This window comes from Protopterus annectens, chromosome 7.part0, assembly GCF_019279795.1.
Source record: "Protopterus annectens isolate FY-2018-M chromosome 7.part0, PAN1.0, whole genome shotgun sequence".
NCBI lineage: Eukaryota > Metazoa > Chordata > Ceratodontiformes > Protopteridae > Protopterus > Protopterus annectens.
In genome coordinates, this window is record NC_056739.1 from 1,195,084,952 (window position 1) to 1,195,206,847 (window position 121,896).

At 44.1% G+C, this 121,896-nt stretch overlaps 1 protein-coding gene and 4 non-coding genes across 5 annotated transcripts; all 5 read right to left on the reverse strand.

The window, feature by feature from the left end:
- Positions 1-25,475: 25,475 nt before the first annotated feature.
- Positions 25,476-120,976, reverse strand: RPS17 (ribosomal protein S17). The gene is made up of 5 exons (XM_044077807.1): positions 120,886-120,976; positions 118,354-118,505; positions 59,585-59,690; positions 51,668-51,733; positions 25,476-25,595 (listed from the first exon to the last, which is right to left on the reverse strand). Exons 1-5 carry the CDS (start codon positions 120,886-120,888, stop codon positions 25,515-25,517), a joined length of 408 nt encoding a protein of 135 aa, XP_043933742.1. The 5' UTR covers positions 120,889-120,976; the 3' UTR covers positions 25,476-25,514.
- Positions 90,280-90,410, reverse strand: LOC122807344. Its single transcript, XR_006365651.1, has one exon. It is a non-coding gene; the product is annotated as a small nucleolar RNA SNORA71 (small nucleolar RNA).
- LOC122807341 lies at positions 96,791-96,921 on the reverse strand. Its single transcript, XR_006365648.1, has one exon. It is a non-coding gene; the product is annotated as a small nucleolar RNA SNORA71 (small nucleolar RNA).
- LOC122807343 lies at positions 97,659-97,789 on the reverse strand. The gene has a single exon (XR_006365650.1). It is a non-coding gene; the product is annotated as a small nucleolar RNA SNORA71 (small nucleolar RNA).
- Positions 101,902-102,032, reverse strand: LOC122807342. The gene has a single exon (XR_006365649.1). It is a non-coding gene; the product is annotated as a small nucleolar RNA SNORA71 (small nucleolar RNA).
- Positions 120,977-121,896: the final 920 nt, after the last annotated feature.

The window sequence follows — 121,896 nt, forward strand, 5'->3', positions numbered from 1 at the left end:
GGATTCCCTGCAGTCTGCAGTGAGCGATTACTGATGCCAGGCATTTTGTGAATACTCTGGGCGCAGTAGATAAGCCAAAGGGCAATGCTGAGAATTGATAATGCTCTGATCCTGCAAGAAATCCGAGGTATCTTCTGCAATTTGGTCGAATGGGGACGTGCAGGTATGCCTCCTTGAGATCTAGAGTTACCAGCCAACACTCCTTGCCCAGCATGGGAAGAAGTTGCTGTAGGGTCAGCATTTTGAATTTTGGGACAATGATGTATGTGTTTAAGACGGACAGGTCGAGAATAGGTCTCCAACTTTTCTCTTGGTACTAGGAAGAGTCTGGAGTAGAATCCTTTGCCCTGTTCTGTTATTGGTACTCTTTCCACAGCTCTCATCCTTGTTAATTTCGCTATCTGCTGTAGAGCTTCTATTTTTTGATTTGGAGGTAGGTTTGGCATTCCTCTTTTTACTGGTAAGGTGTGGAAGTGGAACCAGTAGCCTTGGTCTATGGTTTGCAAAATCCACTTGTCTTTTGTGATATAGTGCCAATTTTTCGAAAATAAGGCTAACTTTCCGCCTAAAGGTGCTGCTGTTTGCTCCCTGGTAGGCGGTGTCAGAGCCAAGTCACTGTGATTGTCCTGTTGCAGTGGCAGTAGTTGTGTCTGTGCCTCGGTTATTGCCTTGCCACTGTCGTCCTCTGTAGGCACCTCCTCTGGATTGATTTCTGCCTCTAGAGCATCTATTCCTGCCCCTTTGGGATTTTGTGGAGTCTGGAAAGGACCAATTTTTGGCAGGCCAGTTCCTGCTAAACCTTGGGGGCTGAACCTGTAAGAAATCTTTAACTGTTTGTACAGATTTTGCCTTTTCTTCCATTTTCTTCATTACTTGCTGGGCAGGTGTACCAAATAGACTGGCCTTATCCATAGGAGCATCTAACAGCTTTGCTTTAACATGATCCGTAAGACCTGTTCTTTCAACCATGCATGCCTTCTTATCACTGTGCCAGTCATGGCTGATCTAAATGAAGCCTCCAGTGCATCATAGCCACATTTTAAGGAATGGTTACTAACCTGTTGGATGTTATTCACCATTTCTAATACATATTTCTTTTCTAAGGATTCATCAGAGGACAGTTTTTTAGTTAACTGATCAAGCATAAACTCTTGGTATTGGATCATATGAAACTGACAGTTTAAAGCTCTAGCTGAGAGAGTAGCAGAGGTGTAAACTTTTTTCCCCCATCTCTTTAAGGACCTGGATTCCCTTTCAGAAGGAATAGGGTTTTTTTGCTGTGGTCGAGGCTATTGCCTTAGGCCCCTGGGATATAGTTTCGGGATCTGCAAGTGGGGCCTTGTATAGGTGGTGATGAGTGTCTGGCACCCTGTAAAATCTATCTGGTTTGGCAGGGGCTGGAGGTAAGGAATCAGGAGCAGTGCAAACATCATTAAATGCATCATCCACAACAGGCAGTACAGGAGGTATAGCTAAGGGCCTATGTTGTGGTAAGTGCAGAAAAGTCCTAAGCCTTTTTCTTGAATCTGAGAAATCTTGTCCCTGCCATTGGAATTGCTCTCTCATGGCATGTAAGGTTTCCCCAAAGGAAAATTCCTCTGGTGGAGAGGCAGCTGGAATGGATTCTTCAGCATCGGAATCTTCATAAGTAGAAAAAGGAGCCTCTGGCTGGTCTGTAATGTCTGAGTCATCCGCAGAATCATCAGAGGACACTGGCTCGGGGCTCTGCTCTAGGTCTCTTTTCTGGGGCTGAGAGGCCCTGTCTGGGTGAGATTGGGATCCCCTAATTAAGGATATTAAATCTTCTGCCAGAGTAAGCATTTGTGAACTTGAAGTGGGCCTGTGTGAGGGGGGCTTAACAGGCACTGATTTAACAGATTTGGCTGCTTTAGCCCTGGCAAAGGCCTTAATAGACATGGCTGCAGGAGGCCTAGCAGCACCACGTGCTGGGGTAGAGACATCCAAAGGGATGGTGTCTGATAAATCACTAGGAACCACAGTTGTAGGCAAAATTTCTGAGGCCGATTCAACTAAGGTAGCAGGAGCCTTAGTAGTAGTCATGGATTCGGCTGAAGATTGACCGGTTTTCTCGGTTTCGGCCGAAACAGACACTCGCGGCTTGCTTAACCGTGGTTTCGGCCGAAACCGCGGACCGCGAGTGTCGGTCTTTTTCTTTGCGTTTTTTAACAATTCGGGTAGTCAGAGGATCCGACGGCATAATGTATGCAAAATCTGAGCCGAAATACTGTTCAGCAAACTCCGACAGACGCCTAAGCGTTCGTCGGTTGAAGGAAGCACAGGCCGAACAGGCTGCTACGTCGTGGTCTGGGCCTAAGCAAGGCAGACAGTAAGAGTGGAAATCTTTATGAGGTATTTGTTTCCCACAAGTTAAACAGTTATTGACTTTTTCTGACATCGGCTGAGGCAAGAAAGAGTACCCAACGGGGTACTTAGCTTTTTAGAAGTCTTCGAAGTAGTATTCGGTAGTAGTAATCTCTGGATCTGACCGACCGGCACTTGCGAACAGCTTCTGCTTCGGGCGCCACGAGGCAAGAAAGACTGAGGAAAATGGCGTCGGCTGATGCCTTTATACCCGAAAACCAGCAGAGATGACGTCGGGTGAAGTGCGACATCAGCCGAAGCCAGACCCAGACTTTGGAATCCGGCCGACCGAAGGGCTGCCCGACGACAGGACAACCCATTTGTTATGACTGCAGATGCATCCATGAAGGACATCTGCCTTTGCACCACTGATCTAATTGCTCGGTTTTGCTATGAAAGGCATGGCTACACTAAAAGCTGCTGTTAATCTGTGCAAGTTCTCTTCCTCTGTGCAATAAAGACAATGGACCAGTTTCATGTGCTGTTGAAATCAGCAGGACTAACTACTTGTATATGACTGCCAGCAATACCATACTACGAATTTCTGTGCATTTGTGGTATGTCATGCAGGCATAGACAAATTCCTCTACAAATTATGCAAGATGAGCTTTAAAAAAGTGGGTGATCCTTAGATTCCACCACAAAAAATGAATGCTTTACAAAGTATAAGCAGGATTCTAGGGTCTACAAAATACTGGAACCATACTGTACAGAGAAAAGCAACCCAAGAATTGAATTAAACTGTAGGTGGTGAGTTTTCCATTAATTTGTTGTCCACTATACCACCAGGCTAGATCTTTAGTAATAGTTGCTGTTTGACTATGGTCTAGTCAATTTATGCCCTTTTAGCCAGGTCTTATGATACACTGACATTTAAAGTAAAAGGTCATTGCTGCTGCACCATGTGCATTTGTAAAACAGTCTGGGTGACTTCATCTTTTGAACTAGATCTCAATTATCCAGTTTATAAACAAACATCAGCATTATCTGGTTAACACCCTACTCCCACTTTCATACACAGAATAGTCTAGTATAGGATCCCTGTGCAACACCATAAAGGCTTCATATACCAAACTACAAATGGACTTAATTCATTTGTAAACTGCTCCAAATACTACACGACTAAGAATTTCACCCTTAAGCCCATACTGTTTCATATTTAAGAGTCTCTCTCTTACATCAAGATCAGTTCCATTACATCATGTTCTGATTTAAGAAACACTGGTCATGAGCAGGTTGATGGCCCAAGACTGCTTGGGTTTGTTAGTACTAAAAGTCCCACTATAAAATAGAAACCCAAACAAAAACCTGCAGATTGTTTATACACAGATTCTTCCTCAAAAGGAAGAAGATTTAAAAAAAAAAAATAGTACAACATACCTTTTTGTACTAGAAAGTTTAACAAGGATACCTTTCTCAACAAAATCAAGTGGGAGGATAGTACATGAACATCTGAAAGATTTTGCTTTTAATTTTGACGACTGCTGACCATGTCATTGGTGACGCATTTTGTACTTTTGTCATACATGGGCAAAATATTCCTGTCTAGCACTCAGTTAAGCTTCCAAAGAGTTACTTGACAGAATATTGGATAATGTCTGTGCAAGATCAGACAGTTAATTGTCACGTTAGTCATTTTTTTTTTTTTTTTCAATTTTACAGTCCCTAATATAGCTAAAGTATTTGCCCTCAAATATTTTGCAATAAATTATTCAACAGCTTCTCGATTTACAAGTTACAACCTGGTGAGGCAGCATCTTGCTGAGCAAACAGGTAATGAATTCAGTAGGCAACCAACATTACTACCAGCCCTTGGCTGTCATTTGGTTCCCAGAGACTTCTATGCAAAACTTGCAGGTCTTGTGTTGCTCTGAGATTTTGCCAGTCTCTCCATTTTTCTCTGACATATCTTGCAATGGACCAGTGTGTCATTTAGGGTTGGCCTCATGCCTACTGTCTCCAGAGAGTATCCAGCTCCCCCATGTCCATGAACCGGATAAAAACTGCCAACAGTGATTCAAATTACCCATCATAACAGGGTTAAGCCACACTTTAAAACTACAAATTTAAACATTCATGAAAGATTGCTGATGGCATCCAATCAAATTATACAGAGGGTCAATAGCTTAGTAAGAACCCACCAGGATCTTTGTAAGCCTAACCATGCAGTCTCATAAGTTTTTTTTTTTTTTTGCCCTTACAATTTAAATAATCCTGAATGGCAGAACATTTTCAAGTTGCCCCTTCCCATAAGAGACCAAGATGAATTAGCAGTCTCTCATTAATATGTACAGACTTTTATATGGAAAGGAAGAGGATTTCCAAGTGGTACTCAATTACACATTTGTCCCCCCACGTTTAATTTATTCTACAGACGAGATTACAATATCCTGAGTGGGTATCTATGCCACCACTGGACTTGCAGAAGTTTTAATTTGTCTGCAAGGAAATGTTGAGGGTCTGTATGCAAGGCAAAGCAGGAGTAGGGCCAAGGTTTTGAAGTGATCACTGTAGTTTTTATATTTAGGCCCTTGATTTTCTTGGTGAGAAAATTCTGTGGCTGTTCAAGTTAAGTGCAAGTATTTGGACAGGTACACACTAAAGAAAGGTGTCATTACACATGCTTGGTCTAAACTGCTGAATGATCATAGCCATAGACCTGCACTCTAATGCAAATATGAACAAACAATTTCATTCATTATGAGCAGGTGGTTAGTAAGGTTAATCATTCCAAAACCACAATACATACTATATACTGGAAGATTTCATCTTAAAGCATACAAACTGCATTGATATCAGACCTCTGTCTAACAGCTAAAGAGCCAGATTATTTGCACACTACTTGTATTGCAATAATCTTCATTTTTGTAAATCTCAACATTCAGACAGAACTTTAGTCTCATATGAAAGCTCACAGCTGTACAAAGAAAATCCTGCTGGCAGTGTGCTTCTTGCTTGAATAGCTAATAAGATATCATTAGCGGTTTCTATAACATTACAAAATTAATATTCACTGCCTTTATTTTGGTTTACAAAAACCAGTTTAAAGCATCAAACTGAATGAATGTCACCAATTTATCCTAAAGTTTGCCATTTACAGTTTTTCTAGTAACATTCTGTTCCAGAGACATGAATATTTGTTTACACTGTAAGGCAATAACTTAGTTTTTAAAGGCTCAAGCCACACCTACCAGAAGTTAAAGGTAGTCTCAAAAGCTGTAGAGGTAATGAGTTAATAATGGCATCCAGTTTGCAGTTATCAGCACACTTGGCCATAAGCCCTTAACATTAACTCTGACCACTGAGAAGTGAATGCTAAAGAGTGGTCCCAAGGATATAGCCTGGGGTACACCACTGCAGATAGGTCTTTTGAAGCAGAAGCTTGCCCACTCCAATTTCCTACATTTTTTTTGGGTGGGCCAATTTATCCACAGTTGTATTGCAACCAACACTTAATTGGGTATTAGTAAACTCTCTCAGCTAAGAAAGTGTATTAAATGCCTTGGCGAGATCTAGATATGCACTGTTTTTTCCCCTCGGCTGTTGCCTCAGTAACCTTAGAGGAAGTCTACCAGACTGAGTACGCAGGATCTCTCCTTGCCAAAATGGAACTGGCTAAGATTAAGGGTGTGTAGGTTACTTGTACACCTGTTCATCAATTCCATAAAGATCCTTTCCTTAGTCTTACAGATGAGGTTCAGACCTGTGGGCTATATTTCCTTGGTCAGCTAATGTCCCCACCATTGTGCAGGGGGCTGATTGCTTATGTTCTCCACTCATATGGTACAGAGCCTGTTTGGAGGCCGATCTGTAGGTGGGTTTAACAAGTCATGTTTCAGGCTAGCAAACAGTCATCCTGGCACTTTATGCAGCCCCACAGAAGCAGCACTCCTGACCTTCAATAGTGCTTTAAAGAGTAGCTCTTAGGAGACTTAAAGAGTGGGCATAATGCATGTATGTGACCTGGAGTAATTGAAGGAAATGAACTGAAGTTTGAACTAAATTTGTCTATAGGTCAAATGATCATGTCCTCTAGGAATTTTGTTCAGGTTGTAACATCCATTCTTGGTAACAGTAGAATACTAATGAAGGTAAAGTTGATAGCTGCCTCATTCTGAGACCTCCAATCGCTCTCCCCCCATGCAGTCCAGGCAGACAAGTCTTTAGTCACTTACAACCACGTATAAAATGAAATTCTCCTTGTAAGGACTGATGACTGGGGCTCATATGAGTGTGCATATGGCAAATCCTGGCACCAGCTCTGCAACTGGCCCAGACTCTCCTTACCCATCCTACTGACTGGTGCATCAGTAGCTCTCATTATGGAGTCATCTCAGACTACAAAATTGGACAGTCTATAAGTCTGCCTTATGGACTTATAAACTAAATCAATACCACTCTTACAAGTGTGTTGTTCCATAATGGCTGTACTCAGATGTATATTTAAGAGTATGCAGATGATACTTCTAGGTTACATTAAGGACACCTCTGAAGTTTAGGTTTGTTACGTTTAACAACCTCAGCATATGCATGGCTAAGTGTTTGATCTGGGCTGTGTGGATTATCAAAACCACACTCAGCCAGTCTGCTCATCTACAGTGGTGGTGTGCAACATCACTGCCTCAAACATAAAACTACATCCCAAAGTCAATTTGCTTAAGTAGTAGGTGGCTGTCAGTAAACATGATACAATTACTACACTGTCGCAGAATGCCCATTTCAACCAAGATGGTTGCAGACACAGATTTGAAGTGAAAATCCATGGTTCAGTTGCTTATCAATGTGGGCTGGGGTGGTAGTGGTAGCACCTGTAAAAGACTGAGTGGATTTAATGGAGTGCTGTCTGAAACAACAAATCAAGTATTTGCACAAAAAGTCTTTGTCCAACCAGAGAGAATTTTAGCAGCTTCATTGTGCACCATCACCTTTGCTCCCCTCTGCCACAATGTGATCTTGCAGGCTTCAGAAGGACAGCAGCAGAAGACAAGTCTGTCTCAGTCCTTGGCAGCTTCTTAAGAAACAATACCAGAGGAATGGAGAAACTGAGGCAGAGGTACCTGAAATGGTCACAGCAGAAATCACTCAGCAGCACAGATGAAGTTGGCTTGAAGAGCAAAAACTATTCCCTTTTCAACCCCCCCCCCGCCCAAAAAAAAAAAAAAAAAAAAAAAAAAAAAGGATGACTAACCAAAGATCCTGAAGACGGCTTCATACCTCTACTGAAAAAAGTGTCTGATCAACTAAGCAGCAAAGCCTTGGACAATCTGTGGTAAAACCAGGCAAAGGTTTTGGGGTAAAATTTGTAATGACAACCCTCAAAACCACTAGTCCTAGCCCCTAACAATGTTTTAAAGTAGTAAAACCATCCCACAAAAATTAAAAAATACTAAAGGTATTCCCACACAAGGAATGCTAACAAAAGATAAAAGTTTAGTGACAACTATTAATGTCAGTCCAAGCTTTTAGCAATTAAATTCCCTGGCAGAAAAGTTAAAAACTTTTCAAAGAAAAATGAGGGGGAGGATATTCCCTAATCAACGTTGTCTGCCTAGCCTTGGAGAAGCACTAGCAAACAGGGAATAGTACACTTCAATAGCAAGAAAGTTATAAAGTGTTTGGAGCCCTAACCACTGACTTTATATACAAGCCCCCGAGTGGTTCAGCCAGTAGGGCATATGCAAGGTGCCAGCAAGCTTTAGAAGCTGGTCAGTTTTTCACATTCAGAGCAAGATGTGACCTAAACAGCCCAAAGCTACTTTAACAGTTATGAAAATGTTTGTACTTAGAAAAAAACAGACAACTCTACCAGCAAAGAATTACAGAAATAAAAAAAATTGCCTTCAGTGGGGGTACTTCTCTGCTCTATTTGAGAGGGATGAAAGCTTAGACCACAGCCACACTGGTGAATACTCATGCTGCAAACATTTCAGCAAACAGGGAAAGAGACTGTACAGGCACATCACCATTACACAAAGGACATGCAGACATCCAAGGGACAACTGGCATAAGCTCAACCTGAAAGGCAGGACAAACAGCTTGCATAAGTGATTCCATTGATGAAGCAGTGGTGCAGCGGTAGCACTGTCACCTCACAGCAAGTTCTCCAGTTCAATTCTTGGCTGGGTTGCCTTGTGTGTGGAGTCTGCATGTCCTCTCTACGGTTCTCCCATGTTACAAAGATACAAGGCTGGAACATTTCAACCTGGGCCTCTGCTAAAAATTGGCTTTGCTCCAAATCGGACTTTCCCAGTAAAAAGAAGTTATGTACTCATAACATTCCATGTTTGTTGTCCTTGAACTCGCTTTCCTTCTTGCTGTTTGGGGTCAGATCACACAAATAGAAAAAGAGATGTACTCTATTCTACATAACAGACGACACCTGTACATAAAGGTGCAACCCATCCACAAGAGTAAGGGGAGAGTAGGACTAACAACAAGGTATGGTAAAAAGAAACCCAGCCAGTATAATCAAAAACATAGGGATTCCTCTCTATCCTCCAGGAAGGCTGAAGGAGGGTGGGACACAAAAGGTAGCGAGATAAAGGACAACAAACCTGGAAAGTTATGGTGAGTGCATAAAACTTTTGTCCATACCTCGCCTTCATTCTTGCAGTTTGGGACAGTGTCCCCAGCACCAGATTCTTAGGTGGCTCCCTGGAAAAACTCTTTAGGACCATAGAACCAAAGGATGCCCTGTTCCAGGAGGACACATCTACTTTGTAATAAGTGATAAAGGTATCTGCTGCACAGATCAAATCCAAAGGCAGTCTGGCTCGAAAAGCAATAGACGTAGCCAAGGCCCTTGCTGAGTGTCCTTTAATTTTCCCGGGAAGTTTGTTTATACAAATCGTAATGTTTTATAGGGTCTGAAAGCCACTTGAGTCACCTTTGAGACTGCATAACCGAGACTGCATAACCTCTCATTGTCCACAAAGGATATGAACAATTGGTCAGACTTTCTAAAGTCCTTGGTCCTGTGTAAATAAAAACGTAACGGTCTATGAACGCCCAATTGATGAAGCTTATACCCTTGCCTTGTTGCCATGATTGGGGAAGAAAACAGGAAGCTCTATGGATTGACTCAAATTGTAGTCAGAACATACCTTGGGTAAGACAGAGGGGTTGGTTCCGAGAGAAACCCAATCTTTATGGAAAAAGTATGGGGGACAAATAGACAAGGCCTGTAATTCTGGCTGAGGTAATTGTAACCAGGAAAAGTGTCTTCCAAGTCAGAAATTTGGAGCAGACAAAAAGATAGTGTGTGTGTGTGTGTGTGGGGGGGGGGGGGGGGAATTGATCAGAGCATCTAAAATAAGTTATGTACTCACCATAACATTCCATCTGAGTAGGTGGCTTCATTTGTCTGCAACCTGTGGGTCTTGGATCCGATATCAGATCCAAGCCGGCAACTTGTTTCATAGCTAATGGATCCAAGCTCCTAGCTCCTCCCCTCACCCATAATCCCCTGCCAACCGTCCATGACCTCAGATAAAGTTTACCCCTCTATAGATACCCAAAAAGGGTAATCCCATAAAACTCACATAGATCCACTGAAGGCCAGGGGGAAGGTGGGGGGGGGGGGGGTGGTTGCAGACAAATGAAGCCACCTACTCGGATGGAACGTTATGGTGAGTACATAACTTCTTAATCTGAAGTAGGGACTTCATTTGTCAGCAACCTGTGGGACAGAGTCCCCAGCTACCTGAATCTTGGGTGGCCATCATGGAAGGATATTGCAGAGCACCGCAGAGCCAAAGAATGCTCTCCCTCTAGAAATTACGTCCAGTTTGTAGTGGTTAATAAAGGTATGAGATGAGGCCCAAGTGGTTGCCGAACAAATATCATCCAATGGAACTCTAGATTTGAAGGCCGTAGAAGTAGAGATGGAACGAGTGGAATGTGCGCAAACTCCTTCAGGTGCGGGTCTCCCAGAAGCTTGGTACACTAAAAGAATACATTGGGAAATCCAGCGTGACAGGGAGATTTTTGATACTGCTTTCGAAGGAAATGAACAGCTGGTCGGATTGCCTGTGACCAGCGGTTCTAGGAGTATAAAAACGCAGCTGCCTATGAAAGATAAGTTAAGGAGGTTTCACAGAAATAGCTTGAAGCTCCAAAACTCTTTTCGCTGAAGTAATGGCTACAAGGAATGCAGTTTTCCAGGACAAGTATTTGAGATCCACTGAAGCGGCAGGTTCAAATGGTGGAGCAGTCAGGGCTTGAAGAACTAGTGAAAGATCCCAAGGGGGTAGGGCTTCTTTTATAGGGGATCTAAGCAAAAAGGTGCCCTGTGTCATGTCCCACATGGTAATGGGAGATGGCAGCCAATTGTACTTTGACAGTTGAGCAACTAGCGCCTCCCTGAAAAAGTTCGGTTAGGAAGTCTAGTATGGATGGAAGAGGAGCCGTAAAGGGATCTAGATTATGATGCTCCGCCCAGACGGAGAAACGTTTCCATTTACTGCGGTACACTGACTGGTGAAGAGATACCGGGAGTCCTAACTAGGAGTGGAACTGGAGCAACCAAGCTGTCAGCTTCTGACAGCCCAGATTTGGGGTCGGCAAGCCCGACGGATGGGAGATTAGATCCGGACTGGGATCCAGAATCCAGGGGGGGATTCACTAGGCGAGACCACAGGTAAGGGAACCAAATTTACCGAGGCCAGAATGGGGCAATGAGGATCATCCTGCTCCCCAACCGCGAGGCTTTCTGTAAGAGCTGCAGCATCAGGGGTAGAGGAGGATAGGCATAAATTAGACCGGGCGGCCAAGCATGCACCAGAGCGTCTCTTGGAGTTTCCCCTGGAGGGAGAATCAGAGTGAAGAAATTGTCGTATTTGGTGTTTGAGGGAGAGGCAAAAAGATCGCAGCAGGGTTGCTCCCATATTGCGAATATCTGCTTCGCTACTAGTGGGTTGAGAGACCACTCGTAAGGGGTAAGAAGGGTGCGGCTGAGTTTGTCCGCTAGGATGTTGGCCCGCCCCGGAATGTGCATTGCAATCAGAAAGCGGTTGATGGAAATCGCCCATTCCCACACTCTCATGGCTACGTGGCATAGAGGGTAAGACCTGGTTCCCCCCTGTTTGTTGATGTACTAGACAACAGACATGTTGTCCGACTGAATTGCAATAGTTCCTAGGGGGAGGAGATTCTGAAGTGCTTGCAATGCGTACAGCACCACTCTCATCTCTAGAACGTTGATATGCAGGGAGGTCTCTGTATCGTTCCACGTGCCTTGGACGGTCCTGCCTGAATAATGCCCTCCCCACCCGAGGCGTGAGGCGTCCGTGGTCACCGTGGCGAGAGGTGCAGAAGGGTCTGCCCGTATGGAGATCCAGAACATGAAGCCACCATAATAGGGCCCTCCTGCAAGCCTTGCTGATAGCGATGGGGTGATGGAGAGGAAAGGACAGAAAGGACCATTGTACTAGAAGGGTCCACTGCAGTACCCTCATGTTCAGACGGGCGAATGGAAGGAGCGTCATCGCTGCCGCCATGGAGTCCAGCACCCTCAGGACCAATTCCGCCGGTGGTGCTTCTGACTGGAGGATGGCCCGCACATGAAGTTGCAAATTCCGTAGTAGTTCCGACGTCAGGAAGGCTCGTAGATCTCTGGTGTCTATTCTGGCTCCTATAAATTCTATGACTTGCGTCGGGGCCAGAAAAGATTCGTCGGCATTGATGGTGATAGAACACAAAATGGACCAGCACATCAAGGATTGTGCGATAATTTATTAATAAATCAAATTATAATGGTTGTAAGCCATTATAAAGACCAAAAGCAAACCGGTTTCGGCTACAAAAAGCCTCTATCAATGCTACCACAATTAATTAGTAAAAGTTTCCACCATATCCACTTAGGTGTATATATACTAGAGTCCTTAAAGGGACATACACATCTGTGACAAACAAAGATAGATTAACTCTTTAGTATTCATAATTTTTCTATCACCTTAACATAAAAAAGCAAGTGATGCTGAACACCTACATATAAATATATATGGTATATAATGTCATTTTTTGATAAAATTGACAGAAATTGTGTTACGTAAAAATATTTTTTACTATCAAGGGAAAGCATATTGGCAAATTAAGGGTACAGCAATGGGGGCATCATTTGCTCCCATATACGCAGATCTTTTTATGGGATATTATGAAGCAACATTTATAAATGATGTTCAGCGTAATACACATATTCAGCATCTGGATATCTGGCGTAGATATCTAGATGACTGTTGGATGGTGTGGCGTGGAGAAGTGGACCAGTTGTCTGATTTTGTAGCATATTTGAACAACTCTTTTGGCATTAAATTTACTGCCAATATTGGCTTACAACCATTATAATTTGATTTATTAATAAATTATCGCACAATCCATGATGTGCTGGCCCATTTTGTGTTCTAATACGTTTTCTGGGGCTGTGCACGTTGTCCCGCGTGCGTGAACTTTTTGGATGGCATTGATGGTGATGCCTAATTGGGGGGCTAGGCGGAGAAAGAAATCTCTGGCTGAGCAAAGTAGATGCCTTGTTGGGGCAGTCAGGAGTCAGTCGTCCAGATACGGGAAGACCTGCATTCCCTGGAGTCTCAGGTGGGCCACTATCACTGCTAACACCTTGGTGAACACCCTGGGGGCAGTGGTGAGGCCAAAGGGAAGGACCCTGAACTGGTAGTGACTGGCTCCCAGCCAGAAGCGGAGGAAACGCCTGGATGGTCTGTCCATTAGAATGTGGTAGTACGCATCCTTGAGGTCTATAGAGCACATCCAATCATTCTCCCTTAGAAGGGGAAGAATAGATTGAAGAGTGGCCATTCAGAATTTTTCCTTGGTTACCGACAGATTCAAACGGGAAAGGACTAGAATTGGTCTCGAGTCCCCCGTCTTTTTTGGCACCAAAAAGAACCTGGAGTAGAACCCTAATCCGAGCTGGTCTTGGGGGATGGGCTGGATGGCTCTTTTTTTCTAGCAGATGCTGAATCTCTGGGGCTGAAGCCTCCCTCTGATCGGGTGGTACATCGGGGAGGTTCTTGAATTTGGGGACATGAAGTAATGGAATTTTGTATCCTCTGGATATAATTAGAAGCACCCAGCGGTCTGTCATGATGGATTCCCATGCCGCTAAAGCGCCCAACTGCCTCCAGAGTGGAGCAGCCGGGCAACCCTTCAAGGCTGCTGCGTGGGCCGGTCAGAGAAAGGTTCTCTGGACCTAAAGTTCCTCGGAGCCCCTCTGCCCCTGGGGCGGAGTCTTCCCTGTCCTCCTCTGCCACGGAAGGACTGGTTGGGAGTGTTGCGATTTCTGGAACCACATCTTCTGCTGACCCTTTCGGTTCTTCGAAAAGGGCCGCTGGAGAGCAGAGAAGCGGACTCAGACGGCAGACGTCTTCCCGTCCTTCTCGCTCGGGGACTAGTGTCTCGCGAACTGTTTTGCCCAACAGGGCAGAACCATCGAAAGGGGCGTTCGCAAAGGACGCTTTAAAAGGCTCAGCAAAGTCACAATGACGGAGCCAGGCCTGATGTCTCGTGACTATGCCCGCTCCGCTAGCTCTAGCGGCTCCCTCGGTGGCATGGGACAATAGCCGCATAGAGGTATTTGAACTAGATCTCAGAGTGGCCATTCGGGTGGAGTACAACTGTTTTTGTCCTCCGCCGACATGGACTCGGGGGGGGGGGGGGGGGGGGCAGCGCATTCTTTGATAAGATCCCACTGCATCCTGATGACGTTGCCATATAGTTCAGACACCTTACCGAAAAGGTCGCTGAACTAAAAACTCGCTTCCCTAAGCGATCCATCGGGTGGGACTCCTGAGCTAGTTCCCTCTTCGTGGCTGCCGCTGTCAACATGGCATCTATGAGGGGACCCTTGCTCCAGTGTGACCGGTCTGCGGGGGGGGGGGGGCTCAGTATCCTGTACAGACGTTTGGGGACTGGCCCCACAGTGTCCAGGTCATTCCACACCCTGGTGGTAATAAGGTCCACCAGGGGGTCGGCCGGAGGGGACACCCAAGAGGTAGATGGGCCTGCTTCAAATGCCTCCAGAAACACGGACTCTGAGGAAGCCTTGGGGGCAGACCACCCACCTCTGATCCTAAGCATTTCCATGATGTCTCCAAAGGAGACATCCTCAGGGGGTGATCTTGGGCAGCCTTCCCCTTCATCCAAGTCTGTGTCCTCAGTTAAGGACTCAGGGGAGTCCATGTGCCTCCTCTTGCACTTGTGCTTGCGAGGCACTGCCTCGGGGGGGCGTCTGAGGAGGTCTCGCCAGCAACGTCCTGTTCCAATGGAACAACCTGGGACACTGAAGCAGGCTGTCCCTCAGGCCGGGTGATGGAAGCCTGGCCCAGCAGAGAGGGAGTGCAGGGTGGAGCAGAGACAAGGGCCGGAGGGCCGGATACTCTCGACAGAGCCTTCTCCACTACATCGACGACAGAGGGGGAACTGCTCTCCCTGGGCTCCAAGAGCAGACTCCCACTCGGATCCGATGAAGGGATCGGAGCCGGCGCCGAGACCATCGGATCCGAAGGACTAGTGTGCTCCGATCTGGACGGAGCTGAAGGCACACTGAATCCCTCGGATCCGAAGCTCGGCCCACGGCTCAGAGAGGTCGGATCAGACATACTCGAGGGCAGGGTCGGATCCGAAGCAGACCCACCCCCGGCTCAGACACAGAAGCAAGGAGATCGGAGCCGAGGAGGAGGAGACCTAGAAGCTGTGGAGGGAGAAGCCAGCTTAGCTGGTGGGGCCGAAGCAGAGGCCTCGGCCCGCCGCTTGTGGTGCTCCCTCAGTTTCTCCCTCCTAGCCTCCCTGTCCTCCGGCGCTTTAGCGGGAGTTTGAGTCCCGGTCGGAGAAAGGGGGGCAGGAGTGGCAATGACCACAGCCTGTGGTAGTGCCACGGGAGCAGCGGAGGCCAGAGCAGAGTCCGGGGGCTAAAATCCCGCCAGGACCAGCTTCGACCTCCGCTCTTTCAGTGCCCTGGGGTTGAACGCTGCACAAATGGTACAACCTGAGGAGAGGTGTTCAACCCCAAGGCACCGAACGCACAGAGTGTGGCCATCAGCCGGGGAGAGCTTATGGCCACACTGGGTACATTTTGAAAAAATGGCTTTTGGGGCCTCAGCCATACTTGAAGAAAAAAGTGCTGCACAAACACACACGACCAGCGAAGGGAGGGAAAAAACTATATAAAAAAATATAAAATACAGGGAACCTGACTCTTACACACTTTTTAAAGTTAACGATAGAGGAAAGTTGAATAAAATCACACTTATAACTGACAAATTCGCCAAGAGCTCAAAAGAATCCAGCCATCCACAAGCGCGGCAAACTAGATCTGAGGTCATGGAGGGTTGGCAGGGGATTATGAGAGGGGGAGGAGCTAGGAGCTCAGATCCATTAGCTATGAAACAAGTTGCCGGCTCGGATCCGATATTGGATCCAAGACCCACAGGTTGCTGACAAATGAAGTCCCTACTTCAGATCTAAACTTAGATCTGGGGGGGCTCTCTTGGACGCCTTGCATAGCTTATGAGACATGACATTGGACCCCATTTCTCCCATATGGAAATTAGAAATGGCAGCTAACAGAACTCTGATAGTAGCTGCAGCTGCTCCTCGCTCAAAGGTTTCAGCAAGAAATTCAAGAATCTTAGAAATGGGAGCAGTAAAGGGATCAACCTGATTTTTGCTTGCCCAACAAGAGAACCTCTTCCATTTACTAGCATAAAGTTTCCTAGTAGTGGGCTTATGGGGGGAAATCAAAACGCACTGAACTGCTGGGAGAAACATCAGGAAGCCTGGCTAAGACTGGAAGTGCAAAAACCAAGCTGTGAGTTTGGCTGGAAGAAAGGAGAGTCCCCGACTGATGCATCAAAAGATCTGGGTGCTGGGTCCAGGATCCAAGGCTCACTCCACAGGTGAGGTCCAACGAATGGGAACCATATCTGACGAGGCCAGTAAGGGGCAATGAGGATTAGCATGCAACCCAACGACAGTCTTCTGAAGAACCTTGGGGGCCAGGGGAAAGCAGTACTGGGGCCAATCGTGAACAAGTGCATCACTGGGTGATTGTCCCAGTGGTGGGACTAAGGCAAAGCAGTTGCTGCATTTGTTGTTTGGGGGCACAGCATGGCTGGCCCCACTTGCGAAAAATCAATTCCACAACTCCCTGTTTCAGGGACCACTTGTGAGGCATCAGGATAGCCCAAATGAGCTAGTCCGCTATCACGTTTTATTTCCCCAGGACATGCGTTGCAACTAGAAAGCGTTTAGAAAACATTGCCCATTAAACTCAGAGCCTCTCGACACAATGGGTAAGATCTGGTTCCCATCCTGTTCGTAGATGTACCATACTACAGACATTGTCAGTCTCAATTGCTATAGTCCTTGTAGGTAGAGTCCTGAAGTGCTTGCAACACCAGAAGCACCACTCATCTCCAGGACATTGATGTGCAAGTGGTACTAGTGTTTCTGCAACGTCCCTTGAACAGTCTGTCCCAGATAATGCCTCCTCCACCCAAAGAAGCTCCCTTGGTCACTGTGGCTACAGGTTACCATAGGGGAGTGAAGCCACCACTCCAGATCCTTTTTGAAGGATTCCAAGATCAGAATCTGATGTGACATGGGTATATCCTGGAATGACCATTGTGCAAATAGGAGCCACTGTACAATTGTCATGGCGAGTGATTGCCGCTGCCTTACAACCTAGGACCTTGAAGACTAATCTTGCCTGGATTTGCTTATATGAACAGCATTGCAACTTGCAGACGGATCTTTAATACTCTTTCTTGAGGCAGCTTTGCTATCATGGCCCTTGTCTAAATCTGCCCCTATATAAAGGTAATGTCAAGGCAGACTTTTCGTAGTTCTTTGTGATCCCTAGTTAAGAAAAAGAGCAAATTGTGGATTCCCTTGTCTTGATTAGTTGATGCTTGGTGGTGGCAGCAAGAAACCAGTCATCCAGATATGGAAACACCCAGAATCCTAGACTACTGCCATGCATTTGGTGAACACCCTGGGGACTGTGGTGAGACCAAAGGGCAGGAGCTCTGAATGGATAGTGACCGGCTCCCAGCTGAAAGTGTAGATATCTCCGAGTCTGTCCATTTGTGTGTGGTAGCACTCATCCTGGAGATTGAGAGCACATCCAATTGTCCTGTCCCAGAAAGGGAAGGCTGGACTGCAGTGTTACCATCCTGAAGTTTGGTTTTCACTGATTTGTTCAGTCTAATGAGATCCAACATGGGTCTCCAGTCCCGTTTCCTTTGGAACGAAAAAGGACCTGGTGTAAGTTCTGGATCAGATTTGGTCTGCGGGGGACTTCATGGATGACTCTCTTAGCAACCTTTGAACCTCTAGGTTTGCTGGATACCAAAGACTGGGTGGAACACCTGGGATAGAGAGTTTTCTTTGACAGTGGAAGTTGAGAGAAAGTGATATTGTTGATAGCACCCATGTATCTTCTGTGATTGTTTGCCAAGCTTTTGGGTACAAGGCTAATCACCCCCCCCCCCAAACTGTCTCCTGAGTCTGACAGTTGGGCCTTCCTTCATGAGTGCTGGAAGAGCCTACCACAGAAGGCATCTGTCACCTTGATTCTGCGGACCCCCACCCCCCCCCGCAAGATCTTCTGTTATTTCCCACTCTGCCCCTGGGGGAAAACTCCACGTTAGGCGAAGCTCCCCAAGATTTCCAGAACTGCATTTTTCCGCTCTTCTGGCCTTTAGGATAAGGTCTAGATGGAGCAGTACTCCCAAGGCAGAGTTTTGCCATCCTGTTTACACCTGGTAAGAGTCTAACCTGAGGCTTGAACAAGGACGAGCCGAAGGGGGTGTTAGTAAAGGAAGACTTGAAGGGATCCAGAAAATGACGAAGTCACATCCAGGAGTGTCTGTGTAAGGCTACTCCTGTGCCTGCTGTCCTGCTTGCCCCATCAGCTGTGAAAGAAATTAGCCGCATGAAGGAGTTGACCACTGAAGTCAAGGTCGCAAGCGGAGAAGCCACCCTGTCTGAGGCTCCGGCAGCTGTAGGATCCTGTAAGGTCTCAACTCTGAGATCCTTTTGAAGCCTTGTAAAGTGGGAGAAATAGTTCCGCGACCAGAGTATAAAGGACACCTAAGAAAACATACGCTTCATACCTGTCCATCATACAAGACTTTATTTGGCAGACTGTCAGATGAAGTTTGTTAATTCCTTCTTGGTGGCTGTTACCAACACCATAGCATCAAGTGGAACATCTTTGGATAAGAAGAGTCCGTCTTCAAGGGCAGTTATGAATTTATTGCGACTCCGCAGAACTGGTTCCATAGTGTCTGGAGAACTCCACGCCTTTCGACTCACTACGTGCAATATAGTGGGTCGCAAGGAGGAGATACCCAAGAGGTGGAGGGTCGGAAACCGAAAGCATCCAGGTACACGGAGTAGTCTTCAGATGGGGGAAAAGGGACTTCCAGTCACCCCCTAAGGATCTCTAAGATGTCAGAGGGGACACTTCTGAGTCATTCTAGAGTCCTTGACATCAGACAGACTTTGAAATCCACATGCTTCCACTTGCGAGTCCTCTTCCGAAGGGCCTCTTCCAAAGGCTACTCAGGGGAGGTTTCGGAGGTGGGATCACCTAATGGGATGTCCTGGAGCATGGGTTCCCTACTCTTGGGGTGGAGGGGAGGTTCGGAAGCAGACACCTGCATCGAAGGCAAAGGAGCCAATGGAGCAGAGGGTGGAGCTGTCTCAAGCAGACAGCATGCTCACCACCTAGAAGGCATCGCGGTCCCAAACAAAAAGAATCTCCAGTCCTGAAGAAGCTGGGAGACTTCCTCCGAACCAAGGGAGACCGCTCGGAGGCAGATGGAGCCAAGCTTTAGTCCTGTCCAGGTAAAATCTATGTTGCCTATGCACATCCAGTGAATGCAGCAACCTTTCTCCTCTGTTCTGAGGATTAGGAAAGAAGGTAGGCAGGTGGACAACTGGTTGAGAGTCAGGCTAGAAACCACCTTAGGCATTAAAAGGGTTGGTCCCAAGGGACTCTCTCGATCCACATGGAAAGTAATAAAAGGCTCTACTGCCATCAAGGCCTGCAGCTCAGATACTCTTCTAGCTGAAATAATGGCCAAAAGAAAAGTTAGTTATTTTCCAGGAGAGAAACTTCAAATCTGCTGAGGCAGCAGGCTCAAAGGGAGGCAAAGTAAGTTTCTCAAGCACAAAATTAAGATCCCAAGCAGGAGTAGGTGCCCTTCTGGGAGGCTTTAAATTGCCAACTCCCCTGAGGAACTGTTTCATCAGGGGATGAGAGAAAATGTTTTTTTCAAAAGGAACAGTGAGCAGAAATAGCTGAAACATGAATCTTGATAGAAGAGAAGGTAAGTCCACCATTAAGTAAACCTGCCAGATAAAGAATCAGAGGAAGAAAAGGTGGAGATGGATCTTCTCCTCTAGTCTGCATCCAAATAGAGAATCTTTTCCACTTAATCTGCATAAGATTTCCTAGTACTAGGCCTCCTGGCCTCATGAAGGACCTCAACCACCTGTTGAGAATGGTTAATGAGTCAGGCAGTCAAATGCAGAGTCTGAAGGTGAGGATGCAGAATCTATTCTCAGTCCTGCACCAAGACAGACTGGCAGAGACTGCGAAGAAGTGAATACCAATGCTGCCCGGGCCAGTCTGGAGCTATGATGGCCCTTGGTTTTTCGTCCCTTATCTTTAACAGCACTCTGGGAAGAAGAGGCAGAGGAGGGAAGGCATAGACCGACAGCTGTACCCAAAGGAAGGACAGAGCATCCACTTTCCAAGCCTCGTCGTGATGATCCCTGGTGCAAAAAGTTGGAAGTAGGTGGTTGGTTGGAGAAGAGAGATCCACCTAGGGAGTGCCCCAACACTGAATAATGCGCTGAAAGATTGTCTTTAGTTGCCACTTGTGAGGATCCAGGAACTGCCTGCTCAACCAGTCTGCCAAGGTGTTGAGCCTTCCTGGAAGAAACTGGGCTATCAGATGAATGCTCACAGAAGCTGCCATGGACCATAGTCTCATGCTTTGTCTGCACAGGGGGGTGGGGGGTAAGTGATTCCCACCCTGCTTGTTGATGTACCACATTTGTAGTGGTGTCTGTCCCGACTAGAAGAGTACCAGGACAGAGAAGATGCTCGAAAGCCATCATGGCCTGCTGAACTGCCATCATTTCCTTCAGATTTACGTGCAATTGACCTTGCTGATAGCTCCAACCTCCCTGAATGCATGTGCTCTCTAGATATGCTCCCCAAGCGTAATCCGAGGCATCCATGGTGAGAGCCTGGTTGGCAGGAGGTGGACAGAAAGGTAAGCCTTTGTTCTGTGCACATGCCACTGCCCACCAAAGGAACTCTGTCTACAGAGCAGGGAATCAGAGGAAGAATCAAGTCCAAATCCTGTGTGTGTTGACACCAAAGGTTTGAGGTACCATTGCATTTTCCTCATATGCAGTCTGGCATATGGAATCAGAACACACGAAGCCATGAACACCAGGGCTTGCAGGAATTGCCTTGCAGAAAGCTGGGTCATGCTTGCCAGTTTCTTGAAGTAATTTGAAAGATCCATCTGTTTCTCTTAAGGGAGAGATACCATCTGGGCGGCTGTGTTCAGACTCGCTGCCAGGAGTACACGCTCTCTGATGGGTATCAATTTTGACTTCTTTTAGTTGACTGTATAGCCCAAAGAGGTGAGGAGGTTCTTCACAAAGTCCAAATCCTTTAGAAGTTGCTCTGGAGAGTTTGCTTGAATAAGGCAATCCAAGTAAGGGTAAATTTGAATGTCTGTCTGCAAAAGGCAATGACTGGAGCCAGACATTTTGTAAAAACTCTGGGAGCAGTAGATGAGCCAAAAGGCAGTGCAAAGAATTGGAAGTGCCTGTTCCCTGCCCTGAAACGAAGGAATTGCCTGCAGCTTTCCCTTGTAGGGATGTGCATGTAAGCTTCTTTTAGGTCCAAAGTCACCAGCCAGGAATCCTTGGCCAGCATTGGCAGCAACAGCTGAAGAGTGAGCATTTTGAATTTGGTATTCACCAAAATAGTGTTTAGAATGGACAAATCCAGAATAGGGTGCCAAGTGCCCCCTTTTTTGGGGACCAGGAAAAGTCTTGAGTAAAAACCCTGGCCTATATGAAGTGCAGGAACTCACTCTATTGCTCTCAGGCTTAGCAAAGAAACGTGTTTTTCTGCTTCTGCCCTCTGAAGTGGGGGAATATCTGGGAATCCTAGGACCACCGGGAAGGTGTGAAAGGAGAATCTGTAGCCTTGGGAGACCATTTTTAGTACCCATTTGTCATCCATGATAGTGTGCCAGGCGTCTGCAAAAATGGCTATCCTTCCCCCCAAAGGAAACCTTGGGCCCGCAGAGGCAAGCAAGGTAAGGCCTGAATCACTGAGAATGCTTGCCTTGGGAAGTTTGCTTAGAACTCCTTGATTTTGAAGATTAAGTCTGCCAGTGTTTTGCCTTTTGAGGGGTGACCTGTAGCCCACAGATCTAGTGTGACCTTGTTTACTAGGGTCAGTAAAAGTCCAACTCTTAGAAGGGTAATGCCTGCTAAAATGAGGCGGCTGAACTTGCAGGAAGTCCTTAACAGTTTGCATAGACTTAGCCTTATCATCCAACTTAAACACTTCTGCTTTGCTTCCAAAAAGATTGTCCTTATGCAAGGGCACATCCAGTAATTTAGATTTTACAGGTTCAGAAAGGGACTGTTCCTTGAGCAAAGCATGCCTTCTGATAAAAGAACCAGTGGCCGCTGCTCTGCAAGAAGCCTCCAAAGTGTCAAATCCACAATGTAGAGAATGTTTATTAACCAGAGAGTGGCAGAATTCAATAAGTCTTGCATGTCCTTATTCTTCATCAGGGAAGGAACACCAGCAATTTTCGCCTTAATGGCCTCCAAAGTATGTTGCTGATACTTAAGCATATGAGAGACAATTAACAGACCCAATAGCAAGGGTGGAAGAAGTATAAACCTTTTTAACCCATCTGTCTAAGGCTCTAGATTCCCTGTCAGAAGGAACAAGATTTTTTGCAACAGTGGCCTTAACACCCTTAGGGCCATGAGAAATCTCTGGATCAGCAGTAGTATTTCTGAAAAGGAACGGATGAGAATCAGGAACCCTACAATACCCATCAGGCTTTCTGGGAGCAGGAGGAACAGAATTAGGAGTCAAAGAATTTTCCATGAAAACATCAACAACTTCTAAAACTGGAGGAATAGCTAAAAGCTTAATCCAAGAATTCCCTAATCCACTTCTTAGACTGAGGATAGTCCTGACTTTCCCATCTGAAAAGCTCTCTGAGGGTATTCAGAGCATTCACAAACAAGAAATCTTCAGGGGGAGAGGCTGAAGGGATAGAGTCTTCAGCATCAGAATCCTCAAAACCAGAAAAGAGCAGAGTGTCCCTCCATCAGCAGAGGCACTGGAACCCTCTGAGTTTGAGGCAGACAAAACATCCAGGGACAATTCCCTAGCCCTCTTTAGAAGGTGGTGGCTGAGAGCCCCTGATAAGAGAGTCAAGAGATCACTAGCCATCTTAACCATCTGAGCCTGAGGCAACGGAGGGGAGGCCCGCGCCTGTTTAGGGGTAGATTTTCGGCTGGGAGGCCTGCTAGAAAGCCGGAGGGACTTGGGAGTCCTAGCCACCGCCAAAGTGTTTGTCTAGATCTGGTCTCCGAGTGGAGAAGAGGCTCCTCCAAAGCCGGCACCTGCTTAGCAGTCCCAGAGCCAGACACGGAGAGTCTGAGGGCAAATCAGAAGCCTGCAAACGGAAGGCTCAGCCAAGGCCTCCGAAGACACCTGCTGCTGAACATCCGCGGACTGCAGGGGCAAAGGAAGTGCCTCACTGGCTACCGCTGAACTGACAACCAATGTAAAAGTAGTGTAGTCGGTTAATTTAACCCTAGGCCTGTTGCAGTCCTTATCCTTACGCTTCTTGGGAACATCTGAAGTCAGGAAACCAGAGGACACCATACCGACAAACTCAGGCCAAACTCCAAAGTGCTTATACAAAAAACTAGCCCTACAGCGTATGGTATGCGGGTTGACAGAGGCACAGAGATCACAATTTGGGATGTTGTGCTCAAGGCCCAAACAAGTAATACTGCAAGAATGAAAATCACAATGTGGAATCTGTTTTTTCCACAGGCAAGACAGTTGTTAATTTTCTCTGACATTCGTTAAAGCAAGAGTCAGTCCCCAACAGGGTACTTACTTGAGGATGTCTTCAACTTTATAAGTCTGAATTACAAAAAAGGTACATCGGCCGACAGGCACTCGTGCAAATTGCTTCTGGTTCGAGCTTTGCGGTAAGAAAGACTGAGGAAATGACGTTGGCTGCCTGCTTTTGTATCGGACATCAGGCTTAATCCGGAGGCAGCCGACATCATATACCAAGGACTTTGGTATTCTGGCCGACTGCGGGCTACTGGGAGCCAGATAACCCATTTGTAAGGGCTGCAACAGTGAAACACGAACATCCGACAGTTCCACCACTACGACTTCCACACACTTTGGCTCTGAACTCAGAGGAGTCGGAGGAGGAATTGTGTCAGGTGTTGGTTGGGCTGTTGGCACCACTTCCGTTTGGGATGGGCCCGAAAGTATTTTAGCTAATGATGGTGTCCTAAAAAGCTTCTTCACCACCCTCTCCACATAATCATCCAAGAGGCTCCTGGATGATAAAGAGGAATGGATTGAAGACCAGTGACTGCCTGCCGCAGATTGTAATAAAGGAGACTGTGGAGCAGATCCCACAGATTCCAAAGGCAGGAGTCCTGGATCGCTTGTGAGACCTCACTGGCTCCAAAACAAATGGAGCCGTAGGTGTGTGTCTTGTCAGAACAGGCAGTCGGGTCAGACTTTGCTTTTAGCTTGCCCTACTCTTTAGACGGATCCGAACCTGGAGCCAAAGAGGATGCAGGCTTGGATTGCTCCAGTTTTTTTTTGTTGGCAGAGTCCCCTCCATAGCAGCATCAGAGGCCCTTCAGTAAACCTCTTGAGATTAATTTCTCTTTTTTTCTTTCCTGCAGGACTCTAAATGCATGGCAAATAGAACACGAACCCTGCAGGTGAACAGGTCCTAAACACCACATGCCAACTCATGTACCCGTCCGTAAGGGACATCTTTTGACAGGACGAATCGCACCTTTTGAAACCTGAAGGTTTCAATTCTTTGGGAGAGTCTTTCGACATAATAAACAGCAGTATTTAAGCTAGGCAAAGAAACAAAACCACTACAAACAAGAAAATCTAGCCAATAAGACAACCCCCCCCCTTTTTTTTTTTAAAGGGAGAGAGAAAGGGGGGAAAGCCTCCAAGTTAAAACGGCGAACTCCCCACCCAAGGAGAGCCTCTAACTTAAACAGCAACTCCCTAAACTGGAAAGAAGGCAAGAAAGAACGAAGAACCCTCTTAAGTTAAACGGGTTTAGAAGAGGAGAAAGGGCCAGAGAGAAAGAAAGTTAGTCCACAACAAATGCAAGTCACTCGGACGGGATAGGGAAGGTACAAAAAACAAGGGACAACTACTATTACAAGTTAGATAAGAAATGTTTCTTCAAAAACACAAATAGAAAAACTTAGCCTGAGCCAGTATTCGCAATCTCGACACTGCAAGCAGCAAACGAGATCTGGGTAACTACTGCTGGGCATGCTGGGATAGGGGCTAGCCTCAAGCCAGTAAAAGCTCTCTAGCTATACTATACGGCAGAGTCGGAGCCGAAGATTGGCTTCGAACCCAAACAGCAAGTACCAAGCTGACATATGGACAACACAACATCAAATGTTAAATAAAAATATGACAAACGTTGACTATTTCAACACAGTTTTCTGCCATCTACAGAATGTTACCAATTACCATCATAAATGGCAGCCCTGCATCCATTTTAAAATGGACAAAAGTGCAAAGCAAAAATGTCTTATGACACACGAAAAACATTACTATGGTAAAAAGATTAAACTGCAAGCTGCTGCATATTCAAAACAGTATAAAGGGGTTATACAACAGTTGAGACAACCAATATTAGAATGTCACCGCAAAGGGCTATTACCTGCTGCTTAATACACATTTAAGATAAATAAACTAAAACTTAAAATACTTTTTTAATTTTTATTAAACACTATGGTACAAGATTTTAAAGGACTCCTCTGGGTGGTTTGAAGCTCATTCCCACAGTGGGCTGAGTGACTTGAAGATTGGAGAGACTGCCAAAGTCCTGCAACAGAGAGAAAAGTAAACGTCAACATTCAAAAAAAGTTAATGAAAAACCACACAAACATCATCTCAGCCTGGACTCGCAGTACAGAAATCTCAACAACATAATTCCCTACTCTGCTGGCAAGTATTGCTCTAACAACCAAAATAAAACCAGAAGTTAAACTAAAAAAAGTTATATACTCACCATAATGTTCCATCTGAGTAGGTAAACCATTTGTCAGCAACCTGTGGGTTACGGATCCAACACTGATCTGAGCCGGCAGCATACCAAGCAAAAAAGATCCAGGCTCCAAGCTCCTCCCCCTTACCCATACTACACTGCAACCTCCTTCCAATCTTCAGATCGCGTTTGACACCTGCACACAATAACAAAACAAACTAACAACCTGAGACACCCGACTCAAGGACAAAGTAAAACTCATAAGTCCGAACCTCGAGCTCAGCTAAATAACCATCAAGGTCAGGGGGAAGGAGTGAGGGACAGTTGCTGACAAATGAAGTTTACCTATTCAGATGGAATGGTATGGTGAGTACATAACTTCTTTATCTGAAGTAGTTAACTTCATTTGATCAGCAATCTGTGGGACAGAGTCCCCAGCTACCCGAAATCTTGGGAGGCCCTTAAGGAAGGATATTCTGGAGCACTGCAGAGCCAAAGGCAGCTCTTCCTCTAGACACCAAATCCAGTTTATAATGCGAAATAAAGGTGTGAGAGGACGCCCAGGTAGCCGCTGAAAAAATGTCACCCAGGGAAACTCTAGACCAGAATGCAACAGATGTTGCCATGGAACACTTAGAATGAGCATGAACTCCCATTGGTTCTGGTAAGCCAGACTCTCTGTATGCTTGTAGGATACAACTCTAAATCCGCCTGGCCAGTCACCTTTGAAACTGGTTTCCCTAGAAAAGGCTTAGCAAAGGAGACAAAGTTGATCAGATTTACGAAAGACAGTCCTGTGCAAATAAAAACTTAACTGTCTGAACATCCAGCAAATGAAGTTTATATTCTCCTTTGTTCTGGAAATTAGGGAAAAAGACAGGCAAATTAATGGACGGATTAATGTTGGTCTCGGAAGCAACTTTAGGGAAAAAGACAGGCAAATTAATGGACGGATTAATGTTGGTCTCGGAAGCAACTTTAAGGAGAAAAGAGGGTTTAGTTCTGAGAGACACCCTATCCTTATGAAGCACAAGGTATGGAGGTTTGATACAGAGAGCCTGAAGCTCCGACACTCTCCTGGCTGAAGTAATGGCTACCAAAAAAGCAGTCTTCCATGACAAGAACTTCAGATCAACGGAAGCTGCGGGTTCAAACGGAGGCACAACCAACGCCTGAAGAACCAAGGTCAGATCCCACGGCGGGGATGAATTTCTAACAGGGGGTCTCAAAAGAAAAGTGCCTTCTAGAAAGGTCTTACAAATTCTGGTAACAGTGAGAGAATCAAAGTTGTCCCCAATATGGAAATGGCAGCCAGCTGAACCTTCACAGTAGAGGAGCTGACCCCTTGCTGAAAAATAAAGAATTCCAGGACCGCTGGAATAGGAGCGGTAAAAGGATCAAAGTTCTTTCGTGAAGCCCAAATGGAAAAACATTTCCTTTTGCTACTGTAAAATCTTCCTGGTAGAGGGTTTGTGTGCCGCCACCAGGATAGACTTGACTCGGGAAGACAGACCGGGAGTCCTGGCATCTAGGGAAACTGGATCAGCCAAAGCTGAGAGTTTTGAGACCATCCAGGTTCGGAGGAGCCATTCCCAAGGGATGAGAAATCAGATCCGGAATGGGATCCGAGATCGAGTGGAGCTATGAGATGAGACCACAGACAGGGGAACCAGACCTGACGAGGCCAGAATGGGGCTATGAGGATAATAGTGATCCCCAACCAGCGAGCTTTCTGCAAAAATTTTGTCATAAGCGGAAGTGGAGGATACACAAAGACCGGGCGGCCAAGCATGGACTAGAGAGTCTCTGGGGGCTACCCCCAAAGGAGGAATTAGAGTGAAAAACTCGCTGCACTTCATGTTGGAAGGCAATGCGAAGAGATCGCAGCAAGGCTGACCCCACTTGAAGATCTGTTCCACTACACAAGGATTCAGACACCACTCGTAAGGAGAGAGGATAGTTCTGCTCAATTTGTCCGCCAGTATGTTGGCCCCACGAAGAATGTGCATTGCTAACAGGAATTGGTTGGAGACTGCCCATTCGCAAACTCTCATGGCTTCTCGGCAAAAGGGGTAAGACCTGGTCCCCCCCCTCCCAGTTTGTTGATACACCAGACCACTGACATTGTCCGACTAGATGGCAATAGTCCCCGGAGGAAGAGAGACATGAAGGGCCTGAAATGCTAAAAGGACCACCCTCATCTCTAGGATAATTTATATGCAGTACGGTCTCTGTCCAAGTCCACATTCCTTGGACAGTCCTGCCTGCACAATGCCCCCCCACCCTAGGGGTGAGGCGTCCAGTCACTGTGGCCTGGGGTGGGGACAAAGGGTAGTCATTCCCGAAGGGCTCGGGATTGAAGCCATCACATAAGGGAGTTCCTGCAAACCCTGCTGTGGGGAATCGGGAAGTCTAGAGGGTGGTGTAGAATAGACCACTGGGCTTGCAATGTCCACTGTAGAATCCTCATATGCAGACGAGCACAAGGAATCAGACTGATCGCTGCCGCCATGGACCCCAAAACTCTCAGGACTAATTCTGCTGGGTGAGCAGGGGCCTGAAAGAGGGCTAGCACATACAGAGTCATACTGTGAAGTCTGCCTGACGTTAGGAAGACACTGGCCTGGAGGGCATCTATCCTGGCCCTTATGAAGTCTAACACTTGAACAGGCTGGAGGAAAAATTTAGACATTTATGGTTATCCCAAACCAGGGTGATATCCAGAGGAAGTAATCCCTTGCTAGAGAAAGTAGATGCTTGGTGGGGGCGGTGAGGAGCCAGTAGTCTAGGTACGGGAAGACAAGTACGCCCTGGAGCCTCAGGTGAGACAAAAGGGTAGGACCCTGAACTGGTAATGACTGACCCCTAGCCAAAAGCGGACAAACCTCCTGGACAGCTTGTCCATGAGAATATGGTAGTACGCATCCTTTAGGTGTATGGAGCACAACCAGTCCTCCTCCTACAAGAGGGGCAAGATGGATTGGAGCGTGACCATCCGGAATTTCTCCTCTGCAACGAAAAGGTTCATTGTTGACAGGTCGAGAATCGGCCTCAAGTCCCCAGTCTTTTTTGGTACCAGAAAGTACAGTTTTGTACCTACCATAAATGTAGATGTTAGAGTGCAAATACAGCTGCAGTAATCACATATGGGTTCTCTGCCGTCAGGCGGCCCCTCGGTCGGCCGAATTCCAAAGTCTTGGTCCGGCGTCGGTTGTTGTCCCTTCTTCCCTGACGTCAATGCGACAGGGGTATACAAGTTACAGCTGACGCCGTATTCTTCAGTCATTTCTTGCCCCAGATGTCAGGTGCCCCCAGAAGGAAGGCAATACATAAATCATACATAAAAATATATTCAAGCAATGCAATGTAATCAAAAAAACAGTAGTTGCAAGCAAATACACCAAAGGAGGATAACCCAATTAGGTTGTAAGAGGAGGTGTTAGCCACTAGTCCTATACCTAGAGGGGAAGGAGGGAGGGAAACCTGTACTGCAGCTGTATTAGCACTCTAACATCTACATTTATGGTAGGTACAAAACTGTACTATGTACATCGTGCATACAGCTGCAGTAATCACATATGGGTAGAATCCCAAAGCTACGCACAGGGTGGTAGGCACTAGATAGAACTGGGATGAGAAAGAATGCCCTGCAATACAGCAGTAGCAAAGCCTGCTCTAGTTTTGGAATATAAAGGCAGGTGGTAGTGTCTAGTGAAGGTATGCACAGAACTCCAAGTGGCTGCCTCCAAAATATCTTTAGTAGGCACTCCTCGGAGGAAGGCTGTGGAGGTAGCTGTGGCCCTGGTGGAGTGTGGTCTGATGCCTACAGAGACAGATTTCCCATGATAGGAGTAACAAAAACGTATACAGTGGCCTATCCATTTAGAGATTGTCCGTTTGGTAACAGGCCTTTATTGAGCTCCTACAGCATAAGACACAAAAAGTTGTTCAGATCTCCTGAAAGGCTTTCTGTCCAAATAGTAACGTAGCTGTCTATGGATGTCTAAGGAATGTAGCAGCCTTTCCCCTTTGTTTTGAGGATTGGGGTAAAAGGTAGGTAAGTGTATGGCTTGATTTAAAGCTACCTTGGATACCACTTTAGGCACAAATGACGGGTTGGTTCGAAGGAAAACCCTGTCCTGATGGAAGATAAGGAAGAGCTGCACAGCCATGAGGGCTTGTAGTTCCGAAACCCTACGAGCTGAGGTAATGGCCAGAAGGAAAGCTGTTTTCCAGGACAAATATTGCAAATCTGTTGAGGCAGCTGGTTCAAAGGGAGGCAATGTTAATTTTTCTAGGATGTAATTAAGATCCCAGGCTGGCACTGGTTGTTTCCTTGGTGGTCTTATATTCTTAGCCCCTCTGAGGAATTGCCTTAAAAGTGGGTGAGAGAATAACGGTGGATCCGTGTTGAATTCTGCAGAAATGGCTGAGGCATGGATTTTTATGGAGGAAAATGAAAGTCCACTGTTCAGCAGCTCAGCTAGATACTGTAATACCTGAGGAAGATTCAGTTTTCTAGGGTCCTGGCCTCTTTTCTCATTCCAAGAGCAAAACAGTTTCCATTTTGCGGAGTAAGTCTTCCTAGTAGATGGCCTTCTGGCCTCAAGAATGACATTCTGTACCTCTTTGGAGAGAAGGGTCTGCTGTGGTGTTAAGGAATTTTCCATGCAGCAAGTTTTGAGTGTTTTTAGCTGACTGTGAAGAGTTTTGTAGTTGTGCTGAGTCAGGAGAGGCATTAGAGGTAGAGGCCAGGGAGGAGCATGTGTTAGATTCCTTAGGAGTGGGTACCAGTGCTGTCTTGGCCAGTCTGGAGCAATCAGTATCATCTTCGGTCTGTCTGCTCTTGCTTTCAAGAGTACCTTGGATATAAGGGGCAGAGGTGGGTAAGCGTACACTGTCCATGCTGTCCAACTGAATGAAAAGGCGTCCACCTTCCATGCCTTTGGATGGAAAGTCCTTGAACAAAGCTTTTCCAATTGATGGTTCCTGTGGGAGGCGAAGAGATCTATGTCTGGCCTTCCCCATGCCTGGATTATCTTTGCAAACACCTGTGGATGCAGTTTCCATTCGTGTGGATCTGTCATATTTCTGCTTAGATTGTCTGCCAGCGTGTTTTCCAAACCTGGCAAGTATTGTGCTTGAAGTTCGATCTGCCATTCCAGAGCCAAGTTCCAAAGTGTCATGGCTAGTCTGCACAGGGGATATGAATGTGTTCCTCCTTGTTTATGTACCACATTACTGTGGTGTTGTCCATTCTTAATAATTGTCCTGGATGCAGGAGGTCCTTGAATGCTGTAATTGCATTTATTACTGCTAGCATTTCTTTTTGATTGATGTGAAGGTGCTTTTCCTTTTGGGACCACTTGCCCTGAATGCACCTGTCTGCCATGTGTGCCCCCCAGGCGTAATCCGAGGCGTCTGTTGTGATGACTTGACTTGCTTGAGGCTTGCAGAATGGAAGACCTGTGTTTGCTTGACATGCTTCAGCCCACCATAGAAATTTCTTTTGCAAGCATGGAATTATTGGTATTATTGTTTCCAAATTGTGGCTGTGTTGAGACCATAGGTTTTTTAGGTACCACTGAAGTTCTCATATGCAACTTTGCACATGGGATTAAAAGAATGCAAGATGCCATGAAGCCCAGAGCCCGCAGGATTTTCCTTGCAGTAAGCCTGGTACAATTTGCTAGTGTTTTCAAAGTACTGAGTTAGTTGCCCTTGTTTTTCTGGTGTAAGATAGGCTATCTGGGTGTTTGTGTCCAAGTTGGCACCCAGGAAGGTTATTTTCCGAGATGGTGTCAGCCTGGATTTCTCTTTGTTGATTGTGTATCCCAGAGAATTCAGTAACTGTGCTGAATAAGCCAGATGTTCTAGAAGAGTGTGCTTGCTGTCCGCTTGGATCAGGCAGTCGTCCAAATAAGGGTAAATTTGTACCCCTTGAAGTCTGCAGTAGGCAATCACTGATGCCAGGCATTTCGTGAATACTCTGGGCGCAGTAGATAAGCCAAAGGGCAATGCAGAGAATTGATAGTGGATTGAACCTGCAAGAAATCTGAGGTATCTTCTGCAGCTTTGTCTGATTGGGACATGCAGGTATGCCTCCTTGAGGTCCAATGTTACCAGCCAAAACTCCTTGCCCAGCATGGGAAGTAGTTGCTGTAATGTGAGCATCTTGAATTTTGGTACGAGTAGAAATGTATTTAGGATGGATAAGTCCAAAATGGGTCTCCAGTCGGTTCCTTTTCTTGTTATCAGGAAAAGTCTGGAATAAAAACCTTGACCTTGTTCGTGAGTAGGAACCTCTTGAATGGCTTTCATGTCCATGAGATTTGTAATTTGTATTTGCGCCTCTGCCCTTAGATTGTGTGGCAGGTTTGGCATGCCTCTCATTTTTGCAAGAGTGTGAAAATGAAATCTGTAGCCTCTGTTTATTATGTCCAGGATCCATTTGTCTGTAGTGATAATCTGCCAATTTCTTGAAAATAGTACCAGCTTTCCTCCCAAGGGGGCTGCCAGCTGAGATTTGCCTGGCATGAAAAGGAGGAAGTCATTGGGTTTGCTTTCTGTATTGTTGTGCACTGTCTTCACCACCTCTTGGTGCTTGAGATTGCCATTGTCTGCCTCTGTATGATCCTTGAGCTTGTCCTTTGCCCCTTGAGCACCTGTATCTACCTCTTTGGGGCTTGTCCGTGGCTGGAAAGGACCAGTTTTTTGAAGGCCAATTTCTGCTAAAACAAGGTGGCTGCACCTGTAGAAAACCCTTGACAGTTTGCATAGATTTAGCTTTTTCTTCCCTCTTCCGTAATATCTCCTCAGCATTAGTACCAAATAGCACATCCTTTTGTAAAGGAGCATCTAGCAGCTTAGCTTTAACATGATCAGGCAAGCTTTGTTCCCTAAGCCAGGCAGGTCTACGAATGACTGCTCCTGTAGCCGCAGCTCTACTTGAGGCCTCTAAGGCATCATAACCACATTGTAAGGTATGTTTACCCATTTGTTCTGCACTATGCATCATATCCTGCAATTCCTTCAAATCTGGTTGCTCAGGTTGAGACATTTTTTTTCTTAATTGTGATAACAGAAACTGCTGATATTTAAGCATATGGAACTGACAATTTAAGGCCCTCATGGCTAGGGTGGCCGAGGTGCATACCTTTTTCCCCCCACCTTTCTAAGGATCTAGATTCTCTTTCAGAAGGTAGTGGGTTCTTGGCAGTAGAGTCCTTCATCCCCTTGGGGCCTTGAGAAATAGTTTCAGGGTCAGCATTATGGCTTTTGAAAAGAAATTGGTGAGAGTTAGGGGCTCTGTAGTACCTATCAGGCTTGGCTGGTGCAGGAGGCAGGGAATCCGGATTAAGACAAGCCTCCGAGTAAACATCATCAAGTATGTCCAGGACAGGAGGTATAGCCAGAGGTCTGTGTTGGGGTAACAAGAGAAATTCCCTAAGCCTTTTCTTGGAATCAGAAAAGTCTTGGCCTTCCCAATGGAAGTGCTCCCTCAAGGTGTGTAAGGTTTCCCCAAAAGAAAAATCCTCTGGGGGAGACGCAGAAGGAATGGACTGTTCTGCATCAGAATCTTCATAAGGGGAGTAAGTGTTCCTCCACATCAGAATGTTCTGAGAAAATGGAGCCCTGTTCAGAAGAGGGAGAGAGTCTTCCTCCACTCTGGGTCTCTTGTCTGGAGGGGGTTGGGAACCCCTGATATAGGAAATTAAATCCTCAGCCATTTTAAGCATCTGCTTTTTAGGCATGGGGCCTGGGGATGGGCCCTGTGCAACAGGCCTCTTGGGATGCATGGCTGATTTGGACTTAGTGAAGGCCTTAATAGAAATGGAAGAAGACGGTCTAAATACACCCTGGATGGAAGTGGACCTGTCCACACTAGGAGGCTCAACACCCACTGTGGTTTCGGTGGTTGAAGTCTGAATAAGGGCCGAGGTACCAGCAGTCTCGGATACAGAAGACACCGCCAAGGTAGTGTCGTCAGTAGTCAGGGTCTGCAAAGGCATCTCGCTGAGAACCGGACCACGTGTAGCCGGCTTTGGCGTGGTGTCGGTGGAGACTGCGGGCCTCACATGGTCTTTATCCTTGCGTTTTTTGGATAAACCGTGTAGAGGCAGCGGTCCTGCTAAATGATACTGCACCAAAAACTCAGAAACAAGATGCAAGAAAAAAGTGTAGTATCAAAACACGTAGGAACATCCAGTATACCACAGTAGAAGATAAATACCATACGAAACACGCTGACAGCACTTGTAGAAGGCAAACCATTTAATTGGAGATAAAAAATGAGCGCTTTCGCGTGGACATCCACGCTTCATCAGATAATTTACTGAATCTGTCTTCTGAGTTTAAATACAGTTGTTGAAGGCGGGAAAGCCTGCTCATTAAACAATTAACTATTTTGACAATCAAATTAAAACAAGCATTTTGTTTCTTTAAAGGTCCTGTCACTTAAGTACAAATTCATATGGTGACATCAAACATTTTTCTTATGCCCTTTAAAAATAACGCTAAAAATGCTTATATACAAACTGATTAAAATTTGATAAAACTAAACAACTGAAGGCATCTTGTTGTCATGTCTTTCATATAAAATAAACACATTAAACAACCTAATAGCAGTAAATGCAAGTATAAATAAATTTAACCATTTTGAATGAAAGCTAATAAAACATTCAAATATCAATCATGTGTATATATATAAATATATGTATTTATGATGAACTTGAATATGTCAATATATCACTACATATCATGATGGTGTGACATTTGAATATAGCTCATAAAAGTGCAAGATAAATTTATAGAACTGTACATATAAAGACAAGACAAGTCAAACTATCATTTTGTGCATATAAAATGCTATATAAAGCACATATAATGTCTTGATCATGTTTATTTATTCTCCTTACGTTTCCCTAACCTACAATATTCAACTGTTTGATATAATCAATATACATATTAATTATTACATATATATTGATGTGAGCAAACAATTAAATAAATAAATGAATAAATAAATTAATTTCAGTTATTGATCAAATCGATTCTGAAATGTCAACATAGCTCTAAATAAATAGTCTATAATGTGTATATGCATGTAAAACACTTATATAGATGCTCTATTTATTAAATATATGTGTTTAGCTGGTAAGGGTGTATTAATTGGATAATCTCAGTTGGATAATATTAAACAAAATGTTATATGGGGGACACATGAAGAACCTTATGTCTATTTCTTAGATGCGAGTGCTGGTTTAATCGAGACATGGTTAACCAGGAATCAACAACCATGTCTCGATTAAACCAGCACTAGCATCTAAGAAATAGACATAAGGTTCTTCATGTGTCCCCCATATAACATCCAATTAATACACCCTTACCAGCTAAACACATATATTTAATAAATAGAGCATCTATATAAGTGTTTTACATGCATATACACATTATAGACTATTTATTTAGAGCTATGTTGACATTTCAGAATCAATTTGATCAATAACTGAAATTAATTTATTTATTCATTTATTTATTTAATTGTTTGCTCACATCAATATATATGTAATAATTAATATGTATATTGATTATATCAAACAGTTGAATATTGTAGGTTAGGGAAACGTAAGGAGAATAAATAAACATGATCAAGACATTATATGTGCTTTATATAGCATTTTATATGCACAAAATGATAGTTTGACTTGTCTTGTCTTTATATGTACAGTTCTATAAATTTATCTTGCACTTTTATGAGCTATATTCAAATGTCACACCATCATGATATGTAGTGATATATTGACATATTCAAGTTCATCATAAATACATATATTTATATATATACACATGATTGATATTTAAATGTTTTATTAGCTTTCATTCAAAATGGTTAAATTTATTTATACTTGCATTTACTGCTATTAGGTTGTTTAATGTGTTTATTTTATATGAAAGACATGACAACAAGATGCCTTCAGTTGTTTAGTTTTATCAAATTTTAATCAGTTTGTATATAAACATTTTTAGCGTTATTTTTAAAGGGCATAAGAAAAATGTTTGATGTCACCATATGAATTTGTACTTAAGTGACAGGCCCTTTAAAGAAACAAAATGCTTGTTTTAATTTGATTGTCAAAATAGTTAATTGTTTAATGAGCAGGCTTTCCCGCCTTCAACAACTGTATTTAAACTCAGAAGACAGATTCAGTAAATTATCTGATGAAGCGTGGATGTCCACGCGAAAGCGCTCATTTTTTATCTCCAATTAAATGGTTTGCCTTCTACAAGTGCTGTCAGCGTGTTTCGTATGGTATTTATCTTCTACTGTGGTATACTGGATGTTCCTACGTGTTTTGATACTACACTTTTTTCTTGCATCTTTTTGGATAAAACGGTAGTCTGAGTATCAGACGACATTTTATAATCAAAGGCTTTACCAAAATAATGTTGGGCGAACTCCGCCAGACGCTTAATAGTGTGTTTATTGAAAGTCGCACAGAAGCGACAGCGCGAGACATCGTGGTCTGGGCCTAAACAAAGTATGCAAAGGGAATGAAAATCCTTATGCGGTATTTGCTTCCCACAAGAAATACAATTGTTAACTTTGTCTGACATCGGTCTGAGGCAAGAAAAATTTTCCCCAACGGGGTTCTTAGCTTTAAAGAAGACTTCGGTTTCCAATTTTTCGTAAATTCAGGAGCTGGCCGACCGGCACTTGCGAACTGCTTCTGCTTCGGGCACCGCGCGGCAAAAAAGACTGAAGAATATGGCGTCGGCTGTAACTTATATACACCTGTCGCATTGACGTCGGGGAGAAGGGACAACCACCAACACCGGACCAAGACTTTGGAATTCGGCCGACAGAGGGACCGCCTGACGGTAGAGAACCCATATGCGATTACTGCAGCTGTATGCACGATGAACATCCTGGAATAGATGCCTGATCTGGACTGGGGGCACATGCTGCATGGCTCTTTTTTCTAACCTCTTTTTTATTTCCAAAGCCGGGGCCTCCCTTTGAGTGGGTGAGACATCTGGGAGGTGCCTTGAGTAAGGGGGCTTGTTTATGAAGGGGATTGAATAGCCTCTGGATATTATCTGAAGCACCCAGCGATCTGTCTTGAACTCCCATTGAGCCAGGTGCCTCGAAACCCCCCCCCCCCCCGACTGCCGCCAGACAGGAGCAGTCAGGCAACCCCTCACGGCTGCTGCGCGGGTAGGTCAGAAAAAGGTTCCCGAAGTTCTTTGGTCCCCCTCTGCCTCTGGGCCGGCGTCTACCTTGTCCCCCTCTACCTATGAGGGAGGAGTAGTCATGAGCGTTCCGGGCCTGCTGAGATTTCTGGAACCACATCTGCCCTCACTGGTTCCTGGAGAACGACCTTTGAGGGGCAGAGAAGTCTACTCCCGACGGCTGACAGCGTTTTCCAGTCTCTCTGTCTGGACCAGCATCTCTGACGGTCTTCCTGAACAGGGTCGACCTGTCAAAGGGTGCATTCGCGAAGGACTCCGAGAAATCACAAAGTCGAAGCCAGGCATGACGCCTTAAGGAGACACCGGACCAGCTAGCTCTAGCGGCTTCCTCCGTGGCATGGGAAAACAGCCACATACAAGTATTGGACGTTGACTTGAGTGGCCATACAAGCAGAGAAAGTCAGTTTATCCTCTGCCGACATGGACTCTGGGGGAGACTCCGCGTACGCTTTGACCAGGTCCCGCTGCAGTCTGATTACATGGGCCAAGTAATTCAGCGCCCTTATAGGAGAAAGGTAGCTGAAGCAAAAGTCCGCTTTCCAATATGGTCCATTGCCAGAGATGCCTTGTCAGGGGGATGGACTGAAGAACGTTCCTGGGCAATTTCCTTTTTGGTGGCCGCCGCCACCACCATAGCATCAATCGAGGAACCCTTGCTCCACGAAGCTCTGTCTGCAGGGGGACTAAGAACCTTATCAGGCCTTCTGGGTATCTGCTCTACAGTGTCCGGCTCCTTCCACGCCCTGGTGGTAGTCAGGTCGACCAGGGGTACACACAAGAGGTAGATGGACCTGTGTCGAACACCTCCAGGAATACAGACCCATCCAAGGAAGATTTTTGGATGGACCCCCCCCCCCCCCTTTGGCGAGTATTTCCAGAAGGTCTCCAAAGGAGACATAGTCAAGGGGTGATTTGGGGGAACCTTCCCCTTCCTCCAAATTGGTATCCTCGATGAGGGACTCAGGGGAGTCTAAGTGCATCCTTTCGCACAGGCGTTTGCGAGGGACCTCCTTGGGGGGGGCTGTCCGAGGGGGCTTACCAACAGATTCATGTTCCTCCAGGGGAACTGGCTGGGGCGTCAATGACGGGCTGTCCCTGGGGGGACTGGAAGATTGATAAACTGAGCAGCAAGGGAGCAGGGTTGGACCCTGAGGAAAGAGGGGTCTCGATCCTCCAGAGAGAACCCTCTCTACCACGAATGCTAAAGGAGAACTGGCCTCCAAGACAGATCCCCGGGAACATTTGATCCGACGAGAGGATCGGAGCCGAAGCAGTCGGACCAGAGAGGATAGTGTGCTCAGACCACAAAGGAGCCAAAGACACTCACCCCCCCCCCCCATCAGATGCCCAACTCTCTGCTCTCCGAAAGCTGATCCGATAAGCTCGAGGGCATGGCAGGTGTCGAGGTAGTAATAACCATCTGTGCAGACCCCCTGACTCCAGGACTCCTCGGATCCAAAATCCGGTGGTGGATCGGAGAAGGAGCTATCAGGGTGAACAGTGGAGCTGAACAACTCCCCAGAGGGGGGTGGGGCAGCAATACTTCATCTGCAGCTGAGTTTGCAAGAATTGACACATCATCCGGTCCATATCTGCCTCCGAAATGCTGTGGGTAGACCTGGAGGAACCCGCCAAAGCCAGCCGGGAGGGCAGACGACGACCTCGAGGCTGGCTGGGTCTCCTTCTCCGGCTCCAGAGAGAAACGTGGCGAACGGAGCTGTGGGGAGGAAGGCTTGGAAACTCTCAAGGAAGAGGAGACAACTTTAGCAGGAGGGGCAGAGGGGTCCAGTTCGGCCTGCCGCTTGCGGCTTCTCTCTCTTTTTCACTCTCCCTTCTCTCTTTTTTGTCCTTCTTGGCCTCTCGTTCTCCCAGAGACCAGGTGAGAGGGTGAGTCCCAGACAGGGGAAGAGGGCTGGCTGGGCAGCCGCAGCTGTCACTACAGGGAGGGAAGAAGCTGATTCCGTGGATAGAAGACCCGCCAGAATCAGCTTGATCCTCCTATCCCGTAAGGCTCGGGGGTTGAAGGCCGCACAGATCTGACAGCCCAAAGAAAGGTGCAAACCCCCCAAGCAGATCACGTACTGAGTGTGACCACCCGCTGGCGACAGCTTATGGCCACACTCTGAGCACTTGAAAGTCACTTTATGACTTTCAGCCATACTCTAGACACACACGCACATCTGGAGGGAAAAGGGGCCTAAGGGATGGACCACTACCAAAGGTGAAGGGGGAGATGAAGGCTAGGGAGAATGGACACCCGAACACCACACACACAAAAAAAGAAAGTTGGTAGTAAAAGATTGCTACACTTGCCTGGAACTCTTCTGTGCTTGGCAAAGCCGCGGCAAATGAGATCTGTGGATTGGAAGGAGGTTGCAGTGTAGTATGGATAAGGGGGAGGAGCTTGGAGCTCGGATCTTTTTGCTTGGTATGCTGCCGGCTCGGATCAGTGTCGGATCCGTAACCCACAGGTTGCTGATCAAATGAAGTTAGCTACTTTAGATCTCATCTTCACATACATTTCAAATTCATTCTTATAAAAGCAACAATACCCACATTTTGTCTGCAGTAGGAGAGCCTCAAGTGGGTGTATGCTTTATATAAGGGGCTGGAGCAAATACAGACCACTTCCCTTCTCCAACACTTAGTGCTGGAATGTACAGTTTACTTGTGGCTAGTCATATCAAGGTAAAGATGTCCTGAAGGACACGACCAAGAAAGATGGTTTAAAAAGATGAAAACTACACAGTCACAAAACCCCAAGGAGAAACATCTTCAAAGTCAAGAAAAGATCCAGAACCACTTTTAGTGGCCATTTAACAAGTTACTGCTGGCACACAACTCTGCTCTCCACAAAGTCATGTGGAGTTGTGTATGCATGCCAAAAAACATGTACACTGCAATGAAAAACTACTTGCCCTCTTCCTGATTTTTTTTTTTGCATGTCTGTCGCACTTAAATGTTTCAGATCAATTAGACAACCCAAGCAAACACAAAATGCAGTTTTTAAGTGATTTATTAAGGGAAAAAAACTATTCAAACCTACATGGACCTATGTGAAAAAGTAATTGCTCCCCTTGTGAAATCATGATCCAACTGTGGTTATATCACATTTTTTGGGGAAAGCAGAGTTCAATTTCATTAGCCACACCCAGGCCTGATTACTGCCAAACCTGTTGAATCAAGAGATCACAAACAGAACCGGTCAGTGAAGTAGGTCAAAAGATAAAAAGGAAGACATCATACCACGATCTAAAATTCTGGAAGAGATGAGCAACAAAGTAAATGACATTTATCAGTCTGGAAAATGTTAGAGCCACTTCTAAAGCTTTGGGACTCCAATGGACCAAGGTGACAGCCATTATCCACAAATGGAGAAAACATGGAACAGTGGTGAACCTTCCCAGAAGTGGCCAGCCTACAAAATTACCGCAAAAGCGCAGCGGTGACTCATCCAAGAGGACACAAAGGAACCCAGAACATCTGAAGAACTGCAAGCCTCACTTGCCTCAGTTAAGGTCAGTGTTAATGACTCAACCATGAGACCGGGCAAAAAAGGGATGCATGGCAGAGTTCCAAGGAGAATATCACTGCTGACCAAAAACAACAAAGGCTGCTCTCACTTTTGCCAAAAAAAAACACATTTATGATCATCAGGACTAGAGAAAAAATTCTGTAGACGGACGAAACAAAGTTGATCTTTTTGGGAGGTGTGTGTCCAGTTACATCTGGCATAAAATTAACAGCATTTCAGGAAAAGATCATGCCAACAATCAAACATGGTGCTGTAGTGTGATGGTCTGGGTCTGCTTTGCTGCTTCCCGGACATAGACACCTTGCGGTGATTGATGGAACCATGAATTCTGCTCTCTACCAAAAAGACCTGAAGGAGAATGTCGGGTCAGCTTGTGACCTCAAGCTAGAGCACTTTGGTTCTGCAGGACAGTGATCCAAAACACACCAGCAAGTCCACCTCTGAAAGGCACAAAAAAAAAAAAAAAAAAAGGTTTTGGAGTGGCCTAGTCAAAGTCCGACTTGAACCCAATTTAGATGCTGTGGCAAGACCTTAAAAAGGCCATTCGTGCTCGGAAACACTCCAATATGGCTGGATTAAAACAATTCTGCAAAGAATGGGACAAAATTCTTCAATAGCGATGTGAAAGACTCATTGCTAGTTATCGCATTAACGCTTGATTGCAATTGCTGCTGCTAAGGGTGGCACAACCAATTAGGTTTAGGGGGAAATTACTTTTTCACATAGGTCCATGTAGGTTTGGATAGTTTTTCTCCCCCTCAATAAAATTACTCAAAAACTGCATTTTGTGTTTACTTGGGTTATCTTTGATGACCTGAAACATTTTAAGTGGGACAAACATGCAAGAAATCACAAAGGAGGCAAATACATTGCACTGGACATGGTCAGTGGAACAATGGAGACCCTATCACAGGTGCCTTTGAAAAACAGGACATTCTGCCAGTTGAAAAACCTAAGAATGCAAAGGTTTCTGCCAAGACATATAGATCTTTGCAAAACGTAAGTGTAGGTCTTTTTGGTAGCTTCAATCACATGTGATGCTCCTGAAAGGATGCCCAACAGGAGATCTGTGTAAGCAACAGCCAAGCCCTGAAATGAAGTATGCTGACATTTCAACTGAAGGGGACTTTCCTGGCAGGTCTACGATTCAGCAATTCTAAGCTTAGAAGAAAAGTCATCGCAGCTGTGAATGAACAAAAAAAAACAAAAAAAAAAAACAAACAAACTTGGCCTTTTCTCAACTGGAATTTTTAATAAGTTGCAAAACAGAACACCGTGGAAAGGTGTACAGCAATAGTCCTTGTCATGGGCGACAAGTCATCCTCCTTCCACTGCCTGGCTGGAAGAAAAAGCTTTTTTTTGGAGATGAGGGTGGAAATTAGAGCACAGTGCACTGAATAGTGGAAAAAGTACAGTTGTGTACACTTACCATAAACATAGATGAGAGTGTATTCACGGTTGCAGTCATTACATTTGGGTTATCTGCTTGCAGTAGCCCTCAGTCGGCCTGATTAACAAAGTCTTGGGTCCTGTGTCGGTTGCTGTCCCTTATTCCATGATGTCATAAAATGTGAGCCACCATTACATCAGTTTTTCTTGCCCCAGATGTCAGGTGCCCCCCTAATGGGAAGCAATTAAAATCTATAAATACAATGATATACCTCCAACTAAAAAGCAAATACAACAAAAAGCTTTTTGAGCATAGTGAGGGAGAGTAGAGGTACAGCCAAAAAAAGAAGAAAGGGGGCTGGAGAGAGGGTAACCTGGACTGCAACAGTGAATACACTCGAACATCTACATTTATGCAAGTGTACAACTGCACTATGTTAGTGTTTCACTGTTGCAGACATTACATTTGGGTAGATTCCCAAAGCTAAGGTTGGGAGGAGAAATTTAAATAGAATTAGGACCAGCTAAAAGGCCCTGCAAAACTGCAGTGGCAAAACCAGCTCATGATTTAGAGAAAAATGGCAAATGATAATGCTTGGAGAAAGTATGTACAGAACTCCAGGTAGCAGCTTCTAGATGTCCCTTGTTGGGACACCCCTGAGAAAGGCGGTTAGAGGTAGATGCAGCCCTGGTTGAATGGGGTCTGATGCCCTGTGGGATAGGTTTTCCATGGTGCTTATAGCAGAAATGAATGCAGTGGCCTATCCATTTTGAAATGATTTGCTTTGAAATAGCTTTTCCCTGTGTCCCTGCAGAAAATGCCACCCAGCAGTTTAGATTTCCTTCGAGGTTTAGTCCTGTCCAAGTAGAATCTAAGGAGTGCGCACAGTATCCATTCCACTTTGTTCTGTGGGTTAGGAAAGAAGGTAGGCAAATGAATGGGCCGATTAAGAGCCACACTGGAAACTACCTTGGGCATGGAGGAGGGACTGGTTCCGAGAGACACCCTGTCCGCATGAAAGATGATGAAAGGCTCCACTGTCATAAGGGCCTGTAATTCAGGTAATTCAGATAACCTTCTTGCAGAAGTGATTGCTAAAAGGAAAGCAGTTTTCCAGGAAAGAAATTTTAAATCTGCAGTAGCAGCTGGCTAGAAAGGAGGAAGAGCGAGTTTCTCCAAGACAAAGTTAAGGTCCCAGGCTGGAGTTGGAGCTCTCCTTGGTGGCCTTTTGGCCCCTCTGAGGAACTGCTTGAGCAGTGGGTGAGAGTAGAGGGGAGGCTCTGTGCTATAGGTGAGCTGAAATGGCTGAGGCATGAATTTTGGAGGAGGAAAAAGACAAGTCCTTATGAAGCATCAGTCAAGTATTGTAGAATCCGAGGTAAATTGGTTCCAGGCACAAAATCTTTTCCATTTTGCAGCATAAGATTTTCTAGTACTAGGCCTCCTTGCCTCTAAAATGATAGCCATCACTGATTAATCTCTCCTTTACCATCCGTCAGAGCCAGGCTGCTAGGTTCAGGGTTTGCAGCTGAGGGTGCAGAATCTGGCTCTCCTGCTGAGACAACAGGAAAGGAGTCTGAGGCAGGTGCCATGGGGCCAAGCGTGACAGCGCAAGAGGGGGGTACCAGTGTTGGCAAGGCCAGTCTGGTGCAATTAAAATAGTCTTTGGCTTGTCCTGTTTGATCTTTAGTAGTACCTTTGAGAGCAGTGGAGGAAAGGCATAAACGGATAGGTTTTGCCAACTGAAGGATAGAGCATCCACTTTCCAAGCTAGATTGTGGGGAATCCTTGTGCAAAATTTGTCCAATTGATGGTTCAGAGTCAGGAATAAATATAATTTTCTGTTTAAGCAATCCAATAACATGTTGCTGATACTTTAGCATATAACACTGGCAGTTAAGTCCTAATGGCCAAGGTTGCAGAAGTGTAAACCTTCTTACACCATGTATCCAGCACCATGGAGTCTATCAGACGGGGTAGGATTTTTAGAAGCAGAAGCCTTAATGCCCTTCGGTCCCTGTGAAATAGTCTCTGGATCCACAATAGGATTTTTAAACAAGGAACTTGTGTGAATCAGGAACCCTGTAAAATATCTGTCAGGTTTTCTGGGAGCAGGAGGCAAAGAATCAGGGGCCAAACTGGATTCTGAAAAGGCATCGACAATGTCTAGTACAGGAGGTATAGCTAAAGACCTATGCTGAAGCAGGAGTAAGAAATCCCCAAGTCTCATTTTTTTGAATCAGAAAAATCCTGGCTTTCCCAGTGGAAATGCTCCCTTACAGTATTGTAAGGTTTCACCAAAAGAAAAATTCTCTGGAGGGGAAGCACCAAAAGAAAAATCCTCTGGAGGGGAAGCAGAAGGAATAGAGTCCTTTGCATCAGAATCCTCTTAACTACAGGAGGACAAATCCAGATCATCAGAAGAATCAGAAAAATCAGAATCCTGGTCAGAAGACTCAAAACAACTCCAGTCCTAGATCTCTTAGAAGGGGGAGGTTGGCTTCCCTTGATTAGAGAGTTATAAGATCTTCAGCAATTTTTATTTGTTTTTTAGGCATAGAGGCCTGAGCATGCCACCTGGGCGTCTGTTTCTTAGGCATGGTTCACCATTTAGGCCTAAATGAAGGAAGCGTCTTTTATATCCTCAGAAGCCGGTGCCTGCACAGCAGCTCCGGACCCATCCAAGGTAGAGACACCCACAGGTTCCACAGTTGAAGCATCTTGCGGCATACCGGACTCTGAATGGGTCTCAGTAGAGGCCTGCGAATCAGAAGCAGCAGGTATCAGGGGCTGTGAAAGCACCTCACTGAGTACCGGCAACTGGCTTAGGAGAAGCATCATCGGCAGCTTTGGACCTTGGCGGCCTGTTTTTTTTCGGAAACCCGGTAGTCGGATGGCTAACAGACGACATTTCTGGATAATTAAATAATTTGGTTCTCTGTTTGGAGGCGAAAATATACAGACGGATAGTGCGCTGATTAAAGCACAAAACAGACAGCAAGGTACGTCGCAGTCAGGGCCTAGGCAAGGAATACAGTACGAATGAAAATCTTTGTGAGGTACTTGCTTTCCACAAGTAATGCAATTATTTACTTTTACTGACATTGGTAAGGAGCAAGAAAGTTTCCCCAACGGGGTACTTGGGTTTAGTTGAAGACTTCGGTTCTGAAACTCGAAAATAAAAATTTCAGGAGTCGGCCAATCAGCACTTGAACTACTTCTGCTTCAGGCACCGCACAGCACTTGCTAACTATTTCTGCTTCGGGCATTGCACGGCAAGAAAGATTGATGTAATGGCGTCAGCTGCATGTTTTATACCCCTGATGACCTGACGTCATGGAAGGGACAGCAACCGAAGCAGGACCCAAGACTTAGTAATCAGGCAGACTAAGGGCTACTGCACGCAGGTAACCCAAATGTAATGACTGCAACAGTGAAACACAAAGAACATCAGGCTATTTCCAGGTTTCCACTTCAAGTACCCATAATTCTTAATCTCCAGGAGTGAGAATCTGCAAAAATATCAACTTCCTTGGAATGGACACACTGTTAATGACAGACTTAGACCCCCTTCACCTCTCTGAACAGGGTGAAATAATTCATACTTCCTATACATGCAACACAGCACACCCTGGTTGTCTGAAACTGGAGGGGTTATAATTCCACCTCCGTAAGGTAAAGAAACTGCTAGAGCCAATGACAGTCAAGTATAGCATCCCTTTATTTTGGGCAGGGAGGAGGGTCACCACTCTGAGCAATGGAGAACTCCAAGTGAGCTCCAAAACCCAGCAGCAAAGGGTTCATTAACAGGACCTACAATAGGAACTGCTAGAAAAAGGGAGGGATTCAGCTACTGTAAAGCTTGGCAAGAACAGCTCAACACTCGAAAGGCAAGTAAAAACTTAAAAAACACACACAACTGGACCCCATCCAGTTCAGATTTGTGAAAGGCAGATCGTGCCTCCTGAACCTGATTAAGACTTCTTTTGAGACAGTCAAAGCCGTAGACAAGGGTAAGGTGGTTCACACAGCCTATCTTGACCTCGCCAAGGCTTGACACCATCCCCCCATTCTCTAATTATAGCTAAACTCACACTAGGTATAAATCCCTACATCACAAGATGGGTTGCCAACTGGCTCAATGATAGAACCCACACGGTAAAAACTGCAGACTCCAAATCTGCCTTCAAACCAGTGACGAGGGAGTACCACAGGGTTCAGTCCTGGGACCTCTCCTGTTTTGGTATCTACTTCACAGGCTAACGAAGTTCGCAGAGGACTAAACTAGAAGCCATAGTAGAGTCCCCAAATGACCACAGAAGAGCCTCATGAGACAAGATGCCTTGTGTCAGAGCCATAGCCTCAAGCTCAATGCCAAAAAGGGCACCATCATCCCCCTTTGGTAAAAACTCTGTACCCATGAACTACCACAGAAAACTGTAGTCTACTTGACGCTGAATGTGTGATTAGACACCTTGGGACCCAGGTGGACAGTAGTCTCGCCTACGTGGCACACCTAATCACAAAATGGTCCTCATCGGGGGGGGGGGGTCATTGGTCCCCTCTACTAGACACTCAGACCCATTATAAAGTAAAATGCCCTTTGGGAATGTACCTAAAGACATCTGCAGCAGCTGGAAAGGCCACAGAAGTACCCCACAAATAGATTACTGGCCTCAAACAGATGCCCTACACTGTCTCAAAAAACTCCAACTTTACTCTGTAGCATATCACCTTCTCAGGAGGTGATCTCTGCTTAACATATAAAGCTATGTCAAACCCAGAGCTGTTGGACATGCTACACCTAAAGAAATCCCAATCCCTCAGAGCTACACGCTCTGGGGACCTAAACCTTGTCACCACAATAAACAGGACATGCTGGAGGGAGATTCCTGTCCCAGAGACTTCCCATACTCTGGAACAAGCTACACATCTACGTCAAGCAAAGTTCCTCAGTAGCACTTAAGAAAAACCTTGAGTGGACAGGAAATATGAAATACACCCCGGGGATCACTTCTGTAGCTCTGCTCGACAGTGGCACAGGAAAATAACTTTCTTGGGTGGCGTAAGCCAGGGAACCTTGTTGGCTAGGCTTCCTTAGGCCCTTGGGCAGATAGGTTCATGGGTAGGACCCAAGTATTTGCCTAGATTTGTCACACCACCACCACACAGGCTAAAGGTCCTCTCAGCAGGTAGCTACAACTAAAACACTCTTCAATTCTGCTTAGATGAAACTGCTTAGGGATTGCCTGGGATCTGAACGGGGCTCAAGATTTCAAACAGCAAGCTTCTATCCACCACAGGAGCTCCCTTCTGTTACAAGGGAGGAGAGAAATTTAAAGACTGCTTGATGCTGGCACCACTGGATCTCATGTCCAGTCTGGCCAAGGGTCATCATGAAGGCCACGTAAAACCTAGAGTGCTGAGGAACTCCCCCAAGCAACCTAACAGATTGGAATCAATGTATAGAGGGGGAAGGCTTTCCAAGCCCAACTGTGCCCCCAAGAATGCAACTCTTGTGGAAGGTTGGAGGTTAGATTTTTTTGTACATTGTAAATAAAGCCTCAGATTTGACAGGCAATCCAGAGTCAAGAAAGATGCTCTTAACTCCTCCAAAGTGCTGCCTGAACAAGACAGTTGCCCGGATAAGGATAAAAGTGGACATTCTTTGACCTACAGAAAGCCATTACTGGAGCCGGACATTTGACAAGATTCTAGAGAGCAGTATGCAAGCCAAAGGGCAAGACAGAATTAGTAACACCTGCCATGAAGCAAATGTTTGTGCCCAGTTACTATAGGGACACTGAGGGAAAGCACATCCGTTATAACCATAAATGCCAAGGAAAGACTCAGAGAGCAAATAGTTTCTGTAGGGTTAGCATTTTGAATCCAGGGACCAGGAATAACTTGCTTAGCTTTGAAAGGTTTAAGATGGGCCACCAGGACCCCTCTTTTAGAGATAAGAAATAAATAGTTATAGAGCCTTGTTGTCCTTCTGTGGCAAAAAGATCTTGCATTTCAGCTTTTGCTTCCTTGAGCTGTCCTTTTGGAACTAGCAGAATACTTGAACCTTGGAACGGAAGAGAACTGCTCTCATTAACCGGAACTTATCAGATTCAGGACCTGCTCGTCAGTATTACTTTTGTCAGTTTTAGTACAGACAGCATCTGTGTTGGGGTGACTTTTGGGGGGGGGGGGGGGGGGCAGCAGGGAGATGCTTTTTCGAGTCACAGCTGACTGCAGACTGCTTCCAGAGGCAAAGCCTTCTAGGTCTGGGTTGGGATCGGATTAGGGTAGTGGTTGAGAGACAGATGCTCTTGGCTGGGTCCTTGAGGCTGGAACCCTCCATGCTTTAGTATCAGCTTGCCACAATACTATGGCATTTGCTATTTTTGGTCTTTCCTCATCTTACATCCAAGAGCAGAAAGGACCAGGTCTTAGTGGGGTAGTCCTCGCTGAATCTACACAGGAGGGATCCATTGGTGGTTTAGGACGGCCTACATATAGTCTGTCTTCTCCTTCAGTCTAACACTTTGAGCTTGAAGTGCAAAGAGTTGGTCCTTGTTCAGAGGGGCATAAAGGATTTCTGCCTTAACATGGTCTGGAAGGGAAAGCTCCAGAAACCAGACATGCCTTAGGACAGGCCCAGAGGAGATGCCCTGCTTCATGCTTCCAAAGCAAAGCCACACTGAATAATGTGCCTGTCAACCTGACTAGTGTTACTATAGTAACACTGGAGTAGTGTTAGAAAGTTTTATCCACCCGCTCCATTCTACCCTTTGTTTCATCTGATCCAGAAGGGACTCCAGGAATTTAAATCAATGGAATTTAAACCAAATGGAATGCATTTAATCAATTCATGGCTAGGGTAGTACATTTTTTTGACAAATCAAAAGGTCCTGCCTTCTTTATCATTCAAAGGACCCTTTAAGTATGGCCCTCGCCTCCCTTGGATCTGGAGGAATGTTTGCTGATTTTTCGGCTTTTCCTGGTCCGCTAATAATTGGCATTAGAGTTTTTATGGTGCTGAGTTGCCAGCCCAACCTTCAGTGAAGGCACGCCCATTCACATCTTTCGAACGCCACTCGACCGCGGGGAAGATATGCAGACTCCACACAGAAGGCACTCCAGCAGAGAATCGAACATCCGGAGGAATGCACCTCCCAAATCTGCCACAGAACTTCTACACAAGTTGTTGTAGGAGTTGAGCACAGAGTAAAAAAACTGGTCAGGTTGTCATGGGGCAGGGGGCTGGGAGCCAGGTTGTAGAGGTTGTTTCAAGAACATATGATCTACTACTTTCAAGAGTGGAGGAATCTAAAGGGATAGGTTAGCAAACAAAAATTTGTTTTGCACCGAGAATAATCCTAAGCACCCCCCACTGAAAGATTCGCATTTTAGGCAGTCTGTACACAAAGGAAAGCCCCTCAACTGATCAAGCAGAGTAAAATTTCTTTTCTGACTTGAGCTGACACATGACCCTATAGAATGCTGAACAACATATGCCAAATGATACTCAACCGATTTACAGGAATTTGATGCTCCTGAAAGGAAAGATGCTTTCTCCTTTTAGCATTACAGATTCCTGGAGCATGAGAATTTAAGGCTCAGCTGTCTAGAGCTCAGAAGACCACAAGATCCTCAACCAACTTAAACAATTCCTACGGGTAAGGCCCAAGATGTAGTAGTAAAGACCAAAGCAGCAGAGACTGGGGAAAGGTAACAGCATGTTAGCTTGGACATAACTAAGTGCATCACTTGTCAAGGTAGACACATGCTGCAACCTGAATTCAGTCTCACAGGATCTCTAAAGAATACCAGTTACCAATATCTGGAACTCAGCAGCAGTTGCTTGCCTTACTCTGTGCAAAAAGTGGATCCAGGTTACTGATGAATCCAAACATTTTCTAGCTTAAAAGCAAAAAAATCTGCAACTCAACAGCTTATCACATCACCCAAACAAATGTCCTTAAACCTGGGCATCTTCCAACAAAGATTCTACCACCAACCTATTAATCATGCTTAAACTCCTTACAGCCCAACTGCCCTCACCATATCACTTCCAAGTAACGTCTTTTGGCTTTTCTGGTTGGGGGTCGCCACAGCAGAACTCCAGTCCGCCAATGACTGCCAGTGAAGTTTTACTGTGCAGAGTTGCCAGCCCGATGCCCAACCTTCAAAGAAGGCACACCCATTCACGCACGCACCTACATGTCTTTATACGTCACTCGACCATAGGAGGACAAGCAGACTCCACACAGAAGGCGCTAATCGAATGAAAGAACCTCTTGCTGTGAAGCGACAAAGCTAACTGCGGCCTGGCCTACACCACATCACGTCAAAGTATAAAACCCCAATTCACCATATTTTGCAGCTGTACACCCTCCCCAGCTAAGAGAGGGTATAATACCCTTGATCAGCCACCCAATAAAAAAGTGGGGTTTGCACAATGAGACCAACTTAAATTATACCCAAGACAAAGACCGATTAGAAATATCCAAATGTCAACCATTATGCTAATGTACAATGACAGTTTCTGATACAGAAGTGAAACATCTGAGCACCTGACAAACATTCTTAAGAGAACCATACTTCCCATTTATTGCAGTGAAGCAATTAATGCCCTTCACATGCATCTTTACGTATTGTGGAAATGTGTGAAGAACGTGTGCGAACTGCAACACTTAAATTCTAGTTATAAATATGCCGTACTGTATAGACAATTTACTGCAGAGCTTTTCTCTTCAGACCTCCACTAAAAATGGGCATCAAAAGATATTACAGGTCTCAGTAAGCAAGAGAGATGTTCACTCACCAAAACCTGCATTATTCTATTCAGAGTCTGGTGGGGGAACACAGCTATTTCCAGCAAAAAATTTGTGAAACAAATTCTAATCAGTATGCAGGTCTACAGTGGTGCATGCACTGCTGTACACACCTACAAAATTTTAGAGAGATTGAACATTTAATTCATACAACAGCAAGGATTTGTTTATGAAGAGTAGAAAACCAGAGCCAAGGGTGAAAATCCAGACAGACAAGGTTACTGATACAGGGGTACAATGTTTACAAGTAATACTATCAAGCACAGACTGATAAGCTAGCCCATCAGCTTTCCTGGTTGATGGAGGCTGGTTCTCAGCATTGCTTTGCTCTCCAGCAAAGTCCAACAAACACATGTCAGAGGTCAGGCAAGCAAGCATTGATATGTCACATGCTCAGAGATTCCTGCAGCAGTTGAGCATTCCAAAAATGAGGCCGGGGCCAGTGCCAAAATATTAATACACCAAAACACAAAGAACATGCATACTCCAAGTTTCTCAAACGGTCAGGTTAACCTTACTGGAAAAGTCCTATTAATTTTGAGCAAATAATGAGCATAATAATTTAAAAATCCAGGAACTGTGTCAAATGAATTTGTGTTATGACTGCAAAACAGTAAAAAAAAAAAAAAAAAAAAAAGCCAAAATTTACAGTGTCTTCATGTCTAGGGATGGGGAGGAATCAAGCCTCTTTTATACGGTGTAGCTCAAGCTTTTTGCTGTGGGGATGCCATGCCTGACAATGACTCTGGAGACCTTCAAGGAAGGGGGGGGGGGGGGGGAGACATGAGCCTATGATGTGGAGGGCAGCCTCCCTGGGAAGGCCTACACGTTTCTGTTCACACTCATCAGGAATGCTGTATAATTAAAAATTTTATAAAGTAATAAGTACAGTGGAAAAATTACTCACCAGCAACTTCAACATCTCTTTGGTGTCCGGATCGACTTCTATGATTTCCTGATCCAGGGCAGAGACCTAAGGAAAAAAAAAAAAAAAAAAAAAAAAATCACAAGATAAATTGCATCTACACGTGTCTATTTTAGTGGACTTTAATGCTCACCAAGTTGGGGGGGGGTTTGGGGAGAGCAAGATCACAGCATACATTTCTATTGTCACATTTAACAAAAAAGCCAATTTTCAAAAGCATTACAAGCAAGAAATGGCAAATTTACAAGAACACTCAAAGACCAAACTTGAGGCATTCTAGAAGCATGAAAAACAAAGACTTGGCCATCTAGTACCTAGAATTTACTAGGTTTTTTTTTTAACCACAGCAACCTATCTGTGAAGTAATACGGTCCCACTCCAGTTTGGTACTTTTTCCTTTGAAGCAACGGTGTTCTGGGTGCACGCCATATGCCAATTATACCAAGACACACTTTGGAGCATGGGCCACATATGCTGGGGTGACATTATACACATTACAAAACCAAAGCTACAGTCCAAGCCTAAAAGCTCTAACAATTTTGGGGGCACCACCTATACCATTTCACAAGTATATATACGTGCATATAACTTCTGATTTACATAATACAAACTTCTCGGTAGTTTTGAGTTGATACAGTGTAATCAAAGTAAAGGGATGATGAATATATTTGCTGTCCTCAATGGATTACATAACACAACAGAACCATCATCTGCTTTAACATCAGGGACCCTCAACTGCCCAAAATGAGCTGAAACTCGTGCAGGTAAAAAGTAGCAGAAGGTACAGTAACGAAAGGAAAACTCAAAGCAGAGTTCTAAAGGACCAAGGAAGGTACAACTCCAGATATCACCAACCAAGAAGCCATACCTGAAAGTTAAGCAGATAATCGGGTGGCTACAGACCACAAACACCTTTGTACATACATACCTTTGAGGGCATGAACAGACACTGAATGGAGATATCAGTTTAAAATTCTTTTGGAGTGGATTTTTTTTTTTTGATAGAAGACGCTATCCAATATTTAGCCAACAGCACGGGAATCTCACTATAGCCTGGCCAAATTATCCCCGCCGGTCTTTCAAAACCAGGCTCTACACTCACTATCCAATATTTAGCCAACAGCACGGGAATCTCACTATAGCCTGGCCAAATTATCCCCGCCGGTCTTTCAAAACCAGGCTCTACACTCACTATAACCAACAAAAATAAATAAGCTACAGGAAGGGTGTGTACACACATACGCTGTGGCGACCCCTAACCGGGAAAAGCTGAAAGACAAACAAAAAAAATACACACACACAAACACACGCATACATATTTATATACATGGGTCTACTTTGAAACATCTAATTTCATAACAGAGACCAGAACATCTAAAACCCATAAATTTCATAACATCTAACACTACAAATGACACCAAACTACCAAATACATTTTACTAAGTTTCTGCTGAGGGGCAAGCCCCCCTGCACCTCACATGTGGGGGGCTCTGCCCCCTACACCCCCCATAAACTAAATATACCAACTCTAAGATTGCACTACAATGGGAAAAGGTTAATTACCTAACCCCAATTTATCAAGTCCCCTGGAGAAACTTGGTAAAAAGTGTTTGGTGTCATGTGGAGGGGATGTTATTTTCATGTGATTTGTAGTGTTAGAAGTTATGAAATTCATTGTTATGGTCTCAATGCTATGAAATTAGATGTTTTGAACACACACACTTCATAGGTTGGTACTAGGCTATTGGCCCTAGGGCCTATACAAGCCTAGCCATAACAATTCCCTGGCTATTTCTTCCCACAATATTTACTTCCTATGACCCTTGTCTAGCAGGGTGACTGGCGTGATCCCCAGGGTGAATTTTCCATCTCCCATCCAATCGTCAAGGTTCCTTTTGAAGAGGGCCAAAGAGGTACTCTGCTTGACATGTATAGGTAAGTCTTATTCCAGACTCTGGGGAGTCTCTGGGTCAGGAACCGAACCTATCCCTCCAGCATGTTTTTGACATTGTCAAGTCTATGAAAGTTATGCATACAATTTCACAATTTTTCAAAATATTAACAGAAACTATTGTATAAGACGGCACCATTTGCTCACCTGTAGGTCACACAGCTTTTAAGAAACCTTAGATAAGTCATGACTGCTTTACCAAAGAGCACTTAAGTTCACATTACTCTCCAGGTTTTAAATATGTTTAGCACTTACCGCCTGAAAGCAACACCTCTGACAAGTACCACACTATTTTTGCATTAATGTAATGTAAACATGGAACTTTCATAACATTTCCTAAACACCCCCTTAACACCAGCTCGGCACATCCCATGATGGCCATTTCCTTGTCAAGCTCAGCAAATAGTTTCATTTTGCAGACGACACCTCGCTGCCTTATTTTTATGTACCCTTACCAGCACTCCAGAAAAAGGAGACTTCACAGTTTTTAAAGACAAGAATATGGTTACAGAATACACAAATCTGCTTTCCTGACAACTATGCTCTTGTACAAAGCAAGTTTAGTGATGGAACACAGTACACTGACACTTGTGTGAAGAGATCTTAACTACAGGCTCTTCTTTCACACCCACAAAAAGCTAACCCTTTTTAGAGGCAGATCCTTCAAAAGTCAAGAAGGCAAGATCACAGATGCAGCCACACACCTACTGGGTAAAGCTCCAAGTGCTTTAACTCTGTTTTGAGCCACTAATCAACACAGACAAACTACTTAAATTTTAAAGATCACCATGGGAACGAAGACTGGCCCTCAGGAAAGTAAGCCTGTGTAACACTACATGACTCTCCATACAAAAATGCTTTAAGAGCTACAAAAATTTTCAAGGCAAGATCTGGGACCTTCTAAAACCCACATACCAAATGACCACACAGGAAAGCAGCTTTTTGAAAAGTGGGTTAATGGGTTTTATGTGCAGAATGACAAAAATTGCCATTAGAGAACGTTTAATCAACTAAAGACAAATTTCAGATTTTTTTTCTACATCATTCCTACAATGACCAATTACAATCGCTAATCTGATAGAAACTGGCAATTCATTCCAGAACATAGCCTTTTTAAAATCAGTTAGAGCAATCCACCACCAATAGAAATGAACTGCTCTTGGTATAAACACCACCGTAAACTAGCAGATTAAAGTCACCATTATTCAGTTTTATAAGCATGTGCCTCCTCACATCAGCTTATAGCTCACAGTTTTAGTGAGCCTAACTACGTGAAAAATCATACGCTCTAAAAACACAGCAAACATCCCAGTATGTGCTATAAATGCTCAAATTTCCTTACATCTGTTTTAGTGTACAAACAAAATAAGGTTCTATATTCAATAGCTGTAACAAGTTGATTACAAAGTGAAATAATGAAAACTTCCGCTCATCTAAAACTTCCTTTCCAAGCACAGGGTTTTGGGGAGGGGGCATTAAAGTTTTACAGAGTGTCAAATGAGTCACCCTTTAAATAATTGCTGAACCCACGTGTTTGAGGATGAAGAAGAGAAGCAGCACAGGGAGAAAGGCAGTTTTGAAAATTGAGCTCCGACAAGGATGCTGATGGTCGAGAGAGAGAGACAGAGACAGAGACAGAGACAGAGACAGAGACAGAGACAGAGACAGAGACAGAGACAGAGACAGAGACAGAGACAGAGACAGAGACAGAGACAGAGACAGAGACAGAGACAGAGACAGAGACAGAGAGAGAGAGAGAGAGAGAGAGAGCTCTTCCTGAGTGAGCACCAAATGAAAATCTTCTCCACTGGCAAAAAAGGGAACTGGCTCGGCAGAGGAAGAAATCCTTCTCTAGCTTAAAACAAAGATCTGGTCAAGTGCTCCAAAGCTAATTATGATGGAAAAATACCCTCCCTAGCCAAGGATAACAAGGTGGTATTTAACTATGACCAAAATCTAAAAGGGAATACCCAGGGATGCATTGAATTGGTTGTGGATGGCAACACATTCTCTCAACTGGAGGCAACAGCCAACCCTACTAGCTAAAAGATTTGGAGCAAACTTCACCTCCCCCATCCCCTCCAGTCATCCTCCAAAGCATACCCACTACCATTCCTCAGCCTATTACCCCAAGATAGGTCATCTTGGTGCTCTCCAAAATCAAAAACGTGGCAACAATGGGACGAGAATATCCCAGGTTGCCTTTTAAACCACTTAAAACATAACCCAGCAGACCACTTGGATCCCTGTTTACTGCAGCCTGCGAGAACTGGCCATGTTCGGCAGAATACAGGATAGCAACAATAATCCCTCTGCACAAAGGGGGAATTTCAAAGGGGGAATTTCAAAGGGGGAATTTCAAAGGGGGAATTTCAAAGGGGGAATTTCAAAGGGGGAATTATGGACCCACAAGCTTGGCCAGTCTCCTCTGCAAGGCCATGGAAAGAATTATGGACTTTATTGACAAGAACATAAGCAATCTTCAAACTATAAACCCAACACAGTTTTGATTTGTTAAAGGTAGATCGCTCCTGTTAAACATGGTTGCCTCCTTCAAGGTGGTCACTAAGGTCCTGGAAGAAGGAAAGGCACTGCACATCACCCATTTTGACCTAGACAATGCATTTGACAATCCCCCACTCAAGGCATTATACAGCAACTCCCAATTGGGAATTAATCCCTACATTACCAGATGGGTAGCCAACTGGCTCAGCAGCAGGATACATAGTGCCAAAGTGGAGGACTTCAACTATAGCAAATTACAGTCACCAACAGCATACCACAGGATACTGTGATGGGCCCCTTAATGCTCATAATTTATTTTTGAGTTCCAGGAAAACTTGGATGGCTTGTGGCTGACCAAGTTTTCTGACACTTGCAAACTGGTAGCAACCAGAGTCCTCCCTGATGATGTTAATATACTGCAGACAAGGTTAACACAGACAAATGATTGGTACCAAGCCATGAATTAAAGCAAATGTAAAGAATGCATTACGATTCCCTTTGGGAAAGCTGACATCCCTGCTAATTACATTACAAACAGCATCCCCCCAAAGTATAGACCCAGTGGTACATGACCAGGGTTGACAGCAACCTGAACTTTGACCACCACGTAGCCACAGTAATATGGAAATGCCATGTACCTCAGACACCTGCAACAACTCTATAGACCACAGAGGTTTCTCACCAAGAAATTACAGGGTATACAAAAACAAGTCTTGCGCAGAAAGACTGAAAGCCCTGTCACTGTATTCTGCATCCTACAGGCTGCAGAGGGATGACCCGTGCCTGGCTTACACTACAGTGTCTGGCCCCGATGGAAATGCTACACATTCATAAATCAAACTGCAGGAGGGTTAGTTGCTCCAGGGATCTTAACCTAGTCTCCAACATAAGCAGGTCATGCTGGAGAGAGAGAGATGCATCTCCCAGAGGCTTCCACTTCTCTGGCACAAGATTCTAATTCACATGAAACACAGTCCCTCCCTGACCCTCTTTCAAAAGCAACCTAGAGCAATGGATGGGCAACTACAAATTCACTCCTGGGTGGAGCCCATATCCCCCCTGGACAGAGAAAGTCATAATTAACAGACCCTTACTTCTGCGAACTTCACTCACCTAACCAGTGAAAACTGGGGAAACTTGGGATAAATATGGCTAGGCTTGTAAGGGCTGTAGGTCTGTTAAACTAGTAACCTTCTATGAACTTACAAACCTTGCACTGGGTTTTATAGCCACCTACTGGCTGTTCATCCTTCCTTTGAAGACTTGCACTTGAAGTGTTATTAATTTGAGATGAACAGGGCTGTCCATCAGGGAAGTGCAAGACCAGATACAGCAAGTCAAGGACACTTAATATTTTGAACCCCATTATTACACCTTTTAAAAAGGAAGGGGGTTGCCCTGCACCTCCCATACACCTGCTATTTGTAACCTGGAAATAATTGTACTGCAAAGTAAAGGGCAATACTCCAAGACATTACAATATCCCAATTAGCACATATTCCCCAATTGCACTTTAAAGTGCAACCCATCTGTCTTCAACTAAATCTCAAAAAAAAAAAAAAAAAGTATGCCCTACAACAGGCACCTTCTAACACCTCCCCTGTAAAGCATGAAGGGAATACTGGAGCTATTTGAAGAGATAGCCCCATGTTTAAGTTGGATTCAGTATGCAAAGGTCCTTGTAACATGGGACACCAACATTCTAGATAAAGCTCATTACATGACATCCAGGACTTCACAAAATAGCCAGAAAAAACAAAGGGCAATTATGAAAATATTCTCTACTACTCTTAACAGTCAAGTTCCTACAGTTATCAAATGACCTAAAAAAACTTCATTGGGAAGTCAAACTGGATTAACATTCTCTTCTAGTCAAATCAAGCACTTTCAGGAAGCCACAGAAGTATGCCTGAACATACCACACTCCTAACACGCTTCGCTCCTGGAGCCCCCCAGTTGACTCCCAACTACTAAGCAAGCAAATAGAACAAAGATGCGACACCTACACTGTTTACACCACACAAGTAAATGCTTGTACAACTTACAGGGACCCCCAGGAGCAGAGGCTTGTTGAGCACAGCAGTATACCTCTTAGGGCAAGAAATCTACTCAACACCTAAAATTACAAGGGGGGGGGGGGCGCAAAAGCCCAAATTAGGGACATTTTAAATATTGCACTTTTAAAACTCAGAAAGTTGCCAGAACAGGTTTGGTAACAGGGTGCATTTTCTGAAGGATAGAGAATAAAACTATTGTGCCTCATTATTTAGTGGCTTCAATCGACAGGGATTTGCCAAGACAACAGCAACAACTCATTACTTAGTAACTTCAATAGGCAGTGATTTGCCAGAACCACAACCTTACGAGGAACAGACCAAAATTATGAGACATCTGGGCATTCTGGACAGTTAACAGGCATGCACAGCAGTGTAGGTGGCATCCAAAGAACAACCTACCATGACAGCTCAAGTGAGAACACTAATGACTGAACGCTGTGGACAAAATCACTACACTACAACACAGTTGTTTGTACAGCAAATATTTAAGCAAATAATGGAGGCAGCAATACTTCAACTGCAGTGGCCCTACAACAATAGTATTTTCTAAAGGAAGGCAATCTAGAGAAAAAGAATACAGCTAGTAATGAATTATAATAGGGTTTGCATAAAAACTGCCAGCTTTTCATTCAAGAGTAAAGGACACAAGCAGTTAACCTACTAAATGCATTTCATATTTTCTTAAGGTTAAGAGGATTGTGCACATCAAGGGAACAAAGGGACCCCTTCCTACCCCCCCACCCACCCTCAAGAAAATCAATCCTGTTCAAGACAGAAATGTAGATAAATGAATTCCATAAGAAGCACAAGAGTAATTCAAATGCATTCTCATGCTGTAAGCATAAACCAGAGAAACTAGACGAAAACATAGGTCTACATGGTATTTGTTAAAACAGCCTCTAAGTGTGCATACAAGTGCAAGATGGAAGGACTAACATTTCTGGAAGCTGGGGAAAATGCATCATCTCTGCCTATAATGGTAACCGGAATCTACAATCCTGTAGAAGCAGAGACAGCCCCTCTGCCCACAAAATTTGGGTGTGCAAGGGGTGAAATTTTCTGCATGAGAGTAGGGACATGCCACCCTATACCACCCATGACTACTTAATCCTTTCCTGTACTTGCTGAATAAAGATGCCAAAGCATTGGGTATCAATTTACTGTACTACATCCCCTCTGGCTGAACAAAATCAATGTACAGCAGAAACAAACATGCTAAACATACCACATACACCCAGATGCAAATCTGGAAGTCACCAAAACAATTGCAAAAGCATACTTGAACAAAGCTATCCCCCTTCTCTTTCCTCTTCCTACAGTTTGACAGATATGCCACAAACTCAAAAGCACAACTTCAACAAGCAGAATTTCAAAAAGCATACATACTTCAGGAACATAGTTGTCCCTTCTTTCTCTTTCCTCTTCCTGCAGTTTGATAGAGATGCCTCTAACTGGACCTCTCTGGATACGCTTCATGAGGTGAGTGACATACCTAGGGGAAAAAAAAAAATTCTCATATGATTCAAAGCTGGCAGGTGCCTGCTACACCTGATCTTTCAAACAACAGAGACAGCAGTTAAGATGATCAGGGAGAGCAAATACATGCAATGCAATTCAGTGGGCAGAGTCATTCGGAACTTTTCAGCTAAGCAGAAAACAAGGTTGAATTTTTAGATTTCACAAGGTAGACTACATAACACACACGCACACTTGTTTTTTCATTAAATAGGTTTAAGGATGGCAGCACTACTTAAACCTGTTTTTTAATCAGCTTTCAGCCCAAGAATCCAACCATATTCATTGTCTATACTGTTTATACCAACACCCCTAGGACATTTTTTTCACGGTAGCGCACACCCTAAAATGAAATTCATGGCCAATATCGGTGTCCAAAATAGGTTTACTCAAACTCTATAGCCCTACGTATTTCTGACCATGTTCAATAATCCGTTCTCTGAAGTAAAAAAGACAATGCCTTCCAAAGAAGTTTAACTGTGCATAAGCTACAGGATTAAAAATGAAAACATGAGTTTTTCCAGAAAATATCCCATGGGTGACCAGAGCCCCTAACTAATGACTGACGGGAGGTGTCTAAGCGCAAGGCATTACAAACTGAGAGCATCCAAGGGCTTAATCTCAAATAATATTGAAGGAATGTACTTAAATGGTAGCTAGCACTTAAGGGCCAGCACAAAAACACTAAGATATTCAAGTATCTAAGAAGTCCATGTGGGGAAGGAGTGGAAGAGTCAGAAGATTCTAATGAAACCCTTTTCTATCCTTCTCTAACAAATAATCTTTGCCAGTGTACTTCTGCCTAGAAGAAAGAAACTAATAAAGTACAGTTGTATACACTTACCATAAATGCAGATGTTAAGAGTGTTCATAGGTTCATACTAGGCTATCTGCCAGAGGGCATTTACAAGCCTAGCCCATAGTTTTGTGGCTTACGCCACCCCTTTAGTATGGGGAACTATACCCATTATTTTGCTGTGCCTCTGTCGAGCAGTGACACTGAGGTAATCCCTGGGGTATTCACTGTTGCAGTCATTACATTTGGGCTATCCTGCTGGCAGGTTGCCATCAGTCTGCCTGAATTCCAAAGTCTTGGGTCCTGCATCGGTTGCTGTCGCCTCTTCCCTGACGTCAGGTGTATAAAAGATGCAGTAGATGTCATTTTATTCAGTTTTTCTTGCCCCAGATGTCAGGTGCCCCCAAAAGGGTAGGTCAAAATTATGTAAATAAAACATACATGCACCAAAATAAGCTTTACCTTCATCTATAAGCAAATACACCATCCAGGTTGCATAGATTAGAGAAGTAAAGATAAGTTCCAGCAAAAATAAGGGGGATGGCAGGGGGGGGGGGGGTAACCTGGACAGCAACAGTGAATACACTTGAACATCTACATTTATGGTAAGTGTACACAACTGTACTATGTTCTTAGTGTTTCACTGTTGCAGTCTTATATTTGGGTTGAGTCCCAAAGCTATGGATGGGAGGCTGGAGCACAGCATTAGGAGCAGCTATAAGACCCTGCAGCACTGCAGTGGCAAGGCCTGCCCTGGATTTAGAGTAAAGAGGCAGATTGTAATGTTTTGTAAAGGTATGCACTGAACTCCAAGTAGCAGCCTCTAAAATGTCTTTGGTTGGTACTCCCCCGAGAAAGGCTGCAGCTCTGGTTGAATGTGGCCTAATGCCCTTGTTTGCCATGCTGTGAGTAGCAGAATCGAATGCAGTGACCTACCCATTTTGAAACAGTCTGCTTGGAGATGGCCTTTCCTTGTGATGCTGCGGCATATGCCACTAGTAATTGTTCCGTCTTTTTGACAACTTTAGTTTTGTCCAAGTAGAATCTAAGTTGTCTGTGTACGTCCAAAGAATGCAGAATTTTCTCCCCCTTGTTCTGTGGATTTGGATAAAAAGTTGGCAAATGAATTGTTTGGTTAAGGGATACAATGGCTACCACCTTAGTCATAAAATGTAGGGTTTGTTCTCAGAGAGACCCTGTCTGGATAAAAAATGATAAAGGATTCCACAGCCATGAGAGCCTGTAGCTCTGAAACTAGTCTTGCAGAAGTTACTGCTAGGAGCAGAGCAGTTTTCCAAGATAAGAACTTTATATCCACAGTAGTCGATTTTACATACAATTGTTTAGGTCTGAATACACCCTCAGAAGCAGATGCCTGCTCAGCGGCTCCGGACCCATCTGAGGGAATAATCTCAGAGGCTCCAATACCTTGAGTTTCCAGTGGCCTGGCCGACTCCACGTGGAGTCGGTAGCAGCCTGCGACTCTAAAGTAGCAGGCGTCAGGGGCTGCAAAAGCACCTCACTGAGAACCGGCAAACTGGCGACTTGCTTAGAAGCTTCGTCGTCGGTTTTGGACCTCGGTAGCCTGTCTTTCTTTGCGTTTTGTGAATTCCGGTAGTCTGATGGCTATCAGACATTGCATAGTTAAACCTTCGCCCAAAATAGCTTAATGCAAAATCGTTCTGACGCTTAACAGTAAGTTGGTTAAATCTAGCACAAAACCGACAAATAGCAATGTCGTGGTCAGGGCCTAGGCAAGGAATACACTAAGAATGAAAGTCCTTATAAAAGATATTTGCTTCCCACAAGAAATACAATTAACTTTTTCTGACATCGGTCTGCAGCAAGAAAAAAGTTTCCCCAATGGGGTACTTTGCTTTTAATGAAGACTTCGAATCTGAAACTAACACGAAAATCTCAGGAGTCGACCGACCGGCACTTGTGAACTGCTAGGGCACCGCACGGCAAGAAAGACTGAATAAAATGGCAGTCTGCATCTTTTATACCCCTGACGTCAGGGAAGAGGTGACAGCAACCGACGCAGGACCCAAGACTTTGGAATTCAAGCCGACTGAGGGCAACCTACCAGCAGGATAACCCAAATGTAATGACTGCAACAGTGAAACACGAAGAACATCCATGGTTCCCAAGAAATCTTCACACCCACCACTACAGGAACTGGAACAGCCAAGCAAACAGCTTCAGTAAAATGGAGAAACTGGTAGAGGAGGCCTGGTAACAAAAATAAGTTGACAGACCATTGCAAATTTCACTCTGAAAACTACCCCTGGCATAAAAAGGATGTCTCAAGTGTCATTCTTCCTTTACAGAAAACTAGATGGGAAGGTTTGACAGAAAACCACCTGAAGTTCAAAAATCTCATGCAGAAGAGCTTTGTAGACCTTCAAAGATGCTAGGGAAGCTGAAGCTAGACCCAAATGAAATTATTCTGGATTTGAAAGGTGTTGCTACCCACTTTTGACAAGTTCTCCATCTGCCTCTCTTTAGGGGATGCAGAGATAGCACAGGAGTCCCGGCTTTCCATGCAGACGTTCACGGTTCGAGTACCAAGACAAGTATCCTGCATCACAGAGATGAAAAGAACCACCTTGCACAAACAGCTCCAAAGAAAAGCAGCTTGGAGTGAGTTGTGAATAGGAGCCCCATCCCCCAAAGGGGTTCATCACTACAGAAATTTTTTTTTAAATTCCTTTAGCTTAACATATTTTCTGCTCACGGAATTACCACCTGAAAGCAGCCCACTCTACAAGGTATTACAACATTAAGCATCACAGATGCAGGATTGCTTAAGGTTTTCTGCCCAGATAATACACTAATGGCAGTAAATCTAAAAATCCGTCAGGCATTCTTGGACAAGGGGTTAAAATGCCCTTATCATAAGCTGCTATAAATTTATCACCTAAAGTTTCAGCCAAAGCAGGAGTCACAACAGGATACGTGGCAAGACAGGCATATCCAATCTCTTCTGCAGAAGATGAAGGCCCTGGGAAGGACAGTTACTTCTCTCCATCTATAAACTTGGCGGTGCTTACTCCACCCCCTGAAGGAGGTGGTGAAGAGAGCACTTTCTCCAAAGGAAATTCACTGTGGATGTTCGAAGATAACCACTAGAGAAACTACCCTAAGCTTACATGTCCAGGGGATGGACTGCCTTGGTGCAGACAGGACTAGGCTTCAGTGCCACCAAAAGTGCATGCTGGTCTGGGGAAGTGTGCGTGTTGGGGGGGGGGGTCTACATGCATTCGAAATGGTCTGCTTTCCTCAGACAGATCACAGCAAGTGAGTACTCAGTCTGGTGCCCTCTACGATTGCCAGCGATTTCTCAATGAAGGAAATGCCTTCCTGAGGTAATCTCCCGTCCTTCTTGGCCTTGAGGTTCCCCAAAATGTAATCTTCATGAATGGCAAAGATAACCTTTTGTTGCAAAGGTCTTTAGAGAGATAGACATTCACATAGGTGATTATCTAGGAAAGCTCTGGTCAGGGGTGGTGAAAGACTGGATCAGTTTTCCAATGCTATTTCACAGATGCCTCTACAGATGACTGCAGGTACCTTTTTGACTCGTCTAGAACAGCTGGAGCAGTCACATCATAGTCCTAGATTAGGATCAAGTATCTGTAAATCCACAGGAAGAGACCCAAGATCTTTCTGATGCCAAAAAGAATCCAAAATTACATTCAATTCCCTGTTGGTAAAAGGGACCTCTTGGTTCTCTCCCTTCATGAGAACTGTTACACCTCCAGCCTTACCACATTTTTTTGGCAAGGCAAACTTCCAGCAAGGGCACAAGTGGTAGAGACACTGGGAAAAGCAGGCAAGAGTTTGCCTCATTTCATGACCTCCCCTTATTTTACCATTTCTTTGTTTACACAAAATTAGTGAAGAGAACCTCCACCAACCAAAGGTAATCAAAGAAAAAAATAGGAGGAAAAGACTGCAGCATCATACAAAGAGGCTGGTGATGGAAACTCCGGAAACATCAACCCCCAACTAGCTACCTTGCTAGACCACAACATTCTTTTTGCTGTGGTGGTTACGGGTTGCAGTAGAAGCCAGATCTTCGGTTAATCATACATTCTGGGAACAATGCTGCCAAGACATTCACTGTAGATGAAAAGGTAAGCACTTTTCACCCTCATACCATTACTCAGAGCGTTTCTGGAACAGAGAGCAGCAGTATGAAACCACCACCACTCCAATTCTCTGTGGAGGACAGCTGCCTCAGACATGCACCTCATTAACGTGCTTGGCAAAGGTGAATTTAATCCAGCTTGGATGAAGCAGCGTTACAGGCCAGCTACTTCTCTTCCAAGTTAAAAGTAAAATCTTGGAACAAGAATCCCCCCCAATCTATATCCTTGGTTACAGTTTCCAGTTCTACTCTTTACTGGCCTGCACATTATCAAGATGAAGGAAGAAGGCAGAAATGAAGGAAACCAAAGAACTCTACCATACGAATACAGCAGCTTAGACTGAAATTTTTAAGAGTAAATTTTGCTTGCTGGGAAAGAGCCTCAGCATCTGGGAAAAGGGCTGGTGCTATATTATGCACCAGCTGACTTTTGAAAGCTACACATCCTAGGTCCGCTGGAAAATGGAAAAACTGCATCGTTAAAGCACACCCCATTAAAAAGCACCAGCACCTGTTGCAAAACAAGGAGCCCTGCAGACTCCTGTTCGGCAGGTGTCAGTGAAGTAAGACAAGTAAACCCATGTCTGTACCTGGACCTGTGTTTCTGACATCACAGCAAAACAGCAAAGTACACTGGGAGGATCATGCATTAGCAGGGCTGATGCACGGGGTCCTGAGAAATAACGGTCTGGGATCTATGCAGAATCTTGTCATTGTTTTATGGCAGTGGCCAATTAACAGACTGACAGATCTTACGGCAAGGGGGGATATATACCCTGTGTGCAGGACAAGTGGAAAGTTTCAAATTTTTCAGAATTTTCAAACAATTCACAGCATTTTCCTTCACTAAAATCTACACTGCCATGTTAATCTAAAAGAACTGCAACAGTTCAACAAAACACTGCAGTGTACGATAAGTAAAAATCGCAGTTAAGCCACTTTTGCAAGTCATTTATTAAAGCCTGGTTTTCAATATATTTGGCTATGTACAACTGTAGATCACATGAACCCTGGGTTAAAAAGAACTCACGAACTTTTGAACGGCACAGAAGAGAGTGAAGACATTAAAAACACCATTTGTCTTGAAAGAGTGACTACAAAGTTTTGTTCTGCAAGGCAGGGTCTTTCCCTGCTACTTCTCTGTTAAGAAGGGTGCAGTACTGATCAATGTGGAACTTAGCCAATCAGTGCTTTCAGAGGGAGTCTGAAAAGTGACTTGCTGAGTCACACAACAACAAATGAGGTTGTAGGACTCTTACCGTGGACCACAGGAATCTTATTACAAAGCTCACAGCCTTAATCTCTTTGCCAGACTAAAAACTGCTATTAATTCATCGTACTGGCATGTATGTAGAGCCTGAAGTAGTAACTAACTATAAAATTTAACTGACCCAAAAGTATGTTCATTAAAACCTAATGCAACTAGAAGCATGTAATTATGGTTTTCATGGAGACTGCCGAGCTACCATTTTTTGGCAATTTAAGTTCTACACATCTAAAAGGTTTGGAGATTAAAATCTCCTGGCAAAAATACTGTGCCTGGGAAGTAGCTCAATAACCAATTTTAAAACTAATATTTTAAGAAAAACAGATGGGGTCATGCAGGTCATTATGTTTTCATTATAACCCGTTCAAGATGGCAGTCCCTGAATCAATGCCCAATATTACGTGCCGAGGTGTTTTTAATGTTTAGAGGCCTTGAAGACGCACTCTAACAAACGGTTCCCTCAGCATGAACTAAAAGTTAAGACAAAAACCATGTACACACAACACATCTAGTAACCTATGCTCCAACATGTAAGCAAGGAGTGTATAAACATTTGTGAATTGATGAAGGAATAAAACATGAACAAATGCGAATAAAACTTAGTAAGACTTAAATTAATCCTGAAAACAGCACTGACATCTAGGAACAAAATCCAAGCTATAAACCAATCTGCTCTTCCTGTCCTAACTTACAGTTTTGGAGTGAATGACTGGTCCCAAAACAGGTTGGATAGATTAGATAGGAAAACGAGGATACTTCATGCTCAAACAATAAAAAAACAAATCTGTGCATACCAAGATTATATATTCCCTGTTCCAAGGAGGGATGGGCTTCCTTGAAATTTATTACATGCACAGATCTGCAATTGTACGACTCCACACACATCTGCGGACCTCACAAAAAACTCAAAACGTAGTGCAATTATGAGACATGAGAAAAAATCTAACGACTTCTCTGCTTAACTTCTAACATCAGCTTATCGGCATCAAGTAGGAATGGAAATCAAACCAGAAGTAGATAAAAATCAAGCAGCAACTGAATGTGCCAAAAGAATACAAGGTGAAGGATCAGAAGAGAAGGCAAGAAATGTGGAAGCAGCATACAGCTGCAAGTATAGAAAACTTCTGGAAGAACATAATGTTGATCAGGACCGAACACATAGAATTCAAACCAATACATGAAAGGTCAAAATTAGCAGCCCAAGACAGTGGGGTGTGCACATGTTGGTTTATAAAGTCCACTGAACATGAGGGAGAAAGATAAAGTACAGTTGTGTACACTTACCATAAATGTGTGTATTTACTGTTGCAGTCATTACATTTGGGTTATCTGCTTGCAGGTAGCCCTGAGTCGGCTTGATTAACAAAGTCTTGGGTCCTGTGTCGGTTGCTGTCCCTTCTTCCATGACGTCAGGGGTATATAAAACATGCAGCTGATGCCATTACATCAGTTGTTCTTGCCCCAGATGTCATGTGCCCCCTAATGGGAAGTAATTAAATATAAAACTACAAAGATATACCTCCAACAAAAAAGTACACAAAAAAGGCTTTTAAGCATAGTAAAGGAAAGTAGAGGTATAGCCAAAAGAAGTTAGGGGGCTGTTCTTAGTGTTTCACTGTTGCAGTCATTACATTTGGGTAGATTCCGAAAGCTATGGTTGGGAGGAGGAATTTAGACAGCATTATGGACATAAGGCCCTGCAAGACTGCAATGGCAAAGCCAGCTCTGGATTTAGAGAAAATTGGCAAATGACAATGCTTGGTGAAAGTATGTACAGAACTCCAGGTAGCAGCTTCTAGGATGTCCCTGGTAGGTACGGCTCTGAGAAAGGCTGTAGAGATAGATGCAGCCCTGGTGGAGTGAGGTCTAATCACCTGGGGGATAGGGTTTTCCATGGTGCTTTATAACAGAAATGAAAGCAATGGCTTATCCATTTAGCAATGGTTTGCTTTGAAATGGCCTTCTCCTCTGCCCCTACAGCAAATGCCACTAGCAGTTGTTTATTTTCTCTGAGGTTGAGTCCTGTCAAAGTAGAATCTAAGTTGTCTGTGCACATCTAAGGAATGCAGTAGCCATTCCCCTTTACTCTGTGGACTGGGAAAGAAGGTTGGCAAATGAATGCACTTAAGACCCACACTGGATACCACCTTGGGCATGAAGGATGGAATGGTTCTGAGGGACACCCTGTCTGCATGAAAGATGATTAAAGGCTTCAATGCCATAAGGGCCTGTAATTCAGGTACCCTTCTAGCTGAAGTGACTGCTAAAAGGAAGGCTGTTTTCCAAGAAAGAAATTTTAAGTCTGCAATAGTAGCTAGCTCGAAAGGAGGTAGAGTGAGTTTCTCCAAGACAAAGTTAAGGTCCCAGGCTGGGGTTTGAGCTCTCCTGGGTGGTCTCAAATTTTTAGCCCCTCTGAGGCACTGACCTGCTTGAGCAGTGGATGAGAAAAGAGGGGAGGTTCTGTGTTATGAGCTGAAATGGCTGAAGCGTGGATTTTAATGGAGGAAAAAAAAGACAGGCCGTTGTGAAGCATCTCAGTTAAGTATTGTAAAATCCGAGGTAAATTGGTCGCTGCTGTGCTCATCCCTGGAGATCTGTTCCAGGCACAGAATCTTTTCCATTTTCCGCACAAGATTTTCTAGTACTAGGGCCTCCTTGCCTCTAAAATATCCATCACAGGTTTGCTGAGGGATGGTAAAGGAGATATTAAGTAATTAGCCAAGCTGCAAGGTTCAGCGTTAGAAGCTGAGGGTGCAGAATCTGGTTCTCCTGTGCTGAGAATGCAGGGAAGGAGTCTGAGGCAGGTGCCATGGAGATGAGTGACACTGTGCAGGAGGGGGTACACCAGTGTTGGCACGGCCAGTCTGGAGCAATCAAAATCATCCTTGGTTTGTCCGGTTTGATTTTTAGTAGTACTTAGAGAGTAGAGGCAGAGGGGGGAAGGCATAGACCGATAGGTTTTTCCAGCTGAAGGACAGAGCATCCACTTTCCAGGCTTGTTTGTGGGGAATCCTTGTGCAAAATGTGTCCAATTCGTAGTTCTGGGGAAGAGGCAAACAGGTCTATATCTGGGCTCCCCCTTGCGTTTGTCAATACGTTGAAAATCCTTTGTTCCAGTTTCCACTTGTGTGGGTCCATGAGAGTCTGCCAGTGTATTTAATTTTCCAGGCAGGAATGGAGTTGGTAGGTGCACTTGGTAGCTCTAGGCTGTGTTCCACAATGCCATGGCTAGTCTGCAGAGGGGGTAAGAATGTGTACCCTCCCTGCTTGTTTATGTACCACATAACAGTGGTGTTGTCAGTCTTTACCATTAGTAGTCCTGGAAGAATGTGGTCCTTTAAGGCGGTCAGAGCATTCTGTACAGCTAACATTTCTTTTTGATTAACATGCAGGTGCATTTGACTTTGGTTCCATTTGCCCTGAATGCACTTCCCTGCCAGGTGAGCTACCCCATGCATAGTCTGATGCATCTGTTAGGATATGGGTGGCAGGGGGTGGTGTGAAAGGTAGTCCCTTGTTTTGGTGGCAGGCCTTGCCCACCAAAGGAACTCTAGGTATAGGCAAGGTATGATGGGAATCATTGTTTTTAGGTCTTGAGAATGTTGACACCATAGGCTTTTTAGATACCACTGTAGTTTCCTCATATGCAGTCTTGCATATAGAATTAGAAGAATGCAGGAGGCCATGAACCCCAAGGCTTGCAGTATTTGTTTTGCAGAAAGCAGGGTTTTTGTGGCCACTTGTTTGAAGTAGGTTGTCAAATGGATTTGTTTCTCTGGTGTGAGGTAAGCCATCTGGGAAGTTGTATTGAAGCTTGCTCCAAGGAATATAATTTGTTGACAGGGTACGAGGTGAGATTTCTTTTCGTTTATGGTGTACCCCAGACAAGTTAGAACCCTTTGTACAAAGGCCAGATGATTCAAAAGTATGTCCTGGCTTTCTGCCTGAATTAGACAATCGTCCAGGTATGGGTATATTTGAATATTTCTTTGCCTGCAAAATGCAATGACTGGAGCTAGGCACTTTGTGAATACCCTGGGCACAGTAGGTAAGCAAAAAGGCAATGCAGAGATCTGATGGTGCGTGTAGCCTGCTTTGAAGCGTCGGTATTTTCTTTCTGCAAGACTCCCCGATTGGGATGTGCAGGTATGCTTCTTTTAAATCTAGTGTTGCCAACCAGGCATCCTTGCCTAGCATAGGAAGTAATTGGTGAAGAGTTGACATCTTGAATTTTGGAATCTCCAAAAAGGTGTTTCGAGTAGACCAATCCAGGATAGGACACCATGAATTGTCTTTTCTGGGTACCAGGAAAAGTCTTGATTAAAACCCTGGTCCCTTTTCCTCTTCTGGTACCAGTTGAATAGCCCCCATGCTTGAATGAAAGCACATGTTCTTGGGCCTCTGCCCACTGATTTAGGGGTAGGTCCGGCCACCTGCTTGGTGTTGGCAACGTGTGGAAGTGAAATCTGTATCCCTGGGACACTAGTTAAAACACATTTGTCCTGGGTAATGAGTTCCCAATTCTTTGCACAAAAAGCAACCCCCCCCCCCCCCCCCAAAGGGGAAGTCAGTTGACAAGTGCTTGGAAATTTTAAAAGGAAGTCATGGAGACAGTTTTCCACAGGGAGAAGTCTTATTCCCAGATTTGGAAGTGGAGGCCCCCACAGCTTAGTTCTGTGTCTCCCCTGGGATTGAAACCTGTGGGTTTTGCTGGCTTAAGACCTGGAAGGGGCTGGAAAGGACCAATTCTTAGACTGCCAATGCCTACTAAATCTAGGAAGCTGAACTTGTATAAAAAAAATCTAACAGCTTGCATAGATTTAGCTTCATCTTCAATCTTTTTAAGAACTTCCGCAGCCTTGTTGCCAAACAGGCGGTCCTGATTTAAAGGAGCATCCAACAATTTAGCTTCAACATGATCAGGCAAAGATTGCTCTTTAAGCCAAGCATGCCTTCTGAGCACAGACCCAGTAACAGCAGCCCTGCAAGAGGCCTCTAATGAATCAAAACCACATTGCAAAGTAGGTTTTCCAACTTGTCCAGCAGAATGCATTAAATCCTGTAATTCTTTATTTTCCACACTGTCAGGAATCATCACTTTCTGTTTAAGCAGTCCAATAACACGTTGCTGATACTTTAACATATGAAACTGTCAGTTTAAAGCCCCAACGGCCAAGGTTGCAGAAGTGTAAACCTTCTTACCCAATCTATCCAGCGCCCTGGAGTCTTACCAGAAGGGGTAGGATTTTTAGCAGTAGATGCCTTAATGCCTTTGGGCCCCTGTGAAAGAGTCTCTGGATCTGCAATAGGATTTTTAAAAAGGAACTTTTGGGACTCAGGGACCCTGTAGTATCAGTCAGGTTTTCTGGGTGCAGGAGGCAGGGAAGATGAAGCTAAATGCATCTATCCAGGCATGTCCAAAGAGCAGTTTCAGGTGTATTCTCCAGTCCAACTGGTGAATCTGGGCATTCTGAAGCAATGTTACAACTGCCTCATGTACACAGACAACCCCCTCCTCCTACCACCAAACACCAACACATGCGAGAGATGCAATTATACAGCCAAACTGGAGACTAAGCTCTCTCAACCCAAGACTGGATCAAACAGTCAAGAGGAGAAGGGAAATACTTGCATCACACAACCAGTCTCGCATAAACCCATCAAAGCAGCACTGGAAAGAAACACAAATACATGAAAACATACTCGGGAGGCTCTAAATAAAAATCTGCAAAACCAACAGAGACGTCCAAAGCAAACATCCAAGCAACCTCCACCCCCCCTCCCCCAACACAAACCATGAAACACTTCACAAAACCAGTGTGCCACGAAATCACAGCCCTTAAGGCAAAATAACATAACCAACATACTAGTAATAGGTGACTCTAGTCAGGCACACCGACGTCCCACTCACTAGGCTGAATAAGGAAAAGGTTACTGTTAGCTGCCTGTTAGGCACCAGGATCTGCCACAACACAAGCACTCAGGTCACTACAGAACAAGTACAAATATGACGGTCACTGTCCATGTTGGTGTGAATGACCCGAGCCGTACCTCTCTGGACTACATGGAGAGACATTAAGAGCTCTCTGATCACATAGCCCAGGCCGATATGACCCTGACCCAGAGTAGCATCCTGCCCTCACCAAGAATGATACCACGGTATAAAGAAACGATTTCAACTGGCTAAGTTTCTGGTGTCATTCAAAGGGGATCCAGTATCTGTCTACCTGGGATGACATGCTCGACAAGCCACGCTGCTTCGCTAGAGACAGCTTGCACCGGTCACCCTTAGGCTTTCGAATACTGGCCAAGGCTCTTGCCACCCCCATAGTGCCTTTTTTAGGAAACGCTCAAAAGACAAACCTACAGCCGTTAATAGCACAAGTAACAAAAAAACTGAGGGTAGTGCTACTCAATGCCAGAAGTCTGAACATCAAAATGCATGTACTTGAGGCACTCAGTATGGAGAAGAAAAAAAAAAAAAAAAAAAATTCGATATATGTGCAGTAACAGAAACCTGGTTTAAGGCTCCAGAGAGCACCCCAGCACTACCAGGCTACAACTCATACCATACATTTCGGCCACAGAACCCAAACCGAAATACAAAAGGTGGGGGCGTATCCATATTCATCAAGGATACCCACACCTCCAGGTTAGTGGCACAGCACGATGCTTCAGAGATCATCCACGTGCAACTAACAATGGGCAAAACTGCAACTCAAATTGTAGCTTGCTACAGATCGCCCATCATGTCCCAGGACATCCATTCCATGTTCCTGGAAACACTGGGAAACAAAGGTCCTACTAAACACCCTAATATTGGGCGATTTCAATTATCCAAACATTAACTGGAAAACTACTCAAGCACCAACTCCCTTGCCCAACATTTCCTAGAGTTTATAAACTCAAAAACGCCCTGGTTCAACTGGTCAACACTCCCACCACAGGTGACATATTGGACCTGGTCATCACCAACATGGGCGACCGGTGTTCCGCACCGGAGGTTAACCCCCCGCTGGTTAGACCTGACTATAAACAAATCACTTTGGATATCCACATTCCGCCCCCACCCCTGGACAAGAAAACCACCGTGAAACTTTTCAAAAGCAAAAGTACAGTTGTGTACCTACCATAAATGTAGATGTTGAGTGTATTCACTGTTGCAGTCATTACTGTTGGGTTATCCTGCTGGCAGGCTACCCGTAGTCGGCCCGATTCCAAAGTCTAGGTCCGGCGTAGGTTGTTGTCGCCTCTTCCCCGACATCAGTGCGCCAGGGGTATAAAAGAAGCAGCCGGCGCCATTCTTGCCCCAGATGTCAGGTGCCCCCAAATTGGAAGGCTGAAAGAATATGCCAATAAAAATACATGCACAAAAACAACATGTCCTTCATCTACAAGCAAATACACCAAAAAGGTAGTATAGGATAGAGAAGTGTAGATAAGTCCAACAAACGAAAGGGGGGATTGGTGGATGGGTAACCTGGACTGCAACCGTGAATACACCAACATCTACATTTATGGTAGGTACACAACTGTACTATGTTCATAGTGTTTCACTGTTGCAGTCATTACTGTTGGGTTGAATTCCAAAGCTGAGGTAGGGTGGCTGGTCTAAATAGGATTTGGAGAGGCTATGAAGCTCTGCAGAACTGCAGTGGCAAAGCCTGCCCTGGACATAGAATAGAGAGGTAAATGGTAGTGCTTTGTGAAAGTGTGCACTGAACTCCAAGTTGCAGCCTTTAAGATATCTTTAATTGGTACTCCTCTGAGGAAGGCTGCTGCTCTGGTGGAATGAGGCCTAATGTCCTTAAGGCACTGATTTGCCATGTTGTAAATAGCAGAAACGGATGCAATGGCCTATCCATTTAGAAATAGTCTGTTTTGAGATAGCCTTTCCCTGTGAACTTGCAGCATGACACCAAAAGTTGCTCAGTTTTTCTAAAAACTTATAGTTCTGTCCAAGTAGATCTCAACTGCCTATGTCCAAAGAATGCAGAACTTTCTCGCCCTTGTTCTGTGGATTAGGATAAAAAGTTGGCAAATGAATGGTTTGGTTAAGGGCCACACTGGACACCACCTTAGGCATAAATGTAGGGTTTGTCCTCAAGGAAACCCTGTCTGGATGGAAAATGATGAAAGGTTCCACAGCCACGAGTACTTGTAGCTCTGAGACTCATCTTGCAGAGGTTATTGCCAGCAGCAGAGCTGTTTTCCAGGATAAGAATTTTACATTTGCTGTTGATGCTGGCTCGAAGGGAGGCAGTGTGAGTTTTTCCAAAACAGAGGTCCCAGCCGGAATTGGTGCTCTCCTAGGAGGCCTAATGTTTTTGGCTCCTCTGAGGTACTGCTTTAGTAAAGGATGAGAAAAGAAAGGTGGTTCCGTAATGAATCTTAATAGAGAAGGAAAGGCCTTTGTTTAGCATCTCAGTTAGGTACTGTAAACTGAGGTTTATTTGGCACACTCGTGTCTATGCCTTGTTCCTGGTTCCAAGCAGAGAATCTCTTCCATTTTTCTGCATAAGATTTTCTGGTACTGGGCCTTCTGCCTCCAAGATAACGCCCATTACAGCTTTTGTTAAGTGGAGTGTTCTGAATGGTTACTTTATCCGTCATGCTGCCAGATTTAAGGTCCTGAGTTGGCTGTACAGGATCTGTTTTGTTGGGTCAGCAATTAAGAGAGGAGGCAATATTAGTGCTGGACCTTGAGACAAGCTCTTCAGAATTGGGTACCAGTGCTGGCATGGCCAGTCTGGTGCAATTAGTATCATGTTTGGCTTCTCTTGTCTGACCTTTAGGAGTACCCTAGGAAGAAGAGGCAAAGGGGGGAAAAGCATATACCGTTAGATTTTTCCAGCTGAAGGACAGGGCGTCCACTATCCATGCTTGTTTGTGATATATCCTTGTGCAAAATCTTTGCAATTGGCAGTTGTGAGGGGAGGCAAATAGATGTCTGGGCGTCCCCATTTCCTTGTTATGTTGAAGACTTGTGGATCCAGCTTCCATTTGTGGGGTTCCATGAGGTTTCTGCTTAGTCTGCCAGAGTATTTGTTTTTCCTGGCAGGAATTGTGCTTGCAGGTGAACTTGAAAAGCCAAAGCAGTGTCCCATAAGGTCATTGCTAGTCCGCAAAGGGGGTAGGAATGTGTACCTCCCCGTTTATGTACCACATGACCGTAGTGTTGTCTGTCTTTATCAGTAGTTGTCCTGGATGAAGCAGGTCCTTGAAAGCTGTCAGGGCATTTTGAACAGCTAGCATCTCTTTTTGATTGATGTGAAGATGCATTTGGTTTGCAGGCAGTGTGCCCTGAATGCATTTTCCTGCCATATGTGCCCCCCAGGCATAGTCTGATGCATCCGTTGTCAGTGTCTGTCTGACTGTGGGTAACCTGAATGGCAGACCCTTGTTGTGGTGAGGGGCTTTTGCCCACCATCGAAACTCCTGTTGCAGGCAGGGAATGAGTGCAATTACTGTCTCTAGGCTGTAGCAATGTTGAGTCCAAACACTTTTTAGATACCATTGTAGTTTCCTCATATGCAGTTTGGCATATGGAATCAGTAGGATGCAGGATGCCATGAAACCCAAGGCCTGCAGGATTTTCCTTGCAGATAAGTGGGTTTTTGCGGCCAATGTCTTGAAGTAGTCAGATGCTTTTGCCTGGCGTGAGATAAGCCATCTGGGTAGTTGTGTTTAAGCTTGCACCCAGGAATATTATCTCTTGAGAGGGCACTAGTTTTGATTTATTTTCGTTTACTGTGTATTCTAGGCCAATTAGTAATCTCTTTACAAACGCCAGATGCTTTAGAAGAATGTCTGTTCTCTGCTTGAATTAGGCAGTCGTCCTAGTAGGGATATATTTGAATTCCTCTGTCTACAAAACACAATTACTGGTGCCAGGCATTTTGTGAAGACCCTGGGTGCAGTAGATAAGCCAAAAGGCAGTGCAGAGAATTGGTAATGCATTGAGCCAGCTATGAATCTGAGGCATCTTCTGCAAGATTGTCCGATTGGGACATGCAGGTATGCCTCTTGGGTCCAAGCTTACGAGCCAAGCCTCGTTGCCCAGCATGGGCAGTAGCTGCTGTAGAGTCAACATATTGAATTTTGGAACTTCCAGAAATGTGTTTAGTATAGACAGGTCCAGTATTGGTCTCCAGGTTTTGTCCTTTCTGGGTACTAGAAAGTCTGGAGTAAAATCCTTGCACCTGTTCTTGTTGCGATACTTGCTGAATGGCCCTCATGGCCATGAGGGCTGTAATTTGTTTTTGTGCCTCTGCCCATTGATTGTGTGGCAGGTCTGGCATATCTTTTGACCTTGGTAGAGTGTGGAAATGGAACCTGTAGCCTTGGGACACTATGTTTAGTACCCATTTGTCTTGGGTAATCCTTTGCCAATTTGAAAAAAAAGTGCTAGTTTTCCCCCTAAGGGGGCTGCCAATAGAGAAGTGCTTGGATTTGGTAGAGGAAAGTCATTGGGACAGTTTCCTGTAAGGTTGTGATTTGTTTTCGCTGCTCTTGGAGGTAGTAGCACCCCATTGTTTAGGTCTGTATGAACCTTGGGGCTGACCTCTGCCTCTTTGGGACACTGTATCTGCCTCTTTGTGTCTGTCTGACACTGGAAAGGACCAATGTTTTGAAGGCCAGTTTCTGCTAAATCTGGGTGGTTGTACCTGTAAGAAATCCTTGACTGTCTGCATGGATTTTGCTTTATCCTCCATTTTTTTCAATACTACGTCTGCTTTAGTACCAAACAAAGTATCATGCTGTAATGGTGCATCTAAATTTTGCTTTAACATGATCAGGCAGATTTTGTTCCTTTAACCAAGCATGCCTTCTAATAACAGAACCTGAAACAGCAGCCCTGCAGGAAGCCTCCAGTGAATCATAACCACATTGCAAAGTGTGCTTTCCCACTTGTTCAGCTGCATGCAATAAATCCTGTAATTCTTTGTTTTCCGAACATTCGGTATTTGTCAACATCTTCAGTTTAAGCTGTGACATTAAATATTGCTGATATTTAAGCATATGAAACGGACAATTTAAGGCCCTTATAGCCAGGGTGTAGACCCCCCCCCATCTGTCTACAGCCCTTGAATCCCTATCAGAGGGGACAGGGTTTTTTTGCAGTGGAAGCTTTAACCCCCTTGGGGCCTTGAGATATAGTTTCTGGGTCAGCAGTGGGTTTTTTATACAGGAATTTATGAGAATCAGGAACCCTGTAATATCGGTCTGGCTTAGCAGGTGCAGGGGGAGAGAGTCAGGGGACAGGCTGGCTCGGAATAGCTAGGGGTCTGTGCTGGGGAAGAAGCAGAAAATCTCAGAGCCTTTTAGATTCAGAATAATCTTGGCTCTCCCAGTGGAAATGTTCTCTCATGGAGTGCAAGGTTTCCCCAAAAGAATAATCCTCAGGAGGAGAGGCTGAAGGAATGTATTCTTCAGCATCAGAATCCTCATAGGGGAGCATGGAGTAATCTTGTTCAGAAGAGGAATCAGAAGAAATGGAAACCTGATCAAAAGAATCATACTCTTGCCTAGGCCTCTTATCAGGAGGGGGATGGGTAGCCCTGATCAAAGTAATTAGGACTTCGGCCATTTTGAGCATTTGTTTCTTAGGCATGGTGGTCTGAGTAGGAGAATGCTATACTTGTCTTTAATGATGCTTTAGTCCGTCTTTGAAGCGGAGGATGGCTTAATGTATAGCTGTGTAGGTCTGAAAACACCCTCAGAAGCAGATGCCTGCTCAGCAGCTCCGGACCCATCTGAGGGATTGATTTCTTGAGTGTCCAGAGGCCCAGTCGGCTCCACGTGGGAGTCTGAAGCTGCCCGTGGCTGAGGTAGCGGGCGCCAGGGGTTGCGAAAGTGCCTCACTGAGAACCGGCGACTGGCCTAGAAGAGGCTTCATTGGTTTTGGACCTCTGATACCTATTCTTTTCCTTGTCCTTGTGTTTTTTGTAAACTGCGGTCGGCTGATCCGACGGCATTATATAGTTAAATCTTCGGCCAAAGTAATGGAAAGCAAAAATCAAACCGAAGCTTGATAGTGCGTTAAATCTAGCACAAAACCGACAACTAGCACAAAACCGACAACTAGCAAAGTTGTGATCTGGGCCTAGGCAAGGAATACAGTAAGACTGAAAATCCTTATGAGGTATTTGCTTTCCACAAGAAATACAATTGTTAACTTTTTCTGACATCGGTCTGGAGCAAGAAAAAAAAGTTTCCCCAACGGGGTACTTAGCTTTAATGAAGACTTCAGATCTGAAATTCCGATTTGAAAATCTCAGGAGTATGCCGACCGGCACTTGCCAACTGCTTGTGCTTCAGGAACTGTGTGGCAAGAAAGACTGGGGAAAATGGCGTCGGCTGCTTCTTTTATACCCCTGGCGCACTGACGTCAGGGAAGAGGCGACAGCAACCAACGCCGGACCTAGACTTTGGAATCGGGCCGACTACGGGTAGTCTGCCAGCAGGATAACCCAATAGTAATGACTGCAACAGTGAAACACGATGAACATCTTCATGTTACTTAAGACATGAGGTGGAAAGTTTTCAAAGCCCCCATGCTGAAGGACAACGCTGTCCAAGCTGCAAAAATCTTTTACTAATGCATTCTACGGGCACCTACAAGAATGCATGGATCATGCCACCCCAAGCAAAACCAAGACTCACTCCTCCAAGAAAAGGAAACCAGTCTGGTGGACTCCTGCCATAAACAAGCTATACAAAAGGAGGAGGAAACTAGTACAGAAAAGAGTAAAATCCCAAGAAGGGAAGACATCCCTGATCAGTATCCGCAAGAAACTACAACCCCTCAAAATCATCCAAGGCGAGCTTGAAAGAAAAATTGCCAAGGACTCCAAAGATAACCACAAGGCATTCTTTAGCTATGTCAAGAATCTAAGTGGCAATGCTCAGATCTGCTCGGAGTTGGTGCAGAATGGCACAAAATACACTGAACCGACAGATATCGCCAACATCCTGGCAGACAGGTTCAGCGCAAACTTCACCCCCCTCTCACCCCCAAGAGGGCCCATAACCATACCAGGAGAATGTAGAGTCCCTGAAATCACAAACACTCAGGTTAAAACAGCACTCTCCATAGCCAAACACACAGCATCAATGGGACCGGAACTGTGTCCCAGCCTGTGGCCTACACGAGCTCAAAGACAAACTAACCCCTCACCTAAACACACTGTTCAAACTCAGCCTCTCCACAGGCTACATACCCATAGAGTGGCACACAGCAGCGGTTATTCCGCTCCACAAAAAAGGTGGAGCCACAACACACCCTGGGAAGTATAGTCCTATATCTGACTAGCTTTGTCTGCAAGGCTATGGAGCGCATAATCATGGAACTCATTAACAGAGACATTGGGAACACTGGACCCTACCCAGTTCGGCTTTAAGGGCAGATCATGCCTCCTAAACCTGGTGGACTTCTTTGAGACAGTTGCCAAGGCTATATAGGAGTGCACCACAGCCTACCTAGACCTCGCAAAGGCCTTAGACTCCATTCCCCTCCATTCCCCATTCAGGTATTATAGACAAGCTCACCAGCCTGAACATAAATCCCTACATCACAAGATGGGTTGCCAACTGGCTCATGGACAAAACCCACATGGTGAGAGTGGCGGGAGCTAGGTCCAACTCTGTTACAAGTGGAGTTCCCCAGGACTCAGTCCCAGGACCCCCTCCTGTTCGGCATATACTTACCAGAGGTACAGGCAAGCACAGGAGGACTATGGCTGACCAAGTTCGCAGATGACTGCAAACTAGGGGCTATAATTGACTCTCCGGCTGACAGACAACCTCCAAAAGGGTCTCACTGAGACTGATACCTGGTGTCAAAATCATGGCCTCAAGCTAAATGCCAAAAAATGCAGTCATCCCCTTTGGAAAAAAACAAGTACCCACAAACTACCACATGGGTGGTAGTCCCCTAAATACAGAAGATGTAATAAGGGATCTGGGGACCCAAGTAGATAGCAATCTCTCCTTTGATAACCACATTGCCAAAGTGGTTAGAAAATCCTTCTACGTGGCCCACCTAATCACAAAAGGGTTCGCATCCAGATAGAGAGGTCATTGTACCCCTCTACTCACTCATCAGACCCATCACAGAGTACAACACCCCTCTACTCACTCATCACAGCCAGAGTACAACGCCCCATTTGGGATGTACCTTACAAGACACCTGCAACAGCTGGAAAGACCACAGAAGTACCTCATCAAGAGCATCACTGTCCTCAGACAGATGCCCTATGCAGCTCAACTGAAGAAGTTACAGCTGTACTTGGTTGCATACCGCCTACTCAGAGGTGATCTCTGCCCGACATATAAGGCCATGTCCAACCCAGAACTGACGGACATGCTCCACCTAAAGAAAATCTTATCCCCGGAGCCACACGCTCTAGGGATCTAAACCTCACCACAACAATAAATAGAATGTGCTGGAGGGATAGATTCCTGTCCCAGAGACTTCCCATGCTTTGGAACAAGATCCCAATCTACATCAGGCAGAGCTCCTCTCCAACAGTCTTCAAACGAAATCTTGACGAGTGGATAGGAAACTAAGTTTACCTCGGGGATCACTTCAGTGGCTCTGCTGGACAGAGGCACAGGGAACTAACTTAAGGGTGGCGGCAAAAGCAAACACATTCTGGCTAGGCTTATAAATTGCCTTCGGGCTGTTAGCCTAGTACCTACCTATGAACCTAAATCTATCTTCCACTCAGACTCATTATAGGAGTAAAACACCTTTTGGTATGTACCTCAAGACATCTACAACTGGAAAGTTCACAGAAATACCCAACAAAGAGGATTACAGGCCTCAAACAGATGCCCTACGCAGACCGTCTCAAAAAACTTTACTCCGTCGCATATCGCCTACTCAGAGGCGATCTCTGCCTAACATACAAAGCTATGTCAAACCCAGAGCTGGAAATGCAGGAAATAGCTGCAAAGGACTAGTCTTTTGCAGCTATTTCTTGCATTTCCTGGTTGGTGATTTACTTCTTGGTGTGTCTCGTTTTTGTTCAAACCCAGAGCTGTTGGACATGCTCCACTTAAAGAAATCCCAATCCCTCCAAGCTACACGCTCTAGGGACCTAAACCTAGTCACCACAATAAAACAGAACATGCTGGAGGGATAGATTCCTGTCCCAGAGACTTCCAATACTCTGGAGCAAACTACCTATCTATATCAAAGCTCCTCATTAGCACTTTTCAATAAAAATCCTGAAGATTGGATGGGAAATATGAAATTCACCCCAGGGATCACCTCTATGGCTCTGCTCGACAGGGGCACAGGAAAATAATTTTCTTGGGTGGCGAAAGACAGGGTACCTTTTTGGCCAGGCTTGTACAGGCCCTAGGGCCAATAGCCTAGTACCTACCTATGAAACTATGAACCAGGGGCAAAACTAGATTCCGAAAAGGCATCAACAATGTCCAGTACAGGAGGAATAGCTAAAGGCATAGGCATATGCTGAGGTAGGAGAAGGAAATCCCCAAGCCTATTTTTTGAATCAGAAAATTTCCCAGTGGAAATGCTGCCATAGAGTATGTAAGGTTTCCCAAAAAGAAAAATCCACAGGAGGGGAAGCAGAGGGAATGGAGTCCTCTGCATCAGAATCTTCATAAGTAGATAAGAGCAAATCCAGATCAGAAGAATCAGAAAAAACAGAATCCTGATCAGAAGATTCATAATCAACTTCAGTCCTAGGCCTCTTAGAAAGGGGGGGGGGGCGGTTAGGCATAGAGGCCTGAGCATGTGACCTGGGTGTCAGCTTATTAGGCATGGATCGAGATTTAGACCCAAGTAAAGGAGGCGTAGGTTTAATATGAAAGTCTGTAGGCCTGAATACACCCTCAGAAGCCGGTGCCTGCACAGCGGCTCCAGACCCATCCAAGAAGAGACACCCGTGGATTCCATAGTTGAAGTATCTCGTGGCATACCGGACTCTGAATGGGTCTCGTTAGAGGCCTGCGAATCAGAAGTAGCAGGCATTAGGGGCTGCGAAAGCGCCCGAGTACCAGCAACTGGCGACTGGCTTAGAAGCGTCGTCAGTTTTGGACCTCAGCGGCCTCTTTATCTTTGCGTTTTTTCAGAATCCCGGTAGTCTGATGGCTAACAGACGACATTTCTGGATAATTAAACGGAGAACTACTGATAGCGTGCCTATTAAATAAAGCACAAAACCGACAGCAAGGTACGTTGTGGTCAGGGCCTAGGCAAGGAATGCAGTACGAATTAAAATCTTTGAGGTATTTGCTTTCCACAAGTAATGCAATTACTAACTTTTACTGACATTGGTAAGAAGCAAGAAAAAGTTTCCCCAACGGGGTACTTAGCTTTAGTTGAAGACTTCGGCTCTGAAACTCAAAAATTAAAATTTCAGGAGTCGGCCGACTGGCACTTGCTTCTGCTTCGGGCACTGCATGGCAAGAAAGACTGATGTAATGGCGTCGGCTGCATGTTTTATACCCCTGACGACCTGAAGGAAGAACAGCAACCGAAGCAGGACCCAAGACTTTGTTAATCAGGCCTGACTGAGGGCTACCTGCAAGTAGATAACCCAAAAAACACGAACATCGGTAGGTTTTGTAAAACCCAATTGGAAATAGTGGCACACCTCATTGCTGGTTGACACATACTAATGGCAGGAGGACTGTATACTGAAAGGCATAACGTGGCGAGACTGTTACACCGGGGATTGTGCAAACATTCCGGCAATGAAGTGGCCAAAAACATTGGAAACATGAGCCACAAAGCATCATAGAAAATGAAGTTTACATCACTTGGGATCATCCATTACCAAACAGTTCAAAAGACAGATGCTAGAAAACTAAATATAGCGGCCCAAGAAAAAAAGATGACAAGAGCAGCATTGATTATTGAAACTGCTAAACCCAGTGACTACAGTGTCATGCAAAGACACAAAAAGTCATAAAATATCAGGATCTGCAGGCAGAAAGAGCAATGTGGAAGAAAGATACCCAAAACAGTTCCAATAGTAGTGGGAGCAATGAGTCTTATTCAGTCGTATTTACATAATTTCCAATACATGTAAGCCGCGGTGGTACAGCAGTTGCATTGTTGCCTCACAGTAAGAGGTTCTCCCATTCGATTCTCAGCTAGTGTGTGGGGAGTGCCTTCTGTGTGGAGTCTGCATGTCATCCCAGTGGTAGAGTGGCCTCTGAAAGACACGTGCCAATGGTCGTGCCTTCGCTGAAGGTTGGGCATCGGGCTAGCAACTCTGCACCATAAAAAAAAATCTGCCAATCATTAGCAGACCGGAGTTCTGCTGTGGCAACCCCTAACCAGGAAAAGCCGAAAAGACAAACAACCAATACATGCAACTCCATATGAACTGCAGTAGTCATTAATGGGCACATTGCGGGTGCTGCAAAGAGCACTTCTGGCTGATAAAGACTGAAAATATTAATTTCATGAACTTTAATCATACTAGGAATGGGGGTCTACTCCCATCATGGCATTAGAAACCCAGAAGACTGAGAAAATTAAAAAAAAACACGCAATGAAGAATTGTAAGAGATGAGACACCTGCAATTTTGCCAGCTTTTAAATGGCATCGCCCACAAGTCAGAAAAGACAGGCTCAACTGAACTTGGTGCTAGTTAGAATTCCTACACAGACTGTGATAAGTGGGGGTAGTTTCACTTCACTGATATTCGGTTTCTGCCTTATACAAGTGATACATTTTGGATTATTTTCTGCTTAAACTGTGAGCTTTGGCCGGCTAAGACCTACCTGCAATCAACTGGACGTTAAAGTAAATCTTTATCTGCACTTTTTTCAAATACAGCATTTAAAGTGATTTATCTGTGTTGCATTGAATACTATCTAGCTGGAAGTTGTGGCTCTTTCCAGTTAGTTCCCCATCCACCCTCCCTGCTTTTGTTTTGGTGTTAATCTTGGTGGCTTTGAAACTGCCCACCTCTCTTGTAAATTTGCATTTGAATACTTCTCCTGGGCCCATCTCATTTGCTCACTTAAAACAAAAAAAAAAATTTGCACTTTATTCGTCTTTTACAGTATTTGAGTTTCTTCCTACTTTATTTTGCATCTTAAAGGTACTCAATTGTATTTATCACGGCTTGGTGCAACTATCATTCTAAGCCTTTTGGTTTAAGCACTTGGGCTTCAGACCAGTTTTACATTACGGTTTGTGGTCTGCACTGTTGTGGCAGGACAGGTAGCTTACATCCTTCTAAGTTGGGAACTGCTGATAGGCTCAGTGTCCGTTATTATAAAATTGTATTAGTTCTGATTTAAGTACTTGGGCTTCAGGCCAGTCATTTTACATTGAGGTTTGTGGTCTGCACTCTTGTGGGAGGAGAGGCTGGACTCTACCCTTCTGAGCTGATCATTTCTGGTTAGAGGCTTATAGTGCCTGCATATTTGAACTGTTTCTTGCTGAAATTGGTGTGCCTTGTTTGCCGTCGCATAAACTAGATTCTAGCTTTGTTTGTATAACTTGAGCACTAATCCAAGCCTTTTTTGGAGAAGGTTCCCCTGCACCCCAGTAGCAGGAGTGTGCAGTTAGAACTTGTCTGATTGAAGACTACAGGAACAGGGCTCAGTTTTGAGATTTTTTTGCTGGTTAATTGGGTGGTTGTTTGCCTTTTGGCTTTTCCCGTTTAGGGGTCGCCACAGCAGAACTCCGGTCTGCTAATGACTGGCAGTTGGTTTTTATGGTGACTAGTTGCCAGCCCGACGCCAAACCTTCAACGAAGGCACACCCAACCAACGCATGTCTTTCGAACGCCCACTCGACCGCGGCAGGAAGGACATGCAGATTCCACACACAAGGCACTCCCAAACCCAAGCATCGAACCTCTTACTGTGAGGCAACAACGATACCGCTGCACCACCGCGGAAGTAGGTTTGCTGGTTAATTGGGTAATTTGTTTAAAAGCCTTTTGATTGCTTGTAGTCATCTAAAGCTGTTTAAAGTGTATTTTACTGTTTGTAGTCGTGTAAAGCTGTTTTTAAGTGTATTTTTATTTTACTGTTTTTGCCTTATCTTTGATTTTTTCTCCTCATCTCCCACCTTTATATGCTAGTATAGTCCAGTTTTCAGGCTACTGCTGAATTCAGGGCTGTGTTACAAGTTTGAGTTGCCCATGCCTTACTTTGATAGAAGGTTTGTGTGTTCACCTGTGAGAGGGAGAGCTTTGAGCAGCCATCTATCCCTGGAGGAGTGGTTCCAGCCCAGAAGTTAGTAGTTTACAGGCCAATTTGGCCTAATTTCTCATTTCCCTGCTGTAAAAAACACGTTTGTACGGTTTTGCACGTCTGGGCAGCGCCAGTTAGCTAGGGCTAAATTATTCCCGGCTCCACCAAGTCTCCTTCAGTTTTTCCCTTGAAAGTAGTCTCTCAACCCAAGCACTTAAAAAGCATCCTACAGTCCAGCACTTACTCAGACCCAATAGCAAGCACTAATATACCCAGACACTCGATTGCCCAGCAGGGCAAGGCTCTTATTCACCCCTCACCAACCAAACGACTAGGCAGCTCACCCTACTATTCAGGCATGACCAAAGGACAATTTCAGGTATGCTCTCCAGTCCAGCTGGTGAACCTGGGCATCCTGAGGCAATGTTACAACTGCCTCATGTACACAGACAATCCTCTCTTCCTACCTCAAAACATTAACATATGCGAGAGATGCAAGTATATAGCTAAATTGGAGGCTAAGCTCTCTCCACCAAAGACTGGAACAGGCAGTCATGAGGAGAAGGTTAACACACACTACACCTCCAGCCTCACACAGACGTATTAAACCAGCACTGGCAAAAAATACAAATACACAAAATCATACTCTGAGGCTCTAAATAAAAACTTGCAAAAGCATTACAGACCTCCAAAGCAGACACAAAATAACCTGCACCTCCAGTCACAAACCAGACACACAAAACAGAAAATCACTGTGCCACACAATCACAGCCCTTAAGACGAAATAACATACCTAACACACTAGTAATAGGCGACTCTATAGTCAGGCACACTGACGTCCCACTCACTAGGCTGGACAAGGTTACTGTTAGCCGTCTGTCAGGAGCCAGAATACACCACATAACACAAGCACTCAGGTAACTCCAGAACAAGTACAAATATGACTGTCATTGTTCATGTTGGTGTGAATGACCTGTGATGTACCTCCCTGGACTACATGGAGAGACATGGAAGAGCTCTCTGATCATGTAGCCTAGGCGGGTATGACCTTGACCTTGAGTAGCATCCTGCCCTCAACCAAGAAGGATACCGCAGTATAAAGAAAAAATGATCAATTTCAACAATTGGCTAAGCTTCTGGTGTCCTTCAAAGGGGATCCATTGTCTGTCAGCCTGGGACGACATGCTAGACAAGCCTCGTTGCTTCGCAAGAGAGACTGCTTGCACCTGTCACCACCCCTAGGCTTTCAAATACTGGCCAAGGCTCTTGCTGCCCCCATAGTGCCTTTTTGAGGCAAGGCTCAAAAGTCAAACCCACCACCGTAAACAGCACAATAAAAAAAGGAGGGGTATGCTACTCAACGCCAGGAGTTTAAATCTCAAAATGCACAAGCTCGAAGCACTCCTCAGTATGGAGAACATTGACATGTGTGCAGCAACGGAAACCTGGTTCAAGGCTCCACAGAGCACCCCAGCACTACCGGGCTACAACTCATACCAAAAATTTCGGCCACAGAACACGGACCGAAACACAAAAGGAGGGGTGTATCCATATTCAAGGATACCTACACCTCCAGGTTAGTGGCGCAGCAAGAAACCTCAGAGATCATCCATGTGCAACTAACAAACATCGGGCGAATCTGCAATGCAAATTGTGGCCTGCTCCAGATCAACCTCCATGACCCAAGGATCACCATTCCGCCTTTCTGGAGACACTGGAAAGCATGAAGGTCCTACCGAACACCCTGATAATGGGTGATTTCAATTACCCTACCGTTAACTGGGAAAACTACTCTAGTACAAACTCCCAGGTACAGCGCATCCTAGAATTTATCAACTCAAATGCCCTGGATCAGCTGGTAAACGCCCCTACCAGAGGTGACTCGACCTGGTCATCACCAACATAGGCGAAAGGCGTTCCGCACCGGAGTTCAACCCATCACTGGTTAGATCAGACCATAAACTAATCACTCTGGATGTCCACACCACACCCCCAACCATGGACACCACAGTGAAAAACTTTTCTATAGCAAACTTCACCTTACTTAAGGCAGAGGTGGTACGTTTCACAGCCCCCACACTAAACGATAAGTGTCCAATATGCAGGAAACTTTACAAATGCACTCTGAGCACCTACAAGGATGCATGGACCATACCATCCCTAGCAAAACCAAGGCTCACTCCTCTAAGAGAAGGAAACCAATCTGGTGGACCCCTGCCCATAAACAGGCTATACAATAGGAGGAGGAAACTAGTTCAGAAAAAAGCAAATCCCAAGAAGGAAAGACATCCCTGATCAGTATCAGTAAGAAACTAAGGTCCCTCAAAATCATCCAAGGCTAGCTTCGAAAGAAAAATAGCCAAGGATTCGAAAGATAACCACAAAGATTCTTGACATAGCTAAAGAAGGCTAAACTGGCAACTCGCAGATATGTTCTGAGTTAGTGCAAAATAGCACAAAATATACTGAACCTACTGATATTGCCAACATCCTGGCAGATAGATTCAGTGAAAACTTTACCCCCCTCTCACCCCCAAAAGGACCCACAACAATACTGGAAGAGAGTAGTGTCCCGGAAATCAGACGCACAGGTGAAAACGGCCCTTTCAAAAGCCAAATGCACAGCGTCAATGGGGCCAGATGGTGTCCCAGGCTGAGTCTTGCATGAACTACAGAACTAACCCCCCACCTAAACACACTGTTCAACCTCAGCCTCTCCACAGGCTACGTGCCCATAGAATGGTGCACAGGAATGTTTATTTCACTCCACAAAGGAGGGACCCAACTGACCTGGTAACCATCACCCCATAAGTCTGACTAGCCTGGTCTGCAAGGCTATGGAGTAAATCATCATGATGGAACTCCTTAAAGACATCGGGAACCTCCAAACACTTGACCCGACCCAGTTCGGCTTTAAGGGCAGATCATGCCTACTAAGCCTGGTCGACTTCGAGACAGTCACCAAGGCCATAGATGAGGGTAAGGTGGTTCACAGCCTACCTTGACCAAGGCTTTTGACACCATTCCCCACTCGGTAATTACAGAAAAACTCACCAACCTGAACATAAACCCCTATGCCATGAGATGGGTTGCCAACTGGCTTACAGACATAACTCACACAGTAAGAATAGCAGGTTCCAGGTCCGACTCTAAACCAGTCACAAGTTGTGTACAACAAGGCTCAGTCCTGGGACCCCTACTGTTTGGCATATACTTCTCAGAAGTACAGGCAAACAGGAGGACTATGGCTAACTAAGTTCGCCAATGACTGCAAACTGGGAGCCACAACCGACTCTCTGGCTGACACGGACATTCTCCAAAAGGAGCTTACTGAGACTGACACCAAGTGTCAAAGTCATGGGCTCGAACTAAACGCCAAAAAATGCCTAGTCATCCCATTTGGGAAAAACAAAACACCCATGAATTACCACATAGATGGCAGCCCCCTTAACATAGAAGAGATAATAAGAGATCTGGGGACCCAGGTAGATACTCAAAGGAGATATTACTGTCATATTTCCAAAGTAGTTAGATGGGCTACATAGAAGAATTTCCCAATTACTAAAGGGTTCGCATCTAGAAATAAAGAGGTTAGTGTGCCCCTCTTCTAGTCACTCTTCAGACCCATCACAGAGTACAATGCCCCATTTGGGATGCATCTCTCAAGACACTTCCAAAAGTACCTCACCAAGAGGATTACTGGCCTCAAAACATGTCTTACGCAGCCCAACTGGAAAAACTCCGGCTGTACTCCATGGCATATCGCGTACTCAGAGGGGATCTCTACCCGACTTACAAAGCCATGTCCAACTCGGAATTGATGGACATGCTCCACCTAAAGAAACTGCGAGCCACTCGCACTAGTGAGCTAAACCTCGCCACAAAAACAAATAGAACACGCTGGAGGAACAGATTCCAGTCACAGAGACTCCCCATGCTTTGGAACAAAATTCCTAACTGCATCAGGCAGAGTCCCTCACTAACACTCTTAAAGAGAAACCTTGAGAAGTGGATGGGTAACAGAAAATACACCCCTGTGATCACTTCATTGGCTCTTCTTGACAGAGGCTCAGTTAACTAATCAATGGGGTGGCAAAAGCTGACACTCTGGCTAGGCTTATGAATGACCTCGGACAGATAGCCTAGTACCTATGAACTGCAAAAAGCAAAATTTCAGATCCCTTATCTTAACCCATGTTGTGAAGTCTTTCGGAAACTGAGGGATCACAAGGCTAATTCAGGGGTGTCCAATACATGGCCCAATGGCCAGAATCTGGCCTACCAACTCATTTTATCCGTCCCTCAATATGTCCTATAACACTTTTGAATGGACAAATGTATTTTATACATGTTAATGTGCCCACTCCACACCTTGCCAAGTATGGCAAGTGTCCCCTGATCCAAAACGGTTGGAGACCCCTGGTCCAACTCTAGAAGATTTTACGACATGCATGCATGCAAAAGTAAACCAGGTACAAATGAAATACTCGTGAAAGAATGAATTAAAATAAATCAAACATGACTAAACATTAAACGGTTGTATTTTAACTAATACCTGCTTAACCAATTCAAGGTTGCAGAAGACATGAAGCCTGAGACAACTCAAGACAGGCACAAGGCAGAAAAAGCAATTCTGAACATGGCAAGAGGTCACTGCAGAATGCTTCTCAAGATTGCATGTCATGATTATGGGCAATCTGAAAGACAACCTGTGCTTTGACATGTGGAAGGAAACAAGTAAACTGCACATGTACACCAAGAAAAAGTGGGTTCATATTATATGACTAAACACTAGAAATAGTGAACGATTCATTATCGAACCCAAATGCAAACCACAAAATTCTGAAGGCACGGATAAGAAAATTTTTCCCAGGGAAAAATGTACAGGTAAAGTGGGGGGCTTCACCCCCCCCCCCCCACACACCTTAAATATACCAACTCAGATCGCACCACAGTGAAGAAAACAGTCCAGAGAACGGCCCAGCAAATTTTTTTCCTGAGGAAAAAATTAGCCAATCCGTTCCTTATATATTATGGGGCTTCATGCATTTGGGTTCGACAAACGAGCTTTCGCTATTTCTAGCTTTTGCTCATGTAGTAGGAACCAGAAAAAGCATAACCATCAAATATGAAAAATAGCAGCACATTAAACTGTCTGACCGCTACAGGGTTTGATAAGCATAGGAAACACTTTTCAAACACGGGAAATGCGTTCAGGTTACTTTTCCTGCAGTATCAATGATCAGGTAACGGAACACACCATAATCACTTTCGAGTGCAGGGCTGCTCCTACAATTCCAAATAAGAAACAAGTAACACTGAAATTAAAGTACAATTGTGTACACTTACCATAAATGTAGATGTTAGAGTGTACACTGTTGCAGTCCTAACAAATGGGTTATCCGGCTCCTGGTAGCCCTCCGGCCAGAATACCAAAGGTAAGTAAAAATGACGGTTGAAAAGGACGTCAGGGCGTTAAATACAAAAGAAGGCAGCAGACGTGTCACTTCCTCAGTCTTTCTTGCCACAAGTCAGAAACCCCCAGAAAAAAGGCTAAGCCAAATGCCAATTTGGAAAATATCCAATTCAGCCTGTACCTCAGGAAAAAATAGGAGGGGACCAAAATGGGGAGGGAAATCAGGACTGCAACAGTGAATACACTCCAACATCTACATTTATGGTAAGTGTATACAACTGTACTATGTTCTTCGTGTTTCACTGTTGCAGTCCTAACAAATGTGTTGATTAGGAAAGCCCAGTAAAAGGGGAGGAGGAACCAACAGAATCAAGGGTTGGAGATAATGCCCTGCAGCACACCCCTGCCCTGGCTCTGGAAAACAGAGGCAAATTATACTGTTTTGTGAAAGTGTGAACAGAAGACCAAGTGGCAGCCTCCAAAATATCTTTAGTAGGGACACCCCTTAAAAAGGCTGCAGAAGTGGAAGCTGCTCTAGTTGAGTGGGTCCTAACCCCTTGAAGAGGAACCTTGCCATGAAAAGTTGATGCAATGATTTGCTTAGGAAATAGCCTTGCCCTGCACTCCAGGGGCAAAACTGACCAATAACTGAGCTGATTTCCGAAGGTCTTTAGTCCTGTCCAGGTAAAACTGTAGCCGTCTGTGCACATCAAGAGAATGCAGGATCCTTTCACCTTTACTTTGAGGATTAGGAAAGAAGGTAGGAAGGTGTATGGACTTAAAGAGTCAAGCTAGAAACCACTTTAGGCATAAAGGAGGGGTTGGTTCTCAAAAAGACACTGTTTGGATGGAAAATAATAAAAGGCTCCACAGCCGTCAAAGCCTGCAGCTCCCAAACCCTCCTTGCTCAAGTTACAGCCAAGAGGAAAGCAGTCTTCCAAAAGAGAAACTTTAATTCTGCAGAGGCAGCTGGCTCAAAAGGAGGAAGAGAGTTTCTCTAGAACAAAATTAAGACCCCATGCTAGAGTAGGTGCCCTTCTGGGAGGTTTTAAGTTACAAGCACCTCTGAGAAACATTTTCATCAAGGGATGAGAGAAAATGGCTGTTAAAGAGAACAATGAGCAGAAATGGCTGAAGCATGGAGCTCGACAGAAGAAAAGGAAAGACCACCCTAAAGCAATTCAGCCAGGTATTCCAAGATCAGAGGAAGGGTAGGCTGAGAGGAAGAATCCCTCCTAGCCTGCATCCAATGAGAAAACCTTTCCCATTTGCCAGCATAGAACTTCCTAGTGCTGGGCCTCCTGGCCTCCCTCAGCACATCAACCACCTGCTGGGAAAGGGAAAAAGATAAGGAGTCAAACTATGAGCCATGCTGCCAAGTGAAAGGATTGAAGATGATGATACAGAATAATTCCCCCTTCCTGAACCAAAAGATTTGGCTTCAGAGGAAGATGCCAAGGAGAGAATTGGTAGAGACTGCGAAGCAGCAGATACCAATGCTGTCTGGGCCAGTCCGGAGCTAAGAGAATAGTCCTTGGTCATTCGTCCCTGATCTTCAACAACACTCTGGGTAGAAGAGGAAGAGGGAAGGAGTAAACTGATAGTAACGTCCAAGGGAAGGACAGAGCATCCACACTCCAAGTCCTGCTGTGATGCTGTCGGGTGCACAAAAAAAAAAAAAAAAAAAAAAAAGGGGGGGGGGGGCAGAAGGTGACTGTCTGGGGAGGAGAAAAACATCCACCTGAGGTGTGCCCAAACATTGAATGATGCGGTAGGAAGCAGTCCTGTTCAGCTGCCACTCGTGAGGATCCAGGGTTCGCCTGCTCAACTGGTATGCCAAAGCATTGAGCTTTCCTGGAAGGAACTGAGCTAGGAGATGCAGGTCCAGGGATGCTGCCATGGACCAGAGATTCATGCTTTGTCTGCACAGGGGGTACCTCCCTGCTTGTTGATGTACCACATGACATTGGTAGAGTCTGTTCTGACAAGTAAGGTCCCTGGAGAAAGGTGCCTGAAGGCTAGTAAGGCTTGAACTGCAATCAACTCATGTGCAGGTGCATCTGCTGGGCGTCCCACTGTCCCTGTATGCATCTGGCATTCAGTTGTGCTCCCCAGGAATAGTCCTATGCTTCTGTAGACAGAACTTGATTGTCAGGAGGTGTCCGAAAGGGCATGCCCTTGTTTTTGTAGACAGGCTGTTGCCCACCATAGAAACTCCATCTGCAGAGATGGAAGCAGAGGGATCATATACAGGTAGTGTGTGTGTGATGCCATGAATCCCAGAGCTTGCAGGAATTTCCTTGCAGGGAGCTGGGACAGGCTTGCTAAGTCCTTGGAAGTAAACTGAAAGTTGTCTGCTTCCCCTGGGTGAGATATATATGGGCGGCTGTGTTCAGACTCGCTCCCAGGAATGTTATCTCCTTGGATGGTACCATTATTGACTTTTCCTCATTGAGAGTGTAACCCAGGGAAGAGAGAAGTCTCTTTACGAATTCCAGATCCTTTAATAGCTGCTCCCGAGAGCTTGCTTGAAATCAGACAGTAATCCAAGTATGGGTAAATCTGAATTTTCTTCTGCCTGCAAAAAGCAATGACTGGGGCGAGGCACTTCATGAAGACTCTGGGAGCAGCAGCAGTAGATAAGTCAAAGGGCAGCTCAGACAGTTGATGAGGTTGCTTGCCCACACTGAAACGAAGATACTGCCTGCAACTTTCCCCAATAGGGATGTGCAGATAAGCCTCTGAGATCCAAGGTTACCAGCCAGGAATTTTTTTCTAGCATTGGTAGCAACTGATGTAGAGTGAGCATTTTGAACTTTGGAATCACTAGAAAGAGAGAGTTCAGAATGGAAAGATCTAGGATAAGACGCCAGGTGTCTTTTTTGAAACGAGAAAAAGCCTGGAATAAAAGCCCTGACCTACCTGCTGAACAGGAACGGATTCTATTGCTCCCAGATAAAAGACAAAACTTGTTTTTCTACTTCTGCCTTTTGGTTTGGAGGAACGTCTGGGAATCCCTTGGGAGCTGGAAAGGTGCAGAAATAAAGATCAGTGTCCCTGGGGCACAAGTTGAGCACCCATTTGTTGTTTGTGATAGAGGCCCAGACATCTGAAAAAAGGGCCAAACTTCCCCCTAAAGGACTCTCCAGGCAAGCAAGAATAGGCAGAAGTTGTAAAAGGTCATTGAGTGCGCTTTGACTGAGATGCAGGCTTGAAGTGGAAGCCTGCCACCACCTACACCTTTGAGGAGTAGCTGTCTGTCCCTCTAGAAGATTTGTAACCCCTAGTCCTGGAGCGTTTCTGTCTGCTGGTATCAGGAAAGGTCCAATGCTTGGAAGGGTAATGCCTGCTAAAACGAGGGGGTTGAACTTGCAGAAAATATTTAACAGTTTGCATGGACTTGGCCTTATCCTCCATCTTAAGTACTTCCTCGGCTTTGCTGCCAAAAAGATTGTCTTTATGCAAAGGTACCTCTAAAAAGCTTAGCCATGACAGGTTCTGGAAGAGGCTGTTCTCTGAGCCAAGCGTGCCTTCTAATAACAGATCCAGTAGCCGTAGCCCTACTGGAGGCCTCACGGATGTCAAAACCACAATGCAAAGAATGATTACTGACCAGAGTGGCTGAATTCAACAAATCCTGCAGGTCTTACTTTCTGCCAAGAGAGGTACATTTGCAATCCTAGACTTAATAGCCTCCAAGGTGTGCTGTTGGTACTTCAGCATATGAAAAAAAGACAACTGGTAGCCCTAATAGCTAGGGTGACAGAGGTATAAACTTTCTTGCCCCACCTATCTAGGTTCCTAGATTCTCTGATGGAACAGGATTCTTGGTAAGTGGCCTTAACCCCTTTAGGGCCATGAGAAATAACCACTGGATCCACCAACAGGTTCCTGAAAATAAATAAATGATAATCAGGGACTCTGCAGTACCAGTCAGGTTTCCTGAGAGCAGGGGGAACCTGAATTTGGAGACAAGGAATTTTCCAGAAAAAAAAAGCATCATCCACAACTTCTAACACAGGGGGAAAAGCAAGAGGCTTATGCAGAGGTAAATCAAGAAAAACTCTAATCCGTTTTAGATTGGGGATAATCCTGGCTAATCCTGGCTTTCCCATTTAAAATGTCCCCCGAGAGTATTTTACAGCATCACCAAAAGAGAAATCCTCTGGAGGAGAAGCCAAAGGAATGGACTCCTCTGCATCTGAATCCTCAAAGGGAGAAAAAGCCTGAGAAAATTTCTCTTCATCAGCAGAAATGCTGGAATAAACACATCCTGAACAGGACAAAGCCTCAGGAGAAACCTCCCTACTTCTTTTAGGAGGGTGAGGCTAAGAACCCCTGATAAGAGTTAACAAAATCATTAGCCAATTTAACCTCCTGGGACTGAGAACTAGAAGGAACTGGAGTCTGCCTTTTCACAGGCTTACAGAGGAAGGCTTACCTGCAAGCCTGAAGGGCTCGGGAGGCCTGGCAACTGCCAAAGCAGCAGCAGGAGTAGAAGGAAATTTGCTGTCAGATCGCAAAACGGAGGCTTTGGACCCCAGAATCAGCTTAGCAGTACTGTCTCCAGCAGAAGAGGTGACGGGTCAGAAGACAAACTGGAGGCCGAAGGCCTAAGGGACTGACTCAATCAAGGCCAGCAGTTGTACATCTGTGGACTGCAAAAGCATCTCAATGGCTCACACCTGACCGATTACCAACTTAGCCTCATCCGAGAACTTAGTTTTCTGAGACCTGTCATGGTTATTGTCCTTACGCTTTTTCAGAATATCTGAAGCCTGAAGACCGGCAGACGCCATACCCATAAACTTAATCCAAACTCCGAAATGCTTAGCCAAAATCTTAGCCAGACGACATAGTACGCAGATTAAATGAGGCACAAAGATTACAACTAGGAACGTCGTGACAAAGGCCTAAACAGATAATGCAATAAGAAAGAAAACTTCTATGGGGAATCTTCTTTCCACAGGTAAGGCAATTAACTTTTTCTGACATTCGTTAAGGCAAGAAGAGAGGATCCCCAACGGGGTACTTCGCTGTAGTAGACTATCTCTTTGCAGTCGGAATTCAAAGGTAAATTGCCGACAGGCACTCGTGCATGAAAAGCTTCTGCTTTGGGCTCCACAGCAAGCAAGACAAAGCGACGCCGGCTGCATCCTTTTGTATCTAACAACCTCACATCCTTTACAAACGATGGCAACCAACATAATTTTTACTTTCCTTTGGTATTCTGGCCAACTGAGGGCTACCAGGAGCCGGACAACCCATTTGTTAGGACTGCAACAGTGAAACACGAACATCTAGTGTTCTTTCACAAGGCTAGAGTTGCCAAGCCACATAACTAGCAATTTAACATGCGACAACTTGGTGACATATTTCCATTCATCCTCAGGCTTACCAGTTTAGCCTGGTTCAGGGTCATAGCTTACCACGACACTCCAGCACAAGGCAGCAACCATCAATCTTCAATTAGAAGTTGCAGCTTCCATAAAAATCACCCAATTGAAGACAACTTCCTATTGCAACCCCAGGACTTAAGTGCATGCCCTAGACCAGGGGTCTGCAACCTTCACCATCAAGAGCCATTTTAGGCCCCTCTCCCACCAAATAAAATTCATTGAGAGCCACAAAACCTGACCCCTAAAATGAAGATAACACAGCATACAAGATTTTATATATAGATATTATTCTAAATATAAAAGAACTACGTTTATAAGAGCAATATTTAAAGTCCATCCCTATTTTTGTTCCTTTATTCTCCTTTATTTGTGGTTGTGTCTAAATTTCTTGTGGCAAGACTGAGAGGTATAGAGACCCTTCAGGAGATCGCTCAATCGCGCTCAGTCTGTGTGGAATCCATGGCAACAGAAACAGTATTATTCTAGCAAGTTTATACATTCATAAAAGAGTAATATAAGTCCATTGCTTTATCACTCTCAAGAGTGTGTGTGTGCGCGCGCGCGGTGTTGTGCAGTAGAGTGGTCATTTTTCAAAACTACAGGGAGCCGACATGCGGCTCCAGGGCCGCAGGTTGCAGACCCCTGCCCTAGACAGACTGGGGGGGGGGGGGGTCGAAAATGCAAGAGCATTGCCATTTTCCTTTAAAGCCTGATCTCCCAATCAGGACTGCCAATTCACAAATGAGTACTTTTTTGGGATGTGTGTTGAAACTAGAGTACAAAATTCCCACACTGACCCAGAAACATGCCAAGTCTACAAGAAACATTTTTAAAGAATACAGCAAAAATGTCTGACTGCTACAGGGTTTGAAAAGCATAGAAACTCCTTTCAAACACGGGAAATGCATTCAGGTTACTTTTCCTGCAGTATCAATGATCAGGTAACAGAAAAATACCAAAATCACTTTCGAATGCAGGATTGCTCTTACAATTTCAAATGTGACCAAAACAAAATTTGGTTATTTTTACACATTCACAATGTTAACCAGTGTTCTTTTACAGGATTAGACACACCAAGCAACATGACTAGGAATTTAAGATCTAAACAACCGTTGCACATTTTCATTCTTTGAATACCTTTAGAGTCAGATGAGCCAAAGCATACCACAACACAGGCACAAGGCAGAGACCACCACAAACCTTTGATTACAAGCTACAGCTTCAACTTAAAACATCCCATTGAAGACCGATCCCTATTGCAACCACAACACTTATAAGCACAAGCACCCAACATAAAAGTACAAGCATGCAGGGGAACAGCACATATCTTGCATGGCTGTTCTGTTAAAATTTATTTATTTTAAAAGAGCAGGATGCCACCACATCTGGAGCTCCCCCCCAGCCTGGGACAGTCATACTGCTCAGAAGAGGGACTACTGTATGAAACAGTATTCCTTTGGTCATTCATTGTCTCGTTATTCCAGAACTCGCACTAACAAGTCTAGCACTATCAGTTATCACTGAAGACACGAGAATTTCAAAAAGGTACCGCTTCATTACAGGATGCCTGAAAACACAGCATGCAGGCAAAGGGCTAATCAGGAGGGACAATAATTCACCCAGTACTTCCTTGTGATGTGGATGGAAACCAGAGCATCCAGAGAAAACCCCACACAGCCCCAGACACGCTGACTCTACAAAGAATATATTAAAAACTGTCTGACTGCTACAGGGTTTGAAAAATATAGGAAACCATTTTCAAACACGGGAAATGCATTCAAGTTACTTTTCCTGCAGTATCAATGATCAGATAATGAAAAATACCATAATCACTTTCGAGTGCAGGGTTGCTCTTACAATTTCAGACAAGACAATGCCATGAGTAAAATACATTCAGAAATATTAGCCACGAGTAAAATACATTCAGAAATATTAGCCAGTGTTCTTGTGCAGGGTTAGAGTTGCCAAGCAACAACTGGGAATTTAACATCGGAACACAGCATAATGCAGTCTCTCATCTTCAGGAATGCCTCAGAGGGAAGCCAAAGTCTAAAACACTGAAATACAAAGCACACAACATAACCCAAGCCTTCTGAGTAACCCAATCTCAAACAGGCCACATTTTATTTTACAGATCAGCGCCCCCCCCCTTACTGCAGCTTCTAATAGCAAACATCTGGTAAACTCTGGATAAGGCACCAATTCACCCACAGTACATTAGTGAAGTGAGAGAGTACATTAGTGAAGTGAGTGAGGAGTGCGGAATTCAGAGAAACCACAAAAGAATCACATGAAAAATGTATAGCTACAGGATTCGTATTGCTACAAGATTCGAAAAGTACAGGAAATAACTTCTAAACACAAAAAAAGCACTCCTGTTACGTCACTTGCAGTATCAATGATCAAATGACACGTACCAAAATTCCTTTATTAGACTCTAGGGTTGCTGTTAGAACAACAAATACAACAAAAAACATTAACTACACTCAATAACCAGAAAGCTTCCAAGTGTTGGAAAATATGACTTTTGTGATACAGCAAAATAAACAAATCCTTCCCAAATTCACAGCAACAAAAATAAAAAAAAAACTTTTACAAAGGACAGTCTGTTGAAAATATTCAGTCTGACCACATCTCCTTTGTTTTATGTCATTAACAACTAAGCAATGTATGGGTTTTCCAAAAGTGACGCGAACCAGAGTTTACACAAGAAATTGTCATTAACTGTCAAAAGTGTCAAGTCAATTTTGTTTTACAAAACACAAAATTAAGCACTCACTCCACTAGGGAAGGATGCTCACTCAGGGCCAAGGAGACCACAAGCTCCAAGTGGCCACGTGGAGCTACCCCCTCTTCCAGTGGAAGCACAAGCCTTGAAATGAGAGTCAGCAGAGGTTAACTGCTCACGCCACTAGCAAAACATCCATTAAGACCAAATACTAATTTGGCAGCACAAATTAAAAGCCTGCAAACAAGTTGATAACTTATCACCACTCAAGGGCCTGGCACCAAAGGCCCGAGATAAGGAAACTGAGCATATGGCAACCCTGTAACACCTCACAATCCAATGCAACATTAGTATTGAACACACAAAGGCAAAAAGTATTTTTCTACATGTTTAACTAAACTGGTCTACAGACAACTTCCACCCATAAACCAAGAGTAAAGGCCCATTGCTAAACAAAACCCAGTAACAATGCTGTTTAAAATGAGAGAATTTGAAGCAAAATTCACACACTTACAATAACTTTATGAGACAGCGAAAATTCCAAACCTTGAAGCAAAATAATAATCAATCAGCCTGTGCTGGTGGAGGACAAAGCCCTGACCACAGTCCAGGTGACAAAATGTAAAAGCTCGGGCAACTGCCAGCACTGATTAGGGATTATGTGCATGTCCACCTTGGAAGGGGAAGAGCAGTCTACCCAACTCTTAATGCCACTCACAATAGGGTCTCAGCTAGAGTATAGAAGCCTATCATGATGCAGGGAGTTGTGAACAGGGAAATGTTAACATTGCCACCTAAGTTAGTAAATGTACCTAGTTAGCCAATACAGAGGAAACATGCATGCAAGGACAGTGTGGAGTGGCGTGGAGCATATTACCCTTCCAGTGATGTAAATGCCAACTACATCACCTAGGAAAGATTTAAGACTGTAAAAAAATAAGACGTTGCTGGGATGCCAATCACAGTATAAACCATATTTGCAAATGTCAGATGACAGCTCCCACCAACACACTCACCAGTATGTTAGATGGAGGATGAATTACTCACTGCACATAAAATTATTAAATTCAACTCCCAAGAAGCCAAAAACACCCTCATTAAATTAAAATTCCTCCAGATGCTGACCAAACCAACCAAAGCCAGATGGGAGATAAGCCAACCAGTCGAAAGATAATTAAAAACACAGCTTTCTGGTTAGGTTAGAAATGTCAGAAAATGCTCAGCACTGTACAGAGCTTATAGTAAAATAGTATTACTGACACACCCAATCTACTGGCTGACAAATTCAGCTCTGAATTCACCTCTTCCAATATTCTAAGGTCAGCCCTCTGTGTCTTACATGCCCCCCCCCCCCTTCAATCTCCCAAGTTCCCTGGGCAAAAGTCAAAAACACTACATCTAAGGGTCCTAAGTGACACTGCCTACTAACTAGCCAGATTTGTGACTTGTCAGTACTCCAAAGAACCTACTCAATATTGTAGTTAAAACAAGCTTTTGCCAGATGAATGGAGGACAGCAAAAGTCATTCCCCTGCACAAAAGACGAAGCTTCAGACGACATGGATAAGTATAAACCCACAAGTCTGACCACTCCCATCTGCAAGGCTAGAAGAAACAGAATTACTTGAACAAGAATAAGTAACCTACAGGCTAACGGCCCATTTTGGATTAGTCAATGGCAGAGCCTATCTACTTAACCCAGTTTTAATTTCTTTGAAATATTCAGAAATCAAATGGAGGAGCCCAAAATCAATGCACACTGCATATCCTGACCTCACAAAGATGTTAGACAATCCCACATTCAGACATTCTGGGTAAACTCCTCAAGTAAATTTTTAACTCCCAAGTAGCCTGGATAGCAAACTGGCTCACAACTAGAATCCAGGAAGTAAGGGGTGGACCATTCTACCACCACCCCAAAAGGCTGGTCACTAGTAGCTACTCTACAGGCAGAGGGATAAAGCTCCGACTATGTCCCAGTCAACTGGCAGTGGCAGGGAGGGATGGTGGTGTCCCTATCCCAGGGAGGGGTGGGTGTAGAGTGTGTTGCTCATGCCATTTCTAACAGAGGGAGATTGTTGTCCAAGGAGAAATTAAGGTGGGAAATTGGCAGAGCTTCCACAGAAGCATGATATTAAATGCCCCCATTCCATGCCCGCCTGCACAACAGAAACAAGAGAGGGCAGGAAAACTAATAAATCTAAAACGAGCCCTCCCAACACAGCAAACAATGAAAAGCCCCCCCCCCTTAAGATGAGACGGGGGTAAAAAAATCCTGTTACTAGTGGAGTGCCTCAGGGTTCAGTCCTTGGAACACTCCTGTTTGGTATTTACTTCTCAGACACCAGCTAATGTCACAGGAGTGTGGCTGACCAAACTTGGTTATATCAAACTCCCCCAGAGGACACCACAATCCTACAAGGCATGCCCCCAACAAACACCTGGTGTCAAAACCACAGGCTTAAAAGCTTAGTACCAACCAATATACGATTGGATCCTACAGCAAACATACCCCCCCCCCCCCAACTATTATACTAAAAATACTCCTCCGAAAATTTTAGCCCACAGCTAGAGAACAGGAACCTGTGGATTATGACCAATATTTGGATCACTACGGCAAGGAAATGTTTTTTTCATTGAATAGGTGCAATTAAAAAGGTAGGGCACCAAGATCAAAAGATGCATTTCTTCTACTGTATTTATCACTCAATAGGCGAGAGTATAACAGCCCTTTCAGTTAGTGACCAAACACCTGTCACAACTAAAACACCTACACCACCTTCAGCCACGATCCAGGCGACCAGAATTTGATTAGTGGCTCAAATATCTGCTGGAGCTAGGGCAGCAGGCAGACGATGTAGACTCCCACTCCTGTGGTAAAACAACATGTCCCTTAACCTAACAGACCACTTTTCCGTATCCACTGCTGCTGCACCTTTATTTTGATAAAAGATGGGAAAAAAAAAAAGTTACATCTTCCAATATATAAACTTGTGAACATTCATTTTTGTTAAATGCTAGAAAAGTATTACCATGCAACAATCAGTGCAAAATACTCCACAAAATCAACTGCACAAAGTTGCAGCAAAATGGAGAGCATACAAGTGAACGACTACATAGAGGCAATATACAAATGCCAAACCAACAGAATACAACATACTAACAAAATTATATGGATATTTTAACATCAACACAACCAAAGATGTGCGAGAAAATACAGCAAAACATAAAATGTTTGAAAGTTACAGGGTTTAAAAGGAATAGGAAGCTCCTTTCAAACACGGGAAAAGCATTCAGCTTTATTTCCCTGCAGTATCAATGATCAGGTAACAGAAAATACCAAAATCACTTTCGAATGCAGGGTTCATGGTGTGATAAATGACTAACACCACCTCAGAACACAATCTAAAATGTCAGCACTCAGATTAAAAAATTAACTTTTCTACCACCAATGCTGTGCTTCAGCATTTGGAATACTTAGGCAGTGAGGTAGTTAATCTGTTTTCATGTCTGACTCAATTTCATCTCAGAACTCTGTCTCTCTTAAAATGTATACCAAGTGTGACTGGGGGGGGGGGGGGGGGGCTCAGGGCATATAGTGCTGCCAGCCTTTTGATTATCTGACTTCCAGTCTTTGCACAATTTGCAGATATCCCAGTGACAAATTTTGCTCAAAACAGTATTGCACTCCGGCCCACCAAGGTAGATCTCATTTCATTTCAGCTGATGACAAATCACCACAAACCTAACATCAGATCAAAAACGGACTTCACAGTAACCATGGCAGCTTTTTATAAAATACTCATGTAAAACCTTAAAATTCTTTAAACTGGATTCACTGCTCATGGCCACAAGTCCAGTAGCAGTTCTGTCAAATGGAACCATTTACAGTTTCAGTAGAATGACCTATAATGCCAAGACCCTAGTGAAGTCACTTCAGGGTCTACTACTGCAACACAACTGAAGCATACCAAAAGAGAACAGGAGAACTGACACCCACTGCAATGCTTTCAAACTAAAGCCAGCACAGCAAACACCCTGAATGCTTAGTCTTTGCCAACCTCTGCAGGTTGCCAGAGTCCACAAAGTGTGTGTGTGTGGGGGTACCATGGGAAAAATTCAGGCATCACTACTGCTCTCCCAATATACACCTGCCAAAACTGAAGTATTAAGGTAGAACAGGACTATATTCTGTTGGGGGCATAGATTTTCCCAAGTCCACTGACCTACATCCACCCTACAAACCAAGACTTCAAGTATTACCCATTCCTTCGGAGATGCCTTGGCAAGTGGTGGTAGAGACACTTATCAGAACCATACCTTAAAACTAAAGAATCAAAAAGGGTGAAGACAGTCAATTAGTATTTCATGACTAGTTTTCTTTTTAGTGGTGGGCAGTTGCCTTTACCTAGGACTTTGTAGATTAGTGTGCCAAGGACAAAGGAGGCCCTTTGTTTCACCATTAGCCATTTGGTATAAAGCCCAGTGCATTAATGAAGTAAAGGTTTTGCTGTTCTCAGCTGTCTGCATTCTCCTGGTACTGTATACAGGGACTTGGAATGACAATCCATATTCAAGTTAGTGTTACTGCATTCTTAGCAATGGTTATGCTGGCTTTTGGAGAGAGAGGTGGGGAACGATTTTATATCAAATCATAAGTTAACACCTTACTGATTATACAGTCTGCGTGAGGAGTTTGCCAGACCAAAACCCCTAAAAAAATTTCACGCATTCAAAGTGTACAAATTCCAGTTAAGAAATGTTCCATCAAACTAGACATGCTGCACCATTTTCCTGGTCATCCAGTGATTAACAATCACAGAAAGTACAGTGCTACTGGTCTTGCCTTTGATTTTAACAAGATACTATATTCGGGTTCCTATCAAATAGTCGAACTTCTGCAAGTTCGAACTGCATACGGTAGAGACCATAAGTTCACATTTGCAGAAGTTAGAGCGTTTCAACAGAAATCTCTGTAAGGGGAGGCTTCCGTTTTGTTCAATGTAGGATGGGGGCTTGAACCCCTGCTTACAACAGTTTTGTTTTCTTTGTTTTTTATTCATAGTTTCAGTTTAAATTTGAGCAGGATGGTTCGAACATTGCGTTCGAAATTATTAAACTTTGACTACGTAATATAGACCCACTGTGTTCTATAACATGTTTACTGGAAAGCATTATGTAAACAGAACAGGTGACCACTGCCTGGCCTGACTAAACAATCTGGAAATACAGGGCCTGATACAAGTATATTTTTCACAATTTATCGGTTTCAGTGTTTCATATGTTCATGGGTAGGTACTAAGCTACCGGCCCTATACAAGCCTAGCCAAAAAGGTACCCTGGCTTTCACCACTCAAGAAAATTACTTTTCTTGTGCCCCTGTTGAGCAGATCCACAGAGGTGATCCCCAGGGTGAATTTCCAATTTCCCATCCAATCATAAAGATTTTTCTTGAAGAGTGCTAAGGAGAAGCTTTGTTTGATACAGATACACATTTGTTCCAAAGTATGGGAAGTCTCTAGGACAGAGAATCTATCTCTCCAGCATGTTTTGTTTATTGTGGGGACAAGGTTTAGGGCCCTAGAGAGTGTGTAGCTCGGAGGGATTCGGGTTTCTTTAAGTGGAACATGTCCAACAGCTCTGGGTCTGAGACAGCTTTGTATGTTAGGCATATGACCTGTAACTGCAAAGTTGGTGTACCCATGTGCCAAAGCACCCTTCCCATTTTGTTTTTTCGCATCAAAGTAGGAGCTATGTTCGCACCACTACTATTTTGTGCCAAAGAATCAGTGTGTTCGCGCTGAAGAGGGATTCGCGTATGGATTTACCGTCGTAGCCTTTGAAAGGAACAGCACCTAACTGTATTAATAGGTAAGTGGAGACAGAGCGAGACTGGCATCTCCTCCGAGCTCACAAAGAATGAGGGGAACAAATGGGTAGCAATCTGCTAACAAAGTGAAGGCGGCTGTAATTTTTTTTGTGAGAACATGTTAATTCCCTGCAAATTTTGTTACTAATCAAAGGGATTGACATATGGATTAACAAAGCATGACAAATAAAGTCCAGTTGCTGCATTAAACAGTTTCATTATGGTTGGTGGTACGACTTTTGCTCAGAGGAATGCAGTACATCAGAATACATCCATTTTATGATAGTATTGCTTAAGAAAAATAAGCTTGTTTTTTTTATTTCAGAAGGAAGTTTTATATTGGTGGATTTGTGCTTGCTCTTCCTACCAAATTTAGACTTAGCAGTGACCCACACTACATGAAGATACAATTGAGACATCTGGCATATTTTCCTGTGAAATTAAGTTTCAAGAGTCAGAAATTTGGTCCTGTATGACTAAGTACTGCTAATATTACCACATACACATTGGTTACCGACTTTCATATTCATTTCATAATTTTCAGCTGGACGACTTGAGTATCTCAGAATCCTATCATTAGGGTGTCTTGTGAAATATCAAAAATAATAGCTGTTCCTCAGACACTATGATTTTTACTGTCATTTTAAATGTATAGCATATGGTTATTTTACTTGTTTAGGAAGACATTTACATATCTGAGGACATGCACCCTGTTTTTCTAGATTCTGTTAGCTCATGCAGTGGGCTGTATAAAGCTGAACAGTCTTGTTTGCCCCAATAATTTTATAACAGGAAGTGATGGAGGGATATTGACATTTGTAGGCAGTGTCATATCTAGGCTAGTATGGCAATATATTGCTAGACTACCTCCGTAAAACACTTTATATATATATATATATATATATATATATATATATATATATATAAATCTTACCAATGACATACCCTGTGTTGCTGTAACACTGGGCCTAAAAAGATGCATTTCTGTACAGAAGTGAATACTGTAGTATAAAAAAATTGTCATTTAATTTTGTTTTAGAATTAAAATTCAAGCCACACTTTTTCTTTGTAACTGAGAGCACAGACTGAGTTATTATAGGTAATTATTCCAGTACCATCCCTTGAAAATGTTCTGGGACTATAGTCAACCTTTTAGAAATATAGTCATTTATGTACATAAAGTAGAAATGGCCAAACAGAAAGCAGTTAGTATTTGGAGGTTTAAAGATAATCGATTCTACATCATTCTTGTGATAATGGCACTTATAAATCAGCTTGGCCAGCTAAGAACTTGGTTATATTCAACTGGACGTATAAGAGAATTTAAGTACCTTTATCTGCTCTTTTTTTTAAAAAAAAACTACAGTATTTAATCTGAGTGTTGAAGGAATTTTTAACTGAAGTTATTCTGCTCTTCAGTAACTTGAACTGAAGCTAGTGTTGGCTGAATTTTGTTATTTGCTAGTAATTACAGGTGTGGGGGTAGCCACATTCTTTGATTTCCTGTCCTTGCATATTTAAACTGGTGCATGTGAAATAATTCCTGCTTTAAAACTTCAGCTTGGCCAGCTAAGAACTTGGCTATATTCAACTGGACGTATAAGAGAATTTAAGTACCTTTATCTGCTCTTTTTTTTTTTTAAAAATACAGTATTTAATTTGAGTGTTGAAGGAATTTTTAACTGAAGTTATTCTGCTCTTCAGTTATTCCCACCTACCCGCCCTGTTTTTGTTTTGGTGTTAATCTTAGTGGCATTGAAACTGCCCGCCCCTCAGCCTGCCTCTGGGCCCATCTCATTTGCTCACTCAACTGAGTGCAGTGAGATCATATTCTGATTTCAGGCACTCCTACTGTGTACAAAGAGAGCATCTGGGAAATAGAAAAAAAAAAAATTAAGCTAATTTCCTGCCTTTCTTGTTAAGTGGTACAGACTATTTGTAGGCTTCTGAGCCCCCAAGCCCTTCTGTGTTTGAGGGAAGCCTTCTAGCTTGTTTTTTTTTCTTATAACTAGCCAGTTTAAAATTTCATCTGCTTTTACTGTACTTGTGTTTTTACCTACTTTTTACTTTTGCATCATCTTAAAATACTCAATTGTATTTATTACTGCTTGGTGTAACTCATTCTAAGCCTTTTGGTTTAAACACTTGGGCTTCGGACCAGTTAGTTGTTTTGCACTGAGAGGGTTTGTGGTCTGCACTGTTGTGGCAGAACAGGTAGCTTACATCCTTCTAGGTTGAGAACTGCTGATTGAGGGCTCAGTGTCTGTTATTCTAAAAGTGTATTAATTCTGGTTTAAGCACTTGGGCTTTCAAGCCAGTTATTTTACATTAAGAGGGTTCGTGGTCTGCACTCTTGTGGGAGGAGAGGCTGGACTCTGCCCTTCTGAGCTGGGAATTTCTGGTTAAAGGCTTATAGTGCATGCATATCTGAACTGTTTCTTACTGAAGTTGGTGCACCTTGTTTGCTGTGGCATAGACTGGATTTGGGCCTGCTGGATCTAGCTTTGTTTGTGCAACTTGAGCACTAATCCAGACATTCTCTAAAGTATTCAATGGTATTTATTACTGCTTGGTTGTAACTTGATTAAAGTGTAGCTATCATTCAAGTCTTTTGGATTAAGCACTTGGGCTTCAGACCAGTTGTTTTACATTAGGAAGGTTTGTGGCAAGCACTGTGGTGGCAGGACAGGTAGCTTTCATCCTTCTAAGTTGGGAACTGCTGATTGAGAGCCCAGTGTCCAAGTGTATTAGTTCTGGTTTAGGCACTTGGGCTTCAGGCCAGTTATTTTACATTAAGAAGGTTCGTGGTCTGCACTCTTGTGGGAGAAGAGGCTGGACTCTGCCCTTCTGAGCTGGGAATTTCTGGTTAAAGGTTTATAGTGCCTGAATATTTGAACTGTATCTTACTGAAATTGGTTCACCTTGTTTGCTCTAGCATAGACTAGATCCAGGCCTGCTGAATCTAGCTTTGTTTATATGCTTGTTGTTTGTTTGCTTGTTATTTCCCTAGAAGCTAATTCCACCTAATACGCAACTTCTCAGCGCTTCTGTGGATCACTAGTGATATCTGCATTGCTTACTGTACTTATTTCCTTGTTTCACTTGAAAGAAAGTTACTGTTTGTCGTTTTTGCATTTAGTTACTTGTAACACATTGCACTCAAGTTACCTGGCACTTGCTCACTAAAGCAATTATATAAGTCAGCACTAAAAATTAAAAGCACTACACTCTCACTCCCCACTGGCCCTTGTTTTCAATTAAGGAATTCCCAATATTATTCTAGCATGTCCAAAGGTCAGTTGTCAATCTTCTCTCCGGTCCAGCTGGTGAATCTGGGAATCTTGAGGCAATGTTATAACTGCCTCATGTACACAGACAACCCTCTCCTCCTCCCACAACACAAATACTTGCGAGAGATGCAGCTATTTAGCCAAACTGGAGGCTGAGCTCTCTCAACTCAGGACTGGCAAGACCAGACAGGAGGAGAAGGCAACTACACACACCACAAAACCAGCCTCACATAATGCTACCACTCCACTGAATCAAACACATAAACACACATACTCGGAGGCTCTGAGTAAAAATTTACCTAAACAGCAGAGGCCTCCAAAGCAGACACCCAAACAACTGCTACCTCAAGACACCCCACAAGCAACACATAAACCACAAAAGCAGTGTGCAAAGCAGTCACAGCCCTTAAGGCCAAATACAACACCAAACATACTTGTCATAGGTGACTCCATAGTCAGACACACTGACGTCCCACTCACCAGGCTGAACAAGAAGAGGGTCACAGTAAGCTGCCTATCGGGCGCTAGAATCCGCCACATAACACAAGCACTCGGGTCACTCCACGGCAAGTACAAATATGACACAGTCATTGTCCATGCTGGTGTGAACGACCTGAGACGTACCTCCCTGGACTACATGAAGAGACATAGAGGAGCTCTCTGATTATGTAGCCCAGGCAGGTATGACCCTAACCCTGAGCAGTATCCTTCCTTCACCAAGAATGATGCCACAATATAGAGACAAGATGATCAGCTTTAACAATTGGCTTAATGTCTGGTGTCATTCAAAGGGGATCCAGTGTCTGTCTGCCTGGGATGACATGCTTGACAAGCCACGCTGCAAGGGACGGCTTGCACCTGTCACCCGGGATTCCGGATATTAGCTAAGGCTCTTGCCACCCCATAGTGCCTTTTTAGGCAAGGCTCAAATTCTAAACCTACCACCCTAGAAAACAAAAATGGGAAGAAACTGAGGGTAATGCTGCTCAATGCCAGAAGTCTAAATCTCAAAATGCACGCACTCGAGGCCCTTCTCAGTATGGAGAACATCGATGTCTGTGCTGTAACTGAAACCTGGTTCAAGGCTCCTGAGAGCACCCGGCACTATTAGGTTTTACCTCATATCATGCGTTCCGGCCCCAAAACCGGACCACACCACAAAAGGAGGGTGTATCCATATTCATAAAGGATACCCACACCTCCAGGTTGGTGGCAACGCAAGCTTCGGAAACCATCCAGGTGCAACTAACCATAGGCAAAACTGCTCTACAAATTGTAGCATGCTACAGGCCACCCTCTCAAACTCAGGAACCCCACACAGCCTTCCTGAAGACACTGGAGGGTATAAATGTATCTCCAAACACCATCATATTGGGCGACTTCAACTACCCGAATATAGACTGGGAACATTACTCAAGCCCTAACTTTCTAGCCCAACGGTTCCTGGAGTTCATAAATTCAAATGCCATGGAACAGCTAGTCACTGTTCCCACGAGAGGAGAAAATATACTAGATCTCATTGTCACAAACATGGGGACAAAATGCTCCACACGGAAGTATATCCCTCATTGGTGAGATCTGATCATAAACTAATCTCACTGGAAATCCACATCCGCCCCACCCCAAACAAAAAGACCATAGTGAAGAACTTCTCTAAAGCAAACTTCACACTACTCAAGACTGGTGTGGTATCCTTCAAGGTCCCTGAGCCAGTGGAAACCACAACCCAAGCTGCGGAAGCCCTTACAAATGCCTTCTATGAACACCTCCAGGACTGCATGGATCAGGCAATCCCAAATAAAACCAAGACTGTTTCCACAAAGGGCAAACGTCCAGTCTGGTGGACCCCAGCCATTAACAAACTTTACAATAAGAGGAGAAAGCTATTACATGATAGAACAAAATCCATAAAAGGGAAGTCACCCCTGATCATTATTAGTAAAAAATACGAGCACTCATAAAATCAACTAAGGCCAATTTTGAGAGAAAAATTGCCATGGATTCAAAGGACAATCATAAGGCCTTTTTCAGCTATGTTAGGAACCTGGGTGAAACTCCCAGATATGCTCAGAATTAGTCCAAAATGATACAAAAATCACTGAACCCACAGACATTGCCAACATGCTGGCAGACAGGTTCAGTGCAAACTTCACCCCTCTCCCCTAAAGGAGAGATAACTATCCCAGCCGAGTGTAGCCTCCCGGACATCTCAAATGCGCAGGTGAAAGCTGCTCTCTCTAAAGCTAAAAACACAGCATCAATGGGACGGATGGTGTCCCCGGCTGTGTGCTACACGAGCTAAATGAGGAATTAAACCCGCACATAAGGCAGCTGTTTAATCTCAGCCTTACCACAGGATACGTGCCCAAGGAGTGGCGTACGGCAACTGTTGTCCCACTCCACAAAGGCGGCCTCTCGGACCCTGGTAATTACCGCCCCATAAGCTTAACAAGTCTAGTCTGCAAAGCTATGGAGAGGATCATAATGGAGCTCATAAACAAAGATATAAGGGACTTGCAGACATTGGACCCGACCCAGTTTGGCTTTGTCAAGGGAAGATCATGCCTTTTGAACTTGCTCGACTTCTTCGAAACAGTCACCAAGGCCATTGATGAGGGAAAGGCAGTCCATACAGCCTACCTTGACCTTGCAAAGGCTTTCAACACAATACCCCACTAGGGTATTGTAGAAAAATTTACCAGCTTAAATGTAAACCCATATGTCACAAGATGGGTAGCAAACTGGCTTAAGGACAGAACCCACAGGGTTAGAGTTGCTGGCGCTGTGTCAGACTCCAAGCCGGTCACAAGTGGTGTCCCACAGGGCTCGGTCCTTGGCCCCCTATTGTTTGGCATCTACTTCTCAGAAGTACAGGCCAACATAGGAGGACTTTGGCTGACAAAGTTTGCAGACGACTGCAAACTGGATGCCATAGTGGAAAGTGCATCAGACACGGATATCCTTCAGAAGGGACTCACGGAAACAGATAGCTGGTGCCAGAGCCATGGCCTGAAGTTAAACGCCAAAAAATGTATAGTCATACCCTTCGGGAAAAACAAGGTAACCCCAAGCTACCATATAGGTGGCAATCCACTAAGCACAGAAGAGGTTATCAGGGACCTGGGGACCCAGGTTGACAGTGGCCTTTCTTTTGACACTCACATTGCTAAAGTGGTTAGAAAGACCTTCTACATTGCCCACCTGATCATGAAGGGATTCACATCCATATCTAGTGAGGTCATTGTTCCCCTGTACTCTTCACTTATCAGACCAATGATAGAGTACAATGCCCCATTCGGGATGTATCTCACCCGACATCTGCAGCAATTGGAGAGACCCCAAAAGTTCCTCACCAAAAGGATAAAGGGACTCCAAAATCTGTCATATGCTGCCAGATTGAAGAAACTCCAGCTCTATTCAGTCGCATACCGTCTGCTCAGAGGTGACATGTGCCTGACATACAAGGCCATGTCCAACCCGGAATTAATGGACATGCTCCACCTCAAAAAATCCAAATCCACCAAAACCACTAGAGCAAGCGACTTAAACCTTAGCACGGATATAAATAGGACGTGCTGGAGGGATAGATTTATCACTCAGACGCCCAATGCTGTGGAATAAAATCCCGGTCCATGTGAGGCAGAGCACCTCGCTGACTCTGTTCAAGAGAAATCTAGACCTGTGGATGGGAGATCGTAGGTTTACCCCGGGAATCATCTCTGTGTCACTGCTGGACAGAGGCACAACAAACTAATGGGCACAGTATTTTTACATATAAGGGGTGGCGTAAGCCACAAAAATTTGGGCTAGGCTTACAAATGCCTTAGGGCAGATAGCCTAGTATAAACCTATGAACCTATGAACCCTTTACTATGCTCAGACAAATTAATACCAATGCAGATCTCTTGATCGCTCTGGTCTTCATACTATAACAAATCTGCATCGTAGAGCAGACATCATGATTGAAAAGAATGGCAATACGAACAATCTTTGTTATATCTTTTGGGCATCCACTGCTGACTTTAGATCCCCAGTTCCCATATCTCTGACATACTTAATGATGCCCACAATGTTGGAAGCTTACCTTGGATTGGTCCCCTCCACAAGTGTGTCCCTCCAAATGAGAAGGTTTCTCAGCCCAAGGGGCTAGTAACATCCAAGTGCAAACAGTGGACAGGGCATGCACAGGTGCAATAATTGTCCAGTTGATTTGTGTCCCTACTCACCCCCGGTATACTTGTACACTATGCATCACATGGTTGCACAGGGTGCCATGGGGAGCCACCTCCTCATACAATGATATTATGGTATTATGCCCAGCCATCTAGCAATTTGATAGAGGACATCATAGCTATAGCGTCACCACCAGGTCTTGTGCCCTGGGTGTGCCCTTGAACATGTTCTCTCCTCCCTCCAAAAAAAGTGAGCAGCCTTTTACCTCATCATTCCTCTTCCCACATCACTGGATCCTCCAACACCTGGGGTGATAATCTACCTAGGCTGTGTTTCAGTCAGAGCTTCTTCCCCATGTGCCATAAAACATCTTAAGAAACCAGCAAAATCAAGAGGTATGATCTCACAAAAATGGAAAGTTCCCGTACTTATTTGTATATAAAAAAACAAAAACAAAACAAACTAAGATGTTATATTAAGAATTAGAATTTTAAGGCAAATATTGGGCATTTCTTACATTTACTCATTGTAAGAATACACCTACAGTACAGCCAGGTAGTCAACTTTGGTTGCCTGTGGCAGCGAAATAGTTAACTATATGATATTTTATATGCGGCCCCAAGACAATTTCTGTTTTCTCAATGCAGCCCCGGCAAGCCAAAAGGTTGGACACCCGCTTTAGTTCATTCTACACAATACAGAGAGATCATTTGAAAGGCCAACCTTCTTAGTTTAAACTAATTATCTTCCGTTCCTCCTCCTCTCTCCCCTTCTACTTAAATTATCAGCTGCCTTTTACTGTATTTGTGTTTCCTCCTCCTACTCTATTACTTCCATCTTGCTTTTTCTGCTACTTGTTCTCTAAAGTGTTCAATTGCATCTGTTCTGCTGCATTTTTACTGCTTGTTTATAGCCTATTTAAATTGTGTTATTCTAAGCCTATTTAAATTGTGTTATTCTAAGCCTCTTAGTTTTGGTTTAAGCACTTGGACTTTAGTTCTACCGCTTAGCTCTCCCTGGCTCCTCTCCCTCATATTCTGACAAATATGGATACACAATTTCCTACAGTTTCTCCTGCCAGTCTAGTTGGCATAGGCATCCTGAGACAGCGTCCGTGTAAATGAGGCAGTTACCACAACATCTACCACCACCTAGGAACACAATAAAGATGCAATTACATTAGGAACCCAGAGTCTATGCTTTCCCTCACAAGCCAGTAGATGTGGCACAAAGAAGGGTGTCAACACAATCACTACAACTCAACCACCACCCACACCAACACAACACACACCCACATACGTGGAGGTTCTCAAAAACATTCAAATATAGGGCACAACGTTTGGACCCCCAATTCACCTCTGACCATTGGGCCCCCAATTCACACCCGACCAGTTTGACCCCGGACGGTTGGACCCCAGTAAAAAATGTAACTTAAGTGAAGCTAAAGCACAATCAAAGCAAAATTAGAAATGTGTGTAAACAATTTTTAAAATTGTTTTTAAAAAATATTTTTCTATTTATGTGCTTCGACTGCACTTTAAACTAAATGCAAACTGGAACTTTAAATTTGCTGACTAATCCAGAAATTCACAGCATTAACTAGTCCGGAGTTTCTGTACAACAATATTAACATAAAAATAAAGAAAATTAGTGGTAAAACAAGAATTAAATAAATTATATTTAAAAATGAAAACAGAATAGGTAATAATTTTGACAGATGTCTGCTTTGGATGTTCTGTTTGTTTCCCTGCTGAAGTTAATGGGCTGTGGGTGTAAGCTGTAGAGGGACTGAGCATTGTGGTAGTGAAATGGATGCTTGGCCCACTTCTAAGCTTTGAATTACGTGTTGATACTTTTTACAAATGTTCGAGTCCTTAAAAGTGTTTTACTCAGGAATGTTTGTGCACTGCAGATGGATTAAACTGCAGTGTGTGTGCACGCGCGTTTGTCAAGACCTCTGCAGCACCACACACCATCAATGTTGCTGGAAAGTGTTTGCATTTACTCATACATCCATATCCACTTTCCTGAGGTTCTGATGTGCTTTGACAGTAGACAGAGAGAAATTGTGAAAATTGCATGTTGCTGCTTGAGCTTTGGTGGTAGTATAAATGTTTAAGACGAAGAAGGCATAGTAACCTGAATAAAAAATTGATTTCACTTAATTTTAAAGAAATTTATAGTAGATGATAGATTTAACATAATATAAAAAATATATTTAATTGATGGAAAACATGTTAAAGTATGTTATAAAGTAACAGCAGTCATATGTTAAAACATAATACTAGTAATTAATTATGTTAAAGATTTAAATGTTGTATTTATACAAACCAATGTAATAAAAATATATTTACAATTAAAAATTAATCAGTTATTCAGTAGTAATGTTAATACCTTAATGATAAAGTACTTAGAATATATTTGGGGTGAAATAGTTTGGGCTGGAACTGTCCACAAAAAACACACACCAACTCCACAACCCTCCACACCATATACCACGCATAGTCCACAAACCTGTCTCTCACAGCCACTAAGGAACACTGCAGTTTAGCCATTCTAAAAAGCAATTTGAAAGTCTGTTCTGTGGCATTTGCACTGTTTGTGTTTTAAGTAGTCACTGAATGGCATAAAATGTTACTTAAAACTAGCTGACTGAAAGACAGCAGTGTATGCATGTAAAATCAATGCAGTGACAGGAGCTTCAGGAAGAAATAGGTATACATGAAAAAGCATCCTCTGTAAGAAGAGTAAAACTGTCTGGCGGACATCTGCAATAAACAAACAAAAAAACTGCTGTCCAGGACCAAGAAGGACTAGGTGCCAAATTGGATGTAATCTCTCCTTATCCTGAACAAGCAAAGAGCACTAGTGAAATCCTCTAAAGCAAATGGAGTCCAAACTGGCCACATCTACTAGACAATCATAAGGCCTTGTTTGCACATATCTACAGTCTCAAAAGGAAACACCCAAATCTGCTCAGAACTGGTGGTCAAGGACACCATACACAGATGCCATAGATAAAGTCAACCCGCTGGACAACAGAGTCAGCAAAAACTTCACCCCCCCCCCCCCCAAAATCAGTATATCAGGACATCCCCAGTACCTGCCCCCCCCTCCCCTTATCTCTAGGAACAGGTCATCACTGCCCTCTCAAAAAGAAAATGTACACACACACACAGGGACCCAGCTGCATACTATGAACTTAGGCAGGAACTTGCAGCAACCATTAGGAGCCTTATTCAACCAAAGTCGAAGTACTGGCTTTGTCCTTGCTGAATGGAGGACAGCCACAGTCATCCTTTTGCACAAAGGTGGAGCACCCACCGATCCAGAAAATCATAGACATATCAGCCTAACTAACCTGATATGCCAAGCCATGGAACAGATTCTCATGGATCTCTATCAAGGACATTGGCAACTTCCAAACACTCGATCCCACACAGCTTGGCATAGTCAAGGGGAGGTAATGTCTGTTCAACTTGATAGACTTCTTTGAGACAGTCACCAAAACCATGAACAAGGGGAAGACTGCGCACACCACATGCCTTGACCCAGCCAATGACAGACACTATTCCCCACTCGGGCATAATAAACTCTCCCAATTAGGTAGCAAACTGGCTCACTGACAGAACCCACATAGCCAAAATAGGGGAAGCCACCTCAAGCAGACCCGTAATGAGTTCCATACCCCAGGGATCAGTCTTGGGGCCTCTTATTTGAGATGCACCTTTGAGGTGCAGGCCAAAACCAGTAGGCTATGGCTGACCATGTTTGCAGATGACCAAGCTGGGCGCTGTGTAATCAATTCCCCTAGTGATGTGGATATCCTTCAGGAGGGTCTCACCCAAACAAGGTGACTGCTGCCAGAAACATTTCCTCACGCTGAACACCAAAAAAATGCATCACCACCCCCTTTGGGGAGAGGGATGCCTCCCCCAAAATTATCACAACACCGTAAGCACACAGAGGGATTTGGGCATGCAGGTTGCTAGCAACCTGACTTTTGACCAACACGTTGCTTCCATTGTACGGACTGCTTTCTACATAGCCCACCTCATAAGGATACATCATCCAGGGACAAGGACGTCATAACATCCCTGTATTCTTCCCTTATAAGGCCCATTATGGAGTACACCCCCCCCCTTTCAGCATGTACCCCTCAAAGTACACACAGCAGCTGGACAGACCAGAGGTTCCTCACCAGGAGAATTTAGGGCCTCGAACATCTACCCTACACAGAAAGCCCTGTCCTCTACTCAGTCTTATACATACTCGTTCCTCAGAGGTAACCTCTGCCTGGCATACAAAGCAATCTCAGACCCTGCCTTGATAGGACTGCTGCATATCCACAAGTCAAGTACCACTTGAGTAACCCACATGCGTGACCTCAACAGGACTTGTTCGTGGGACAGATGCATGTCCCAGACTCCCCCATCTGTGTAATAGACTCCCTCTCCATATCAGGAAAAAGTACCTCATTAACCCTTTTTAAACGCAACCTGGATAACTGGATGGGAAGTAGAAAATGCACCTGTCTCCCTGCTGGACGGGGCACTGGGTGCTGACTTGTCTAAACATGGACTAAACTCTTGGCTAGGCTAAGGGCCCCAGGGCCAATAGCCTAGTAACTTCTTATGAAAAGTTTTGGCCCATGCTGCTTTTTTTTTTTTTTTTTTTTTGAAAGGGGGGGGGCTGGTTAAAAATATTCAGCAGTTTTTTCCCTGGCAAACACAAACACTGTGCAGGAGTTGGTTCTTGAAACAAACAAAAAAAATGAAGCAATGGAGTCTGGTACTAGCAGAAACACTAATTACTGACTACCTAAGAGGAATGGGTCTACTTCTACCATGAAATTAAACACTCATTCACCGAGATAAATCAGCAAGCTAACAAAACCTAGAAATATCACAAGTACGCACACTTCTAAGCATGTACTGATCAGCAGCAGTGCAAGCAAGGTCCAAATAAGTATACAGAATAAAACTAGCATATTACATCTAAACATTCTCACTATTAGCACAACACTCAAATCCCTGCCACAATGCACAAAAAACATGGATTCTAGGTCTTCAAACAAACCAAAAGTACCAAAAATTAAAACAGATTAGGCAAAACAAGACTAGCTTAAACCAGGTCATACACAGAAGAAAGATGTTTCACACAACCCCATACGTCAGCACAAGCTTGTTGCAGAAGCCAGAAGTACTGCAGATTATCTCGTACTCTGCATGTGTGTCACATTACCAGCAGAAAAATACAAACGAACACTAAACTCCCCACAAGGTTATTACTTAACACTGTGGCACTACATACAGATTCTCAACTTTTATACCACATTAATTCATAAAATAATTATGCAAAACCTCATTATGATTTCTTCAAACAAAATAGACAAATGCACTTCGGTTGTGCCCTACAGGCTTCAGAGATCAAACTGAAGAACAAAAACCTAAATAGAAATAAACATTCTTTTGTCGTCTTCTCTTCGTGTGAGCTACTTCAACTGCAGTGAAGTTTCACAATGCTCCACACAAAAAACATCTACGCTACAAGAATACAATTAAGAGCGACATTAACATGCATAAGAACTCAAATAATGACTTATGGTAGGAATACTGAAACATTAGGCAAGAGCTTCCTTGTACATGTGCACTTGGAAGCTCCCAAACAGAATTTATCAGCTGGATTTACAACACCACTCATCAGGTCTTTGCTGCTTAGGGGTTCCATGGATAACAGATTTAGAAAAGGTGCATCCACAAGCCTACCCCCCCCCCTTTTTTTCCTACCCATCACACGGTTGGGGTGTCACATCAACACTGACAATCAAGACCCAATGTTCACACCACCAGGTGGCACTGCATACGTGTACCTCCCCCAGCATACATATGTATGTGTTTGCTTTTCCCGGTTAGGGGTTGCCACTGAAGAACTCCAGTCTGCTAATGATTGACAGTAGATTTTTATGGTGCCGAGTTGCCAGCCCAACACCCAACCTTCAGCGAAGGCACACCCATTCACACATGTCTTTGAGGCCACTTGACCGCACAGATACAAAAACAGAATACCACAATAACCAAATGAGTGGCGGGGCCCTTGAAACAGTACAGAAAACAGTTTTACTCATACTAATGCATTAATATCGTCTTCAGATTTCTCTTACATTCACAAAACAAAAATATGTTTTAAGTTTATCACATAAAAAGATGAAACAGACAAAATGCTTCCACTCACTTCATGGAACTTTTCCAGGTGGAAAATATTTCTGCAAACTGCAAAGATGTGTTAAAACTGCAGATGAAAGAAAAACAAAAACCACTGAGCAGCCCAAATTTAAGTCTCAAGCTCTTACCCAGCTATTTTGTTGCGAAGCTTCTTGCTGGGGATTATGGCAATTTCCTCACAAACCCTCTTATTAGTGTGGAAATCATTGCCCAGTCGGGTATAATACTTCTCAATGATGACCCGGGCAGCCTTCTTAACAGTTTTTGTCCTAACACGACCCTAGATGCAGAGGAGCAGAAAATGCAATTAGCAAAACTACAAACAAAACCATGTTAAATAGTAAAGAATGTATTAATACTTAAACTATGCCAAACAAGCTCCAATAATGTGCTAAACTGGCTACAATGTAAACATATACCACAGGGAGGACAGACCCTGTGTAACATTAAGAACAGGCACTGCGATTCTGCCATACCCAAGCACACATAAGACTAGCTCCACCATACCCACAACTGTTCTTTGGGGAATTGAATAAAATAAAGCAAACATCTGGCCAAGTTTTGTGGTGCTCAGTTTGCAACACAGGAAAAAAAAAATAGTACTTTTGAATTTGTTCACCAGAAAGTCCAACTGGATCAGAAAGTGCCCATTTTCACAGGTGGTCTGGGCACTGCCATAGTCTTGCAATGTATCCCAACCATAGCTCCACCCCATACAAGCTGTAACAGATGCCAAAGCCTGTAATCAAAATGCGAGTCACATTCATCACCGCAAGGACGGTCTCCCTGTACACCAATGGAACTGGCCAACAACAATTAACAGAATGTAAGGTGGGATGCTGCTTAGCTTTCTGCTTAATGACTAAAATAAGTGAATTCTTTATATAAACTAAACTTGCAAGCTGGCCGAGGGCAATACATTAATAAATGGGCTCCCAGCATATTTTCTTGTATCAAACCTCAAAAAAGGAGGACAGTACTCAATCAGCAGGTCTCTGCATTAAGCAACATAAAGTGGCAAGAATCACACTGCTCATTTATTTAATTTATTTTACATTTGTTGACCGGGCTAGTCTAGCTGGATACATGTCCATTTTCAGTAGAGGCCCGGGGAGAAAAGCTCCACAAAAAGACAGTAATATAGAACACTTGTTATACAAAATGAAATATTTTACAATTGGAAAGTAGTATAAAATTATTTCATAAGCATAATCAAGAAAATCCAATAGGTGCCTTTTTTTTTTTGTCTATCTCAGTGGAATTGATAAATAGAGAACAGAAAAACAAAAGTACTTTAGTAACCTAGTAAAGATTAGAAAGTCTAGGAAAAGGTAGAGGAGAAAAAAAGTCATGGTTAGTACAAGGGCAGAGCCATTGGGAATTAAGCAAAGTTTTTAGATGCTTCTTGAAGTAGGTAAAGAGGTTACCAGCTCAGCAGCCTGTGGAACCTTAGTTACAAGTTTTTTTATTGTATTTTAGCAAACAAAACATGACAATATACCATGAAGTACCACTGTAGAACTATATTTACGAAAATACTTTCACCGGAGCTTCACTTGGTCCATCCAATAGGGTAGTTTACACTGATTATATTTTTACTTTATTTTACATTTAAACTACTAACTCACGACCAATAGGACCTGCAACAATGTACACAACCAGTGAACCCCATCCATTTAACAACTGCATAACTCTTCCCCGCATTCTGACCTTCCCCACCCCACTTCAGTTAACTACACACATAAAAATCAACATTATCATCGCTTTGCCATTATCATCATATACTCTCCGAGGAAGTCAATAAAACACTAAAAAGTTCCCCAAATGTCTTCAAAAAGGAAAGTCTGAAAATGACACGCTAACACATCAGCCAGCATTTTAGCAAATAAAATGCACAACAGCTTGTAATATGCACAAATAAAAGCAAGAGTCACTAATGAACGTGTCATTCACTACTTACGCGCTATACAATTCCCGAAAAAAAGTATACAGCGGGATCAATACACCAAGCTAGTTACTGCAATTTTTTCTACATACAAAACCTTAGTGCACCGCTGCATTGCTATATTGTCCCCGTGTTTATTTAAACTTGATCATTACCCTAATGATCAGAGTCATAAATAAATAAAAAATCTGGAACACAACCTGTAGAGTTCAAGTCGGCTTCCTCCAGGCTACTTGAACAACATTAGGTTAATGAAGCACACCCCCGCTTCGATCCCAAACTGCGCTTACAACCCGATAAGCATTTTGCGTAAAGTCGCGTCTCCCACTTTTAAGGCACCATAAAGTCCACCAACGGTATGTTACAGCCATGACAGCAGACTTATCACCCCGAAATAAATTGGAATCGCAAAACATTTAGCCGCAATTGCAAGCTAGCAGAGCAAGTCATATCAGCCAAGAGAAACAAATCCAGCTTATAGAAAAATGCACTGCTTGAGCCGAAAAAACTCCACTTTGGCTAACCATTACGAAGATCTTCAAGAGGCCAGTAATAATTAGCTGGACTTCAAAATACAACTTTACAAAAATATCGCAAAACCTCGACTCTCTGAACTCTTATGACCGTTCCAACTTAATAAAACATTTTAATCCTCACGCACAATAACAAGATCACTACCGATTTTTAAGAACAACATTATTCAATATGAACCTACCATGTTTGCCACAACCTGGAAAAAGGATCCGGAAATGAGGTAGCAAAAATTTCAAGGACGCAAGATAGTCTCAGACTTTCATAACTACACTGCCCCTTGCGGACGAAGGACGGTGCATAGTGGCAAAACATAAATGAAACTCGGAAAAAATGAAAGTCGCTTTTCTCTAGTGTATAACGTAGCTCTCAAATTGAGCCTCTCACCTGTTCATGATGTTGACTCACAATTTTGGCGGCGACCTTACTAAGTCCTCTTAAAAATTGGCGACTTTGAAAAAGGTGGATGATTACTTAATAAATTATAGCAATTAGATGTATAACTTATTAACAAAATGCGTGTTGATTCATATTCTTTTACTTTGTTAGCTTCTCACGTTAGTAGTATTAATATTGTAATATGTTTCCCTGCCTGTCCCTGATTATTTCTGTATTAGTCCTTGATTCTGTATGTAATAGTTTGAGAGCAATGGTGTATGATTTTGAAATTTTTAGAAGCAAAAACAGGATAATATCATTACACTAGTAAATCAATTGTACTTTTTATTACTTACAGTCTTTAAAACAAACTATGTCCCTTAGTTTCACTATATATATTTTTGGATCTACACCCCCGCCAGCAAGCGGCACTCATGGGTTAGTACTAAGCTAACTGCCCTTGCGAGCCATTTTAAGCTTAGCTAATTATCCCTTGTGAGACTCAAACCTGCACCTTGTGTTTGTAAGGCAAACACCTTAACCATTTGGCCACCCTCTCATCCCTCTTAATCTGACTGCTGTTTGTGTTGCACAAGTCCATCTCAGCAATGCATTTTCCCCTAATTACTACAAGTAAAAGCTAATAACTTCAACATTAGATGACTGTTGCAGGATACTAAATTATAATGAGCCTCCCAAGGCCAGAACATTCCCATTTTAGAGGAATTTCTACCATTGATAAACCTAAACTATCAAATGAAACTATAATCCTAGGAGATACAAATATTATTTGGCAAAATCTTATCTCCACCATCCA

What these genes read in the sequence shown, in the direction of transcription:
- RPS17 (XM_044077807.1), bottom strand. An exon ending in GGGACAACTATGTTCCTGAA is followed by an intron (nt 51,734 to 59,584) that starts GTATGTATGCTT and finishes TTTTTTCCTTAG; the next exon opens with GTCTCTGCCCTGGATCAGGA. An exon ending in AAGAGATGTTGAAGTTGCTG is followed by an intron (nt 25,596 to 51,667) that starts GTGAGTAATTTT and finishes TCTCTGTTGCAG; the next exon opens with GACTTTGGCAGTCTCTCCAA.